The 144179-nt window shown below is 34.0% G+C and overlaps 2 protein-coding genes, 1 non-coding gene and 2 pseudogenes across 3 annotated transcripts; 1 reads left to right on the top strand and 4 right to left on the bottom strand.

The window, feature by feature from the left end:
• Positions 1-11836: 11836 nt before the first annotated feature.
• Positions 11837-16361, bottom strand: LOC120072107 (cyanogenic beta-glucosidase-like). Its single transcript, XM_090311099.1, has 4 exons — positions 16191-16361; positions 16043-16112; positions 15899-15957; positions 11837-12082 (listed from the first exon to the last, which is right to left on the bottom strand). Exons 1-4 carry the CDS (start codon positions 16359-16361, stop codon positions 11837-11839), a joined length of 546 nt encoding a protein of 181 aa, XP_090167225.1.
• A 13148-nt stretch (positions 16362-29509) lies between these two features.
• Positions 29510-33554, top strand: LOC120068907 (putative methylesterase 11, chloroplastic; annotated as a pseudogene).
• A 7503-nt stretch (positions 33555-41057) lies between these two features.
• On the bottom strand, positions 41058-132074 carry LOC120072106 (cyanogenic beta-glucosidase-like; annotated as a pseudogene).
• Positions 89168-89274, bottom strand: LOC150037981 (small nucleolar RNA R71). Its single transcript, XR_016528041.1, has one exon. It is a non-coding gene; the product is annotated as a small nucleolar RNA R71 (small nucleolar RNA).
• A 3873-nt stretch (positions 132075-135947) lies between the features above and the next one.
• Positions 135948-140071, bottom strand: LOC150037980 (uncharacterized). The gene is made up of 11 exons (XM_090311098.1): positions 139925-140071; positions 139437-139678; positions 139132-139331; positions 138899-138978; positions 138437-138613; positions 138229-138292; positions 137908-138032; positions 137625-137680; positions 137444-137516; positions 136757-136837; positions 135948-136100 (listed from the first exon to the last, which is right to left on the bottom strand). Exons 1-11 carry the CDS (start codon positions 140069-140071, stop codon positions 135948-135950), a joined length of 1398 nt encoding a protein of 465 aa, XP_090167224.1.
• Between the last annotated feature and the right edge of the window lie 4108 nt (positions 140072-144179).

Genomic DNA, 144179 nt, shown 5'->3' with positions numbered 1-144179 from the left:
GTAGGTTCATGGGTCAACTTAGAAAGGAACATTAGCAAGCTGTTAAGAAGATTTTCGTTATCTTAGAGGCTCGTTTGATGTTGGTTTCATTTATAGGAATAATAAAAAGTGTTTAGTGACTGATTATTTTGATTATGATTATCCTGGGGATGCTAGGAGATCTATGACTGATTATGTGTTCACAATCTATAGTTACTTTGTATGATATTGAAGCAAAGTACATGGCCTTGACAGAAGCTGCTAAAGTGGGAATCTGTTGAGAGGGATGGTTGGTGATCTTGACTTACATCATTATCGAACTATTGTGTATTATGGTAGTTCGAGTGTATTATGACTAGCCAAAGATAAAGTTCATCATGAGAGGAGCAAGAACATAGATGTAAGATATCACTTCCTGAGAAGTGAGCAAAAGGTTAAGGTGATGAGAATTGGTATTACTGATAATCCTGCTGATATGTTTAACAAGTCAGTTCCACATGGAAAGTTCCAACATTACTTAGACTTGCTGAATGTTTTGAATTGTTAGTGGTCCCTTATAGGACACTCTGAGGCATGAAGGAGAAGTTTGGGTACATCTGGAAATGTTGTTTTGTTGCATCTGGTATGTTACCTGTGAGAGAATTCAAGTCAAGTTGGAGATTTGTTGGAATGCCTTGAACCTATTACCATGGTTGTCATTAGACATGGTCTATAATATATTATAGATTATACTAGAATAGAGCATGGTCGCAAACATGTAGGCTAATCCAAAAAACCACGGTTATATTGCTGATTCATATTTTTTTATATATTTTTTGGTATTTTTTCTTTAGTAAAAGTGGAACTTGATGTGATATTTTGACCCAAGATGGTATAAATTATGTAGAATGAGAAAAATGTTTTCTGAACTTTCTAAAGTTTACTTACAGTGATTTGGACTGATTTTATAGGTTTGTACAAAAATTTTAACTGTTTTGCAAAAATATGTTTTGATTCACTCACAATGGCCCGGATGATGCCCAAATGATGCACCGGCATCAAAACCCTAATTCCATAATCGTGTCTAGTAGTCCATGCTTTCTATTTACCCTTAGTCGTTCCTCAATGCCAAAATTGACGAATGGTTGTTTAAAACATGAAATTCGGCCATTTTCAACCAATTTGGGAATATAAAAGGATGAAAATTAAAGCTTCTCTTTTCAACGATGGACGATCCATCAACAAAATTCAGCCCTCATTTGATGAAATCTCGCCCTTCCTAGTCAGAAAGCTTCAATGACAAAAGTTCCTCTGAAAGTTAAGATCTTTAGGTCATCCCTACCTGTGAAAACGTGTGGAGTGATAGGATTCATTTTTAGAAAGTTGAATCACCCTGGGAAAAGTTTAGGAGAGTGAGAGACGGCCTCAAGGCATCAATGACTGTCATGTCGCCATAGAAATAAGGAACACTATGAGATAAAGAAATTGCATGTAAATTAATCTAAGATCCAACTAACCATAGAAATATAGACATTATCTACTTAGAGCTTCCAAAAGAACTTGATACAACACTGAATAGGAGAAGTTTTCTATCCATGACTATGTCATTATATAGATATGGTGCAGTCGCATAACCCAAGGCACATTTTCCTTTTAGTTGAAAGATAATTGTATCCCTATTAAATACTCTTGTTAATTGCTTTTATCATCATTCAACCTCAAAATCACTTATCTATTGGTTACTCCTTGGTTAAATTTTCATAAAAAAACTCTTTCTCAGAAAAATTGAATTGCATAAAAGTCTCGTGGGACTTGACTCTTGAAATACCAAAGATTTATTACTTCATCAATAGTGTATGTTTCTACTTAGACCATATTTATTCTTTTTTATCATTCATACACATTTAGTCGATCAATGACCATAGTCTATATCAAATTTTGTAGTAGTGGCCCCGAAGAGTATATAGGGACTAAAATGAATGTTTGAAAATCAAAATGATATTTAAATTTAAATTTAATCTTTTCAATAAGTTTTTTATTATGATATTTTTATTCTCTATATATAAAATTCAACTTTTAAAAACAATTGATATAAAATAATACATAGATAATATTCCATGTTCGAAATATTAGACTCGGTGGCAAGTGTTGGATTGATGAAAGTTAAATTTATTTATCTCTATCATTTTAAACATTAGTAAATTTTCAACCTTGGTTTTTTCTCATTCTGTTATTTTCATAGTTTATATATGAGTTAATTCATGGTATTGATTTTGTATATTATTTGAGTAATTAGCTTAATCAGAGGAAAAATTAGATAAGAAAAAGATACAAGAAAAGTAATAATTGGAGTAAACCCTTATTAACTTTAACACCCTCCTTTAAACTCAAGGTGATAGAATAACAACCAACTTGACTTTGTGAAGCGATCAATTGAAGTTAATGATGGAAACTGAAGAAAACTCCCGAATTAAATCACGACAGATCTGGGTTGTTAACAAAGGTCCACAAAGAACTAAAGCACAGAAAACTTATTGGTTAGAGACAGAACAAACAAAACAAACTAAAACACAGAGAACTTCTTGGTTAAAAATAGAACCCACGAAGAACTAAAACGCGAAGAACTACTGGGTTAGAAACAAAGATCCTCATAGAGAGATTTAAAACAGAACTCATGAACTATTGATTTGAAAAATGGAACAGAGACCCTAAAAGATATGAAAACAAAAACAGGGATTTACAAATGAAGATTTGAAAATGAAACAAAATCAGTGACAGAGGCAGATGTAGTTTAAAATCTAAATGCATTAGTCTTTCTTGGTAACAGGCGATGGTATACCTTAGTCGATGATCGATTGATGAAGGCAGAGATTGGACATGGCTATGATGGCTAGAGCTTAATAAGACAAACCCCTAAGGCTTAATTTCATATATTATTTGAATAGTTAGCTTAATTAGAATACATTACAAAAGCGCATAAATAGACACTAATAGAGCCAACAAATGAAAGAAACAGAAAAGGAAAAATACTGAAAAGGAAAAACTAAATAAGGAAAAGATACAAGAAAAATAATAATTTAAATAAATCCTAATATACTTTAACGCACAATTTAGATATTCGTGTCAATAAATTATTGACGTCTTAAAAAAAAGAAAATATTTTGTTCCAAAAAGTCAAAAAAGAAAAAGAAAAAAAAAAGTAGCTTCTTATTGTAAATATGTTAAATTAGGTGTAATGTATACGCCCATTATTAGTGTCCATTGACCATGTGTCACTTATCCATTACCCCATGTATTGTCCATGTGTCTCAAGATTATACATTATAAGTGTCCATGTAATCCACCTCCTACTCGCCAAATTTCTTATAAAGAGTAGCATTGGGTGGGTTTTGAAAGACACACATATATTCGTGATCAATCCAAAAAGATTGTAGAAAGTGGAGAAATTCGTTCTCTGTTATTTTATTTACTTTTTGTTATTTATTTATTTTACATATTTATATATTTTAATATTTATTTATTTTATTATATATTATCATTATATTATATTTTCTTCATATCCGTGTTCTCATTGTGCACCGTCAAATTCACAACACATTATCAGCACGAGCTTCTATCGTTTTGCTCACTAAAAGTATGTAAGTATTTTCATTTTCGTTATAATTAATAGTTCTAAAATTAATTTTCATATTTAATATCTATTAAATTGCTAATATAAATACAATATTTTATGATAGTGCTGCCATGAAAAATCTCACAAAATTAGAATTTGTTGCCTTTGATATTAATGATAGTAATTATTTGTCATGGGTACTTCATGTTGAAATCCACTTGGATGCCTTGAATCCAGTCAGGACAAAGCAAAAGTTATGATTTTCCTTCGTCATCATCTCTACAAGGAATTGGATATAGAGTATCTTACAATAAAAGATCCCTGTATCTTGTGGAAAATTTTGAAAGAGATGTATGATCATCAAAAAACAGTTATTCTTCCTAAAGCTCATTATGAGTAGATGCACTTGAGGCCACAAGATTTCAAATCAGTAATTGATTACAACTCCGCATTATTTAAAATCAGTTTGAAACTGTTGCTATGCAGAGAGAAAATTATTGATGTTAATATGTTCGAAAAGACATTCTCTACATTTCATGTCTCAAATATATTCTTCCAGCAGCAATATCGAGAGAAAGGTTCTAAACAATATTCTGAACTAATTTCACATCTTTCTCGTGGCCGAACAAAATAAGGAGTTATTAATGAAAAATCATGAATCTCGACCAACCAGGATGACACCATTCCTTGACGTGAATGCTGTGAAGTTTAATAATAATCGTGGTCGAGGTCATGACCATAGTAGAGGAAGAAATAATTATTATTTTCGTGGTGGTCGTTCTAATCATTCAATTTTCAAAAGAACCACACAAAATGATGATCCCAAATGGAAAGCTCCACAAGATAAGAGTTAAAAAAGTGTTCAAAATAAATGTTTTCAATGCAGAATGACTAGGCATTGGTCACGTACCTATCGTACGTCAAAAACACTTAATTGATCTCTATCAAGCATCCCTGAAGGAAAAAGAAAAAAAATGTGGAAGCAAATTTTTCATACCAAGATAATGACATATTCGATCCATCCCATATAACAAATATAGATGTGGTGGACTTCTTTGAATCTTCTGAAGAGAAAATGGACAGAATTGATGGAACATCAAATGTTTCCTCTGACTTTGAAAATATCTAGACTTAATGTTGTTTTTTTATTCATCTTCATGTTTTCCCCCTCTTAGTAGATGTTAACCTCTGTACATTCTAAATGTTGTTTATCTTATTGTAATTATTTTCTTTTAGTAAAGAAACATGGATCATTTTCATATGTTGGCTGACTAAAAAGTGAGTAAAGAAGATTTATGTCTAGTACATAGTGCAACTACACATACAATACTTACAAGTAGAAAATATTTTTCCAAACTAACAATGCTGGAAGAAAAAGTCAACACAATATCAGGTTATGTAAATCTAATTGAAGGATTTGGAAAAGAAAATATTATTTTGCTAGAGGAACAAATTTTACAATTGACAATACATTGTTCTCTAGTCAATCAAAAAGAAATCTACCTAGTTTTAAATATATACATTGTAATGGTTATCATACTGAGACTGATAGAAAAAATAATATGGAGTATCTTTATATCATGTCTACTGTCTCATATGAAAAATGTATATTGGAAGAGTTACCTGCTTTATCTTCTGGATTATATTATACTCATAAACGAGTAATTGAAACATATGCAACAATGAACGTGAAGATCATGAATTCAGACATATTTACAATTTGGCATGATAGATTAGGTCATTCAGGGTCTATAATGATGACAATTATTATTGAAATTTCAAATAGGATATCCATTGAAAAACCAAAAGATTCTTCAATCAAATGAATTATCATGCGATGCTTGCTCTCAAGGAAAATTAATCATTAGATCATCACTAGTCAAAGTAGGGACTGAATCACCTACATTTTTTGAACGAAAACATGGTGATATATGTGGACCTATCAACCCACTAAGTGGACCATTTAGATATTTTATGGTAAGAGATGCATCCAGCAGATGGTCACACGTGTGCTTATTATCAAGTCGAAATCTTGCATTTCCAAGATTATTTGCTCAAATAATTAAGTTAAGAGCACAATTTTCTAATTATACAATTCAGACCATTCGTGTTGATAATAATGGTGAATTTACATCCCAAGCTTTTGATAATTATTATATGAAAGTTAGGATAAGTGTTGAACATCATGTAGCTCATGTTCATACATAAAATGATTTAGTAGAATCATTCATAAATTTTTTGCAATTAATTGCTAGACTATTTTTTATGTGAGTTAAGCTTCATACATCTGTATGGGAATATACTATTTTGTATGCAGCGTCACTTGTACGCATTAGTTCAGTATCTTATTATAAGTATTCGTCATTAGAATTAGCTTATGACCATGAGCCAAATATTCCCTATTTGAGAATTTTTGGATGTGCAGTACGTCTTATAATTGCTCCACCACAACGTACTAAGATGGGTTCTCAAAGGAGGTTAGGAATATATATTGGATATGATTCCCCATGAATTATCAAATATCTTGAACCCTGATGAGTGATGTATTTACTGTACGATTTGTTGATTGTCATATTAATGAGACAAATTTTCCAATATTAGGAGGAGGAATTAAGAAGTTAGAAAAAGAAATTATATGGAATGCATCACGTTTTTCTCATTTAAATCCACATACAGATCAATGTGAACTTGAAGTTCAAAAGATAATTCATTTACAAAATATAACAAATCAGTTACAAGATGAATTTATAGATGTAAAGAAAGTAACTAAGTCACATAAACCAACTACAAATGTTCCACTAAAAATTTATATCCAAACAAAACAAGTTGTCATTAATGAGTCTAAAACACAGCAAAAGCATGGTAGACCATTGGATTCCAAAGATAAAAATCCTCGAAATAGAAAAATTATTAATAGTCAAGAAGAATTAAATGAGGATATAAATACCCATGAAGAAATTCATGATATGACTAATGAGTAATGTAGAATACATAGAGATAATAATGGTAGGAAAAGGATTGAACCAAACTCATGTAGTTATTAACAACATTTTTTGCGTATAATGTTGCTCTTGATATTATATCTGAAAATGAGGATTCTGAACTGAAATATGTTGAAGAATGTCGAAATAGAAAAGATTGGCTTTAGTGCAAAGAAGCAATCAAGACAGAATTAAACTCACTTTCAAAACGTCAGTTTTTTTACCAGTAGTTCGAATACCAAAAGGTGTCAAACCTGTGAGATACAAATGAGTATTTGTGAGGAAAAGAAATGAAAATAATGAGGTCGCAAGATATAAAGCAAGACTAGTGGTACAAGGTTTTTCACAAAGGCATCATATTTATTATAAGGAGACGTTTTCTCCAATGGTGGATGCAATTTCATTAAGATATTTAATTGGTCTGATTGTGTATGAAAGTTTGGATATGCATCTTATGGATGTAGTCACAACATATTAATATGGATCTCTTGATAATGATATTTATATTAGAATCTCATAAGGATTTAAGATACCTAAAACATATAAATCAAATTCCTGGGAATTGTATTCAATAAAGTTACAAAGATCGCTATATGGATTGAAACAATCAAGACAAATGTGGTAAAATCGCCTGAGTGGATATTTGTTGAAGGAAAGATATCAAAACAATCCAATATTTTCATGTGTTTTTATAAAGAAATTACAATCAAGATTTTCTATTATAACTGTATATGTTGATGACTTAAATATAATTGGGACTCCTAAAAAGCTTTCAAAAGAAATAGAATATCATAAGAAAGAATTTGAGATGAAAGATCTCGGAAAAACAAAATTTTTCCTAGGCTTGCAAATTGAGTATTTAGCAGACGGGATATTGTCATAAGTCAACTTATACAATAAAAGTTTTGAAAAGATTTTGTATGGACAAGGCACATCCATTGGACATTCCAAAGGAAGTTCATTCACTAGATGTGAAGAAAGATATATTTCAACCTCGAGATGATAATGAAGAATTTCTTGATCCTGAAAGACAATATCTTAGTACAATTTGTGTATTTATGTATCTTGCTAATAATATAAGACCGGATATTGCGCTTTCGATAAATTTATTGGCAAGATATAGTTCTTCTAAAAAAGAAGACATTAGAACAAAATTAAGCATATACTTCATTATCTCCGAGGAACGATCAACATGGGTTTGTTTTATTCAAATAAATCAAATTTTGATCTAGTTGGTTATGCAGACTTTGGATATTTATCTGATCCACACAAAGGTAGATCTCAAACATGTTATATGTTCACATGTCGAGAAACTATTATATCATGGCGATCAGTGAAACTGACCATAACAGTCACTTCCTCAAATCGTGCTGAAATTCTTGCAATTCATGAGACTAATTGAGAATGTGTATAGCTAAGATCAATGACTCATCACATTCGTGAAACATATGGTTTGTCTTCTAGTAAAAATCTTCCAACGATATTATACGAAGATAGCACAACATAAATATCCCAAATCAAAGGAGGATATATTAAAGAAGATAGAACAAAACATATTTTACTGAAACTTTTATACACTCATGATCTTAAAGAAAATGACAATATCACTGTACAACAAATTTGTTCGAAAGATAACCTGATAAATTTATTTACAAATGCATTACCTATCACAATCTTTGAAAAACTGGTGCACAATATTGAGATGTGGCTGCTCAGAGATCTCAAGCGATGTTTCCATGAGGGAGAGTAAATATACTTTTAAAAGTATTAGAATATATGAACTATGTACTCTTTTTCCTTCGTTGAATTTTTTTTCCCAACGAGTTTTTTCTTAATAAGGTTTTAACGAAACATATTTCATATATAATGTGCATCTAAGGGGAGTATTATAAATATGTTAAATTAGGTGTAATGTAGATACCCATTATTAGTGTCCATTGGCCATGTGTCACTTATCCATTACCAAATGTGTTGCCCATGTATCTCAAGATTACAGACTGTGTCCATGTAATCCACCTCCTACTTGCTAAATTGCCTATAAATAGTTGATCAATCCAAAAAAATTGAACAAAGTTGAGAAATCCATTCTTTGTTATTTTATTTATTTATTTTACATAATTATATATTATATTATATTATGTTTATTTTAATAACTGAATTGTAGTTTTCATCCATACAATTCCAAATCTGAATTGACGTATTATAAAATAAAATAAATAATATCTAAATTAATTAAAATATTATGTGCATGAGGTAAATTATAGACAAGGGTAAAAGTAAATATATAACAACAATAATTTATTTTATTGACAAATGATAACAAACTTGTCTTTAAGACATAATAAGGTCTTATCATTACAAATTTATTTAGTAGCTTTTACTTGATGTTTTGATAAAGGAAATAACAAAACTAACATTAGAATATGATCAAAGCAAATACCATGGAGGGATTTGTGAATGATCTTCAAGTACTTAGGAAACTATGCATCCACTTTGAGGAGTCTTTTATGGTTCTCTTCAATTGGTTCTTGAAATCAACATGGACAAGACCAAAACACATGGTATATCCATTTGACCATTCTTGTACATCCTAAAGTAGTTTTAAAAATATTGTTAAGACAATTTGGTTAGAATGCAATATAATTTAGTTAAAACTAAATAGCTCCTTAAGTAGTTATTAAAAACTAACAATTAGAAAAGAAAATATAGAAATATCGATAAAAAAATTGCTAAAGGAAAAAACTTGAACTCATTATACAACTATTTTGTACAAATTTACTAATTGTAGCTACTTACTTGATTGATTCGTGTAGTGAATTGAGATGACTGATAATATGTCACTCTACTCTCATCTCTTAGTAATGTTTGAACATCAGGATCATCATAGTCAAAGACCCCTGTAATGTATAATTTGTTAATGAATATGGTATTTCAATATGATGTGTATATATGTATATATCTACACACATACATACAAAAAGTGAAATTATGTTACCATTTTGTGTGATGTAGATGATTGGATTGTTATAATTATGCTTTGTATATATCAACAAATCTCTCAAACCTTGAGGATAAACGGCAATCCAAGATGATGCATTCACCCAAAAAAATTGAAAAGATAATAAGAAACAAATTATTTGATTAGAAGAAAAAATGAATTAATTTAATCAAACAAAAAATATTAGTTCAGATATGCACAATATTGTTAATATTAGTCCTTATAAAGAGAGAAGTTTGCATATTAATTACCTTCGGACCAATTAAGATTCCATCACTTTCAGCTCCAATATAAAAACGTTACAAAAAGTTAAATTAAATATATTTAGACTTTATTTGGTAATCATTTAGTTTTTAAATTTTGATGTTTGAAAGGAAAGCCTATTTTCTCTCCTTTGTAATTAAGTAAAATACTTGAATTTTTAGTCAATTTTTTTTTAAAAAAATAAATAATAAGATTAAAAATAATTTTTTAAAAACTACTTTTTTTAGTTTTCAAAACATGACTTAGTATTTGAACATATATGTAGAAAGTAGATAACTAAACAAAAACTTTAGAGGGGCAAGGGATGTTTTTTTTTTTTCTTTTTGAGTAGAACATACAACTGCAGAAATGAGAAATCGAACTTTCCACGTGTAGGGATGAAGGTCGTGTCAATTACTATTGAGGTAAGCTCACTTTGACAATAAAAAAGATGTTTATATGCTCAATTTTCAAAAGCTAAAAATTAAAAAAAAAACAAATAACTACTGAACAGGGTTTTTAAAGATTAGTGTATTTTTATGAGAAAAAAATCCTAATGGTTGTATCCATGAATTTAAATTTCAATTTTTGGGATAGCTATTTTAACATAAAAGATACTTCTTCTTTTAGTTTAACTTAAAATAGCTTTTCAATTTTAATTTAAAACTATATTTAATATATTAAAAAATAAACTTCATAAACATTCTACATAAGTTTCAAAATGCATTGGATTTTGATTAATTTAATATGCATACATGTAAAAATGGCATGAAAATCTGTCAAGGGGCATGGTACTTCCGAATAAGAATTGGAGTGTTCTTTTGCATAACTAGCTGTATAGTAGTTTATTCCAATAAAATCAAAGGATTTCAATATCAAACAAATTTCTCTCTTGGTGAATTTAGGTAATCTCTCCTTCACACGAGCTCTCATGGAGGCTGGATAATCTCCATACACGAGTGGATGCAAGAACCTATTTCATCAATTTTAGGCAAAAACTTTAGTGAAAATGTTAAGAGATCATAATATAATACAAGATTTAGAAATTTTGAAGATAATAATGAATTCATATAGATGAATTTACATACCAACCAAGAGAAAAATCAAGAGCTCGACTTGTAGCGTTTTTGCCAACCTCACTATTTGAATATGGACATGCCATTCCGAATATAATGTGACTCCAATCTCACCTTTTTGTGCCTACAAAATCCCACATGAATAATTGGTTGAAGATAAAGTGCTTAGGTCTCTTTTAAATCAAACTTTACATCTCTATTCATTTTTGTTGTAGTTTGCGGCTGCTTTCCTTTCGGCTTTCACCAAAGGATGCTTTTTGTTATGAGTTATGATTTGCAGTGCCTCTACACATTTGGATAGTTTTTCTGTATTTAGGGTTAGCCACTTTATGAAGATTATGTTAATGCTCTAGTGATGAGTTTCTTATGTCGAAAAGGAGATCTGTATTCTTCACGAGTTTGGGACTGTCCTACTATTTCAAGATTTAGTGTTTTATAGCCCATCATCATTCAGACCAATCTATAAGGCGTCGTATTCACTACTTCATGTAATAGTGTTGTTTACAATACCTAAGACTTTCTGTTACTCACGATACCTGTTGAGAAGATTTGTGAGGAATTCATACTTAGGGGAGCCTAAGTGAGATAGTTTGAGGGGATCTCAAACGTTCATCAAACAAAGAGCTTTTATAGGAAGTGAATGGATCTCAAACTTAGGGGAGCCTAAGTTGAATCTAAGAGTTGGCTTTTCGTGAGTTATTGCAATGAGTCTCTCATAAATAAGTACTACATTGCAGTTGCTGAAATTTTTCTCTAGTGAAGTTTATTTTCACTAGGCATACTACCTTTAGACGTAAATGACATTACACTGAACTGGACGATCGTTCTCAATGTTCTATCTTCTTTATTATTTACTTTGTTAGTATATTATTATTCAACTTATTCTAACATGGTGTCTGACATGTGGAAAAATAGATTTAGATGTTCTTATTTTTTCAATTTGATTAGTCTATTATGAAGCAAATATTCATTGTTGCCAACGACGAGATAAAATCTGATATTTAGTCTTGTAAAGTTTAACAGCGGTAGCATGGGCAAGAATTTGGTAGTGACCAACAACGTATGGTTCAATTGCAGAATCTCCACCAAAACAGCCAGGTGGTATAGAAGGAGAGCATCTTCCTGGTGCAAAATCTCCTGTTGTATAATCATTTATGACAAAGATGTATTGTTCGTTAAAGGTGATCCAATGTTTTACTCTATCTCCAAACTCCTTGAAGCAAAGGTCAGCATAGTCTCGAAAATCATCTCCACAATTAATTTTTGCAATTATTTTATTTTCCTCCAAGCATTTGTTTCTTTTTTTGCAAATCCATCATACATCTGAATAATGATCTTGTTTCTAAGAAATATCGTTCTCTTCTATTATTTTTTTTTTTCTTCTTGAAAAATTGGGTAAAACTCTAGTAATATTTTTAAAATGAACAGTAACTTCTGAATATATAAAAAAGACAATGCAAAATATATAGAAGTTGAATCTACAACAAAATCATTAAAATCGAGTGAGAAACATTACTGTTGTCCTAATTAAGGCAATCTAATATTATAATAAATTATTTACAAATATAGTAATTTAAGATATTTTTTTTTAATAAAATAAAAGGGGAGAGATTTAAACCACATAGCTCTTCGTTCTTAATACATATTATGTGTCAAGTTTGTGTTACTAATACATATTATATGTCATATAAGAAGTAAATTACAAAATAAAGATCATTAAAATAAAAATTACCAATCAAATTGTGTATCGATATTAGTTATTTCATTTAATTTAACATTCATTAAACATTTTATTAATTAAATTTGAATTATTAACTAAATAACATTTTTAATTATACATTTATTATATGTGACTAAACTAAAAAAAATTATCCTTAATTATTCATTTGTCTTTAACCATATTTTAATCTTTTCACTTCCACTTTTCTTTTACTTACATAACTTGACTACTCAAAAAGCCTTGATATTCATCTTGTAAAGCTTGGGGAAGATCCCAATGGAAAAGTGTAACATAGGGCTGGATACCTACAAATTAAAAGTGTCAACATTGATAAAATCACAATCACAAGATTTATTGATGGAATGATTTTTCAATTTAGAAAACTGGATAAACTATTTACAAATATAGCAAAATATCACTATTTACCAGAGATAAACTACGATAGAAGTTTATCGCGATTTATCGCTGTCTGTCACTATCATTAATAGACAATGACATTTTGCTATACTTGAAAATATTTTAAAACAGATTACCATTTAAAATAATTATCCAAGAATTTAATGGTATTTATCACAAATAAAATACCAACCATTTGTAAGGAGCTCATTGGTAAGATTGTTGTACTACTGAATTCCTTCCTTATTCACTCCACCACTAAGTTTTCCCTCTACATTTATAAGAAAGCAAAACATTTGAATTAAAATTTTGGAAAATTAAAATAAAATTTTGATAATTAATTAATAAAGACATAAATTTATCTCTACATATCAATAGTTTTTTATTTTCTATTTTTTGGATTCAACCACTAAAAAATTGTGATTGAACCATCAACTTTTAGATAATTGAGGTCAATCATAGAAATAGAACTGTTACGTGTGAATTAGAAAAATGAGTCCATTTCATCACAATTAATTGAAGTCTTGTATTGTGACATATAATACATTTCAATAGATATTTGATCTTTAATCCCTTGGCAAAATTCTTGGCCAGTAGATTGATATTCTGTAAGCATCAAAACCTATATGTTTCATAATACCAATATCTTCCTGCAGGAAGAACTGTAGGTCAATTTTATCTAATATATATATATAGTATTTTTTATTTTTAAATGTCAAATAATCAACCACATTCAATATTTGTTTGAATTTAATCTGACATCCTAAATTCATCACCTTAGAGGCGTTGAAAAACCATAATAAAAAAATAACTTAGTGTGGGTGTAATTTTTTTAAATGATAAAATTGTTAAAAATATTTTTAATTATATCAAATTGTTAATGTCTATTGGTGATAAACCGTGATATACATCTATCACTAACACTGATAGATGTCTATTGTGATCTATCGTGGTTATCACTGATAAATATAGATTGACTTATTTTCTTTTATTTGAAAGTTAAGTAATGAAGTAAAAAGTCTTTATCACTTTGTTAAAAGGAAATATTCTTTTCAATTATGAAATCAAAATTATTTCAACTCATTATTTTTTTTCTTTAAATATTACCTTTATTATTTTAAGGGAAGAAATTTTTATGAAAGTAATTTTAGAAAAATTCAGAATTTCGATTTTGAAATGTTATTTGTGATAGTCCTTTTATCCTTTTTTATGTTTTTGAAATACCTTTTATCCTATTTTTAATGAAACTATTTTTGCAAACAATTTCCATATTACAATTTCTTAAAAATAAGTCTTCATTAATATAAATTTCAAAAGAATATTCTGTTTTGTTTAAGAAAACATTAAATAAAACATAGCAAAATTGAATGTTAGAATTTCAAAAGATTGATTTCTCGCCTCAGAAATTTAAAGTGTCAGGCATTCCGAGATTCCGAAAATTTTCTTTAAATGAAATTCATGTAAAACAAACCATTTATAAACAAACAATGAATTTATACAAGGTGACAAAAAAAAAATTTCAAAAAATACAAAAATAAAGGAAACTATTTACACAAGATAGCAAAATTTTAATTTTTTCTAATAGGGATTAATAAAAGTTTATCAATTTCTATGTATCTATCATTGATGGAAACTAAAAGACGGAGATATAAGTCTACCAGAATCTACGTATTTTTTTGCTATTTAAATAGTTTGACATTTTTCCTATCTAGTTCTGAAAATTTTCCAAAAAACATAATTTTCTTTTATGTTATTTCCAAGAGGAAAAATAAATTCCAACATTCAAAAATAACAAAGTATGATTATGAAGGAAAGAGAATAGTATAAGATTCAAGAATAACAATATCAAATCAAACTCTTAAAATGAACTATCGATAAACAAAGTCGATGTTGCTTAGTAGACATAACTAGAAATTAACTATTAATATTGAGATAAAGCTAATATGGATATAGACTCGTTAGGATGGTGCATCTATTAATGCAAATATGTTTCATTATGTCCATTTGATGGATTAGTGGAGGTGCGAGTGAAACATTTTAAGATGCAACAACCTAAAATTTATAAAAACTTTTTCAAATATGGCAAAATATATTCATTTGATTATGATATACATTAAAACTAACACGAAAAATTTATAAACTAGAATGCGTTTTAAAATCATTACTCTAATGAAGATCCAAATTATTGGTACAATCTTACTTCAACATAATCTGTTTTATAAGTGATAGTATTGTGTCTTTGAGCTATAAGGAGACAAGATGATAAATTATGGGTGAGAGGGAGAAAGGGGAGTGTGGGAGGTATGTTTGGAGAAAGAAAAAAAAAGGTTGGGGATTGTGTGAGAACAAAAGTACTTTGATTTGGTGTAATTGATTCATTTAAATTTCCAAAGTAAACCAAAATATACAATCGATAACTATTTGGTTTTTAATTCTTAGTTTTTGAAATTTTAATTTATAAACATCTCTTTCATCTCTAAATTTTTTTATTTGTGAACGGAAGCCACGAATTATTTGCCAAGCCTTTTACCTATGTTTTCAAAAACTAAATCAAATTTTGGAAACTTTGAAAAAAAAAAAATTCTAAAAACTGGATTTTGTTTTTAGAATATAGCAAATAATTCAATACTTCTACCTCTAAGAAAATCATGGTAAAAAATTGAAAAAAAAATAAACTTATTTTCAAAAATAAAAGATTAAAAATCATTCGTTTCCAAGACCTAAAAAAGTACTTTTAAAAAACCTTTTTTGGTTTTCAGACTTTACCAAGAACTCAAATGCCTCTTTAATAAAAGTGACACTAAACTTAGGAAAAAAAAAACAAGCATAAATAATAAAAATGAAATGGGTATAAAACTGGTACAAATAACTTTTATCTTCTAATTCTATTTTATTCTCATTTATCTCACAAACCTTGTAACGATGGTATTGATCAACAGCTATATCTCCATTACTTTTATCAGCAATTCTCTCTACAATTTTAGAAGAATAAATATGTATTATTTTTTTTTTATTAGTACTATTCATTTTCATTAAAAGAGAGTGAAAGAATTGAACCAGGATGCTGATGAGTGTAGGTATCCAAAATACTTGGTCCTTTCCCATACATAAAAGCAGCACCTTCATACTAAACAACAAAAATAATCCCTCATGAACTTGAAGGAAAAACAATTTGAAAATATAACACTTTAATTAATATATTGACCTGATAAGCAGAAGAGGAAGAACCAAAAACAAAGCCTTTAGGAAAGTTGCTTCTTCTTATAGTGCCAATGGGATGGGTTGGTTCAACAGCAACCACAGCCTCAGAGAAAAGTAAAATGATAAGAAGAAAAAGGGCAAAGAAGAAGACACTACACATATCTTTGAAACCCATCACTAAGTTTTGGTTAATTTGATGTTGATATCTTCCAACCCTAATTGGCTTTATATAGAAAGAGTATGAGAAGTAAGTTGTGAGAGAGTAAGTAATATGAAAAAAAAAATAAAGAAATTAATTTGAACGTAGAAAAAAAATGGTTTGTAAAAACTGATTTCTGATTTTGAAATCACACTAATCATGTAGGGGGACTGCTTGGCATAATGAATGGGGAATAAGAGTGGTGTGTCACTGAGTTTGTGATTCCATTTAGAAATATCTATCTTAATTACTTTCAATTTTTTTTCTTTTAAACAAAGATTGCTTACAATACTTAACTAACATTTTTTTTTTGGTTCTCAAGGTGAGCATGGATCCCGATCTATAGAATGGTGAACCTAAAGAGACACTATTTCGTGGTCGCAGTATGTTGAGGATCCTTCACTGAAAAAATAAAGAAATCTCACGATCTTTATAAGATGTATGGATTACTCCTCTAATTGTCAATTGGTTTTGAAATGAAATCTTATATTTATGTAATATATAACTCGACAGTAATCGACATGAATTATTTCCTTCAATGTTAGAGGTTCAAATCTTTATATGTTATACTTAAAAATAAATTAACAATTTTTCATTGTTTTCCTTTAGATCTTTTAGTATTTACTATGTTATTTTAATTTATTACATACTATGATCATTATTTTTTAATTAAAATAATAATAATAATATGTATTTAGTACTAATAAATATAGATAGTTTAAAATATACCTTTTTAAAATTGATATACTACTTTTTCACTAACGAAAATTTGAGATCTAAATCTATACTTCAATGAAAAGACAAAAATGTTTTTTCTTTTCTGCTTGACATTAGTTCTTCATATGTTCTGCTAAAACTTAAATACTATCTTTCTAATCAAGGTAATTATTTTAAGTGGTAAAACTACTATAAATATTTTAAATATAGTAAAATATCACTATCTATCAATGATAGAGCACGGTAGATTTCTATCAATGAGCGATAGACCACGATTGATAGAAGTCTATCGCTGTCTTTTGTGGTCTATCACTAATAGAGAGTAGCATTTAACACTATTACAGAAATTGAATTACGTGACGTTTTTCCAATGTCAAGTAAAGGGTATACCTAACGCTTATAAAAGCATCGAGTATTTGACTGTCAAGTATAATGTGATAATTTGATTCCGAAAAAAGGTCAAAACAAATGTTTCTTGATATAATTTCTGTGTCAAGAAAGATAATACACTTGACATTGATGGTATCTCAAGTTTATTGATTCTTGACATTGATTACATATCATATATGATAACTCTTGACGTTTTTTATTTGTCAAGTATATGTCTTTTTTTCTACAATTAAATGCTCTAATTGATATTCTCATTTTCTGCCTTGTATTCCAACAATACAATTATATTAACTAAATAAACATTATACATTTAAGATCTATCAACTCAATATATTCACTAAAAATCCCATATGTTCAAATTACAACAATATTTCTCTTTCATATCATGCACAAAAAAAAATCTCAACTATTGCTTTGTATACAAAACTCAACTTTTGACAAACACAAAAGTGACAAATTATTTAATAAGTAACCTCTCAACAAAGTACATTATTTAATCTATACATTGAGTTTTGAAGTCTAAAGATCGAGAACTAAGGATCAATCAAGCCATGTTTAAGCAAATCAACCTACAAAATAGAATAAATGACGATAACATCAAATTTCAAAATATAGTAATAATTGAACAATGACAAAAAATCATGCACAAGGAAATGTACATGATTGGCTTACTTTATGCAATGGAAAAATATCATACTCAAAACTTAAAAAATATATGCAACTTAAATTTAGGGACTTACTAGGAATTCATTCATTCTCTTTTGACCATATTCGGCCTCAAGAAAAACAATTACCTTTCGCTGCAAAACAAAAGAAGATGGGAGAGATTTGAGAAAATATAATAAAGAGGAAGAAGATTATCAATAAATCAAGCATATGCTAAACTTTAAAATAGAAGAATGCAGATAACTTTTCCCCAACTTTCACAACTTTCACAACTTTCAAGCGAAAGTGACTTGGCACAGTTGTAATCCCTCTATAAAGGCAATCAAAGTGCACCTTTAATAGAAGACTAATATAGGAATTAATAAGTATAAGAGAATATTGGAAGTCCAATCTTATCTACAAGTAATAAAAAAATTTCTATGCATGCAACACTCATTTCCACAACTAAGTAGTAGTACAACAAGTCTAAGTTCAACAAAATATGAAATGTGTTAATCTTACTAAAACTTAATCAAATACATAGAAATTTTACCAAATCACAATAACAAATGAGTTTCATCAAGTTGAGAATATAACTCAAACACTTAAAATCAAATCAACTAAACTATGAAATCCAATGTCGTACTCTAAAAGTATTTTTCAAAACTAAATGGCTAGTAATCTTTCATAATAAAAATCGTTGGAAATATAATTTTTTAAATCAAATTTTATAAAAATTTCGGTAAAGTTTCTCCTGAAAATTTGATAAACCACACCTGAAAAAGGAAAATTCACCCCCAAAATATTTGTTTAAAATCAACAACCAAGTGTGTCTCACCACACACTCTTCAATAAAATCTAGATCACCAGATTAGAAACACATCATTAGAATCAAATAAGAGAAAACATGCAAACTTTCATCTAAAAATAATTTGAATCTAAGGCTAGCCACTCTAGTTACAAATTTTTAAAAAATATGATACCAAAATTACAAATGCAGAAATTACAAATAAAAAAATTAGCTTCTCTCGCAAAAGTCCAGAATTATAACCTATTATCATAAATCCAAATTTAAGTTCAACCCCTAAGACCTAATTTCAGTCACCAAAATAACCAATTAACTCCAAATAGATTACCCAAAGTGTGGCTTGATTCGAATGTCACTTCAAAACTGCAACTAAGTAATCCAACCTGCGAAAAGTTCAATAATAATGGTTACAAACCTAAATTCCAGCAACTATGCAACAATTCCAAAAGAGTTTTAAAGCTTAAATACCTATCAAAACATCCAAACATCGTTAACTTTGTTGGACAGTGGCTCCAATCCCTTGAAATCTTTGAATTGAACATCAGAAATTGAAAGTAACTCAATTATTAGACCAATACTTCAATAGGTAACAAAGAACTATTAATACTAACATCCAAACCTACCAAAACCATGTCAAAATCGATCTCAAACCTATTGGACAATAACTCAACTCCTTCCAACACTTCAATCTAACACAAAAAAAGTGATAGGTATTACTAAATCAATGTCAAAATTTATTAAGTGTTCAAAAATATTCAAGCAATACCACCAACACCGACAAAAATATTGTGGGCGACAATGGAACAAACTCAATATCCAATAGCAAACAAGATGTACCTCATATACTTACCGAAAATCTTACCGAAATCGATATCAACCAGTTGGACAGCATATTAATATTCTCCAAATATTGAATCTAAAGCCGAATCACAAATAGCATCAATCAATTTGGGTAAAAAAAACTTATGGATATTAAAAAATTTCCAAGAAACTCACTAAAGTAATCAAAACTCACCAGACTTACCAAAACCTTACCCAAAAATACAAGATTCCAACGAAATGGAGTACAAATCTGGAAAGATAAAGTGTATTGGGATTGGTATCCTAATTCTCCTGGAGTCTCGTAGTTTGTTTGTAAACTGTACACATTGTTATAAATAAAATAAGAGTTATTTTATTTTGGCATTTACTTATATCCAATAAACAAAGCTCTATGGCTATTGTATGAAAACTTAAGCATGTATATGAGATATACAAGTGGATCATGCCTTAAGTGATAACCTAAATAGGTCTGTAGTATAAGGATTAAGGAGGGATACCTGATCTTGGTGACACTACGGATATGACCCGTTTTGTAGAGGTTTGCAAGTGTTGTGAAATACTACAGATGGTAGATCCTGACCATTCATGTGGAGACATATGAGTAGGGTGTCCTATACAAAGAATTTGTATAAGATCGGACTACAAGATGATTCGTCTCTGTATATAATGCCGTTGATACTTGAAACTTACATCTCACCTAAATAATCATAGGTGACATGACCTCAATCCTGAGTGTTTTGGGAACTCCTGCCTTCGAGGGCGATCCTTTGATTAGTATGGGTGAGAGTGGCCAGATTGCCAACTCAAAATGCCTACCTTTTTGGGGACTTGTCTGATTTGGGAGCTGGGAACTCAGTTACACAAGATGAAATTCACTTCTTCCCCGAAGAAGGGTTAAGTAGATAGATTTCTCTCTTAAGGGATGATTTCGGGTCTTGAACATAGTGGCCATGGCTTCTCTTTGGAAGAGAGGACTCAGTCATAGTAGAACTATGACTTATGTTCATTAGAGGGATCAACGGTACTTAAGAAGTTAGATGTAATTATAAGGGCATAACGGTTGTTGGCCCAGGTGTCCTTACAAGCAATCTGTGAAGGGTTATCGCACTGTTGATTGGTTGATATGGACATATAATATATCTATGGTAAGGAGAGTTCAGCTGTCAGTCTTTAGTGGAGTGTCCGGCAATTAACGGATGGTGGATCTCATGACTAAAGAGTTTAGTCAGTTATTCATGTACCGTTGGAGCTTCGAGCTACAGGTCAATAAGGTTCCCTTGGTAGCTCAATGGATTCAAGTTGAGAACCAGTTCTTGGTGTTGGTTTGAAATGTTCAAATTGACAAGAGGTATTTCGATTATATATGATATGATCAGTGTGATGTATGAGATACATCAGGTGGAGGATTAATGTAAATGAGATTTACATTAAGTACCATGAAATAGAAAATGAGCTATAGCTTATATGTTTCAGAGATAAAATATTAAAATTATAGGTTATAAATATACTATGGTAAGTTGGTTATCATATATATTTATATAATATTAATTATTGGATAATTATATCTTTTTCTCTAATAACCAATTGAGTGGGAGGTTTTTAGTTGTTTCATGGTAACCGTGAGATAAAAGGAAAAATGTTTTCCTAAATTTAGTTGTTGTTGAATTGAGATTTTCCATTCTCGGAAATTACTCACGATTTGCTATCAAGTGAATAGAATTCACTAAATAATAGCTGAAGAGAGACTAAACGATCGTGGAATGACACTACACAATAGTTCACTCAACTGATCATTAGCTAAATGATCGTAGATCTTTAGGTAAATGATCACAGAGCATTTGTTAAACGATTGGGCATTCGTCTATACGATAGATCTCTGTCATCTCCCACTTGCTCAATCGTTTACACTATTGTTATTCCCCCGGTCTCTTCCTCTAACAAAGTCAACAAAGAGCCCACACTTTTGGATTCTCACACCAAGAATACCAAGGTAGCCATTGTGGTGGTGTCGTACTCAACTCGACTAAGGTCCAGATTTTTGGATGTCATTCATTGTGTTAACAGTGTTTGTGTGGTGGTCGCTGTGATCGTGTTGTGTTGGTGTCGCTGAGTTCGAGCGTTCGTGTGTTGCTGGCTTGGAGCCAGAACAAACGTTCGTTTATTGCAGTCTTGGAGATTGTTCGAGCGTTCGTGATCAAGGGAGTCTGAAGATGAGTCTTCAAAGGTATGATAATTTATCCCTTGTTCTTCTTGAAAAGCATGCTGCAATTTCATATTGTGTAAGACCAATAAGTTTCCTTTTCTTGATTGAAATTATGTATGTTCAAATATGAATGGAATTCGGAACGATCATTCCATTGCTCATGGAAATTTTCATATCTGATTTCCTTCAATTGGTATCAGATCCAGGTTGTTCTGATATTCCACAGTCGTTTAAGTGTTAAATGCATTTGTGGATGGCGTTGATGAATGCATTTGTGTTTTTGGGCATAATTAACAAGAAATCGAGTCTGTAATTCAAAGTGTTTGAGTTTGTCGAGTCGTTCATGATGAAGTTTCGAAGCATGGATATGCAGTTCTCAGCGAAGAAGAAGACCAAAAGTTGGTCATATCGTGTAGCCTCAAGAAAACGATCGTTGGATTTGGCTAAATGATCGTGTAATATTTACTAAACGATGGGGTAAAGTATTTGCTCTATCCCGTAGCATTGGGAAAATTTCCAGGAGGTCACCCAACATAGGATTGCTCCAACAAGCTAAGCACGCTTAACTTTGGAGTTCTTATGATTGAGCCACCAAAAAGGAAGGTGCACCTTGTTGGTATAGGTAGTAACTTTCAATTCTTTTAAACCTTTCTTTTAACCAAACTTTCATGTCCTCAAGTTCCCTCTCTTTCGGATATGATACCGTTTCATTCATGTACCCCTCCTGAACTCGAGTTCTTATGATTGAGCTACCGAAAAGGAAGGTGCACCTTGTTGGTATAGGTAGTAACTTTCAATTCTTTTAAGCCTCTCTTTTAACCAAGTTAGCTTTTGGTATTGAATATTTTGAGACCAATTTTCTCAGTTCATCAACTTTTGCTTAATATACATGAGATGCATGCGGTTTATATGGCATAGTGTATGACATATAGATTTGAAACCCACCTTAGGTTGTGCAATTATTCATGCATAATTTATTATAAGTGTTATAATATAGAATGATGAAATTACAAGAGAGCATGTGTATGCATCATGAAACATAAAAGTTATATTTATGCATGTCGTAAGCATATTCATGCATCATCTTTATATTATAAGCATTATAGTATAAGGGTGAATGGAAGCATGTTTTTCTTGGTTCGTTGCTGTTTTATATAAGAGTTATATAAAAAGGTAGCAATGAATGAACAATGCATGAAGCATGATACTTAGGCTGTTTGTAAATGTTATGACTGCGACAGTTGGTCATTCAACGTGTTTTTTCTAAGTAATGCGACAGTTGGTCAATTAGATAGATTTTTTGCAAGCATGCGACAGTTGGTCAAAGACTTCATTAAAGAGTTTAATGGATGATGATAAAAAATTGTTTCAACTATCCAAGGTAAAAGTTACTCTTGGGAAAACCTAAAAAGTTACTTAGTTAAAATTCTTAGCCGTGTTTTTTCTAAGTAAACTAAACACTAGGTTATAAAATACTCAGTGGGAGGAAGAGATGTATCTAATATGTCAATGATTCCACTCACGTTTCTCCCCAAAGTTCACGCTGTGAGATTCATGCTTGGCCTCGTGGTGCCCTAGGAGCATGCCCCTTCGGGTGGTTTTTGCAAGAGTCAATATAAGGTTGACGGAGAAAGTGTTTATAGTAAGTGGATGAAAGGTGTGTGTCAACAAGTCCTACGGTCTCTGTCATTGGTTCGCACCATGAGATCATTATGTACTCCCTCGTGGTGCCCTGGGAGCGTCCCCCTTCGGATGGGTTTTATGCAGTTGGTCAATATCAAGGTGAACTTCAGAAATGGATAAGGTCACTTTAGTTTCTGCTCTAATCGGATTTTTTCCCTTCGGATTGGCTGCTTGAGGCGGAACCCTAGGGACTAAAATGGCGGGTCAAACTTACGAGAAATTGTTAAGAAAGTTAATGATTTCTTAACCAAATCAACGATGGCTAGTTGTTATAGAAGCAAGAGTTGTTCTGGTATTAATAGCTGGTTGAGAATGTCTCAATTCAGAGGAGGAATGAATTGACCACCCTTCGGCAACTTTTATCCTAAACCTTTGAAGCACCATTGTGCAATTAAATGTCATATGAGGTTCATGTTAGTTTTGCTAACCTTATTGGATGTTGATTATTTTTTCAATGAGTATTTGCTTAAAACCTAACATAGATCAATGTGTTTTTATTTTCAGCAACATGTTTGTATTTTCATTTAATGTCTCTAGTTTGACCGATTACACACAGTGAAAAGAGTCTTGTAAAAAGTATTTCGTAGTAAACGACCTCAAGTTTGTCATGGTTGAGGAATGTCCTCAAGTTTCGACCCTTAATGCAGTGCGAAGTGTTCATAATGCATAGAGGTGTGGATGAAGGCTAATTCGTTGGCTCGTCTTCACATATTGGCTAGCATACCTGATGTTTTGGCCAAACGGGTTGAGAACATGGCCATTGCACGTGAGATCATGGACTCATTGTAAGATTTGTTTGAACGTCAGTTCTTACTTTTCGAGCACAAAGGGATGGATGATAAAACTAGTAGTGTTAATTTCCAAGTTAAATTCCAGGAAGAGAAAGCAAGTGTTGTTACTCTGTTGAAGTTCATAGAAGAGAAGAGTTCTCTGAAATTGAACTTGGAGCTTATTTAGGTTATGATACTGATCCCACTACTCTCCAAAAGAGGAGGAAGTCTAAAGACAGTAATTGTAATTTATTGGTCTTGGAGACGTGTTTGGTAGAGAATGATGATTCTACATGGATCCTTGATTCAGGTGCTACTAATCACGTCAGTTCCTCTTACGAAGGATTCAGTTCCTGGAAAACGTTGCCACGGGGAGAGATGACTCTTCGAGTCGGTACTGGTAAGGTTGTTTCAGTTGTTGCTGTAGGCAGGCTAAAGTTATTTTTGGATCAGAAACATTATCTATTACTAGATAATGTTTTTGTAGTTCCTCATATTAAGAGGAACTTAATCTTGGTTTCTTGTCACATTGAACAAGGTTATACCATTTCCTTTTCTGAGAATAAAGTGTTTATTTTCAACAATGGGATGGAGATTGGTTTTGGTTCAATGGAAAGTAACTTGTATGTACTAAGGCTGTTAGTCATAAAAGCCTTGTTTAATACTGAAATGTTCAATACAGCGACAACAACTAAAAGACCAAAGGTTTCTCTTAAAGAAAATGTACATCTTTGGCATCTAAGGTTAGGTCACATCAACCTCAATAGGATTGAGCAGTCGGTGAAAAGTGGATTTCTAAAGAGTTTATAAGAATACTTTTTGTTAGTGTGTGAATCATGCCTCGAAGGCAAGATGACCAAACGATCTTTTACTGGAAAAGGTTACAAAGCCAAGAAAGCCTTAGAGTTTGTATATTCAGACCTCTGTGGTCAGATGAGTGTTAGGGCTCAATGTGGGTAGATGATTATTCAAGGTATGGATATCTCTACCTAATGCAACGTAAGCCTGAAGCACTTGACAAGTTCAAGGAGTATAAAGCTGAAGTTGAAAACTTGTTAGGTAAGAGGATAAAAACACTACGATCCGATCGTGGTGGAGAGTATATGGATCTCCAAATTCATAACTATATGATAGAACATGGAATTACGTCTCAACTTTCGGCTCCAGGTACACCTCAGCAGAACGGTGTATCAGAAAGGAAAAACAAAACCTTGTTGGACGTGGTTCGGTCTATGATGAGTTATGCTCATCTTCCAGACTCATTTTGGGGTTTTGCAGTGGAGACTGCATGCTACATTCTAAACAACGTTCCCTCGAAAAGTGTTTCTAAAACATCTTTTGAGCTGTGGAGAGGCCATAAAGGTAGTTTACCCCACTTCAGGATTTGGGGTGTCCGTTCCACGTGCTTGTGACTAACCCGAAGAAGTTGAAACCGCGTTCAAAAGTTTGCCTCTTTGTAGGCTACCCCAGGGAAACGAGGGGTGGATACTTCTATGATTCGAGTGAGAACAAAGTGTTTGTTTCTATAAATGCTATCTTCTTGAAAGAAGACTACATTTAGGATCATAAACCACGAAGTAAGCTTGTTTTACGTGCATTTTCTAGTAAGACTGAGACTACTGAGGGTTCAACAAGAGTTGTTGAGGTTGGTACATCTAGTCAACCAGCTCAAGGGTTGAGACTGCCTCAACGTAGTGGGAGGGTTATGAACCCACCAGATCACTACATGGGTTTGATTAAATCCTAGAACATCATTTCTAATGATAGGGTCGAGGATCCATTGTCTTTTAAGAAAGCAATGGAGGATGTAGACAAAGATGAATGGATTAAAACCATAAACCAAGAGATGAAGTCTATGTACTTCAATCAAGTCTAGCAGCTTGTGGATCTGCCCGATGGGGTAAAATCTATAGGGTGTAAGTGGATCTATAAGCGACAGTGAAGTGTAAATGGAAAGGTGCAAACTTTTAAGGCTAGACCCGTGGCAAAAGGTTATACCCAAGTTGAGGAAGTGGACTATAAGAAATTTTTCTCACGTGTTGTCATGCTGAAGTCTATCAGGATATTCCTGTCCATAGCCACATTTTATGATTATAAGATATGGCAAATGGACGTCAAGACTGTCTTTCTTAATGGTAATCTTGAAAAGACCATCTACATGGTTCAACCAGAGGGGTTCATAGTTCGAGATCAAGAGCAAAGAGTTTGCAAGCTTAATGAGTCCATTTATGGGCTGAAACAAGCGTCTAGATCATGGAACATTAGATTTGACACAGCGGTCAAGTCGTTTGGCTTTGATCAGAACGTCGATGAACCTTGTGTTTACAAGAAGATCAACAACAGCTCAGTAGCTTTCCTGGTACTGTATGTGGACGATATCCTACTCATTGGAAATGATGTAGGGTTTCTGACTGACATTAAGAAGTGGCTAGCTGCCCAGCTCCAAATGAAAGATTTGGGTGAGGCACAGTATTTTCTAGCGATGTAGATCATTCGGGATCGTAAGAACAAGAGGTTAGCCTTGTCTCGGGCATCGTACATCGATCAAATGTTGATCTGGTATAAGATGCAGGATTCCAAGAGGGGTTTGTTACCCTTGAGGTGTGGAATCGTTTTTTCTAAGGATCATTGTCCTAAGACACCTCAAGATGTTGAGGAGATGAGACGGATTCCCTATGCTTGAGCTGTTGGAAGCTTAATGTATGCAATGTTGTGTACCAGACCTGAAATTTGCTACGCAGTAGGGATTGTCATTCGTTATCAGTCCAATCCAGGATTTGATCACTGGACAATGGGCCCTAGTTTATTGTATATTGTACTTGTCTTTATCTTGTATTGTACATTAGTCTCCCGAGGCATTAGGACAAACGAGAGATTATTAGGATTGGTGTCCTAATTTTCCTAGAGTCTCGTAGTTTGTAAACTGTACACATTAGTATAAATAAAATAAAAGTTATTTTATTTTGGCATTGACTCATATCCAATAAACAAAGCTCCATGGTTATTATATGAAAACTTAAGAATGTATATGAGATATATAAGTGGATCATGCCTTAAGTGATAACCTAAATAGGTCTGTAGTATAAGCATTAAGGGGGGATATCTGATCCTGGTGACACTACGGATACAGCTCGCTTTGTAGAGGTTTGCAAGTGTTGTGAACTACTACAGATGGTAGATCCTGACCATTCATGTGGAGACATGCGAGCAGGGGTGTCCTATACAAAGAGTTTGTATAAGACCGGACCACGAGATGATTCGTCTCCGTATATAATGCCATTGGTACTTGAGATTTACATCTCACCTAAACGACCATAGGTGACATGACCTCAATCCGGAGTGTTTGAGAACTTCTGTCTTTGAGGGTGGTCCTTTGATTAGTATGGGTGAGAGTGGCCAGATTTCCAACTCAACATGCCTATCTTTTTGGAGACTTGTATGATTTTGGAGCTGGGAACTCAGTTACACTAGATGAAATTCACTCCTTCCTCGAAGCAGGGGTAAGTAGATAGATTGCTCCCTTAAGGGTTGATTCTGGGTCTTGGACATTGTGGCGACGACTTCTCTTTGGAAGAGAGGCCTCAGTCATAGTAGGACTATGACTTATGTTCATTAGAGGGAGCAATGGTACTTAAGAAGTTAGATGTAACTACAGACGCATAACGGTTATTGGCCTAGCTGTACTTACAAGCGATCTGTGAAAGGCTATCGCATTAATAATTGGTTGATATAGACACATAATATATCTGTGTTATGGAGAGTTTAGTTGTCGTTCTTTAATGGTGTGCCCGACAATTAACGGATGGTGGATCCCGTGACTAAAAAGTTTAGTCAGTTATTCACGTACCGTTGGAGCTTCGTGCTACACGTCCGTAAGGTTCCCTTGTTAGCTCAATGGATCCAAGTTGAGAATCAGTTCTTGGTGTTGGTTTGAAATGTTCAAATTGACAAGAGGTAATTCGATTATATATGATATGATCGGTGTGATATATGAGATACATCAAGTGGAGGATTAATGTAAATTATTTACATTAAGTACCATGAAATAGAAAAAGAGCTATGGTTTATATGTTTCATGAGATGAAATATTAAAACTATAGGTTATAAATATACTATGGTAAGTTAGTTATCATATATATTTGTAATAATATTAATTATTGAATAATTATATCTTTTTCTCTAATAACCAATTAAGTATGAGGTTTTTGGTGGTTTCATGGTAACCGTGAAATAAAAGGAAAAATGTTTGCCTAAATTTAGTTGTTGTTGAATTGAGATATTTCATTCTTGAAAATTACTCATGGTTTGCTATCAAGTGAATAGGATTCACTAAACGATAGCTGAAGAGAGACTAAATGATCGTGGAGTGACACTACATGATAGTTCACTCAGCTGGCCATTAGCTAACCGATCGCAGAGCTTAGCTAAACGATCGCGGAGCTGTAGCTAAACGATCGTAGAGCATTTGTTAAACGATTAGGTATTCGTCTATACAATAGACCTCTGTCATCTCCCACTTGGTCAATCATTTACACAATTGTTATTCCTCCGGTCTCTTCCTCTAACCAAGTTCACACAGAGCCCACACTTCTAGATTCTCACACCGAGAATACCAAGGTAACTATTGTGGTGGTGTCATACTCAACTCAACTAAGGTTGAGGTTTTTGGAGGCTGCTCGTTGTGTTCGCGGTGTTCGTGTGGTGGTCACTGTGATCGTGTTGTGTTGCGGTCGTTGAGTTCGAGCGTTTATGTGTTGCTGGCTTGGAGTCGGAATGAGCATTCGTGTGTTGCAGTCCTAGAGATTGTTCGAGCCTTCGTGATCGAGGGAGTTTGAAGATTAGTCTTCAAAGGTATGATACTTTATCCTTTTATCTTCTTGAAAAGCATACTATAATTTCATATTGTGCATGACCAGTAAGTTTCCGTCTCTTGATTGTAATTGTGTATGTTCAAATACGAATGGAATTTGGAACGATCATTTTGTTGCTCATGGAAATCCTCATATCTGATTTCTTTCAGAGTGAAGCCCGCGCTTGAACAGATCTATTACAAAGCTGGACCTCGGCGACGGCATGGATGACCACAATGGCGATGAGTGGATCTGGTTGGACCGACTTGATTGGCATCGGAAGTAGTAGCAAACGATTGCAGATATGGCGGCAAAACACAAAAGGGAGAGGGACTGCAATATCGCTGCACATGAGTGGCCTACGACGACAAGATCTCCCGGATTGAGCTGAGAAGGGAAGCCGACTGGACGACAGTGATGAGTGGGAGACGGCTGACAGAGCTACTTTGCATGAGGGAAAAAAGAGATTGGACGAGGGAGGGAGAGTGAGAGAGTGGGAGAGAGATAGGGAAGGGGATTTTGGAGGCGAGCATTTAAGATAATTTTTAAGGTTTCTCTAGGGTATTTAACCCTTTTAGTTCTTTAAAATAGTAAGTCAAGTATTCTTGACATTTTATTCGTGTCAAGTAATAGCTTATTATACTTGACTCGAAAAAGTGTGAAGTTATGGTTCGCGTGAAAATATTCGAAACATTCTGTCAATCTTCGTCTTTTTAACCCTTTTACTTGACATTTTCTTTTCTAACAGGTCATTACTTGAATTTTTTTTCAAAGAAACGTCAAGTAATTAAAAACTACAAGTGTCAAGTAATGTAGATTTTATAGTAGTGTATTACTATATTTATAAATAAGTTGTCTCATTTTTCTTTATTTGAAAACAACCCTTTTAGTTGGGAAATTTTTAAAAAAAATAGTATGTTAAGAGGGAGATATTTAAAATTGATTGAGTTTGTGATCCCAGTAGAAAAAAAATCATAATTTCTTTCCTTTTTAAACAAAGATAACTTTTCATTCCTAACTTAACAATTTTGTTGTCAAAGCATGTATGAGTCTCATCCAAGCATGGGAAAAGGGTAATAAGAAAAATGACAAATTTTAACTTTTCATTTGTAAAACTAATAAATTAAAATTTAATTTTTAAAAATGGAAAAATTAATTTAAAATAAAAAATAAATGGATTTATAAAAGTCTAAACTATCCCTAGCCATACAAATGAGATTGCAATTGACTTATTAAGAAATATTTGTAATTACACTGTAATTAAAATAAACATCTAGAGACCGGTTGGCTATGCTCTGAGCACCGCATTAACCTCTTCTCCAACCAAATTGCCGTCATTTTCCTCTCTAAAATCAGCTCCTCCACCGACTATCACTACAAGAATTTTGGGCTTTAATGTCGGTTGAAAAAAGTGGAACCGGATGTATAATGTCGATTTTGTTTTTTTAAAAAAAGTGGATCTTTAATGTTGGTTTTAAACCGACATTGTAGGTATACCTTTAATGTCAGTCTAAAACCAAAATAAAAATAAAACCAATTTTCTTCCCCCCCTCCCAAACATTTTTTTTTATTTCCCGCTTCCTCTCCCTCCCATTTTTTTTTCCTTTCATTCTCAAACTTCCACTCACCCACAACCCAAGCGAAACCCTTCCAACACGAATCCTTTCATTCTTCCACGCGAAACCTATAACCTGACCAAGAATCCGGCCAACACCTTCCCCGACCCCGACCCCCCCCCCTTCTGGTCCATTTTCAGCAACCGATCGTCTCGAATGCGCTTTTAGCAGAGAGAGAAGATCGGAGACTCGCTGATTTCAGATCAGGCTTTTGGAGGCAGTGGCAGTGTTTTTCCAGAAATGTCCACTCGATTGTTCTGTGTTGTTTGATTGCTCTACTTCGCTCCGAAAGCCAACGCCGATAAGAAGAATCGGAACGCCTTGCCACAGAGATCGAGTTCTCGAGCTCGCTCCCTCACTAACCCTCTCCTTCAACCTCAACAGCTTGTTAATCAGGTTCATTGAGTTTAGAATTTGATTGTGTGACTGTGATTGGTATGGATGATCGGGGATTCAATGTTTGATTATTGACAGATGAGTATTGATTGAAATTTTTGTGTTGTGGATTGTGAAATTGTGCATTTTGTTTGGGAAATTTCAATTTTTTCTGTGTGGGAACTGGATTGTTTTTGGGTCAGTTTTGGACCAATTTTAGCAGGAAGTTTAATTGTTGGACCCGAATGAGAGCTTTTAAAGATTCTAATAGTTCAAAGTACGATGAAATGAATTTATTGTTTTCCCATGTTGTATTTAATAAACAACTTAGTTGTAATTGTATGTTAAATTTAGACTTATTTAAACTATAAGGAGGATAATTGAAAATTAATTTTGGCTAATAGAGGGGGAAAGAATGATAGTCTTAATTTTTGTTTACTAACTGTTTCATTTTCCTCTTTCAAATTATAAATGATGAATTAATTATATATTGGTATGTGACTAATTCTTACTATTTCAATTTAGAATCAGAATGAGTGCACTAATATAAAGGACATAGGAAACAATGGTGTTTGTATAGATGAACTTCTATGTCAAATTTCTAAACAAACTAATTGGATTGTTCAAATTATCAATAGAGTTTTGTTGATTGTTTGTCTTTTTCACATATTGTTCCAAAAGGTTATTTTCTGGGTTTCCTATCAAAAGTATTTATGGTTCTAATAAGTTTCAAATTGATTGGACATAAAGCTAGAAGACTTGGAAACAAATCACTTTGTTCTTGTCCATGGAGGTGGTTTTGGTACTTGGTGCTGGTATAAAACTATTGCTCTTCTTAAAGAAGCAAGCTATAGAGCTACAGCGATAGACTTAACTGGTTCAAAAATTCATTCATTTGATCTAAACAGCATCACAAATCTCTCGCAATATGTGCAGCCGCTCACGAATGTTCTTGAAAAGCTTCCTGCTGGCGAAAAGGTTTCCATCCTTTGAACCCAATTTACTATATATATATATATATATATATATATATATATATATATATATATATATATATACTCTGATAAAAAATGTTATTGAGATAGGTTTTTCTATTTTGTCTATTTTTTGATTAAACTATTGTATTTTGTACTTGACTCTCTCGAAGCTTAATTTCTTTTATCTTCTTAATTTATATAGGTTATCCTAGTTGGACATGTTTTGGTGGTGCTTGTATTTCGTATGCAATGGAATTATTTCATTTTAAAATTGCGAAGGCTATCTTCCTTGCTGCAACAATGTTGAGTGATGGGCAAAACACTCTTGATATATTCTCCTTGCAGGTACTCTCATTCCCTGATATAAATGATTTTGTAGCTTTGGACTTGAATGTATGTAGAAAGTTGAATTTCATATAAAAGATTACATATTGATACAAATGATTAACTTTCAAAATTTTGAATGTTGTTTTCTCTTCATTCTTGTTTTTGGATTTTATTCAATGCTGCTAGACGATCTTTCTACACTTTTTTGGTCATGTTTATTTTAGTTTAGCTATGCTTGAATCTGTTCTAGGCTGGTTCGGATGATGTCATGCGATAGGCTCAAGTCTTTGTATACTCAAATGGCAACGACAACCCTCCAACAACTATTGAATTGAAAAAGATTGAACTCCGAGATGTTGTAGTTGTGAAAGAATGGAGGTACTTTTCGAAATTATTTTTTGTCTCATTGTGTTTACCCCCTCCCCTTCTACCGGTCACATGTGCATATTAAGAAGAAACAATATCTTTAGAAAATGGCTCTCGTCATCTTGGTTTGAACTCAATGTGAAACAGTTGTTTGATCATTGCTTTCCAAACATCAGTTGGTTGTAGTTAGACTCAGAACTAACTTTTTAATTGATGCGGCCAAGCGACACTAGTTATCTTTTACTTGATGATGCTACCGTATGACATTTCCCCTCTCTTAGATATTTCTTTATTTCCAATTACACAAATTTAGTTTGTTCAATGTGGTATGTTATTATATTCTCAAAATCTACGGATCTCAAAGAGGCCGAGGATTGGCACAAGCTACCATATAATCGACATGTTTACAGAGCCTTATAGATTAATCTATTGATGTGAAGTTACTGCTATTCTCGTTTTGTATGGCCTCCCTAGGTATGGTTTCCTTGTCAAAGTATCCATGTACACATTTTGATGTGTATTATGTTCTTCAAAAGTACCGTGAAGTAACTTCTTCATTTCAGGTTATTGACAGGATCTATCCTACCTCACAAGATGATGCACGCATGGCTCAGGCTTAAAGGTCTTTTATTTGCTTTGTACTCTTTATGTTTTCTTTTTTATTGATTTCACTAATAGGTTTTTAACACGTCACGACGTCAAACAGATTATCCCAATTTAAAGCCTGAGGTTGAAGAAGGCTCTATTAATCTAATTTGGCTTCTATTGCTCGTTTCATATTATGAATATTATTTTGACTCATGTTCTTGGGCCTAATCTAGCATACCTCACAACATTTTTTTTTTGTTACAATTCTTTACTAGTGTTTTTTTTCGAGACTTCAATTACAATCATCTCTTGGGAGTTCTCTTTCCATAAAATTTTTACATAGGATACTTTTTTCTTCTAATGGGAGGAATTAATGTAGCTCCATAGAAACCATAAACACAAACACCACTCATTTTTTAAAACTATTTTTTAGGTTTCCATCTTTTCGGTAGTTCCTTTGGCCTCTTTCAGATTGATGCTTTATCACCCTCTTTAGATTTTAAAGTATTATTAATATTGTGCGTAGTTTCCTATTAAATGAAAAGAAGATGTTGAGATCATAATTGATTTGTTCGTTGGTGCTTCTATCTTGTGTTTGAATGCTGAGGAAAAATGAAATTATTGGACATGTTTTAAGAAAGTTGACAAGTGGAGAAGGTGCATCTAACACAAAAGGGACTTCGTAACAACAATAATAATAAGTACAAGGTAAAATCTATAAGACGCTTATCATAAAAGTCTATTTGTTCTAAAATTTTGGATTAGATTCAGTGTTAGAATGATATGACTATCCTGTAGTTATGATAGTCATAGCTTAGTTGTTTATGAATTCCATTGAGTAGATTATGGTAGTGGAACTTCTTAGGCATCCTTTGGTAGTTTATATTTATGCATTATTTGTCTAAATGAATCCGATTGCACTATAGTAGTTTGTGGGTTATTCATGCATTGTGGGTTAAGTTAATTCTTCATTATCATCATTGAATCTTTTATTATCTCTTGTTTAACCATTTATTGTGCTTTTTCGTTAATTTGAATCTAATTCGTCCTTGGAATATTGTTTGGATAATCTAGGATTGACCCTCGATAGCATCTTTTAGTTGGAGATTTTTTTTTGTGGTTTCATTTGATTGAAGTCTTGTATCCGTTTGGTGTGTTTTTTAGTTGCTTTAGGGGGCTTTTTTACTTTTTAGTTATATGGATAATGTAAAACTTTTTAGTTGGAGATGCTAATTTCCTCCTTTCCTCTTTCGTATGCTTATGCTTATGTTTTGGCATATTTTGGATTTTTATTATGTGATTCGAGCTTCTCTGTGGTTGTTTATAACAGAACATGATTGATTCATCGTTCGCATATGTTAAATTGAGATAAGAATTAAACTATTTCAAAGTAAGGTTCTTTTGGAAACTAGTTGAATTAGAATTTTTTAGCTAACTCATTTGAACAATAATGAAATGATTTTGAGTGAAGTTTTTCATTTTGTTAGGTTCAAGTTTGACGTGTAAGGCTATATTTTGATTCTTGGGGATTTGGAAGGAAGATAGGAAGATTGCATTAGACATGTTTTTTGAAGGTTGACAAGTGGAGAAGGTGCACCCAACACAAAAAAGACTTCATAACAACATTAATAATAAGTACAAGGTAATATTTATAAGATGCTTATCTTAAAAGTCTATTTGTTCTAAACTTTGGATTAGATTCTGTGTTGGAATGATATGACTATCCTGCAGTTATGGTAGTCATAGCTTAGTTGTTATGAATTCCATTGAGTGATTTATGGTAGTGGAACTTCTTAGGCATCCTTTGGTAGTTTATATTTATGCATTATTTGTCTAAATGAATCCGATAGCACTATGGTAGTTTGTGGGTTATTCATGCATTGTGGGTTAGGTTAATTCTTCATTATCATCGTTGAATCTTTTGTTATCTCTTGTTTAACCATTTATTGTGCTTCTTCGTCAATTTGAATCTAATTTGTCCTTGGAATCTTATTTGGATAATCTAGATCAATTGACCCTCGATAGTATCTTTTAGTTGGAAATGTTTTTTATGGTTTCATTTGATTGAAGTCTTGTTGGTGTGCTTTTTAGTTGATTGAAGTTTTGGTGTTGCTTTAAGGGGCTTTTTACTTTTTAGTTATATGGATAATGTAAAACTTTTTAGTTGGAGATGCTAATTTCCTCCTTTCCTCTTCCGTATACTTATGCTTATGTTTTGGTATGTTTCGGATTTTTATTATGTGATTCAAGCTTTTGTGTGGTTGTTTATAACAGAACATGATATCTTGGCCTTCTTTGCAAATTCCCATGTTGTCTTTCCATAGCTCCCTAACTTGAATTTTATAAATTCTTTGTGTGGGGTAATTGAATTCTTATTATATGTTATTTGACTATTTTTCTCTACTTGCAGGAAGTCATGCTTTCAATTTGGATCAAATCTGTGGTGGATGGTGGAGAGAACATAACGAAGGAGCAATTGAAAGACTATTTGGAAAACAATAATATATAATGGCAACAAGTGTGTGTGCACTTTTTTTTTTTTTTTTTTGGGGGGGGGGGGGGGGGGGGGGGGGGGGGGGTTGGGGGAGGGTATTTACAAGTTTTAGTTTATATTTTATAGTTTAAAAGTAAGTTCTCGCTCTTTTTTTTATACACCAATAAAAGTTGTTTGGATCTAACAAAATTTTAATTTTGCTATGCAACCCTTATGAGTTTTGGTAATTTGTTGATTACCTTATATTTAAAGTTAAATTATCATCCAATTCCTCTTTTGTGACTTGTTATTATGGATTTGTGAAAGCAATTAAGAATTTATTTTGTGCATGGACAGGTTGATTACCTTGGTTTTAGGGACATGTCGTTTTTAACTTTTTGACCGACATCAAAAATGGATTGGACAATAATTATATTGAATACACGAACAATAATTGAAAAAAATGGACATGGTATTTTCAAAAAACGGATAATAATTGAAAAAAATGGACAATAATTCTGGGCTTTAATGTCGATTTAAAACCGAGATTAAAGGGCTTTAATGTCGGTTGACAACCGACATTAAAGATAGTATTGGTAAAGCTCTTTAATGTCGGTTTTAAATCGACATTGTACACCCTCTTCAATATCGGTTTAAAACCAACATTAAAGACAACCGACGTTAAAGGGCTTTAATAACACTATCTTTAATGTTGGTTGTCAACCGACATTAAAGCCCAGAATTCTTGTAGTGTATAGCGACACCTTCGACTTGAAATCTATCTTCATCTCTTGCTCCATTCGGTATGACTCCCTCTCCTTCCATCAATACTTCACCATTAGCTTTAGCTTCAGCTCGTTCTCCACTGGCTTCATTTATTGCTCCTTTGGAGCCACTAGTGATCACTTCAATTTCATCTTCTTCTATCTGAACTCCTCCAACACAGACTTTGTTGCTGACCTCAACTCCTAACAATGGTGCTATCGTTAATAGAATCATTGTATTTGATTCTTTCATCGCAACCATAATTTTCACCACCCTACTACTTTAAATATGAGTGGTCTATCTTTCTTTGCTCTAAATTTTTCAAATTGACAAAAAAATTTATATTTGATTGTATAAATTTTTCAAACTAATTAAAATACCAAAACACAAACGCATAAAATAAGTTGAAAAAAGATTAAAAAAATAAAAACAAATAAATAAAATTATATTTGAAAAAAATGGTTTAATTTTGATATTTGAAAGAAAAATAACAATATGATTTGATGATTTTAATCCAGGGAGATATTTTAAGAGAAAATAAAGAAAAAAATTAGTTACACTGCATTTCGTATGAGGGTTTTGTAGTCATAAAAGATCTTTTGAAGTCTTACTTCTAGAATTGACAAAAACAAGTTCTTGCTTTAAAAAAAATAAAAGAAAAAAAACAAACAAAATTTGAAAAAGTTATTGGAATCTTCCTAATTGCACATACTATAATCCAACTATACAACACAGGTTACACAATTCTGCAACCAAAACACAAACTTCACAGCCCCATGCTGTTACAATCTTCCTTAAATCATAGAGATGTCCCCATGGTAAGTCATGTGATAACAGAACAACCAGTTACAAACTTGACAACAAACCACTCTTAATAAAGAGAGCAAAGCGATTAAGAGAACAAAATACATGCAAACATGGTTTATTGAATTAACTAACATGTTCAACACTAACTTCAAATCTTCTCCTTTGTTAATGATATGGGCAAAACCAGGAGTCCGCTGCAAATGGAGTATACCAAAAAGAAAAAAGCCCTAACCAATTACAAAAAGGATTCCAATTATAGGGAATAGAAGATAAAAGCCAGTTATAAAAATGTAGACAATAATATGTGAGAGATCTGGTTGAAATATAGTAGGATTATTAGTAGAATATTAGTACAGTTTTTTTCCTTTTTTCGAAAAATAATATTAGTATGGTTATTAGAAGGGGACATTAGCAAATAGCTAGTAAGTTGAGGTGTTTTGTTATAATAAATAGAAGAACTGGGGTTGGGAGGAAGGTTTGAAGAATTTTGTAGGATTTCTTTGGGGGAATCTGGGAGAGAGTAGCAGTGGTATATTATAGTCTCTTCATTGATATTGCATTATATATTTCTATATATAAGCGTTCTTTGTATTATTTGTTGTTTTGAGTGTTCTTGTTAGATGGTATCCCAATACAATTCTAAAGAAATGTATGAAATCTAGCAAAAGCTCACAACAAGAATTTTTATCATGAAAGGTCTTTTTCTTGGTTTTTCCTTTTCAGACTGTAGCAATCTCTCATCAAGTGACCTTTCTTCTTGCAGTAGTTGCATCTCAACTTGGTCTTAGGTTTGTGCTCTTCACCTGACTGGTTTTTATTCCCATTAGAATGATTCTGCTTATTCTTCCCTTTGGCAAACAGTCTCTCTACACTAGGCTACTCCTTCTTGAATGACTGAAGCTCTAACCCTCTAGTTCTTAATGCTAAAATGATGGCATCAGTGGTAACTGATTCTCTGTCATATTTCAAGGCATTCTTCACCTCCTTATAGGCTTCGGGTAAAGAGTTTAATAGCACAAAAGCCTCATTCTCGTCGCCAATTTTCTCACCAAGACTCTTGAACTCTGAGACTATCCTCTTAAACTCATCAAATTATCTGAAAGAGGCTTGGCAGAATCCATCTTGAACGTGAAGAACTTGCCTCAAAATATTGTAGGTCGTGTCTTGATCAATTACTTGCCTCAAAATATTGTCATTGAGATTTAGAATCAGAGTCTCATATGTTGTAAGCTCCGTGTCTTCACTTTCTTGTACTAATATAGTGGATGGTAGAGTTGATTGGTCTAAAAGGGCCTTGTGTGCTCCCTATTATTCAAAAATGGCTTTGATTTAGGCCAAAATTGCCCTTCCCATCAAACGTCTCAATCTCATATCTTACAACAACCATTTCTAATCTGACCGAGTATCGAGTCTTGATTTTTTGAGAATCTTGATACAGACAAGAGTGTTGACCTTGATGATCTTTAAAAGCTCTGATACCATAAATTGTTGGGCTGACCACTCTTCACAAGGCTCAAACACTCAAGATCAACGCTGGAAAGATGAAGAAATGGTTCAGAAATATTCTATCAAATCCTCAATACTTGGAACTCAAAGGTGAAAACGATATATTCGAAGCTACTCGATAGCGAAGAATCAATGCACGATTAACTCGATATTCAGATTACTCGATGTGATTTGAATGATAATTGAATGGCGTGCGATTTGCAATAAAGAAAACACTCATATGAACAAGAAAGATAAGGCAAAAAGATGAAGACACAGTGTTTACATGATTCGGCAAGATTGCCTACGTCCATGGGAAGATCTGAATTCTTTTTACTAATGAAGACTGCGTACAGTTTTGTTATTTACAGAAAACTAAAAAAAATGATGATAACTTTCACTTTTGAATTTAAAACCAGCTGACCATTTATAAAGTTAGTTATAAACAAACAAAAAACTGAGGTATTTGAGTCAAAGCTTCTTTATATTAAGATTAATGATCATGGAGATATTTTGTTGGTTTGTTTTTATGTGGATGACTTAATTTTTACAGTAAATTGTACAAGTATGTTTGAAGATCTTAAGAAGACAATGACCAAAGAATTTGAAATTAAAGATATTGGGTTCATGTCATATTATCTTGGCATTGAGGTGAAGTAGTTAGAGGAAGGTATTTTTATCTATCAAGAACAATATGCTAGAGAAATTCTAGAGAAGTTCAAGATGATCGATTCTAATCCTGTCACAACTCTAATTGAAGTTGGGATAAGACTGTCCAAATATGAAGAAGGAGATGTTGTCGATCCTTCATATTTCAAAAGTTTAATTGGAAGTTTGAGATATTTAACTTGCATACGACTAGATATTCTTTTCAGCGTGGGATTGGTGAGTCAATTTATAGAATCTACTACAATTACTCATTTGAAAGTGGCAAAGACAATTCTTCGTTACCTCAAAGGTACGCTTGATTATGGATTATTTTATTCTCTATCTAAAGAATTTAAGCTTGAAGGTTATTGTGACAATGACTGGGCTGAAGATGTTAATGACCGAAAAAATACAAGTGGATATGTGTTCTTTGTTGGTAATACTATATTTACTTAGAGTTCTAAGAAGCAACCTATTGTGACATTATCTACATGTGAGGCAAAATATATTGTTGCAGCCTTATGTATTTGTCATGCAATTTGGTTAAGGAATTTGCTGAAGACAGTTGAAATTTTGCAAGATGATGCAACTGTGTTCCATGTAGATAATAAGTCAACAATTACTCTAACAAAGAATCCAATGTTCCATGATCGTAGCAAGCACATCGATACAAGATTTCATTTTATGAGAGATTGCATTTCAAGAAAGGAGGTTCAAGTTGAATATGTGAAGACTGAAGATCAAATTGCAGATATTTTCACGAAGGCACTCAAAGTTGATGTGTTTAACAAATTAAGAACTTTACTTGGAGTTTTAAGAAAACATGTTTAAGGGGGGATGTTGAAAATTAAACATGTTTTAATTAATAAGTTATAGAAGAATTAATTTATGAGAGTTGGAAAAATTAAACGATGTAAGAGTTAATTTAGTAGAGTTTCACATGAATTAAGTGTAGGATTTTAATTGTTTCATGTATATTTAATGAGGGTGTGAGTTGTGTATTTTAGTTTACTTATGACAATCTTGTCAATAGGATTGACATTGACATTGTTGATGTATCCAAGTATGTAGAGAAGAGCACACAAAGAGAGTTAAATCAAAAGTGTGAACCAAGTTTGAAGAGTCTTTCAATTAAAAGTATTTTTGTTTCCTCTCAAATAAACTTTTGTTGGTTATTCATTTGCGAGTGTCCATTACACGCTTCCAACAGAAAAAAAAATAAATAAGATAAAGGAATAGGTTTTGTCAATTACACATTTATTTAGTAGCCTCTTGTAGTTCTGATAGTGCAAACAACAAAACAAGATTAATTATAATATGATAGAGCAAATAAGATGGAGGAATTTTTGTATGATCCTCATGTGCTTAAGAAGTTCTGGACCCACTTTCCTGAATGTTTTATTATTCTCTTCAGTTGGTTCTTGAAATCAATATAGACGAGACCAAAGCGTATGGTATATCCACTGGACCATTCTTGAACATCCAATAAAGACCATGCAAAGAATCCCTGTACCCTTACACCAGCCCTAAAATATTTTCCAAAATATTGTTAAGACAACCAATTTGGAGCCCAATATAATTTACATCTAAAGTAGTAACTAAACCTAACCATCACAAAAATAATTTTGAAATATTATTTAAGCAATAACTACGATAAAAGAAACTAGAGCTTACGGTATACAACAACTTTAAGTAAAACAATTTACTGAATACGAGATTCCATCTCTAGTAACTTGATTGATTCATGCAGAGCTTTGAAATGGCTACGGTAGTATGTCACTCTACCCTCATCTCTCATTAATTTATGAACTTCAGGACCATCATAGTCAAGGTATCCTGTCATCTAGAATTTGTTAATGAATATTGTAATTCAATAGAAATGTATGCATGTTTGTATTTATTTAGTTTATACATGTAAAAGTAAAATTATGTTACCATTTTCTGTGATGTAGATTATTGGATTTTTATAATTGTTCTTGATATGTATCAACAATTCTTTCATTCCTTGTGGATAAACTGCAAGCCATGATGATATATTTGCCTATGATATTAAAAGTTACAAATTAATTGATCAAAAGTAAAAAAAATGACAAATTTAATTTAAATCAAACAAAAATATCAGTTCATTCTTTATAGATAGGAAAGTTTTCACATTAATTACCTTTGGACCAATTGAGACTCCATCACGATCAGCTACAATACAAAGACGTTATAGAAAGTTAAATTACAAAAATGGCTCTTTTTCTAGTTGAACCTCAAAGAACTACTTTTCATTTTTAATTTGAATGTTTCATGGGATAGGGTAAAATGTGAAGAAATTATTTTTAGTTTAATTTAAAATTACTTTTTAATATATTAGAAAACAAATTTATCCCAGACATATACTACATAAGGTTTTAAATGAATTGGATTTTGATTAATTTATGTTCATACTTGAAAGAGTGGCACGAAAATCTGTTAAGGAGCTTGGCTTTTTTGAAGCAAAATTGGGATCGTCTCTTGCATAATTAGATGTATAGTAGTTTATCCCAATAAAATCATAGGACTTTAATATCAAACTAATTTCTTCCTCTGTGAATTTGGGTGATGTCCTTCACAAGAGATTTCATGATGGGTGGATAATCTCCACGAATGAGTGGATGCAAGAACCTACGAGAAAGTTCCATCAAATTTATAGAAATGAAATCGACAAGCAAAAAGTGTGAATAGTAAAAAAGGATACAGAGAATTATGTAGTTTCCTAATAGTATATTAACTATACCTACAAATAGAAGAAAAGAATAACTTTATTATCATAGAGAAATATCAAATAATATAAATGTAAAAAGGGGATGATATGATTAGAGAGTTTATAGATGACACCTTCCTAAATCTTAGATCTAAAATCTTAAATAATAAGCTATAATGTTCATGCAATTTAGATTGAGATCAATTTTACATACCAATCAAGAGAAAAATCAAGAGCTCGACTTGAAGCCTCCTGGTCAACTCGACTGTTTGAATATGGGACAAACCAATTTGAATAGATTTATGACTCCAATCTCAACCAGGGAAGAAAAAAGACACCATAGATGTTTTTGAAACTCATCACTAAGTTTATGGTTTGGATATGCTTAGAATTTTAACCTCTAAGTGGCTTTATATAGAGAGAATATGAGAAGTAAGTGTGAGAGTTTTTCTTCTTTTTTTTTCCTTTAAGTTCACAAAAACTTTGTTCATTATGAAATGTCGTGAGGGAAAGGGCTAGAAATGGAATGGATATATAATACTTTCCGCGAATTAAAAGGTCAAATATCTAAAAAAAAATAATAATAAAGCTAACAATACTTCTTTCTTTTCTTTTAGATCTTTTAATATTATTTTAATATATTATTTTTAATTATTACATAATAAAAACTTATTTAAATTATTTGTTAACTAAAAAATTATTATTAATAAATATAAATTTTAAAATTCAAATACTAATTTGTTGCTGACTAAATGTCGAGACTAAATCATTAATTAATGAAAATACTAAGTCTATATATATATATATATTACAACATTATTTCTTGATAGATTATGTTGAAACTTAAATATTATTTTCCAAATTTAGGCAATTTTTAAGAATAATTATGATGCTATGAGCGAGTTATTGAAATAAAATTTTATAGTTTTTTTTGTTGATGTTGTTTTTTAGGCATTTTTTTGTTTGTCCAAAGATAAATTAAAGGTCAAGAAATAGAGATGGTAATGATTTTTTCTTTTTTTTGTCCAAAGATATATTTTTTCAGACAATTTTATTATTTAGTTTCAATTTTACATTTGACAGCTCACTCTCTCCTTCCTCTCTCAATCAAACAGCTACGACATCCACAATTATCTCCATGAAATCACCAGCTCAGTCACACCAAAAATAAAAGCTGCAAATCCATACAATGAGCCCTTAAAATCAGCAACAACAGTATGTAGTTTAAAGTTTTGAGTTAATGGATGATTTGAGACGGTATCAGAATAAGTTCTTTAAAGAGGTTTTGTGTTCAAGTTCCAGTATTGTTGAAAATAACATTAAACTCACCATCGCTTATCAACCTATGTTTTTTGATCAATCTCTCCTCAAATCATATATGCAATACCCAATCAATTTTATATATGATTTGTAGCTCTTGTAATTTCCTTATTTTTGTTTAAATTCTTTATGTATATATTCAGAAACTTTTGTTAATGAAAAGCACAAATTCACACTTTGTAATGTTCTCTACTTTTGAAAATTTTATTTTTATTTTTGAAAATTTACCTCTGAATTCAAATATTTCCATAGAAAACACGAAAACCATGAGTTAAAAATGGTGAAAACAAGTATAATTTTTTAAAGATTAAAAAAAAAAAAAAGTAAAAAAACCAAGGTCTCATATGATAAATATTTGGTTTTTGATTCTTAGTTTTTGAAAGTTAAAACTATAAACACTTTTTTTACTTTTAAATTTCTTACTTTTTTATCAATATTTTTAAAAACCAAGTTAGATTTTGAAAATTAATAAAAGTTATTTTTGGAATTTAAAATTTGAGTAAGAATATAATTATATGTATAATTTTCAAAATCAAAGATAAAAAATAAAATGGTCGCCAAAGCACAAATAAATATTAAACGTGAGCTTAGGTTTTAGCTTTTAGTTCTTGGTTTCTTAAAAGTGGATTTGTTTGGTAATTTATTCTTTCTTTCTGTTTATAAAATCTGAAAAGCATTTTTTAAATTTATTAGGAAATTTTGAAAACAATAAAATATAGTTTTTGGAAATGATTTCTGTTTTAAGGAGGTTTTATATATTTTGGAAGCATTTGCACCTAATTTATATTTTCCATGGAAGTTATTATTATTGTCATTTAATCAGGTTTGAAAAAGAAACAATTGAAAACTAAAGGAGATTGAGAAGAGGATGAGGGTTCAATCTTCGACCGGTCGAAAACTAAAGGAGATTGAGGAAAATTGAAAGAGGTTGAGGGTTCAACCCTCGACCTCTAGAAAATTAGCACCTATCGTCTAGCTTTTAGCGTCTACCGTCTAGCATTCAACATCTATCGTCTAGCATTCAACATCTATCGTCTAGCACCTAATGTCTATCGTCTAGCACCCAACGTCCATCGTTTAGTGCCCAACGTCAATCGTCTAGCACCCAACGTCCATCGTCTAGTGCCCAACATCTATCGTCTAGCACCCAACGTCTATCGTCTAATACCCAACGTCTATTGTCTAGCTCAAATGATCTCGCTCTCAACAATCTCACTGATCCCGCTCTCAACGATCTCGCTGATCTCGCTCTCAATGAGCTTGTGCATAGCCTATCGTTTAGCTACTGCGAGCATCGTTTACTTCCACGCAATTACTACACGATCACCTACCTCATGGTGTAGTGTCGTTCAGTTACTAGACGATCGCATACCCAATCATATAGTGCCGCTCATCTGCTACACGATCGTCCAGCGCCTTTGCTTGCACACACTTAAGGCTACCGCAAGCCTTATCAACGCATCATGCCTTTCAACCCATGTGCTTATCCTTAGTACCAATGCATAGTTTACCCTTACCTTCAACACTTAACCTCTACAACCCTTCCCTACACATTCTTTCTTAACGTAACAATAGGTACAAACTTCTGGAAAGAACAAGTGAACGATGAACAACTTCTTTATTAGAAGCTAAACGATCATTTTACAATCTCTCCACGATCGCTCAGTATTACTAAACGATCGCTTACTAAATCCTCTGCGATCGGCCACAAACTCCTACACAATCGCTTAACTATTACTATTACACGATCGCCTTCTCAGAACCTATATGATCGCATACCTTTTACTATACGATCGTATACCAGATGTTATATGATCGCCTAGTGGAAGTAGATGATGAGCGGCACACTGCGATGGCCTCTCCGCGACAGCTCTTCTGAACTCCCACTCTCGAGAGCTCTCTTTCCTCACTACATGATTGCCCACAAACTCCTACACGATCGCTTAGCTATTATAATTAGACAATCATCTTCTCAAAACCTATACGATCGCCTACCTTTTACTATACAATCGTATACCAAATGCTACACGATCGCATAGTGGAAGTACACGATGAGGGCACGCTACAATGGCTTCTCGAGAGCTCTCTTTCCTCACAACAGATCGCCCACAAACTCCTACACGATCGCTTACCTATTACAAATAGACGAGACCTTCTCAAAACCTATACGATCACATACCTTTTATTATATAATTGTATACCAAATGCTATACAATTGCTAAGCTTTACTACACGATCGCATAGTAGAAGTACACGATGAGAGCACGCTGCGATGGCCTCTCGAGAGCTCTCTTTCCTCACTACACGATCGTATACCAAATGCTACACGATCGCATAACTAAGAATCTAAATCTCTGCAGCGCGCGTCAGAGTGATTTGAATCGTCGACCTTCTTTAGAACGAATCCGAATCTTTGTAGCGCGTCAGCATCTCGTCCCATCCCACACTACTTTCCCAATCTGTGAGGTCGAGCTTTGAAAACTCAACCATTTAGCTTATAACCCCACCGTTTCTCATTTTCTCCTCACTGCCTTCGTTCTACCTCTCATTTTCACACTGCTTTCGTTCCCTGCTTTCGACCATTCTCACACTTCTTTTGTTCCCTCACTCTTCTCACTGCCTTCGTTCTGCCTTTCATTTTCACATATTTTTTTTTATAGTTTTTGTTGATGTTTGGGAAACAAGGAACAAAAAAGGTAAGTTAAATTTGTGAGTTTACTATTTATTTATTACTAGTTTTATTATATTTAGTAGATCTATCATGTTGAATTCAATAATATTTACATATTGATGTTAGTAGTTCTTTCTCTTTTAGTGTTAATCTTAGTAGTTGTTATTAGTGTTAATCTTATGGTTGGGATGTTATACCAACATGTTAATCTTATTTATATTTTGTTTGTTTTTGTTTATATTTAAGTATAGTTTATTGTAAGAAATATACTTAAATAAACTATAGTTTAAAATAGTTGATTTTCTTATGATATTTGAGTTTTCTAGTATTAACTTTGAAAATATAGTTTGAAAAAGTTTAATTTTATGTTATTCTTTATTTTGTATTAAATTTGAAAAAATAGTTTTAAAAAGTTTACCTCATTGTAATGTTTAAAAAGTTGATGTTTATAGTTTAAGAACTTTAATATTTTTAGTTTATACAAAATTATTATGATTTTTTGAAATATATTTCTTATGATATTTGATTTTTCTAGTATTAACTTTGAAAATATAGTTTAAAATAGTTTGAAAAAGTTTAATTTTATTTTATGTTTATTTTGTATTAAATTTGAAAAAATAATTTAAAAAAGTTTACCTCATTGTAATTTGAAAAGTTTAATTTGTTGTTATATTTAAAAATAGTTATAAAAAGTTTAATTTATTATAATGTTTAAAAAGTTGATGTTCATAAAACTTAAAAAGTTGATGTTTATAAATTAAAAAGTTTTTAGTTTAATACAAAATTAGTAGAACAATTAGTAATGTATTGTTTGTCTTTTTTTTCTTTTTAGAAAATGACGGGCAAATGCTTGGGATTTTTGTTGTTTACAAATGGTAATATGATTGATGGTATTGATGGAGTTGACTATGAATGTGAACAGTGAAATTGTATTTGAACAATTCATTGAAATGGTTGGGATGTCACTTAATGTAGATATGGGAACAAATCAGATAGAATTAATATATAGACATCCTAATCTAGAACCATTAGAATCAGTAAAGTTTATGACATTTCCTATTTCGAATGCACAAGTTATGAACTTGATGTTCTCAATCGCAATGTCACTACTGAATTTAGTGCATTTGTATGTAAATGTAAATATGATAGGGGTGGATATAAACTTGAATACATCATTTAGCCAGTTTGAAGATCCAACTGAATGTATTGATCCTGATCCGGAGTCAGTTGCATCGCCATGTGATAATAAAGATATGGCGGTTAACAACCTATATAAAGACTTCAGAACTAAAACGGATGATGAATTTGAAGAGTTGTATTTCGATGGTCGTGAACATGAGTTACTTTCAAATACATTCAACGATTTGGATATGAATGTACTGGATAGCATTTGAGAACATGACCCAATTGTAGCCCCTATGGACGTTGACAATACTCAATTGTATAAAGAGATGATTTGTCAAGACAAAGAAATTGTACAACAAGCGGTCAAATGTTTTGCAATAAAATGTCACGTACCATATGAGGTTGTTGAATCGACATCGACGATTTAGACAATTCGGTGTAAGAAGTGGGAGGAAGGTTGCAGGTGGAGACTTCGTGCAATAAAGAAAAAATCGCATGGCTTGTTCAAGATCACTAAGTACGATGAGCAGCATACATGCTTTTATTCAGAACTAAGTCAAAGCCATGTGCAATTGGATTCATCAATGATTGTACTAGAGTTCTGTGATGCCGTAAGAGAAAAACCATCTTTCGGTGTGGCACAATTGCAGTCTGACATCAAATCAAAGTTTGGATATCATGTTCCTTACCATAGAGTATGGGAGGGCAAAAGAAAAGCGTTGACTAAAGTGTTCGGTGATTGGGATGAGTCTTACAAATTGTTACCCAGGTGGTTGTATATAGTTAAATAGACCAATCCCGAAACACGTTAGAGTGGAGAGTGAAAGAAACGCTTACTGAAGAACATATTATCCTAACTTCTGTATTTTGGATATTTGGTCCTTGTATAGAAGCTTTTAATAAATGTCGGCCGATAATTCAGATAGATAGTACACACTTGTACGGAAAATATAGAGGAAAATTGTTGATTGCTATATTAGTTGACTCGAACGGCCATCTTCTTCCACTTGCATTTGTCATTGCTGATGAAGAGTCCGCAGACTCATGGGGATGGTTCCTGAAACACCTGAGAGAAATTGTAACACACGAAGAGGTGTGTTTAATTTCAGATCAACATACTGATATAATTGCAGTAGTGAACAATTTAGCAAATGGTTGGACGGGACCAAAATGTCACCATCGTTTTTGCTTGCGACATATCGTTAACAACTTTAATAAAAAGTACAGATTTAATTCATTGAAAAATTATGTTTATCGTGCCGGGTGTTAGTTTCAAATTCGAAAGTTCAATAAAGCAATTGAAGATATCAAAGAAATAAATCGGAGTTGTCTGAGTTTTTTTTTACAACATTAGTTTAGAGCAATAGACTCAAGCACATGATGGAGTATTCAGATATATGGGTGGATGACGACAAATCTATCAGAGTGCATAAATGGAGTCCTCAAAGGAGCTCGAATGTTGTCTATAAATGCTCTTGCTCAGATAACATTCTTCAAATGCGTGAATTATTTCGAGAAAAGAAGAGAAGAAATAAGGGATGTATTGGAACGTCAAGATAAATACACCCGGTAATATTATATATATATATATATATATATATGTTATTAACATATTATTTCAAGCATATTTTATAATACTAAGTGGACTAAAAATCCAGGTACACACGAGAAAATAAATAAATGGGTTGCAAGATCTAGTAAACATGAAGTATAATCATACGAAGGTGTGTTTCATGGGAAGACTGGATGTCATAGTCTCAATGCCAAAGGAGGAAACGTTCAAATATTGAGGCTAAACAGGTCTGAGCGGTACTGTTCATGTAACAAGTGGCAAGCATTCGACATTCCATGCTCGCATTCTATGGCCGTTTGCTCACATTTTAACATGAACTACGAAGACTTTATTGAGGACTACTATAAATTGTCAACGTATATTGAATGTTACTCTCCTCAATTTCAACCTGTACGACATGAAGATTAATAAATCACGCACCCTAATATGCCCGTCTTACATCCTGATCCATCGTTGTTGAGAAAACCTGGTAGACCGAAAAGTTCACGTTATCACAACGAGATGGATTAGACAGAACCAGCCACTCGACAACGATGTGGATTTTGTAATCAGTTAGGCCATAATTGAACAAAGTGTCCTTCATTACTAAGACGGGCTCCAGATAGAGGGATTGAAAAATAAATATTTTTTTATTACATATTCATTTTATTATATATTCAATTTTTTTATTATAATGTATTTTATATTCAATTTTTTTATAATAATTTATTGTATATTCAATTTTTTTATTGTAATCTATAAAGTTATACATTATTCTTTTAATTGAGAAATAAATAATTCTTTTATCATGTATATTTAATTAAGTGTAGATACTTTTATTGTATATTCAATTTTTTTTATTATAATTTATAAAGTTGTACATTATTCTTTTAATTAAGTTGTACATTATTCTTTTAATTAAGTTGTGCATTATTTAATTAAGTTAATTAATTTGTACATTATTCTTCTAATTGAGAAATAAATATTTTTTTCCTTCAAATCATGGCTTTAAACCCAGGACCAGTCCATTCATCGATCATCTGTTGTATGGCGAGATCGTACAACTGGAGAAATATCTTGCACGCGTCGAGAGGTAGGTCTCCAGCACGCTATCCCACTCCACCCTCTAATACTACCGCTACTGCACACATCTAGATTCTATGGGGTTGCCAGATTGGGATTTATTCAGTTGGACTGGCATCTAATCACAGCCTTGGTCGAGATATGGAGGCTTGAGATGCATACATTTCATATGTCTGTTGGAGAGTGCACTATCACTCTACAAGACATAGAAGTGTTGTTGGGGTTACCTGTTGACAGTGAACCGATCACCGGAGTGATGTACGATGACTAGTCACAAGTTTGTATATGTACCTCGGTGTGACCTCACCTGTCGACAAAATTAAAGGATCGAGGTTAAGTTTGATATGGTTAGGAACACAATTCCGTGAGCTCACAGATGATGCAGATGAGGAAACCATCATAAGATATGCGCGAGCATATATAATACAAATGATGGGTAGAAGTCCGTTTTTCGACAAATCAAGTCATTTTGTTTACTTGATGTTCCTGCCACTATTAGCTACCTCTATGATGCGGGGCGGTATTTGTGGGATGGAGCATGTTTGGCATGGTTGTATAGACAACTATGCAAAGCAACAAGACCTGAGGTTTGAGAGATAGTTGGGACTCTCATACTTTTGCAACTATGGGCTTGGGAGCGATTTCCAACAATGGCTCCACAGCTACAACATGTTAATGACGCTCAGTTAGCTGAACGAGCCTACGGTTCTTGTATGTTGTTTTCATTCAATTTAATTTTTATATCACTGATCTAGTTAATTTAGATTCTAAATTATCAATTTAAAAATTTAGGTGGAGAGACAAATTTTGTGTGACTAGGACAGCCACACATATAGTCAGCCAGTACAGATACATGTTTGATTTGCTTCAACCTGATCAGGTACATTACACTGAACCTAATTGATTATTTTATACACATTTTTATTGTATTTGTCTTTAATATTCTCAAATATAATATTTTGTGTTTCAGGTTATTTGGGAGCCGTACAAAATTGTTATGTATAATTTGCCCAATTTCTGTACAAATGGTCAAAACATATGACAGACGATGAGTACTCTCATATGTTTTCACATTGGTGAGTGGCATTTTTCTGATAGGGTGATGAGACAATTTGGTTTTCAGTAGGATGTCCCATCGCCTTGTAATACTGAACCCCTACTGCATGATATCGACTTAAGGACTGTAAATTGATCCGAAAAAGTTGCACATTTGGTAGTACGATGGCACTATCGTGCAAGGTTTATTGCAGTGGGGGTTTCTATTGAACAGTTTGACAGGGATGTCACTCAAGACTACATTCATTGGTATAATAATATCACAAGGCGCTATGTCACTCGTCCGGGAGCAGTTGTGGGTCATCTGGTAAATGAATGAATATTATCTAAATATTTTTAATTTAAATTTATTTTAAATATTATCTAATTGTTTTATAATTCATAGAGATCGAACAACAGTAGAATCCGTGATGTTGCGAATGATCTGAACTAGGTTCTTGCTATATGTAGTGACAACCAAAGCTATATGGAGGAGATATATTATATGTATGATATACCTATTGTTCCTCCACCTGCTCCTAGACGTAGAGGACGGAAGAGGATGAGTTTGATGAGGTTGCCCATAATGTGGAAGAGTTTCTCTATGTGATGCAGATGTAGAGTCAAACTGATTATGTTAGTCCGATGATGATGATGCCAACATTTGGTTCAGGACATTATGACTTAAAGGTTGATCCTTCGTCTTCATACGTGCATGGACATGGTTAGGGTCGTGGAGAGCATAATAAATATTTATATCATGAAGCGTCTGCAGAGGTACCAGAACAAACATCAAGAAGAACTAGAGCAACCTCAAATTCGAAGTTGACAACGACAACCAACTCGAAATCAATGATGTCTGCCTTGTGGGACACATTGATTTTTGTAATTATTTTTATATAAATGAGATATTTTAATTTACACTTTTTTATTTTTATGAGATATTATTTTTTTTAATTTATTCTTTTTAGAGTTTAAATAAAATAATAAAATATTTTTAGAAATTATTTTTGTAAAATTAAAAATTAAAAAAAAAAAGAAACACAAAGGTCGAATATCTAAATTATTAAAAAAAAAAAAAAAAAAAAGGTAAAGGTAAAGGTCGAGGGTTCAAAATAGGTCAAATTTTGAACCCTCGACCTATTTTTTTAAAAAAAACAATATTTTTCTAAATATTATAAAAGTACAATATTTTTATAAATAATTTTTAAAACTATCATATTATTTTAGTTTTCCCTTTCCAACTCCTCTCTTATATGGGAGAGACAATAAAGAGAGAGCTGATCAGCATCCCATCCTATGCAAGTGTTTAAGATAGAATTGTTGAAAAAACTAATTTAATAATTGGTTCACACGTGTGGTGTGACTAACTGACAAGGTGCATGACGAAATTATACCTGAACTATTTAATGGACATGTTTATAGTATTCATAATAAATATTTTTTTATTTACAGGAATAGCATTTGAAATGGAAAAAATTTCAAGAAATTTAGAGCATTGGAATAGTTTATTTATTACCAAGAGAAAATTGCATAGATGATCCAAAATAAAAGGTATAAATGAAAAATAGGTATCATTTTGAAAACCAATGAAATTTAACATTCTGCTTATGTCATCACGGTGTAAAATTACCACTTTAACCCTAAATGCATTATTCTTCTATATTTCTTCATTTTGCAGTGTTTTTTTTTTTTTTTCCTTTTTTCTTAGTTTCTTCTTCTTCCTTTTTTCTTTTTTTCTACAATTCTTTTTTTTTTTTGTGTTTTTTTCTGCATTTTTTCTTTTGTTCTTTTTTATGCATTTCTTCTTTTTTTCCCTTTCTTTGCGTTTTTTTTTTTCCATTTATTTGAATCAAGCATCAAACATAGAGTTTATAACATTAAAACATCGAGCATAGAGCATACAACATAGGACCTAGAGTATGAAAGATCGAGTAGTATATAGCTAGTATATAGCATAGAGCATATAACATAAAACATAGAGTGTAATACATCAAACATCAAGTATCAAGGATCGAGTAACATGTAGCTAGTATATAGCATATATCATATAACATTGAGCATCAAGTATTGAGGATCAATTATCAAGGATCGAGTATCCAGTATTAAGTATCAAGTATCAAGAAACTTATAATTCATAGTGTGCGAATGAGTTTTAAGATTGAATGAGTAAATTCACAAGATGCTGACATAAGTAAAAGGTGCCCATTTTTCTTTAACCTAAAAAAACCATTTGTACAAAAAAAATAAAAAAAATAAAAACCTATTACTAATGCATGTAGTAAAGTCATCTTTTTCCTCTTGTTATGAGTGGCCAAAGTGCAAGGCAACGTTCATTGATAATTTTTTTTTCCAAAAAATGTCAACATTTCACTAAAATAACATTGGTTGTTGGCTTTTAAAGACACAAATGGTTGGATAAACTACCTCTATGGGTGTTTACTTTAGTTTAACTTTTTAAATGAATAACTTTGAAAACAAGCTATTTAAAAAAAAGTTTAAAATGGAAGGATTTAATAGTTCCACGAAATAACTTTTAAAATAAATAAATAAATTTAAATAAAAATGATTTTTTTAAAAAACATTTTCTCTCACAATGATCTGAAATATATGATTTTGGAAGAAACTATTTAGTAAAAACATGTTTTTACTCTGTTATGTGTGGTCATAATCAAGATATGAATAGACATATTTTAAATATTTTTGTTCCTTTTTATTAAGTACACCATTCTTTTATGCTGTCATATTCAATTTGCAGCCTTTGTCAGAAAAGTGAAAGATACATATTAATACTTCTAAAGTTCTATGTCCAATGCATGATAACTTTTTTCCCCCCCAAAAAAACCAAACTTAATTTAAATCTGAAAAACATTTTTTTTTTTTTTTATTAGGAAATTTTGAAAACAATAAAATATAGTTTTTGAAAATGAGTTTCCGTTTTCAAGTTGTGTGCATCTTTTTTTTTTTATTTTAAAAAATAGAAGAATAAAAAAAAACTATTCACATAAAATAACAATATTTTAATTTTTTTTTATAGAAATTGATAGAAGACTGTCAGTATCTATCAGTGATAGAAACTGATAGAAGTTTATCAATGTCTAACAATGTTTTTTGTTATTTCTGTAAATAGTTTGACATGTTTTCTATCTGTAATTTTTTTTTTTATTTGTGTGAGTTAGAAGGTTGAGGATGCCCTAAAACATATTGTTTTTATGTTAAAATTGAAGGACCGTGAGGTTTGATGCAGAAGTGGGGATCGGTCCCGATTTTCAATTTTTACAGAAATTAAAATTACAGAAACCTAGTTATGCATTCTAAAGGATAAAATTTAATTTTACAGCATGCTTCTTAAAAATAGTAGAGAAGGAATTTAGGGTTTGCTATACTAACCTTTGAAGACACAAAATCTTCACGAATTCTTTCGATAGGTCATGAACCCTTTTGGATCACGAATACCAAAAAAACACAGCAACACAAAAATGTGTGGAGCTCTGTATAGATAATTTAGGAAAGAATGAGAGATTATTTTTTAGAGAGATGAATGTTCTGAGATAATTTTTTTTTTGGGTGGAAGTACACTATCTGAGATTTCCTTTCTACGTTACAAGTCAAGAAGAAGAAGATCCCCTTTAACTTCCCATCTCACGATCAAAACATGGGAGGGAGTTATTCAACTCCCTTCTTTAATTAAATTTAAAAAAGAATTTAAATAAAAACTAATTTTAAATTTAATTAATATAATATAAATTATATAATAACTCACCTATCATATAATATACATTATACTATATATTATATCGATTATAACATATAATTCATAGTTTATATTATATCAAATAAAACATAACCTATGGTTTGATATTCTCTCATTAAACCTATGGTATTTAATATGAATCAAATTCATATTGAATTTAACCTATAATATTTATTTGAATCCAATTCATATAATTAATATTTGAATAATATTCCAATATTTATTTCCTCTCAAATAAACTGTGTTATAATGTATCAAATACATTATTCTAATTATATCACATATAATTATTTTAAATTAATTATATCATATAATTAATTTCTTTAATTAATTTGAACAATTCAAATTAAACCAAATTAATCTGATTCATAATAATCTCAGTTGAGCTACCAAGGAGATCTTATGAGCCTATAGTTTGAAGCTTTAATAGTACTTTAATAATTAATTAAATTACTCAACTTTCATTAACTTTCGGTCATTCCACTAAAGACCGACAATTGCACTTTTCATACTATAGATATATTTCTATGTCCATTGGATATAACCAATCAACGGTGTGATGACCTTTCACAAATTACTCGTAAGTACAACTTGGCCAAAATTACCGTTTTGCCCCTATAGTTACATCTAACTCCTTAAGTACCACTGATCCCTCTCGGGACAAGAGAATGTGTGGCACCACATTGTTCAAGCCTCGAAATTAGTCCTTAAGAGAGAAATTTATCTACCTACCACGACATTAGGGAATAAGTGAATTTCATCTTGTGTAATTGTGTTCCCAACTCCTCAATTAGACGAATCCCCCAAATGGTAGGCATATTGAGTCGGAAAACTGGCAACTCTCACCCATGCAAATCAAATGACCGCCTTCATAGGTAGAAGTTCACAACTCACTCAAGATTCAGGTTATATCACTTATGGTCATTCTGTTGAAATTTAAGTCTCTACTACTAATGGTGTTATATAATGAGACTATTCATTTTGTGGTCCGATCTTATACAAACCCTTTTGTATAGAATACTCCCGCTCACATGTTTCTATATGAATGATTAGGATCAGATCATTTGTAGAACTTTACAAGAATTGTAACATCTATTAAGTGGGCCGTATTCGTAGTGTCACCAGGATAAGGTATCCAGCGTTATCCATCTACTACAGACTGTTGAGGTTATCACTTAAATAGGATCCACCTATATGTTTCCCCATACATGTTTAAGCTACACAAGATAACCTTGGATGTTTGTTTCTTGGTTTTGTGGGTTAATGCTACTAAATGTCAAATAAAATACCTCAGATTTTATTAAATAAACAAACTATTTGTACAATACAATTACAAACTATAGGACCCACGAGATTTAGGGCATCAACTCCAATAATCTCCTACTTATCATAAAGTTAGTGGGGTGTACATCGTAAAAATCATACTAATACAAAAGTACATAAAATAATAAACTAGGGTATAAAACGCGCCCAATACAAAATTTTCCACTTGCCCTAGACTAAATGTGCATGTCCCTTAGATCCATACTTTGCAGGTGACCCTCAAACACCTTAGTTGTGAGGGACTTCGTAAATGGATCGGCAATGTTATGCATCAAAGTTATCATCATGAAGATCACGTCTCCTTGATGCACAATCTCTTGAATGAGATGATACTTCCGCTCTATTTTCTTCCCGCGTTTGTGGCTCCTAAGCTCTCGGGAATTAGCCACAACACCACTATTATCACAATAAAGAGTGATAGGTTTTGACATGTTTGGAACCACTTCTAGATCAGTCAGGAATTTTTTGAGCCACAAAGCTTCCTTAGCAGCTTCACAAGCTACTATATACTCAACATCCATAGTAGAGTTAGTAATGCACCCCTACTTGGTGCTCCTCCAAAGTTCAGCCCCTTCGTTGAGAGTAAACATTGATCCTGAAGTGGATTTCGTAGAATTATTATCAGTCTTAAACTTAGAGTCCCTGTATCCAGTAAGGATCAAATCCTTAGATCCATACACGAGCATGTAGTCCCTCGTTCTACAAAGATACTTGAGGATATTCTTAATGGTGGTCCAGTGATCGAATCATGGATTAGACGGATATCTACTGACTATTCCCACCGCATAACAGTTATATTAGGTCTAGTACATAGCATCGCACATCAAGCTACCAACAACTGATGCATAGGGGTTTTGTCTCATTTTCTTAACCTTTTGAGGTGTCTTAGGACACCGTTCCTTAGACAAAGTTGTTGGGTTGTATATCGTAAAACTTGTAGTTTGTAATCTTTAAACATATTCTATTTGCAATAAAGTTGTTATTAAGATTTATCGATAAGGTTGTTATTGAACATGTAAATTGCACTTGTAAAGCCTAAATCCAATAAACTAACGAATCCCTAGCTATAACATGAATACTTAAAATTTATGTAGAGACATAAAATAGGATCAAGTTTGACCATATAGCCAAAACGGTCTATTAAGTATAAGGATAAGATTGGGTACTGTAACCCTGGAAGTTTTCATGTGAATATTTATTATTGATGTTGGATTTGTAGGGAAGAATTCAAATTCAGGATTTAAATTATGCACTAAATTAATTCTAATTTATTTATTTTGAATTAATTAAAATTTAATTTGGTTTTTGGTTAAATTGAATTGCTTTAGTAAGATAATTCGATTTGTGGTTGAGGATGGGAGATTTAAATGAACTCAGTGGAGGATTTTGGAAAGGATTTGAGTATTGGTTTTGAATTTATTTGGATAGAATTTAATGAGAGATTTTGGATTTATAATAAAGGAATTTGGATTTTGGATTTTTTAGAAAGGAAAAGGAAAAGGAAAAGATTTTTTTAAGAAAAGAATTAGATATATATTTATATATAAGTTTAGGGAAGTAAAAAGGGGAAAAAAAAGAAAAAAATCTCTCTCTCTCTCTCTCCTTCAGACTTGGTGATCCCCCCCCCCCCTCGAGACTTTTCTTTCTTCAGGCAAGAGCCCCCACCAAACTCTAGCCGCCGTCTAAAGGGAGCCGCTCACGTCTGGCTTCCGGTCGCCGCTGTCGAAGCCACCGTCTGGAGAAACCGCGTGCCTTGCCATCGGGTCTCTAGCCGCCGAACTTGTCGCAAGCCTACTGACGTCGCCGCCTCCAGTCGAGTTGCCTGATGTCGTCTCGTCCAGACCTTCTTCGTCAGTCACCGCCACCTTCTCGTGCCGTCAACTCGAAGCTGCCAGTGCTCGGTTCTGTTCGTGAGCCGCCAGATCGAACGAAGCCCAGCCGTGCGCCGCTCTTCGTTTGGTCAGTCGCCGGCGCTGCATTGCCCTTCGTCTGCAGCTCTCTGGGTTTCCTGAGCAACCAGATTTGGTCCGCGCTTTTCCAATTAGATGCCATTTCTTGGATTTTAGATGAGGTTTTTGTAGTTATTGGATTAATTGTTGGGATATCTCTAGTGCCCATTAATTCTCGGTTTCAATCTAACGCTGACCTTGGGATTTCGGCTGAGGATTTTGCGCATTTAGCGAGCTGCCCAACACGTTAAGCGTGAGTTTGGGTAAGATTCTTGGCAGTTTTCTTGGGTATCTCGAATACCCATTAATTCTTTTTTATCCAATCGACTCATACCCTCGTTTAGGTTCAAGGATTGAAGGTTGTTAAGGTGCTGTCCACCAAGTTGTGACCGTTTCAGACAGAGTTTTCTACTGGTTTGCGTTCGAACTAATCACCCCTACCCTACGTCAGTGGCTTGATTGTTTATGTTAGATTGATGACTGACATGATTGATTGTACTATTTAAATTTGACTGATTGGACTATTTGAATTTGATTTATTGGTATATTTAAGTTAGGTTGATTGTGTTAGGATGGTACTAACACGCAGCGGACGATGATTGATAAGCACTTTAATTGATTAATTTTAGTAGAAATAGAAACATGCTTAAATAGAATTTAATGGGTTTCAAAACATAACTTTGAAGAACTGTTGAAATCCTCCGAATTTTTATACAGATCACCGATCTTCCTTACTATTCTCTTGCTACTCTAAGATGTGGGGCTCAAAATAAGTTGGAATCAAAGGGAATTTGGAGAATGTTCACATCATGTTCACAGTAGCAACCCAATGAAGATCACATTCTTCTGAATTTTCAACTAAAATTCTTTCGGTTGCCACCATTTCAATTTCACTCCAATCTCTTCAATATATTGCAGACTATCATGCAAAAAGATTTGTTGCATGGGATGCAACTCATGTTTGGAGTAATTGAAGGAGCAACTTGAAGATGAAATTGAACAATCCCATTTATCCTTTTTGTGTATTTCTATTTCCAAGATCTCTATTTTGATTTAAAATCACTTTTGATTTCTAAAATCAAAATATATTAATTTTATAAATTAATTTTCTAATAAAATTAATAAATAATTATTTAAATAATTTTTAATTAATTTAATATCCAATATTAAATTAATTTTACACAAATCTATCTTCATATATTTAAATCATATTTAAATATATATTTTTCAATTCTGTTTGATTCTAATTTGAACATTTCAAATTAACTTATCACGCTACTATATAGTTAATTCATTTCCGAGCTAGTAGGGGGACCTCGTGGACTTATAAATCATGACTCTAACGATCTGAGATTAATCGGCTAAACTCATTAGACCAATCTAATCCCCATTCGTTAATTAATGGGTCACTCCACTAAACCTCATAGTTGAACTCTCTATATTATGTCCACTCAATATAACCATGATTAGTAAGTCAACCATTTACAGGTTGTTCGTAATAATGGTTGAGTCGAATCTCTGTTTTACCCCTAAAATTACCTCTTGTTCTTTAATTTCTACTAATTCCTTAATGAACAATTGTTTTGTGATCCAATCAACAAAATCGAGTCTCTTTCGGGCCAATGAGGGGGCGGGACCCCTTGTTCTCGTTCGGGTTTATTGAGCCAACGTTGTTGAGTTAATCCTCACCTATAAAAATCTAAGGACAATTCCAAATAAACAGGAGTTCATAGTTAGCTCAGGATTAAGGTCAAGTTACCTAGGTCATCGCTTTGAAATTATTAGCCTTAAACAGTAAACAACGTTATAAAGTAAGAGTGACTGATTTCGTGGTTCGATTTTGTACAAACTCTTTTGCACAAGGACACCTTCACTCCTCATGTCCTAACATGAACGAATTAGGATAACTTCGTTTGTAGCACTTTACAACAACTTGTAACAATTACAGAGCAGGCCGCATCCAATAGTGTTACCAGAATAAGCTACCCATGTTATTCATATACTATAGATCATTTTGACTATTTACTCGAACATGATCCACTTTAATGTCTCCACATAAAGTTCAAGTACTCATCCAATAGTCAAGTATCTTTTAGGTTTATTGGATTTCTATTGAGCAAAACATCTATTTAATAACACCTTATTGAATTTTCAAAATAAGTTCTATTGTTTACAAACCACGAGTTTTAGGACATAAAATCCAACAGATTGGACTGTTTAAGTCAGACTGTTTGGACTATATATACTTATTACTATTCAGATTGTTTTAAGTCAGATTGTATGGACTGTAAAATTTCATGTTATTTACTGATGGACTGTTTTGACTTAGATGATGTGTACTGTTGACTGAGGTTCTTTTATATGAAATTTTTATACCTAAGGTAAACCATTGTAGAATGTAACACAAAAGTTACATGAAAACTGATGCATGCTAAGTTATAGGGTTTCTGTTAGTTTTTCTTATTTGGATAGGTGTACACACATGACTGTATATGTACACATTATGACTTATTCATGTTCCTTCGAGTTCATGTCTATGACTAATTCATGTTCCTTCGAGTTCATGTCTATGACTGATTGGTGGATCTTTGGGTTATACCCTAAGACTAATGTGTATTCCTTCAGGATCCCTACGACTGATATGTTGGGTGTACACTGGTGCCTAGATAAACTAGCTAACAAGTAACCTAGAGGGCCTAGTAGCAGGTCACTTACTGGGTATTGTTATACTCATCCTTTATTCCTTTTATGTTTTTCTTTCAGGCAATGACAAGAATGGACTAGCAAGGAACAGACAAGACCCATGATAGAGCCATATGGGGATATCAGAAAACACTTCTGCACATGATTTGTTCTTTTTTTATTTATTTAGATTTTTTTTCTCGAGTTGTAGACATATGACATGTTTTATTGTTTTGTATTGAAATATTATTATTGTTGTTTTTAAATATTTTTTTTGGATCCCAATTAAAGGTGTTATTTGATTTATTTATCAAATTAATATTTCGGTTTGAAGCAGTCATTCGTGTTTTCACTAAATTTATAACGGTCAAAATTTTAAGTGAAAATGTGCATTATGTCGTAAATTTTATGTTGTAATGACCATTGTCTGAGTACTCAATGGTCGGGTCGTTACAGTTGGTATCAGAGCCTAGGTTTTAGGTTCTGTAGACTGACTTAGAATGTAAGTCTTGGTTTTATGTTCCTTATGGCTAACTATGGATCTCTTGTCCTCGCCAGGTATATTTCTATTTAAGGTGTTCTAGAACTTGTATATTCTTGTCATTGCATGCTTTCTCTGAGGTTAGTTTTAGACTATTTGTTTTGACTGAGAAGTTAATTGAGGTTGATTGTGAATGATAGGAAATTTTTCGACGACGAAGTACACGAAGGGGTGGTCAGGGAGGAAGGATGGGCGGTAGAAGGGGTAGGCAAGACCCCTCCTTGAGAACGTCGTAGATAATAAGGAACAGATATCGGTACACCCACTTCCTGATGCACCCGTCACCCAGGCCGACCTTACTGCAATGTCGGCTCAACTAGAGGAAAGGTTTAAAAAGATAGTGGAGGAGGCGTTAGTTCGACAAGAATAGCCTCAGAAGGTTCCTTGCTCCTCACGACCCTGCCCCATAGCAGAACTTACAGAATCTTGTTCATGGAGGCTAAACATCTGAGGGATTTTTGAAAGTATAATCTTTGCATGTTTAATGGGTCACTAAAAGACCCTACTAGGGCAGAATTATGGTTGCCTTCCATAGAGTCGATCTTTCGATACATGAAGTGTCTGGAAGACTAAAAGGTATAGTGTGCGATTTTCTACAGATAATGCTGCCATTTGGTGGTAGTATGCTGAAAGGATGATCAGTGTTGAAGCTGGAGCAATAACTTGGGATCAGTTCAAAGAACGGTTTTATCTAAAGTATTTCTCCGCCAGTCTGATGAGCAAGAGTTCTTGGATCTGAAGCAGGGTCAGATGTCGGTCGAAGAGTATGATCGGGAGTTTGACTGGTTTGTCACGTTTTGCTCCGGATTTGGTTACCATGGAAGATAAGAGGGCTGAAATGTTTGTAGAGGGCCTAAAAAGTGAGATACGTGGTTTCGTGTGGGCCTTCAAACCGACTACGCATGCAGAGGCACTCCGTTTGACAGTAGAGATGGACTCCCTGAAGGAGGGAGAACACCCAAGAGCTCAAGGGTCAGGATCTTTATGTTGGGAATGTCTTAAACTCGCAGTTCGTAAATGTTATTAACATATTCTATTTATCAATAAAAATGTTGTTGAGTTTTTTATTCAATAAATTACTATTGATATTGAATCCTTTTATGAAAATCCAATAAACGAATCCATGGATATAACATGAATACTTTAACTTTATATAGCGACATAAAAATGGATCAAGTTTTAGTATGTAGCCAATTTGGTCTATAAGTATATGGATGAGATTGGGTACCTCATCCTGGTGACACTATTGGATGTGGCCCATTTTGTATATTAATACAAATGATGTGATCCAAAAATCATTCATGTAGAGACATGTGAGTGGGGGACATCTTGTGCAAGAAGTTTGCATAAGATCAGACCTCGAAATAGTCAATTTTCTTTATAACAATTCTTTACTGTTAAAACTGACTATCTCAAACTCAATGACCTAGGGTAACTCGATCTTAATCCTGAACTAAGTATGAATTCCTGTTTATTCAAGATTATCTTTGATCTGCATAGGTAAGAGTAGTCCAACAGCACTGCCCAATAAGCCTCCCATTTTGGGGATAAGACCTAATAGATAGTTGGGGACATAGCTTTGCAATATGAAATTCACTCCTACCCGATTTAGGGTTAGGAGATGGTTTGTTCTCTTAAGCGCTGATGCCTTGTCTTGAACAACGGGGCCTCGCCCTCTCATGGCAGAGAGGGTTATGATTTATAAGTTGAACTATAAATCAATTATTCCATAGAGGATCAGTGAGAGCTTAAGGAGCAAGATGTATTTACAGGGGTAAAATGGTAATATTTGACCCAACTGTAAATATGAACGACCTGTGAAGGATTGACTTATTGATTATGGTTAAAATGAATAGAAATATATCTACAGTGAGGAGAGTGTAACTATCGAGCTATAGTGGAATGTCTTGGTAGTTAACAAATAGTAATTAATTCGATTTAAAGAGTTTAAACAATTAATTACAAGTCGTTGGAGCTCATGATCTGTAAGTCCATAAGGTCCCTCTACTAGCTCGTAATTTGGTCTAGTAAATTTAGTAATCTTAATGAGATTTGAAATTAGGGTTTAGAATTTGAAATGTTCAAATTCAGTTAGGGTTTCTATTCATTGTATTCGATACAATTGAAATGTTTAATTTTATTGAAATTAAACGAAGTTGGAGAATCAATTAATGTTGAAAATATGATTTAAATATTAATTGTATAAAATTAATTTCATTATAATGGAATTGGTCTTTTATTAATTTAATATTAGATATTAAAATAACAAAATTAATTAAAAGGTTTAATTAATTAATTTTATTTAAAAATTAATGAATTGGATTAATATATATATATAGTTTTAGAAAATATTTTTGAAAACTAAATCAAATTTGAAGATTCAAAAGTGGAGATTTCCAAAAGTTGGAAATCTCCACTATGGTGCAAGACACGTTATTCATCTAATTCAATTTTCTCCATGAAGTAGGAGCTGGCCTTTATGCAAGCTATGAATTTGCATGATGAAATCTTTATAAATTGAAGTGCTAAGTTGAATAATTGAAAAAAGCTTTCATGAACTCCTTCAAGAACTTTGCAAAAATCGATAACCCTCTAAACCCTCTTCATATCTTCTTTATATCCAGCTAAATTTAGTGTTTCCACCACACAATCCTTGCAAGAGAGTAGTAGAGAAGATCTTTGTGGTGGTCTACTTGTAGATTGAAGCATTTTCACGTGGAACTCAACTGGTGTTGAAGAGGATTCATCAAAGGTATTGAGTTCAGTAAACCCTCTTCTATTAGTTACTTTGAAGCATATTTTAAACTCAAATTAAGTATAATTAGAGTGCTTATTGATTATGATTTTCTCCGCTACATGTTAATATACTCTAACACTTTATCAGGGCAGAAGAGAAAAGTGGAACAGAAGGCCCTTAAGCCCTCACAAAGAGTCCCAGGAATGTTTGGACCTTTACGACAGTATCTGTAGCAGAATCCTGCGATGAGAGTAGCTTAAAAAGATAAGCCCGTATGTGGATCTTGTGGGAAGTCCCATGTGGGGTGTTGTCTAATCGGCACAAGAGTATGCTTTAAGTGCAAGTAGGCAGGGCATATGGTAGATAGATGCCCTGGTGTTCTTGTTGGGGGTGGTCAGAATCAGTCACAAAATGGCCAGCACATTACGAATAGAAAACAACAACGACACGATCGGGTCTATGCCACCAACCATCGAGAGGCTAAGCAGTCTGAGACAATAGTAACAGGTATGTTTCTTATCTTGGGGCACTATGCTTTGATGTTATTTGACTCTGGATCATTCCATTCTTTCATTTCGTCGTTGTTTGTAAAGCATGCTAAGCTAGCTCTAGAGCCTTTAAATTATGTTTTATAGTGTCTATTCCATCTGGAGAAATTATGATAGCAAACGAAAAGATAAAAGCATGTCAGTTAGAAATAGCGAACCGTACCCTTGACGTAAGTTTAATAGTGTTGGACATGCGTGACTTTGATGTGATTCTGGACATGGATTGGTTGGCTGCCAACAATGCCAACATAGACTGTTCTCTTAAGGAGGTGATTTTTAATCCTCCTATGGAAGCTAGTTTTAAGCTCAAAGGGGCCGGGACTGTGGTCTTGCCCAAGGTAATTTCAGCTGTGAAGGCCAAGAGGATGCTTAACCAAAGTACCTGGAGTATCTTAGCTTGCATAGTTGACACTAGAGAAACTGAGGTTGCCTTAACCTCAGAACCCATTATGAGAAAATACCCTGATGTGTTCCTAGAGGAACTTCCAGGTTTGCCTCCACCTAGGGAGATCGATTTTGCGATCAAGTTGGAGCCAGTCACCATTCCTATATCTAAAGCTCCGTATAGAATGGCTCCGGCCGAATTGAAAGAACTTAAGGTCTAGTTGCAAGAATTATTTGATAAAAGGGTTCATACGACCGAGTGTGTCCCCATGGGGTACACCAGTGTTGTTTGTAAAGAAGAAAGATGGCTCGCTGTTGTTATGTATAGATTATCGAGAATTGAACAAAGTGAATATCAAGACCAAATATCCCCTCCCGAGAATCGACGATTTGTTTGTTCAGTTGCAAGGTGCCACGGTGTTTTCCAAGATCGATTTACGTTCGGGCTTTCGATAGTTAAGAATTAAAGATAGTGATATTCCTAAGGCTGCAAGCTCAGCGCTGTGAGAGAATACCCTGATGGTTACGGTTGATGAAGCCAAGTCGGGTTGAGTATACCAACCTTAAACAATTGCACTACCTGGATGCAGCCAAGATTTATCTTTTTATTGCTTCTTTTTAGTTTAGGTTTCTTTTCTGTTTATTTTATTTTTTCTTGAGCTTAATTCTTTTAATTTTTATTGATCATTAGGTTTTAGTTGTCCTTGAGAAGATGAAGAGAATTATATTTTCGATGAGCCAAATATCACCGCAATCTAGTATTCCGAATTTCATGGAAGTTCTCTATTTCCCTTTTCATTTTGTCCCTTGTTTTATATTCTTTATCACATTGGGGACAATGTTAGATTTTAAGTTGACGGTGGGGTATGTTTGTGTTCTAGCTAAAGCCTTTGAACATCTGAGTTAAGGTTATTTTGTTTGTATACTTTATATGCATGTTTGCTCATGTTAAGTAATTCATTATGATGACTAGTTTATGACACATTCTCTTGTGATTTTAATTTGTATAACATGATGTTTGATATGAATAATCATGATTTTTAGCCCTGTTTAAAAATTGTTCCTACTTCTCATGCATGCTTAAGTTCTTTGTCTACCTACATTAGGCATTGTATGCTTACAATCGTATTACTTAGCTTGTATTTTTGTTGTCACTTCGATAGTCCTACTGATTAGAGAGTGTCTTGCAAGAAGGGTTGTAATGTAATACTGAGGGAGAAAATGATTTATATGCTTGCTTTAAAAGATCAACTTATATATATTTACACTGAAAAGAAAATATAAAAAAATGAACTTATAATGTTATGCATACTAGGGGTAGAAGGATCTACCTTATTGTGATTAGTTAGGATACTCGTGTGAAAAGAGTGAGTATAGTTACTTGAAATTTTGTGTGAAAGATAATTACCCTAGGTAAAATAAATGGAAGTTTACGGCCCTAGAGTTAAATTTCAGGCACCTTAGTCGAAATATTACCGTCTTGGTTGTTTTGGTGCTTTATAGTTGATGCATGAGCCAGTATAGAGAAAAAAACAAATTAAGGTCCATTTAAAACAATTCTAGGTTGTTAACATAATTAGAAGAGCTTTGAACTTACCCTTGCATGAATATGTCTAGAACTAATTTTAAACTGTGCTTCATTGATTGATTATAATTTGATTTCGTTGTTGAGTGCAAATTAAATCCTAGGAGACTGTTGAGGCCTGAATAATGAACCATGCAATTTGAGTGAGTATATCATTTGTATGAATGTGTGTGATAGCATCGAAAATGTGCTATTTTCCTTTTCTCTATCTTTACTATAGGTGGTTAATAACATAACTGTTGATTACCATAGGTGGTTAATAACATAACTGGGTTACTGACTTATGTGTGTTTATGTTTGATTTACTATCTGTTACTTTGATGTTGTCTCTATCTTTACTAGGATGTCTTGTATAACATCCATTTAGTGTGTGGGAACCACATTCCAAAATTTCGACTGGTATCAGAGTGGGTCACTGTTATCATAGGTGCATCAATCATGGATGGTATTAAGGAAGGTGGTTCCACCACATGTCCTCCTATCTTTGATGGGATAGATTATTCATACTGAAAAGTGAGGATGATTGCCTTTTTGAAATCTATTGATAGCAGAAAGTTGTGGTAACAGGTTGGTCTTTGATGTAGGGAAAAGTTGTCGAGGATTTCTAGAAATCAAATAATATTTATTTTCACAATCCAGTAGTAAAAACGGTGGGTTTGAGATTGAGTTGACAAGAAAATTAAATTGTATAAATTTAAAGTGCAAAAAATACAATAGATTTAAAGAGAGATACACGAGATTACCTTTGTTGATTTAGCTGTTGTTGGACTTTCTATGGATTAATTCTTTGATTTATCATGTAAGGTTCATGGGTTATCTTATTATCAAGCCTAATCGAATGTTTGGAAAAGCCAAACAAACTCTATAAGGTAAACCAACGCGGACATCAATTCTTAAATTAACTAAGTGTTGTCATGCAAGCCTATTGTAAGCACTAAACCTCATCTTTTTAAGGATTTTTCCAAGTTATGTTGTCTTAAGATGCTTAAAAGAATTAAGGTTGGTAGTAGGCATTGGAGTATTGAAGGGAATAGGCCTTGAGTTAGACTTGAGGGATGTTAGGGAGAAGAATTTGTTCAAGTGTTCAGCTTGTAGGGAACTTGATAGCTCTAAAAAAAAAACTATAATTCCTAACTTAATTTAGGCTTATCAATAGATTTTTAATGTTTAATTATCCTATTTTGTAGGTAAATTCATCGCGAGAGGCAAAAAAATCAATGAGAAGAAAGACAGGCGAAAAAGAAGCAAAATTGAAGTTTGGATGCATCAATTAGGAAAGAGTTAGAAAAATTATCAAACTGCCATGGAGAGCAGTGTTGCAACACTTGTGCAACGATGTAAGACAATAGGTACTCTTTCAAGACATGCATGCAATGTTGCAACACTAGTGCAATGCTCCTGTGCGATGCTGTAAGGTAGTAAGCATGGATATAGGGTAGCGTTGCAACGTTGCCCAAGAGCGTCGCAACGCTGTGAAGATGGATGAAAATTCAACGAGCGTGCACACGCAACGCAGCATCACACGAGCACTACAATACACCTTGATGTCGAGGGCTAATGTCGAAAAAAGCGTTGCAATGCAATCATCAGCTTTGTAATGCTGTGCCAATTTCTATATATATCTTCTTTATTCTAGGGTTTATTTTCAATGCAAAAATTGATGGAGGCCGAAGAGAGGCTCCATGTTATTTCTTCCCCTTTATCTTTTTTGTTCATTAGGTTAGATTTATTTATTTATTTTGGATCGTAGATGATAGATTGGAACTTCTTTTTCGATTTGTCTATGAATTGATTGAGGTAATCTTTCTATTTAGCTTTTTGGAACAAGACCTCTATGTAATTTCTTGAGATTTCCACTTTCTTGATTAATTTGTATTCTGAATTTGTGTCTTCCTTGAATTTGATTTAATTTCTATAAGTATGTTTGTAATGTTGGCTTTTCACGCATAAACATGCCTAGCTAATCGATTCTTAGTTTTGCCATGTTTTTGCAAGAATGTCGAGCTAAAATCACTCAAGTAGCAGTACTTGATTTTGCATTTGATGACTATTCCTAGGATGCTAATTGTTAAATTCAAAGAAAAAATTGATTAATTAATTAGGTTGTTCCATTGGTTAATTGACAAATAGAATCTTTAGTCGTAATGCGTATATTTCTGTTTCTATATGGATACTATCAAGCCCAATAGAAATTAGGAGCATGTAGTTTAATTAGGGAATCACTTCCAACCTTATTAATATCTAAGACGCTTTCTAAGTTCGGTCCTTACTAGTTGTTCGCCTTTGTAGAGGCTAGTTAGGTTGAATCGAGTGAGTTGTTCTGCATGTATAAATTGGTTGCTTGTTTAATTAACGGAATTCGATGATTGAAATTGATAGAGTAAGCATGCATAACACGGAAGCAAACAAAATCATTAAATACTCTAATTCCACTAATTTGATTAACAAGCATGCATATTCAGAGTTTTTATCATTAGGGTTTCAAGTAGAATACCTTTGATGATTTTCACAAAATCCTCGCAATCTCCACGAAATCCTTCTTCAATCTTTGTAGTAGACTACCAAAAGAGTTCTCTCTACTAATCTCAGACCTTAGATTGAGTGGTGGATCTCCAATTAAGAGAGACATTGGGATGAAATTTTGGAGAGTTGAGAGAAAATGGTTCCATCAGTTATTCTCTTCAAAATTGATTTTTCATCCATCTTAATTAAATTGATTTATGCAGTATTTAATAAAATTAAACATGCAAAATAACTAATTGAAATCTTGACACTTCAAAATCCACTAATTAGCTATTAATTTTGTGGAAAAAGTGGGATAATCCAACTTTACAATTTAAAATGATTTTTCAATTTTAATTTCATTTAATTTTAATTTTCTAGATAAAATAATATGAAATAAAATAAAATTCAATTATGAAATTGAATTATAAATTGAAAATGATTTTTTTTAAATAATTAATTAAACAAATTTAATTAATTAAATTCTTAAAAAATAATTTAATATCAAATATTAAATTAATAAAACACCTAATTCAAATATGAATCCTTATTCATGTAATCAATATTTAATTCAATATTTAAAGCTCCTGAACTCTCCAAATCCATTTAATTTCAATAAATTTAAACGTTAATTATATTAAATATAATCATCCAAATCCTAATTTGAATTTGAACATTTCAAATTCACCCAATATTCTAATCTAAGGTTTAATCTTTAAACGAGCTAGTAGAGGGACCTAATGGACCTACATATCATGAGCTCCAACAATTTGAGATTAATTGGCTAAACACTTTAAACCGAATTAATCAATATTCGCTAACTACCGAGACATACTACTATAGTTAGGTAGTTGCACTCTCTTTACTGTAGATATATTTATGTCCACTTGATTTAACCATAATCATTAAGTTGATCCTTCAAAGGTTATTCATTTTTACAGCTAGATCAAAATTACCCTTTTACCCCTGTAATACATCTTGCTCCTTAAGTCTCCACTAATTCTTTATTGAAGAATTGGTTTACGGTCCAACCTATCTGCTAACCCTAAAATGGGTAGGAGTGAATTCCTTCTTGCATGACTATGTCCTCAGCTATCTATCTGATCTTATCATTAAAATGAGAGGCTTATTGAGCAGTGATGTTGAACCACACTCACCTATGCAGATTAAAGGATAATCCCAAATAAACCAGAGTTCACAATTAGCTCAGGATTAAGATCGAGTTACCTTAGGTCATAAATTTGAAATAGTTAGTTTCAACAGTAAATGGTTGTTATAAAGAAAAGTGACTATTTCGTGGTCCGATCTTATGCAAACGTCTTTTGCATAGGATGCTCTCACTTGCATGTCTCTACATAAATGATTTTAGGATCACATCGTTTGTATCAATATACAAAGTGGGCTGTATACATAGTATCTCCAGGATAAGGTACTCAACCTCATCCATATACTTATAGACCTTTTTGGCTATATACTAAAATTTGATCCTATGTCTCTACATAAAGTTTAAGTATTCATTTTATAGCCATTGGTTTGTTTATTGGATTTTACAAAAGAATGCAATTCAATAACATCTTTATTGACAAAAACTTTTGTTGTGAATAGAATATGTTTAATGTTTACAAACTATGAGTTGTAAGACATAACCAACAAACTCCCACTTGGACTAGAACTCCAGTGGGTGTTAAATATATACAAATATACAATGTTGAGTATGAGAGAAAAATACAATAAACTAGGGCATCTAAATACCTTTGATATTCTCCCACCTGCTCTAGATTGGTGAAGCTCGTAGTCCCAGCCTACTAGGTGACCCTCAAACACTTTAGCCGTGAGGGCCTTCGTTAGGGTTGGCAAAAAAATCCGTGGGGGTGGGTCCTCGCAGGGCACTGGCCCATTCGGGGTCGGGGATTCCCCGATTTGACCAGGGATGGGGTCAAATTCGGGGGATTAATCGGGACCCCGTCTGGGGACGGGGACGGTATCCACACCCCGACCCCGACCCCGATTTGATATATTTATATTTTTATAAATACATATTTATAATATATAAAATAATTGATTTATATATATATTTGTAGTATATAGTGTTGGATCCCAATATTAAATACCCAAATTCCAAACTCTAATTCTAAGCCCAAAAACTAAGCCCAAAAAAAAAGCCCAAACCTAACTAAAAAAGGTCCTAAATTGAAAAACTTCAAATTTTTTTATTTCAGACCGACAAAATAAAATAAAAAAACTAAAAAGTTAACCTTTTTTTTTATTTCAGAGCTCAGACTCAGAGCCCTGTTCATGCCCTAGCCCCTCTACCCTGCACTGTGCACTTCTATTCGAGTAACCGAGTTCAGACTTCAGAGCCGTTCGTGGTGTGGTCGTCCGTTTGAGTTCAGAGTCGTCCGTCATCTATGAAGAGTGCATGGCCGTGGGTCTGAAATAAGTCGTTCAGTTCGAGTTCGAACTTCAAGTCCAGTTTGTGTGAAGCCATGAAGCCATAGGTCTGAAATAAGCCATTCGAATCCATTCTGTTCGAGTTTAGAGTCTGCTGTCCGTTCGTCATTCGAGTTCGAGCCGTTGCCGTGAAGCTTCAGCCGTCCGTTCGAGTTTCAGCCGTCTGTCTATTCGAGTTCGAGCCGCTGTCGTCCGACTTCCGAGAGGCGAGATCTGGAAAGGTAATACATTGATATATTTTGATTGGTTTGTTTTGTTTTTCATTTGAAAAAAGTAGACTTGTTTTGTTTACTGCCATTGTTTTTCATTTGATATTTTTTTCATTGTAATAGTGTTGTGGTGTTTTCAAATTATCTATTTCTGCTGCTAAGTTGCATATATCAATTTAAAATCAAGCATGAGTTATATGGCTAGTTCATAAACTAATGTTTTAGTTGGTTTCAACTGATTTATGTAAAATGATGTTATTTGATTTTTATTTTAATTTCAAGTGAATTTATTTAAAATTTGATTAGTCCACAAAAATAAACAAAATTTAATAACTAATCTATGAAATAAACACAATTTAAAAACTCACAAATCCATTAAATAAGTTTATTAGATTCCTCATTTTTTTTTTAATTCAAGTGATTTTATTGAAAATTTGACTAGTCCACCAAAAATAAACAAAATATAATAGACAAATGAAAAACAAAACAAAACAATCAAAATATATCTATGAATTACCTTTCTAGATCTCGCCTCTCGGACGTCGGATGTCAGTGGCTTGAACTCGAACGGACAGACAGTTAAAATTCGAACAGACGGCTGAAGCTTCACGACAACGGCTCAAACTCGAATGATGAACAGACGGTAGACTCTGAACTCGAACGTACTGGACTCGAACGACTTATTTCAGACCCACGACTTCACGACTTCACACGAATTGGACTCGAAGTACGAATTCAAACTGAACGACTTATTTCGTACCCACGGCCATGCACGCTTCACGGACAACGGACGACGCTGAACTCGAATGGACGGCCATGCCACGGACGGCTCTAAAGTCTGAACTCGGTTTTCGAATCGGCAGTGCACAGTGCAGGGTAGAAGGGCTAGGGCATGGGCAGGGCTTTGAGTCTTAACTCTGAAACAAAAAAGGTTAATTTTTTAGTTTTTTAATTTATTGGGTCTGAAATAAAAAATTTGAAGTTTTTCAATTTAGGACACTTTTAAGTTAGGTTTGGGCTTTGTTTTTGGGCTTAGAGTTAGAGTTTGGAATTTGGATATTTAATATTGGACTCCAACACTATATATTATAAACATATATATAAATCAATCAATTATTTTATATATTATAAATATATATTTATAAAAATATAAATATATCAAATCGGGGTCGGGGTCGAGGCAGGGATACCATCCCCGTCCTCGAACGGGGCCCTGATTAATCCTCCCCGGTTTAACCCCATCCCTAGTCAAACCGGGGAATCCCCGACCCCCCGCGGGTTTTTTTCCAACCCTACTTGATGCTCGTACTCGATGGCATACTCGACGCTCGATGTTCGATGGCATGCTTAATGCATGTGCTCGATGGCATACTCGATGCTCGATGCTCGATTGCATACTTGATGCTCGATGACATACTTGATGCTCGTGTTCGATGGCTTACTCGATTACTCAATGCACGATGGTACTCGATGGCATTTACTCGATGGTACTCGATGCTCGATGGTACTTGATAACATTAAGCCGATTCAGCCCAATTTTGAGCATTGGAGCCTAGTCCAAAAGGTTCAGGGCGGTTTGAGCGGTCCAAAAGTGTTTTGGAGCTAGTTTTGATTATTATTATAATAATTAGACCTTTGTTTGCTTGAAAAAACTAAACCATATTAATTTGTGTTTAATTATTTATGCATGTGATGTATGTTATAATTAAATAAATCTTCTAAATGCATATAGTCTGCCATGTAGATTTAAAATCCCACCATAAGAAGCATGTTACATGCATTGAAAGTATGTTATAAGGTGTTATAATATATAGTATGCATGTTTAGGGCCTCAGATGTTTTAATATAAGTGTTATATTAAATCATGAGATATCTGATGTATGTTATGGTTGTACACCATGCCTTAAATTTTATAAGTTGTTATAAAATTGGATTAGACATTAAAATCCATAACAAAGAGAAGTTGCATGCTCACGTAGGTTAACCGCCTATTTTAATAGTTAAAATAGGTCGACATCTTGTAAAATATGGTTACAAACTCAATTGATATATAATCCCATCTAAAGGCTAGAGGTACTTAAGTTGATAGTCTACGGAACACCTCCTACCTGGGGATTATGGCTGAATAATTGAGCGTTGTTAACTAGTTTTATGAGCAATACATGAGCGGTGTGAGTTTTAAAAATGGTTTATCATTTAGACATCATAAGTTAAATCCAAATATATATGTTATACTTGGATAAACACCTAGATTTAAGTTGTTTAATTAGCCAGAACATTCCTAAGTAAAGATACACCCAAACAAATGTTAGGACACTTCAGTGGGAGTTTAATAACATATATGATATGTTAGTAGAACACTTAGGTGGGAATTTAATGAGGCTTCAGTGGGAGATTAATAACGTATGTGATATGTTATTCTTAGCTCTAACGTCCATAAGAGTTCATAATCGAGATTCATGTTTCGCTTCATGTCACCTTGGGAGTGACCTCCATTCGGAAAGTGTTTACATAAATTGAGATTATGGTGAATATGGGAAGTTGTTCATAGTAAAATCAAAAGTGATGTTTTCATTTTGATTCTCACATCCTAAGAGGTTCACGCCATGAGATTCATGCAACACTTCGTGTCAGAAGTGCCCTCCATTTGGAAAGTGTTTGCATGAGTCAATATCAAGGTGAATGAGGGGAAGTTGTTCAATGTAAAATGAAATATACGATATATTGATTTCAACTCTCATGTCCCTAGAAAATTCACATCGTGAGATCCGTGCAACACTTTGTGTCGATTATTGATGCATTGTGAATACGATGAAATAATGGTGTATATTGCGACAGTGGTGTATGCGTTGCACATGCAAGTTTTCCTAGCAAAATCCAAGTATAAATCCTACTAGGTTGTTTGGTAAGCCCAGGGTCAAACATAGGGACTAATTGAGACAATATGTGACGGTAAATTCTGATTCCTTTGCGGTGACAAACAAAACAATAAGTTGGTTGGTATGTTTGTTTAAAGTATAAATCCTATGCGGCAGAATTGAGAAAAGAGTTAATAACAGCAAAAGTTACAATGAGTATGCGGGGAACGGGTTGAGAAGGGATTTCGCTAACACTTCCTAAGAGTACGTTCAAGTTATGCAATCATGCGACACACATACGACAGCATGTCATCTCTCAATGCAAATGCTATAGTTTCTAATTTTAGGACGCATGCGATGTATACGATAATGTCTATAGGACTTATGTCTAAGCCTATATTCTTGTCTATGCAATGATGAATGACACACACATACACAAGGCGACCATATACTATCATATCCTATTTCTAGGGTGCATGCGATGCTTGATGGAAAACAGAACTTATATCTAAGTTTCTATCTTTTGCTTATGCGGTTCTAATCTGACTTTCTCAAGCCTAGATTCTAACCTAACTCTTTCAAGTCTAGGTTCTTTCTTTAGACTACTCTCTAAAGCATCTCTAAACGGTGATGGACACATACATAAGACAAGATGATCGCATAAGATGAAGATATTAGGTCATGCTAGTGATAACTTGTAGAAATACAAGTTATTTATGCTGCCTAATTCAGATATTGCGGCCAAAAAAGAAAAAATATGCGTTAATTGTATGAAAATGAGCTAAGAAATACAATAATTATAAATTATCACAAATACACCCACCAAGACCATTAAGATGGTAGAAAAGGAAATTTTAAGTCTGTTTTGCAAGAAACCAAGTCACCGCTTGCGATCAAGGCTCAGAGAGAAATTGAACAATGCATCTCTGTCGCATTCCGCCCGCCAAATCAATACTGAAGAGATGATCAACGCAATGATGGCGCAATGTGACAATCGATCCAGAGCTGAACTTCAACTGCATGCGGTAATAAAAACACCACCACATGTGAACACACGATCGAAAGATGCAAATGAGCAACGCAAACGCGGAGGATTGTGACGCGTGTACAACTAACCGTTGTGCATATTCGATGGACTGATTGCATAACAGAAGGAATATTTATTCCACCATTTTCAGACTTTCCATAACAATAAAGTGGGGACCACATAAGTCAGAGAGTCAAATCCTTTAGCTTATAAATACCCTCAAAGAATTCACTGAAAAAGATACTTGATACGGGGTATAATTGATACGAGGCTATTGAGAGAGAGCTGATCTGAGTGCTGATCGGAGGAAATCTGGGAAGAGAAGAGACAAGGCCGAGAGGTGAGTCTCAATGCAATTCTGCCAAATCCCCGTCGAGAAGCTCTGTACTTAGATCCCTTCTACCGGTTGAGCAAGCCTGAGAGGGAAGCTCATCCTTTCATTAACTTCATCAACGCCGGCAAGCAATTCTCCATTCTAGATCTGTGCCAAGATGTTGGCGCTTATTTGTATTTGTTTCTAACTCTCATTCATCAATTGTATTTTATCTTCTTAATCTCTTCATTCACAAACATGTATCAGACGCTAAATAGTATTATTGAATGTCTTGATCATTTCCATTTCCACTTCTCTGTTTATTTCCATTCCTCCATAAATCATTTTCTCCATGATGTTTTCTTAATCCCTTGGTGATTAATATGAATTAAACAAGTAATTTAATATGTGCTAAAGAAATAAAGATGTTTAGCTAAAGCATGCTAGACGACATCTTCACCTGTGAGAGTAGAAGTGAAGATGCTATTTTGATCTGTCGAGAGAAGGTTAGAAGAATGCTTAACTAAAGCAAGAAGTACTTCCAGAGATGGAAGCAACCTTGTGTTCACTACGTTCGTACCTGTTTCACCACAGAGATGTGGGAAACGCGGCCAATCACCGAGAGGTGTACGCCAAGGAAAAGCGGAACCATACTTATATCTTTAATGCAATTAAGAAACTTGCACTATTTATATTAATTATCCTTTCCCTTTCTATTTCACACTTAAGCCTTGCCACCGCATAACACGATCTTTGTATAATCTTCACAGTCAGTCTCAACCTCGATATCTTGTATCATGTAACCTGTATCTTGTATCATCATAACTTAGGTTTATTTTATTGCACTTTACTTTTACTGCAATTTATTATCGCATTTTTATCACTTACATTTACTTTATTGCATTTTCAAATACCTGTACACACAACCTTTTTTATAAATTGAAAAATCCCTGGTCGCATATATCACAAATATAACGCAATAACCTTAAATAGTCCCTGTGTTCGACCTTGGATCACACCGAGAAACTTGTGGTGGAATTATACTTGGTTCCAACGCAAGGAAACTTGTGACAACGCATAGTATACTACAAGTTTCTCATTTAAATCGCATATCTAGAAGTGTATTGCATAAAGAAAATAAAGTCATCATTGTACATTTGCCAAGTTTAAGCTTGTATGATGATAAAGACTAAAAATTTGCGTGTCAAGTTTATGGCGCCGTTGCCGGGGAACTGGTAACGGGGACATAAGCTTGTATCATACATTACATATCATCATCCCTGTGCGTGTCAAGTTTATGGCGTTGTTGCCATAGAACTGGTAATGGGGACATGGGCTTCTATCATACATTACATATTATCATCCCTATGCGTGTCAAGTTTATGGTGTCGTTGCCTGGGAACTGGTAATGGGGACATGGGCTTGTATCAGACATTACTTATCATCATCCCTATGTGTGTCAAGCTTATGGCGTCGTTGCCAGGGATTGGTTCACAGTTTATTGTTTGAGTATATTTGTGGTATTTTGCAGGAAAGGTATTTTTGTACTGGCTGTTCAACGCGGAGAGCAGTCTGACGGCTTATGAGCTCTGGTACCGAACTAAAATTTATAGCTGACCTAGATATCGAACATACCGTTCGTGCACGGGAATGCCAGAATCAAGCAAGGCGAAAGAGAGTAGCTGATATGGCAGATAATAATGATAATGCGGTACCTGTAGGAAATCAAGGGGCGGTACGGCCAGCACAAGACCCAGTCTTCCTTGCCGCTGATTGCTACATTCCCATGAGGAACTATGTGACGCCCAACCTGTACGATTTTTCGCCTGGGATTTTGAGGCCTACAGTAGAGGAGAACGCAAGGTTTGAAATAAAACCAGTCATGCTTCAAATGATCCAGAATGCAGGGCAATTTGGAGGTCTGCAAGGTGAAGACCCGCATGCCCATTTGACTAGTTTTGTCGAAATGTGCGACAACTTGTCCTTACCTGGTGTTACCCCTGAGGGTATTAGACTTTATCTGTTCCCTTACACCTTAAGGGACAAAGCCAAGAGGTGAGCTCACTCACTGGAGCCGAACGAGATTACATCATGGGATCAGCTGGTTGAGCGATTCACGAAGAAATTCTTCCCGTCGGCTGTCAACGCAAGACGACGAAAGAATGTGCTGAACTTTGAACAAATGGACAATGAGACCCTGAGCACTTCCTGGGTGCGATTTAGGAGATTGGTGAAAAATTGCATGCATATCGGAATACCCGATTGTTTCCTGATGGAGACATTTTACAATGGCTTGAACAGATCGACGCAGGCTGTTGCTGACGCCTCCGCGGCAGGAGGTTTTATGGACGATGTATACCGAGGTCAAATTTATCCTTGACCGTATATCGCGGAACATGGATGACTGGATTGATGATGGTTATAGAGGCAGAGGCTCTGAAAGAAGAAAGAATGACACTGCCATTGTCCCTGCCGAGACAATGACCACACTGGCCGCACAGATGGCTCAGTGACCTCACTCCTCCAATCGATGACAATCAATCAATGAGCCATCCCCCAACAATCAGCGCAACCTGCTGCGCTGACTCAAGTGGCCGCAATAAGTTGCATTAATTGTGGAGGGGCTCATGTAGAAGAAATATGCCCATCAAATATCCAACAAGTATGTGCCATAAAAAATAACCCCTTCAACAACACCTACAATCTGGGTTGGAGGAACCATCCTAACTTCGGTTGGGGAGGGAATCTTAACCAAGGAGGGCCTAGCAATCATCAAAGTGGCAGTAGAGGAACCCTCCTCCTTTTCACCATAACTCGAATCAGGGGTAACCAAGGCAATCGCATAATCAGCAACCCTCATCTTCAAACACCTTTGAAAGCTCATTGAAGGCCCTGCTAAAATAGGATATGGACAAAAATGACGCATGATGCAAGCACAGGCGTCTTCAATTTGAAACTTAGAGATTTAAGTGGGCCAGCTGGCTTCTAAGCTTAGAAACAGAACACCTGGTACGTTGCCCTTCAACTCCGAAGCTCCAGGATCTAATGGAAAGGGGCAATGTCCCTAGGACATTGGGCAGGCAAGCTGGACCGCCTGCAGAGGTGTGGATTGCGCTCATTCAAAGAAAATCATCTTCCGGTCCATATCTCACATCCATGTTTAAATGCTTTCTTTATTTCTCGTCTTTATGAATTTCTGAAGTTTGTCTTTACTGCTTCCTTTAATTTGTTTCATGACTATGAATTTATTCTTCATTTACTATCCTTGCATTTATTTCTGTGTTTGCTTTAATTCCTTTAACTTTTCTGTATTTAATGCGTTATTCTTTAATTGGTGAATGATTGAGTGATGAGAAGAAATTTTATTACCGCAAGTCATAGCAACTTGCGTTAATGAAAAAAAATTATTTTTATAATAAAATAAAACACATTCAATATGCATAGGCGATAATGGACGCATCTTGAACCAACAAGATGCGCTTTGCGTTCATCCAACTCAAATGCGTGAGCTGAGGGGTGTGTTGCTCGCGTGTGTGTCCTTTGCCCGTCTTTAGTAGAATGCACTATGTTGAGGTAATGTTGCGCTGGTAGCAATACCGTGTGCCCGATCTTCCAGAAATGTGTTTAGTTAAGGGGTGTGTTACGGGGATGTATGCGTTGTTGCCTGTCCTCTGCGAAGATGCATTTGCGTTGGTGAACACATTGCATTAATCTTTTCCTTGCGTCCATTCGAATAAAATATTAAAGATAATTCTTTTTGCAAAATTGAGAAGTCCAATCGTTCCGTATTCCAAAGAAATGATGAGTCTACAGACGAAAGGACGTTTACTCTGAAACCTCATAAATGAGGGAAGTTCAAATGACGGGCCTTTTGAGTGTCTCGAGGCCTATCACCGCGAAAATCGTGTTGGGCCCACTAAGGCCTAACTTATAAATAGTCGTTTCCCCCGTCTGTGGACACTTTACCTCTTTTCGCAACTTGAAACCCTAGCACCCTTTGCATACAGAGCTTTCTTCTTCCCTGAAACCCTAACGTTTTCCAGCTTTCTTTCAACTAAGCACCCATGGCCGACCAAGCTTCCCAGCCTTCTGCTTCACCCTCAAACCCTTCCACTAACCAAATCTCCATGCGAGAGGCAGCATTCCTTACTGCCAGTCGCCTTCTTGCTGCCCAACCATACACTGTCCCCAGAATCACCGGTAGACCCTAGAGAAACCCTTTAGTCATCAGACCACTTCAGTTCAAAAGGGGGCAAAGCACTGAAAGCACCCCGCTCCCAACTCCACCAGTCTCCACTGAAAGCGAGAAGAAGAGACGAGATGACAATGAAGTGTCCGGATACATTCTGAGTAACTTGGAGGAAGGAGGAGGTTTGCCCGAGGCAGGGGTTCTAAACCAACCACTGTCTACGGAGGAGGTGACGGTGGCGGTGACTGAGGAAGTGGCGGTGGTAGAAGAAGTGGCAGTGACGGAGGAAGTGGTGGAAGAGGAAACAAGAAGAAGCACTCTGGATTTAGAGACTCTTGAGGAAACTATGCAAGTAGAATCCTATGACGGACCCATCAGAGTCGCGTTAGAAGAAGTCGCGGCAGATAAGCAACTAGAGGAGAAAAAGAAAAAAAGGAGAAGAAGGAAAAGAAGGTTGGAGAAGGTGAGCCATCCCATCATCGCAAAGAGAAGAAGAATAAAGAAAAAAAGAAGGATGAAGAAGATGAGGAGGCCAAGTTAAGAAGGAAGAAAGAGAAGAAAGAAAGGAAAGAGTGCAGGCGTGAGGAAAGGCGCTTGAAGAAGGAAGAAGCAAAGAAGAAGAAGGCTGCAAGCCTAGAGATGTATGAAGAATCCACCTTCATGAGGGAGGACAGGGGGGAACCAACGCAACTTAGGGAACCGACACAACCTGAAACAACACAATTGGTTGCAGCCGATGAAGGCGAAGAAGGAGAAGTTACCCCTCTGATGTGGCGTTGCTAGGAGAATGCACCACAAGGATCTATCGTTAACCCTTCAATTTTGATCATCGCATTAGAAGAAAAGGAAATGAGGAGAAAGGAAGAGGAAGAGAGACAAGAAAAAATAGAGCAGGTGAAACTCATCACCGCAGAAGGTGATAGAAGAAGAAGATTGCATGATGAGAAGGTTCGCCGCAATAACGAGATCTCAAGGCTTGAATAAATAAGTCAGATTGAAGAGGAACAACGCCTTTTGCTGGCCTCTGGTAGTTTGTGGAGGATTTTGAAAGAGAAGTGAGAGAAAAGGAAGAAGAAGAAAAGAAAAAAAAGGCAGAAGAAGAGAAGAAAATGAGAGAAGAGAAGGAAAGGAAGCGCGAAGCCAACAGGCAACGTTTACTTAAGAAGAAGGGCAAGGAACTTGCCGAGCGAGAGAAGGAGGAACAACGCAAGAAACGGGAAAGAAGACAAAGGCAACAATCTTGCCTTGTGTTGGCCAAAGGAAAGGGCAAAGCGGTCGCAGAAAGCAGCAAGCCCGCATTAGCAAAGGCGCGTCCATCCAGAAAGAAAGAAAATGACGACTTGTTGATAGAGATGGGCTTTTACCCTGCGCCAACGCCACTACCAGACCTCATCACGAGCGTGATCGTGGAGCATGGTTGGGACACATTTTGCCAGTGCCCAGCCATTGTTGTTCCAAAGGTAGTGCGCGACTTCTACCATGGACGACTACATGCCACCAAAGATGTGGTGACCATAAAAGGGCGAGTGGTGTCTTTCAGCACAAGGGACATCAATGAACTATACTAAATGAAGGACAACCCAGATGCACCGGACAACAAAGTCATTGATGATCCCATGGAAGAATAGTTAGAAGATGCGCTGCGAGTATTAACGCAATCGGGCACTAAGTGGTCGGTTTCTTTAAAAGGCATCAAGACCCTGACATCCAAGATTCTGCTTCCGGAGGCAAGGCTTTGGGTTTATTTGGTTAAAAAGCGGCTGATCCTAATTTCCCATGACGACCATTTCAAGGGATCGAGTTATAGCCGCATATTGGATTGCGCGTGATTTCCCAATTGATGTAGACTGGTTGATCGCAATGAAAATTCGGGGCTTTGTGGGACACATTAGAGGACAATACTTCTTTCCATGGATTGTCTCAAGTTTGTGCCTGTCAATGGGCGTAGCCATTGAGGAAGAGCCCATGCAAGAAGTCCACGACCTCATCAATATCAAAATTCTAAGGTGGCTTCTCAAAGACTCCCCACATTGCCCAGAGTTACCTTTAAAGAGGTCCGCAATCGATCTCAAAGCGCCGAAAGGCCAAAGAGACAGTGCAGAGATGATAAGGGAAAGGGGAAAATCCAAGAAGAAACAACGCAAGATCCAGAACCTTTGGACCTCTTACCCTTATTAATCCGCCCTCCAAGCCCTCGAAGCCCTCCCGCACAATCTTCTTCTTCTTCCCTTCCTGAGCACTTTACCAACCTTCTTCTTGCCCCAAATTCTCCAACCGCATATCCAGCAGCCCCATCCTCACCTTCAACATCATCACCGCAACCTTCCATTCCACCGCCATATATTGATGACCCACACGATTTGGGTGAAGGCACCTTTGCCCAATCCCAAAATGTTGCTGGCGAGACATCGCAGGCACCACCCACTGTCACCTCCTTAGCTGCTGAGCTAGCAGAAATGTAATCCTTCTTCTCCCAACAACAACAACTCTTCACTCAACAACAAGCCTTCTTCAACCAGAGATTTGATGTTGTAATGGAGCAAGTCGACGATATACAACACAGTACTGCCACGTCAAGGGAAGCGTTGATCAATATTCAACGTAACATTTATAAGGTCCATCGGTATCAAAGACAGATTGCGGAGCACAACCATGAGTACTTTAATTTTCTCACCGCATATCTTCATGGTCCCATGGTGCCTCCGCATCTCAGGCAGCACTTGAATTTTGAAGAAGCTCCTTTAGTACCACCTCAAAACCCTCTTCCAGACCCTCATGCTCCTCAACAATAATCTTTACATTTTTATGCGGCCATTCTATACTTTTATTCAATTCATTATTTTTCTGAGTTAACAAAATTCTTTGATTCTTTGTATAGGCAAAAATTTCTGTATTGCATTAATTTTAATTAGTTGTATACTTTGTTAATATTCAATACAATTGAGTAAATATTTTCTTCATTTGCCTGTGCCTTTTTATTTATCATCCTTTGTCAGTATTTGCGATGTTCTTGATCTTTTATTTTTTGCGTTCTTCATTGCGCTGCCATGATGTATAATATGTTTATACTTAGAAAAATTTCCCATACATTGTAAATTCTGACTAACACTTAGTAATTTGTAGCTTAGCAGTACTTTACCTTTTATCTCTCAAAGTTCTGCTCAAACCTTCTTTATGAAATTTTTTCTAAGTGTTTGTCTATTCTGTCCAAACAACGCAATGAAGACCTTACGCATCTCTAAATTTGGGGGTGGGGAAGGTCTGAGCAGATGAGATCAAGAATGTGCGATCATTAAGAGAATGTGTTCATTTTCTATATATAAAAAAAATTCAATAAATTTTCATACAAAACTCCAATGTCAGCGTAAGGGAAAACCTAAAAAATAATCCCAACCTGATAAGAGATAGTTGTGAAAGGAACCTACTCATAGTTGGATGTTCACATGACACCCGTGGGAGCAAGCCAAAACGACGGTGGGTTTCCAAGAACAACGCAGTATGAAAATGAAAAAAAAAAAAGAAAGAAAAAGGAAGAAAAGAAAAATAAATGCAAGAGACAACTCCACTGAATATCATGAGTTAAAGTTGAGATTGGCACACAACCGTAGTTGGATGTTCGCATGAAACTTGTGGGAACAAGCTAAAACGAAGGGTGTAACCATGATCAATGGTCTCTAATAAATGACGCAAAGTTTGACCATTGCATATATTTATATCAAGTTGTTTTGACAAAGAAGAGGTAAACATTCTATTTTTAAAACTAAAAAAACATTTTTGAGCAGAAATTTGTTATATAGAATAATAAAGTAGGGCTTTGTTAGGAATTAGCAAGGATAGGAGGAAATTGCGTTGTCAAGTAATGTGCCTAAGTGTAACATCAGGAGCAACCAATCGATGCAAAAATATAGGATAAGAATTGAGCTTTATTGCCTTAGTAGAAGATATGGTTGAGGACAAGCATATATCTAAATTTGGGGGTGTGATAACTTGTAGAAATACAAGTTATTTATGTTGCCTTATTCAGATATTGCGGCCAAAAGAGAGAAAATATGCGTTGATTGTATGAAAATGAGCTAAGAAATACAATAATTATAAATTATCACAAATACACCCACTAAGACCATTACGATAGTAGAAAAGGATATTTCAAGTCTGTTTTGTAGGATACTAAGTCACCGCTTGCGATCAAGGCTTAGAGAAACGGAACAATGCATCTCCGTCGCATTACGCTCGTCAAATCAATACTGAAGAGATGCTGAATGCAATGACGGAGCAATGCGACAGTCGATCTAGAGCTTAACTTCAATCGCATGCGGTAATAAAAACAACATCGCATGCGAGCACACGATCGAAAGATGCAAATGAGCAATGCAAACGCGGAGGATTGTGACACGTGTACAACTAACCGTTGGGCATATTCGACGGACTAATTGCATAACAGAAGGAATATTTATTCCACCATTTTCGGACTTTCCATAACAATAAAGTGGGGACCACACAAGTCAGAGAGTCAAAACCTTAATACCCTCAAAGAATTCACTGAAAAAGATACTTGATACGGGGTATAATTGATACGAGGCTTTTAAGAGAGAGCTGATCTGAGTGCTGATTGGAGGAAATCTGGGAAGAGAAGAGACAAGGCTGAGAGGTGAGTCTCAATGCAATTCTGCCAAATCCCCAACGAGAAGCTCTGTACTTAGATCTCTTCTACCGGTTGAGCAAGCCTGAGAGGGAAGCTCATCCTTCCATTCACTCCATCAACGCCGACAAGCGATTCTCCATTCCAGATCTGTGCCAAGATGTTGGCGCTTATTTGTATTTGTTTCTAACTCTCATTCATCAATTGCATTTCATCTTCTTAACTCTTCATTCACAAACATGTATCAGACGCTAAATAGCATTATTGAATGTCTTGATCATTTCCATTTCCATTTCTCTGTCTACTTCCGTTCCTCCATAAATCATTTTCTCCATGATGTTTTCTTAATCCTTTGGTATTTAATATGAATTAAACAATTAACTTAATCTGTGCTAAAGACATAAAGATGTTTAACTAAAGCATGCTAGACGGCATCTTCACCTGTGAGAGCAGATGTGAAGATGCCATTCTGATATGTAGAGAGAAGGTTAGAAGAATGCGTTAACTAAAGCAAGAAGTACTTCCAGAGATGGAAGCAACCCTGTGTTCGTTACGTTCGTCCCTATTTCACCACAGAGATGTGAGAAACGTGGCCGATCACCGAGAGGTGTACACCAAGGGAAAGCGAAACCGTACTTATATCTTTAACGCAATTAAGAAACTTGCACTATTTATATTAATTATCCTTTCTCTTTCTGTTTCACACATAAGCTTTGCCACTGCATAACACGATCTTTGTATAATCTTCTTAGTCAGTCTCAACTTCGATATCTTGTATCATGTAACCTGTATCTTGTATCATCATAGTTTAGGTTTATTTTATTGCACTTTACTTTTACCGCAATTTACTATCGCATTTTTATCGCTTACATTTACTTTATCGCATTTTCAAATACCTGTACACACAACCTTTTTTATAAATTGAAAAACCCCTGGTCGCATATATCACAAATATAACGTAATAACCTCAAACAGTCCCTGTGTTCAACCTCGGATCACACTGAGAAACTTGCGGTGGAATTATACTTGGTTCCAACGTAAGGAAACTTGTGACAACGCATAGTATACTACAAGTTTCTCATTTAAATCGCATATTTAGAAGTAGTATCGCATAAAGGAAATAAAGTCATCATTGTATATCTGCCAAGTTTAAGCTTGAATGATGATAAAGACTAAAAATTTGCGTATCATGTTTATGGCGCCATTGCCGGGGAACTGGTAACGGGGACATGGGCTTGTATCATACATTACATATCATCATCCCTATGCGTGTCAGCTAGCTAAGTGCTTCTCAACCCTTTTGGAAGTTTAGTTACTCATGCGCATTGTGAAGAGATTGAACAAAAGTAGAGATGAAAATTCCATTTTGTAAATAAAATAAGAATACAGAATGACAATGGAAGTAGGGATAGGGAACCTGGTAGCAATGTCTTGCTTCACGAGGCTTCTATACTGAGTTTTACTCTACTCTTCCTAAAAGATGTTCTTGCTTTCGCAAGAGTCAGCCCTCTCTCCGTTCTCAGTGCTTCCCGACAGTCTCTTGAGCTAACCAGGAACGATCTTCTAGCGTCTTCTCTCTTCGCTCACCTCCGCCTTCTAAGTATATGAATTACAGATTACAGATATCTATGATCGATCTTCTATATATATGGCGGATGGTGGCCTCTGGTATTTATAGAGCTTCAGGGTGAAAATCTTTTCTCTCAAGTGATTGCAATGATGGGAAGTCATTAAATCTCTGTTTGATGCGCCGAATAATAGTCATCGAAAACTTGAGTGTACTTGCTACAGTGTGTCGTTAACGGCTTGTCAACTAAATTCGGATTTGACCATCATCAGCTTTCTGTCCTATCATAATTTATTAAGGTTTCACCTTGATGTGCTGTTTCTATGCAGCCACCTTCTTGGGCTAATCTTCGCGAGCACATACGATCGCATAGCTTTGCGGTCGCAATCTTCTAATGCGCTCGGTGATAACGGGGAAAAATGCACGTTATTATAGCGCAAATTCCTAAAACAATGCAGGATTGCGATGATAAAACTGTACAATATTGCGTCCAAAAGCATTAAGTTCACCATATTGCGGTCGCATGCGTCCATCGCATTAAAACAACTTACTTGTGTATTTTTGTGCAGCAAATGCGTCGACACAAGGCGGAAATGCGATCCACGTAAATTAACGTCCGAGCACATTAAGAGATTGCGTTGACGCAAGGCTATGCGATCAAATTGTGCTTGCGAATATCTGCTCAAGAAGGTTGCCGCATAGAGCCGGCGCATCATGGTGGGCGCATCTGGGTGAAAAGCTTAATAAATCATGATGGGACAGAAAGCTGATGACGGTCGATTCTGAATTAAGTTGACAAGTCGTGAATGATTTATTGTAGCAAGTACACTCAACTTTTTGGTGACAAATATTCGGTGCATTAGACAGAGAATTAATGCCATCTCATCAGTGCAATCATAAGAGAGAAGAAGCCTTTCACCCCGAAGCTCTATAAATACCAAAGGCCACCTTCAGTGAAGGAGTTAGTTAAGTAGATAATTTTCCCCTTTGATAGAAGTAGTCTTATTCATAGTTTTCGTTTACTTAGAAGGCGGAAGCGAACGAAGGGAAATTATACCGAGAGATCGTTCTAGTGAACTTGGAAGAGAACCGAGAGCGTCGAGATCAGAGAGAGGGCCAACTCTTGCGGAAGCAAAGAACATCTTTTGAGCAGAATAAAGATAACAGTGTAAATGGAATTTCCAGGCTCTCTATCCTTATCTTCCATTGTCATTTTGTACTCTGAACTTATTTATAGAAATGGAAATTTCATCTTTATATCTGTTCACTCTCTATACATTACCCATGAGTAGCTAAATCTGTCGAATGGGTTGAAAAGCACTTAGCTAGCATAACCTGAGATCTTCATTCTATGCGATTATTTTGTATTATGTATGCGTCATTCGTCCATTAGAGATATTCGGGAGGGTAGTCTAAGGATAGAATCTAGGCTTGGAAAAGTCAGGTAAGAATCTAGGCTCGGGAGAGTCAGATTAGAAACACATAATTAAGAGATAGAAGCTTAGAAATAAGCGTTGTTTGCTAGTAACGCATCGCATGTATCCTAGAGATAGGTTATGATTGTATGCGGTCACCTTGTCCTTGTGTGCATCTTGCATCATCGCATAGGCAAGAAGTAGAGACTTAGGAATAAGCTCTATAGACACTATCGCATTCATCGCTTGCGTCCTAAAATTAGGAGCCACCACATTTGCATTGGAAAATGATTTGTTGTCGCATGAGTGTAGAATGATCGCATAGTTTGAACGGATTCTTGGAAAATGCTAGCTAAAGACCTTCTCGACCCGTTCCGCCACATACTCAGAGTATCTGTCGCCTAATCATTCTTATCTCAAATCCACCGCATACTTTTTATACTTCAAAAAACAAACCAACCAAACCATTAATTTATTTGTTACTGCAAAGTGATCTAAAAATTACTGCCGCATATTGTTTTCCTTGTCCCTGAGTTCGACCCTGGGCTTACTAGGAAACTTAGTACGATGTATACTTGGGTCCTGCTGAGAAAACTTGTTTGCACAACGCATTTTCCATCACCGCAACCCCTACTATTATTTCATCACATAAAATTACGCATCATGTTTTTGGCGCTGTTGCTGGGGACTTCGGCAATACAGTGTGCTAACAGTAATTTTTTTTATTTTCTTTGCAGCTTTCAATCTCTGACGAGTTACGACCCAGAGATTGAAAGAATGTTATGACGAAGATTGAGAGATAGTCGCCAACAACAACAATAAGAGAAAGATAACATGGCGGAGCAACCAAGAAATAGAGGACCAAATGAAAATAATGTCATGGCGAATCCCATCCTATTAGTGAACGACCGCAATAGGCCATTCGGGACTATACGTCGCCCAACCTTTACGATTTCTCCCCAGGAATCATGAGGCCTACTCTTGACGGATCGAGATTTGAAATGAAATCGGTGATGCTGTAGATGGTCCAAACTTCTGGACAGTTTGGTGGAAGGCGTGGCGAGGACCCGCACGCCCACCTCCGAAGTTTTATAGAGATCTGCAACACTTTTGTGTTCTTGAATATCTCTACCGAGGAAGTTCGAATAACTTTGTTTCCATTTTCGTTGTGTGACCAGGCACGAAAATGGGTGTACTCTGTCGAACCAGGGGAAATTACCTCATAGAAGCAAGTCGTAGAGAAGTTTATGAAGAAATACTTCCCTCCAACGGAGAATGGCAGAAGAAGGAAGTTGATAACCAATTTTGAACAGGATAATGACAAATCGCTCAGCGATGCGTGGGCGAGGTTTAAGAGGTTGGTAAGAGATTGCCCGCATAATGGCTTACCAGACTGCTTACAGATGGAGATTTTTTATCAGGAATTAAACCCTGCTTCGTAGACTGTTGCTAATGCGGCAGCCGCTGGAGGTCTGCTAGATAAAACTTATGATTAGGCCAAGAACATCCTTGATTGCATTTCTAAAAATCATGAAGACTGGAGAGAAAGCGATCAAAGATTGAGAATCAAGGATAGTGATGCAAACAATGGTGCCATCGCATCCCTTCAGAGTCAAATTACTGCGATGATGAACTTGATACAGGGAATCGCAATCAATAGCCCAACAATGCATAGTGGGCAAGTGAACGCAATCAACCAGACGATTGCAAAGTGTGCTACTTATGGTGAAGGACACGCAATGGAGGAATGCCCGCAAAACCAACAGTCAATTTATTTTGTGAAGAATAACCCGTTTTCTAACACGTACAACCCCAGGTGGAGAAACCACCCCAACTTTGCGTGGAAAAATCAGCAGCAAAATTTTCAAATAGTGGCGCAAAAGGAAGGGCCACCCGAATTTTTCCCGCGAACCAACGGTCAGATGAGTAATCAAGCCAGCAGTTCGTAGGCGCCGCAATCTTCCTCTATGGAAAGTTTTTTGAACCAATATATTGAAAAGAATGAAATTGTGCTTCAAAACCAAGTGATGTCCATTCGTAACCTAGAAATACAGATAGGCCAAATTGCGGGCGAACTCAAGAATCGACTACAAGGGGCCCTGCCGAGTTCAACAGAACTCCCACGCAACCCAGGGGGTATGGGTAAAGAGCAATGTCAAGTTGTGATGTTGCGGAGTGGAAAGACTGTGGCAGGGGAGAAGAATGAGCCTAGTCGAACTGCTTCAATTGTGCTGGAACTAGAGATTGCGGTGACTCGAGAAGAAATAGAAGAAAAAAAAGCGATGGAACCTGAGATTGCGTCATCCTCGGAGCCAAAAGAACAGGGGACCGTAAGAATACAACTGCCACCATTCCCACAGAGACTCAGAAAGAAGAAAAATGACGAGGTACAGTATCAACACTTCATGAATATGTTAAAACAATTGTATATTAACATTCCGTTCACTGAAGCAATTGAAGAGATGCCCACATATGCAAAGTTTTTAAAGAATATGGTGACAAAGAAGAGAGGCGCTGGTAAGTTCGCCACAGTGGCTTTGATGTAGAGTTCAAAATCTATAATCCCACCGAAAATGCACGACCCTAGGAGTTTCACTATACCTTGCTCCATTGGAGGATTATATATCGGGCAAGCGCTATGCAATCTTGGGGCCAACATTAACTTGATGCCCATGTCAATTTTCAAGCAGCTGAATGTGGGGCAACTTGCGCCCATGACGGTGACTCTCCAATTAGCTGATACATCTCTTGTACATCTAGAGGGGAAGGTGAAAAATGTGCTGGTTACAATCGACAAATTTATATTATAGCAGACTTCATCATCCTAGACCGCGAAGCCGATAAGGATGTGCCCATCATCTTGGGGCGACCATTTTTATCAACTGGTCGTGCCCAGATTGATGTGCACAAAGAAGAGATCACCTTGAGCGTGAATGGACAGAAGCACGGGTTTGACATTATCCAAGCCATAAAATATCCTGATGAAGAAGACCTTAATAAATCCAACAATGAACAGAAGCCTGAAGATGAAAACGAAGATGAGGATGTGATCCCATCCATTGTAGCATCAATGCGGTCATAGAAAAACCAAACAAGGAAGATGAGATAATCGCATCCAAAGAAGACAATCTGACAGTGAATGAAGAAAGAAAAACAACAAAACCGTCCTTAGAACAACCAACAACAATGGAGCTGAAGACCTTTCCTAACCACCTGAAATATGCGTTTCTAGGGCCGAATGAAGAGCTACCGGTAATCATTTCATCTGCACTTAATGAAAACCAAGAAAATGCACTGCTGAGCATTCTGAGAAAATATGTAAAAGCAATTAGCTGGACGCTCGCAGACATTCGAGGAATCAGCCCCGCATACTATATGCATAGAATTCATCTCAAGGAAAGTCACAAAGGATCGATTGAACATCAACACAGACTCAACCCTATGATGAAGAAGGTCGTAAAGAATAAGATAATCAAGTGGTTAGACGCGGGCATCATCAATAGAAGACAACACGTGGGTCAGCCCCGAGCAGTGCGTACCGAAGAGAGGAGTGATGACGGTAGTCCCTAACGTAAATAACGAGCTGATACCTCAAAGAACCGTCACTGGATGGCGGATTTGCATGGACTACCGCAAACTAAATGCGGCAAGAAAGAAGGATCATTTCCCTTTACCTTTTATTGACCAAATGCTGGATCGTTTAGCTGGAAATGACTTCTACTGCTTCTTGGATGGGTATGCTGGTTATAACCAGATCATGATTGCTCTTGAAGATCAAGAAAAAACCACATTCACCTACTCGTATGGAACATTTGCGTTTTGACACATGCCCTTTGGCCTTTGCAATGCACCGAGCACTTTCCAAATGTGTATGATGGTCATCTTTTCGGAATATCTCGAAGACTCTGTAGAAATATTCATGAACGACTTCTCTGTGTATGGGCACACATACGAAGTTTGTCTTGACAACTTGGAGAAGATATTGAAAAGATGTGAAGAGACGAACCTCGTGCTTAATTAGGAGAAATGCCATTTTATAGTGAAGGAAGGCATTGTGCTTGGACACAAGGTCTCTAAGGACGGGTTGAAGGTGGACAAGGCAAAAATTGAAGCGATTGAAAAGCTCCCACTTCCAACGAGTGTAAAAGCTGTCAGGAGCTTCTTGAGACATGCTGGATTTTATAGACGTTTTGTCAAAGACTTCTTAAAGATTACACGACCACTGAGTGCATTGTTGGAGGCAGATAGAAAGTTTGATTTCGATGACCAATGCCTCAACACATTCATGATTTTGAAGAACGCATTATGACCGCGCCTGTGTCGATCGCACCAGATTGGACACTGCCCTTTCAATTAATGTGCGATGCAGGCGGTTATGCGATGGGAGCAGTGCTGGCGCAGAAGAGAAAAACAATGTTGCATCCCATCGCATATGCAAGTAAGACTTTGAATCCTACTTAAACTAACTACACCACCACAGAAAAAGAATTGCTTGCGGTAATATTTGCGTTGGAGAAATTCAGAGCATATTTGCTGGGAACAAAATTACTCATCCACACTAACCACTCAGCGATAAAATATTTGATGACAAAGAAGGATGCGAAGTCGAGGTTGATTAGATGGGTTCTCCTCCTCCAGAAATTCGATATGGAAATAATTGATCGCAAGGGGATAGAGAACCAAGTTGCGGATCATTTATCCAGATTAGAAAATCCGAAGATTGACCACAATCAGTTAGAAGTGAGCACAAGTTTCCAGACGAGCAGCTATTTCAGATTGAAGAATTTCCATGGTACGCAGACGTGGTAAATTATCTGGTTTGCGAGCAATTTCCCGAAGATCCGACCACTAAAAGAGGCGGCTCAGGCATGAATGCAGATCATATTTTTAGGATGAGCCAAACCCGTATAAGAGGGGGTCAGACAAGATTCTGCGACTGTGTGTACCGGATGCTGATCACCAATGCATATTATCACAATGTCATGATTCACCATATGGCGAGCACTTTGGAGGCCAGCGCACAGCAGCAAAAGTATTACAAAGTGTGTATTATTGGCCAACACTATTCAAGGATGCAAGAGACTACGTGATGAAGTGTGACTGGTGCCAACGCTCTGGTAATATTTCATGGAAACATGCAATGCCCATGAACATCATTTTAGAATTGGAATTGTTCGATGTCTGGGGCATTGATTTCATGGGACCATTCACACCATCGAATGGTCACAAGTATATTTTGTTAGCCGTCGACTATGTTTCAAGCGGGTAGAAGTGGTAGCATGCGACACAAGCGATGTGGCGGTAGTCTCTAAATTCCTGAAGAAAAATATTTTCACTCGTTTTGGTTCTCCACATGCCATAATAAGTGATGAAGGTTCCCACTTTGTCAATTACATAGCCAACAACATGCTGCTCAAATATAATATCCTCCACAAATTGGCCACACATACCATCCATAGACGAATGATAAGGTCGAATGGTTAGGTTGATGTTGGAGAAAGTGGTAAAGCCTTCGCGAAAAGACTGGGCAACAAAGCTAGACGATGTGCTATGGGCATACAGGACCGCCTATAAGATAGCTATAGATATGTCTCCATATGCATTGGTGTTTGGTAAAGCAGTTCATTTACCACTGGAGCGCAAAGCGCAAAGCGCTGTGGGTAGTGAAGAAGCTTAACTTCGACTTAAAAGTAGCAGGGGAAGCAAGAAAACTCCAATTGATCGAGCTTAATGAGTGGAGTACACAAACTTATGAAAATTCCAAAATTTACAAAGAACGAGCAAAAAATTGGCATGACAACCGGTTATGCAGGAAAAATCTCCACATGCTTGGGTAGAAATGCACGTTATTACAGCACAAATTTATAAAACAATGTAGGATTGTGATCATAAAAATATACAATATTGCGTCCAAAAGCATTAAGTTCACAATATTGCGATCGCATGCGTCCATCGCACTAAAACAGCTAAATTGTGTATTTTTGTGCAGCAAATGCGTTGACGCAAGGCGAAAATGCGATCCACAGAAATTAACGTCCGAGCGCATTAAGAGATTGTGTAGAAAGGCTATGCGATCAAATTGCGCTCGTGAATACCTGCTTAAGAAGGTTGCCTCATAGAGCCGACGCATCATAGTGAGCGCATCTGGATGAAAAGCGTAATAAATCACGATGGGACAGAAAGCCGATGACGGTCGATTCTGAATTAAGTTGACAAGCCGTTAACGATCTGCTGTAGCAAGTACACTCAACTTTTTGGTGACAAATATTCGGTGCATCAGACAGAGGATTAATGCCATCCCATCAGTGCAATCATAAGAGAGAAGAAGCCTTTCACCCCGAAGCTCTATAAATACCAAAGGCTACCTTCAATGAAGGAGTTAGTTATGTAGATAATTTTCCCCTTAGATAGAAGTAACCTTGTTCATAGTTTTCATTTACTTAGAAGGCGGAAGCGAGCAAAGGGAGATTATACCGAGAGATCATCCAGTGAACTTGGAAGAGTGCCGGGAGCGTCGAGATCAAAGAGAGGGCCAACTCTCGCGGAAGCAAGAACATCTTTTGAGCAGAATAGAGATAACAATGTAAAAGCCTTGGGAAGCAAGGAATTGCTACCAGGCTCTCTATCTTTATCTTCCATTGTCATTTTGTACTCTGAACTTATTTATAAAAATGGAAATTTCATCTTTATATTTGTTCACTCTCTGTACACTACGCATGAGTAGCTAAATCTATCGAATGGGTTGAGAAGCACTTAGCTAGCATAACCTAAGATGTTCATTCTATGCGATTATCTTATATTATGTATGCGTCATTCGTCCATTAGAGATACTTGGGAGGGTAGTCTAAGGATAGAATCTAGGCTTGGAAAAGTCAGATTAGAATCTAGGCTCGGGAGAGTTAGATTAGAAACACATAATTAAGAGATAGAAGCTTAGGAATAAGCTTGTTTTCTATTAACGCATCGCATGCATCCTATAGATAGGTTATGATTGTATGCGGTCACCTTGTCCTTGTGTGTATCTTGCATCATCGCATAGGCAAAAAGTAGAGACTTAGGAATAAGCTCTATAGATACTATCGCATTCATCGCATGCATCCTAAAATTAGGAGCCACCGCATTTGCATTAGAAAATGATTTGCTGTCGCATGAGTGTAGCATGATCGCATAGTTTGAACACATTCTCGGAAAATGCTAGCTAAAGACCTTCTCAACCCGTTTCACCACATACTCAGTGTATTTGTCGTCTAATCATTCTTATCTCAAATCCACCACATACTTTTTATACTTTAAAAAACAAACCAACCAAACCATTAATTTATTTGTTACTGCAAAGTGATCTAAAAATTACTGTCGCATATTGTTTTCCTTGTCCCTGAGTTCGACCCTGGGCTTACTAGAAAACTTAGTAGGATTTATACTTGGGTCCTGTTGAGAAAACTTGTTTGCACAATGCATTTTCCATCAACGCAACCATTACCATTATTTCATCGCATAAAATAACGCATCACTCAGGCGCCGCATTGCTTGGATCGCAATTTTGCTTTGTGCCAATGCATTTTCTGCACAAAATACGTAAATTAGCTGCTTTAATGCGATGGGTGCATGCGATCGCAATGTTCTCAACTTAATGCTTTTGGAAACGATTTTGCATGTTTTTACCATCGCATTCCCACATTGTTTTATATCTTAGTGTTGTAATAACGTGCATTTCTACCCGTTATCAATTATACCTCGATTGCTCCATTCAGAAAGTGTTTGCATGGGGTCAAGATCAAGGTGAATGAGGGAAGTAGTTTATAGTAAGTGGGTGAAGGATATGTGTCAACACATCCTGCGGTCTCTTCCATTGGTTTGGACCGTGAGATTCCTATGTGGCGCTTGCTGGTTAGCTTTAAGCGGCCTTGCTAGTCGTTTAACAACGGCTATTCCCTCGGAGGGTTGTAACATAGGATTCAGAACAACTCAAACTCTAGAAATGAATAGGATTTCTTTGGTCGTTTTGCAACCTTGACTTTCCAATTCGGTATCATTATTGAGGTCGACCTCTAAGGTCTGAAAATGGAGGGTTACACTTACGAAATTTCTAAGTGTTAGTAAGTTCTGACTGAGAACGGTAGCTAAATGACTATCGTAATATGAGTTATTCTGGAGATAGTATTTAGTCAAGAATGTTGTGCTTTAGTGAAGGAGTATTTGACTACCCCACAGTAGCATTTATTCTGACTCACTATAGTATCATTGCAAAAATAATGAATTTTGGGTACATTATTACTTTTCTAAAACATGATTGGGTTTAAAAGTAATTCACTAACAAAGAATTTGTTTATATTTTCAGAATGACTAGTTCATTAGTATTATTGTTGGCTTCGAATAAATTAACTAGAGACAATTATGCTATATGAAAATCAAATTTGAATACAATACCGGTGATAGGGGATTTTAGGTTCGTTTTGACAGAAGAATGTCCTCCCATCCTAAGCTGAAATGCAAACCGAACTGTTAAGGATACATACGACAAATGGATGAAGGTGAATAAGAAAGCTTATGTCTACATTCTTACCAGCATATATGATGTCTTGGTGGATATTTGGACAACCATCCTTCTCTCTGAGGTATGATGCTGTCAAATATGTTTACAACTACCGAATGAAAGAAGGTGCCTCTATTAAAGAACATTTCCTGGACATGATGGTTTGTTTCAATGTGGCAGAGGTAAACAGAACTGTCGTAGATGAGAGAAGCCAAGTCGATTTTATTTTAGAGTCTCTTCCGAAGAGCTTCTTGCAATTTCTCACTAATGCGTTAATGAACAAGATAGAATACAACTTGACTACACTTCTCAATGAGCTGCAGGCTTTTCAGTCCATTTTGAAAACAAAAGGATAAGAAGCGGAGGTAAATGTTGCCGCTGTTGGGAAAAAAAGGTCATCCTCTAAAAAGCCTGATGTTGCTTCTTCTTTTAAAAATAAGAGTATTCCCTTGAATAAAAACAAGGGGAAAAGGAAAAAACAAAACTTCTATTGGCCGCAAAGGCAATGTCAAAGCTGCAGACAAAGGAAAATATTTCTACTGCAGCGAGGACGGGCACTGGAAGAGAAACTGCCCACAATACCTTGGAGAGAAAAAAATAGAGAAAGCAAAACAAGGAAACTAGTTCCTGAGGATTGCTTGCAATGAGATAATGCTTTAGGTTGTGAATATAGGATAATATCTCAGAAAGATCAATGAGAGATTATGGAATTACTGATAAAAGATGAAACCAGTTACTTTTGTTAATGTAATAAAAGTTGTTTTATCTTTTTTAAAGGACATGTTGTATATAATCTTTTGTTATAAATGAAATTTTCATTAGCAAAAGTTACATTTTATAATTGTTCTACTATAAAGTAACTTCTCTTAAAACCCACCAAAGTTCAAGGCCATTTCAAATATTTAGATATTTAACGGTTGAAAAAAAATAAGTCAAATGGTTATGTTTACCTAAGTAATAAGTTTAGAACACTTGCAAGGTTCACGGTTTATAAAACTTGTTAGGTAAAGAATACAGAGAGTCTGAGATTTCTAGGGCTATTTTGATAGAACATGAAATTAAGTGGAAATTCTCTATACCTAGTGGTCTTAATTGTTTTGAACAACATTTTATTTTAAGATTCTTTTGAAATTCCATATGAGATATGGAGAACTCATAAAATTTGTTTATGATATGTAAAAGATGTTTACAAAGTTTAGAAATGTGGAATAGATCAACACATGTGTTAGTGTCGAACTCTTAAGTATTGGAATATTGTTCAGATGGCATGCCTATCTGGAAGCAACCCAAAAGTAGTATATTTTTCAAGTAAGAGAAAATCAAGTGTTTGTGTTGATAAATGCTAAATTTTTCTAGAAAAGTATACGAGATCACCATATATTATTTAGTTTCCATAAAAAGCAAAGTGTATATCAATAAGTGTTATTGATTAAAGCTGACACTATAACAAAAGTTGCTGACAGGTCAGATGTATCTTACTCAAAGAGTTGAGGGTACCTCGATGTAGTGGGATGAATGTATGACAGCCTATCCATTATTTGGGCTTAGTGAAAACTCAAGTCACTAGGTCTTGGTGACAGTATCGAGAAACAAGAAGTTGTGGAAATAAGATGCATTCCATATATTGTTTTGAATTGAAGTCTGTTGTATATAATATGTTTACAACGAGTATGTGATGCCCTAGTTGATTGTATTTCTCTGTAAAACTAAAAAAACTCAATGTATTCCTATGTATGTTACCACTGGAGTTTTAGTCCAAATGAGAGTTTGTTGGGTTTTATGTCCTAAAACTCGTGGTTTGTAAACAATAAAATCATCTGTAAATCGATAAAGTTTTTATTGAATATATGAATTGCTTATTTCGTTTTAGAAATAAATCCAATAAACTAAAAGATCCATGACTATTACATGAGTACTTGAACTTTATGCGGAGACATAAGAGTGGATCGAGTTCGAGTAAATAGTCAAAATGATCTATAGTATACGAATAAGATTAGGTGCCTTATTCTGGTAACACTATCGAATGTGGCCCATTTTGTAGTTGTTACAAAGAGTTGTAAAATGCTAGAAAAGAAGTGATTCTGATTTGTTCATATTGTAACATGAGAAGTGGGGGCTTCCTGTGCAATGAGTTTGCATAAGATCAGACCAAGAAATAAGTCACTCTTACTTTATAACGTTATTTGTTGTTTAAGACTGACTATTTCAAATATTTGTTGATTGGATCATAAGTAAATTGTTCATTAGAGAATAAGTGGAACTTAAGGAACAAGAGATAACTTCGGGGGTAAAACAGTCATTTGACCCAGCCGTTATTACGAATAACCTATGAATGGTTAACTTACTAATCATGGTTATATCTAGTGGACACAATATATCTACAATGAGGGGAGTGCAACTACGGGTCTTTCGTGGAGTGACTCGGTATTTAACGAATGGGGGTTAATTTGGTGTAAAGAGTGTAGCCAATTAATATCGGATCGTTGAAGCCCATGATCTATAGGTCCATTAGGTCCCTTTACTAGCTCACAAATTGATTAGCCTTAGAATAACATGATAAGTTGATTTGAAACATTTAAATTCGAATTAAGGGAATTAGTAATTATATGTGATATAATTACACGGTTAATTTTAGAATTAAACATAGTTGGAGAATCGATTAATATATAAATATGATTTAAATATTAATTTTATGAATAGGGGTTCATGGTAATGGAACTGGTGACAAATTAATTCAATATTTTATATTAAATTAATAGAATTAATTAAATTATTTAATTAATTATCAATTATTAATATTATTAAAAAAATTGATTATTGAATTAATTTTTGTAAAATTAATAAAATTTTAATTTTAATTAAAGAATTAAAATTGGAAAAAGTTTTGATTTTGAAAATCAATTTTCAAAATCAAAAGGGAAATTGAAAATTGTGAAAAATCCGAATGTGGGATTTTACCAATTTCAAACAAGAAGGTTAGTCATGTTTTTACACATAATTCCACCACAAAATTTAAGGAGTAGTTGGAATCACTTCAAATGATCAGTTTGCATGAGAGTCATGTAATAAAACCACTTTTGATTGAGTGGAAAAGGACATGCAATTGCTGAATTGTTGAATTTTTTAAAGTTGAAGAAGTTGTTCTTCAACAAGCTAAAAAACCAGAAAACCTCTCCTCCAATTTCCCTAAGTCCAAGCTTTTTTTGAGTCCCACGACTCAATCTAAGACTCTTAGAGAATGGTAGGGAAGCTCTAGTGGTGGTCCACGACTTCAATTGGAGTAGATTGTAGCTGAATTTCGAGTTTGAAGAGGATATTCAAAGGTATGTAATGAAACCCTCTTGATACCTCATCAACATGCTTATTTTGATACAAAAATTGAGGAATTAGAATGCTTAATGATCCTGTTTTCTTCCGTTGCATGTTTCTGTAAACCAACAATAAATACTTTCTTCAAGATAGCCATTAAGAAAAGTTGTCTTGACATCCACTAGCCATATTTCATAATCATAAAAAGCAGTAATGGTTAAAATTATTCTAATGAATTTAACCATGGCAACAAGAGAGAAGGTTTCTTCATAGTCTACCCCATCTCTTCGGGTAAAACCTTTTGCCACAAGTCTGGTTTTGTAGGTTTGCACCTTACTAGTTTGGTCTCGTTTTCTCTTGTAGATCTACTTGCAACCAATAGGTTTTACCTCATCTGGTTGATCAACAAGTTCCCAAACAGAATTGAAGTACATAGACTCCATCTCAAGGTCCATAGCCTTTATCCGGTCGCTATCTACATCTTTCATTACTTGTTTAAAGTTCAATGGATCATCTAAGCCAGCATCAGATATGGCAACCTGAGTTTTTATCAAACCCATGTATCAGTTAGGCTATTGAACAACCCTCCCACTACGTCAAGTTTTATTAACAACTTTTGTTGAAGGATGTGATGGACCAGCTTTATTAATTTGTGAGAAGGATGCGATGGACCAGTTTTATTAACAACTTTTGTTGAAGGACCAGCTTGATCAACAACTTTTGTTGATTTATCTGTAGATTCTCAGGACATCTCATTTAATATCAGTTTACTGCGAGGTTGATGATTTCTTATGTGGTCTTCCTCTAAGAATGTATCATTTTTCGATACAGCTTTGTCTTCTTGTGGATAATAAAACAGACCACCTTTTGTTTCTTTAGGTATCTTACAAATAGGCATATTTTTTAACGTCATTTTGATTTCTTAGGGTTTTGCACCAACACATGTGTTGGGCATCCCTAGATTTTGAAGTGACATAAACTACCTTTACGTTCTCTCCAAAGCTCGTATGGTGTTTCTGAAACACTTTTTTAGGGAACCATGTTCAAATTATATACAACAGTTTGTATTGTATACCCCCAAAAAGACTAAGATAACTGGGTATAATTCATCATTGAACGAACCATGTCTAATAGGGTTTGATTTCTCCTTTCTATTATACCGTTTTGTTGTTGTGTATCAGGTGCAGTGAGTTGGGATTGAATTCCATGTTCTACTAAATAAATTTAGAATTATAAATCCATATACTCACCACCTCGATCTGGTCGAAAGATTTTAATTTGTTTACCTAATAAGTTCTCAACTCCAGTCTTATACACTTTGAACTTTTCAAGGGTTTCAGACTTATGATGCATCAAGTAAACATAGCCATATCTAGAATAATCATTAATAAAAGTGATGAAATACTCAGATCCTCCTTGAGCTTTAACATTCATTAGACAACAAAGATCTGAATGTATAAGTTCTAGAGGTTTTGTGGCTCTAAGACCTTTTTCTGAAAAAGATGTTTTTTTTTTTTTTTCATTTTTCCTTCAAGACATCATTCGAATGGAGGTAAAGAATTGTCTTCAAATTGACTTAGATATCCATTCTTTACTAATCTATCAATCTTGTTGAGATTTATATGTCCAAGTCTTAAATGTCAAAGATAAGCATTAAGAGAAATCTTTCGTTTCTTATTTTAAGTTTTGATTGTTTTAAATATCTCTATATTTAAAATAGTTTTTTCCTCAATTGGTTTTAACACATACAAGTTATTTTCAAGTTTAGTAGAACATATTTGAACACCTCTTGAGCTAATTAACATTTCATTTATATCAAAAGTAACTTTGTACATATGTTCTGTAACAATTCAAGTTGTATACAGACATTATAGGAAATTAGATAATGAATGTTAATTAAGGTTCAAGATTAAATCTAGATATTAGTAAACAAGTTCTAAGTTTAAGCCACTAGGTTTAAATTTGGCCTATAAATCTTATTGGTCACTAGATAAATAATAAATATAATATTTATTTGAAAATTATGCAAATATCCAAGTAAAAAAAATTAGAAAATAAATAATGACAATATAAACATTTGGAAGAAAATGGAAAATAATAATAATAATAATATTAATAATAAATAATATGTAGAAGGTTTAAGATAATAACGAAACATTTTTTTTAAAAAGAGATAAATATAAAAGAAAATAAACAAAAATAAATAGAAATAAATATAAAAGGAGATAAATATAAAATAAGATAAACATTAAAAAAAAAGAAGATAAATATAAAAGAAGATAAACATAAAAGAAGATAAACATAAAAAAAGGAAGATAAATATAGAGGGATATATATATATATATAAAGGAGAAGTCGGTTAAAACTTCCCTATAAATAGGGAAGTGGCATACTTTATTAAAAAAAAAAAAAAAAGATAATAAAAAATCAAAGGCATTTCAAGACCAAACTATAAGGAATAATTAGGATTGCAGTCAAGGTAAGTAGTTTATCTCACCTTCTCCTTAAGTGTTTTATGGTAGTGTACCATTGATATGTTGTTTTATTATATTCTTATTGTTATGTTGCATTATATGTTTAAAACACGTTTCTCTACAAGGGATCCCATGCATTATGTTTGTTCACGATCATGTTAAGATCAAGTTTTAATTAGGTACAGGTTATGCTTCCAAAGCTAGCGGGGCATGTATGGTTGCACCCCTCTAGGCCCAATCTTACGTTATATTTATGCTAGGGACTAGTAGGGTATGTATGGTTGCACCCCTATAGTCCAATCTTACGTTTATGCTAATAGTTGATGTTGGATGCGACCTGGCCTTACTGACTGCATGACCCGCTAATCATCAGATGAGTTAGTTTTCGCTTAAGTCCTCATCTTCCTACTAGGGCGGAGGAACATACGTTGGAAGCATAACCGACCACCTCATGTTATTATAAGTTTATGTTTTGGGTCCCAATCATATGTTTCCATGACATATTGCATGTGACTGTGTATTTGGTCACTACCTTAAGTGAAAACTACTTACTGGGTATTATATACTCATCCTATTTTACAGACTTTGTAGGTAAGGACACAGCGTAGGTGGCATGACTGGATGTCGTTCAAGGGGCCAACCATCAAACTCACTATTTTGATCATATAGGCATTTTGTTCCACTACGCTAATGTTTAAGGATCTTGGTGTTTTGTAAAATAAACTTTTTGTATAGTTTTGCTACTTAATTAATAAAATTTTAGACATGTTCTTGTGAAATTTTTACCAAAACGTATCCCATGATAGAAAAATCTAAGTATGCATGTCGTAGCGGTCAGACCTTATTATGTAAAGGTCTGGTCGTTATAGGACCAACTTTTAACCTTATGTATTAGATCTAAAATTTTTCTTCTCTAACAAGTCTTACAAAATTAATAAAATAAAAAATTTCAGCTTGTAATTTATGCACATACTTGGTTTGTTACATTCTTCCCCCCTTAAGAACTTTCGTCATCGAAAGTTTCTTGGTTCCTAAATAGATAAGGGTATTTGGCTCTCATTTCTTCTTCTCGTTCCCATGTAGCTTCTTCTACTTGCTAATTTCTCCAGAGAACCTTCACTAAACTTATTTCCCGATTACGAAGTGACTTCTTCTCTCTTACTAGGATGCAGATTGGAGTCTCTTCATATTCCAAGTTTTCACTTATTTGAAGGGGTTCATAGTTTACTACATGTGATGGGTCAAACACGTATTTTTGAAGCATCGATACATGAAAGACATTATGTATTAAGAAAGGGTTGGTGGTAACGTCAATCGATAAGCTACTTGGCCAACACGTTCTAATATTTCAAAAGTTCCAATAAAGCGGGGGCTAAGTTTGCCTTTTCGTCCGAAACGCATAATGCCTTTCATTGGTACTACCTTTAGAAATACGTGATCTCTTACTTTGAATTCTAGCTCTTTTCGATGGTTATCAGCATAACTCTTTTATCTACTTTGAGCTTTTCGCATTCTTTCCCAAATTAGCTTAATTGACCCTGATGTTTGCTGCACCAATTTAGGCCCTAGTAGCATCCGCTCCCCTACTTCATCCCATTGTACCAGGAATCTGCGCTTCTTTCCATATAAGGCTTCGAAGGGAGACTTTTTACTTCATCCCATTATAGGCAAACTCTATAAGGTGCAATTGCGAATCCCACGCTCCTGTAAAATCCAAAGCGCATGCCCTCAACATGTCTTCTAGGATTTGATTAACTCGTTCTGTCTAGCCATCAGATTGTGAATGGAAGGCTGTAATAAAATTTAGTTGGGTGGCCATTGCTTTCTGCAAACTCTTCCAGAACTTAGAGACAAAATGAGGGTCCCGGTCTGAAACAATTGATACTGGTTTATGCAAATGGTTGATGTTGGATGTGACTCTGGCCCAATGTAACAACTCAAATTGTATACAAACATTATAGGAAATTAGATAATGAATGTTAATTAAGGTTCAAGATTAAATCTAAATATTAGTAAACAAGTTCTAAGTTTAAGCCACTAGGTTTAAAATTTGGCTTATAAATCTTATTGGTCACTAGATAAATAATAAATATAATATATATTTGAAAATTATGCAAATATCCAAGTAAAAAATAATCTAGAAAATAAAATAATGACAATATAAGAATATTTTGAAGAAAATAGAAAATAATAATAATAATAATATTAATAATAAATAATATGTAGAAGGTTTAAAATAATAATGATACATTTTAAAAAAAGTGATTAATATAAAAGAAGATAAACATAAATAAATAAATAAATATAAAACAAGATAAACATAAAAAAAAAGATAAATATAAAAGAAGATAAATATAAAAAAAGAAAGATATATATATATATATATATAAGGAGAGGTCGGTTAAAACTTCCCTATAAATAGGGAAGTGGCGCACTTTGTTAAAAAAAAAAATAATAAAATAAAAAAAATAAAAAATCAAAATCAAAAGCATTTCAAGACCAAACCATAAGGAATAATTATGATTGCAGTCAAAGTAAGTAGTTTTTCTCACCTTCTCTTTTAAGTGTTTTATGGTAGTGTGCCTTTGATATGTTGCTTTATTATGTTCTTATTGTTATGTTGCATTACTTGTTTAAAACACGTTTCTCTACAAGGGACCCCGTGCATTATGTTTGTTCACGCTTATATTAAGATGAAGTTTTAATTAGGTATAGGTTATGCTTCCAGAGCTCATGTATGGTTGCACCCCTCTAGGCCCAATCTTACGTTTTGGGCTAGGGACTAGTAGGGTATGTATGATTGCACCCCTTTAGTCCAACCTTACGTTTATGCTAATGGTTGATGTTGGATGCGACTCTGGCCCCACTGACTGCATGACCCGCTAATCATCAGATGGGTTAGTTTTTGCTTAAGTCTTCATCTTCCTACCAGGGCGGAGGAACTTACGTTGGAAGCATAACCGACCACCTTATGTTATTATAAGTTTATGTTTTGGGTCCCAATCATAAGTTTTCATGACATGTTGCATGTGACTGTGCATTTGGTCAATACCTTAAGTGAGAACTACTTACTGGGTATATTATATACTCATCCTATTTTACGACTTTATAGGTAAGGACACAGTAGGTGGCATGACTGGATGTTGCTCAAAGGGCCAACCATCAAACTCACTATTATGATCATATAGGCATTTTGTTCCACTACGCTAATGTTTGATCTTGGTGTTTTGTAAAATAAATTTTTTGTATAGTTTTGCTAGTTAATTAATAAAATTTAGCCATGTTCTTTTGAAATTTTTACCAAAACGCATCCCATGATAAAAAAATCTAAGTATGCATGTCGTAGCGGTCATACCTTATTATGTAAGAATTCGGTTGTTACAGTTTGATATCAGAGCATTTGGGCCAAATAGTCTCTATTACATTAGAAGAGTCGTGACGTTTGATGGTTTGGCCTATTAAGTGATGCCCATAGCTATGCTAAATATACTGGTATGTGGAATTTTCAAATAAGTAATTTATTAAATAATTTAATAAACATATCTATGAGTAAATAATTATATAAAAATGTAGGATTAAATTGTTTCCTTGTTATGAAAGATTGTGTGTACCAGATGGCACCACAACGAGTTCCAACATGACAAGGCAGATCTCGAAATGAACCCACAGGGGATCAAAATGTAGATCATGGACAAATGCCTTATGTGTTACTTACACCAGAAGCACTACAAATACTAATACACAATATGGGTAATGGAAGCACAACCTCGCCAACTGCAGCAATAATCAATGATACAAATGACTCAAAAATCATTCGAGAATTCAAGAAGATCAATCCTTCAATATTTGACGAATCATCCGTGGATCCAACTATAACATAGAATTGGATAACATAAATAGAAACTATTTTCCGCCATATGAAAATCTCAGAAGAACAGATTGTAAATTGTGTCACCTTTATGCTAAGAGGTGATGCAAAGTTCTAGTGGGAATCCACATAAAGAACAATCAAGGGTTCGATCTCGTGGTAGCAGTTTAGTCAGACTTTTTACAACAAGTATTTCTCATTGACAGCAAAATACTTGAAGGAAATGGAATTTCTTAATATTCGTCAAGGGAACATGTCGGTGGCAGAGTATGAACGGAAATTCGATCGCTTGTCTCATTTTGTTCCCTGGCTAGTAGACACAGAAGAGAAGAATGTGGAAAATGCACGATCACTGCCTTTCGACGCAAAAAGTATGCACTTGCCCATGAGTCGGCCTTACTCATGGGCGTTCTTGAATGAGGATTAATGCCAAATCAAAAGAGAAAACTCAACCAATAAAGCTTCGAACGTTCACAATGGCAAGCTTAAAATACCAAAGACACTCAGGGCATACAGTCACAATAGAAGAGCCAAACGTTCTCATATCCTAAGTGTGGAAATTGTGGAAAATACCATCAGGGGAAATTTCTTTGAAACTTAGGAGTATGTTTCTATTGTGGCCAGATAGGTCACTATACAAAGGCTTGCCCAAAGCTTGTCACCCAAGTATCAACTGCTCAGACCACCCAGCCTACCAATAACAAGGTTATCCAGTAGTAGAAAGGACGGGTGTTTGCTATTACACGTCAAGAGGCAGAGAACCAAGATACAGTTGTTATAGGTATATTACCCATCCTCGGATATTATGCCTTCACTTTATTTGATTTAGGCTGTAGTCATTCATTCATCTCTACAACATTTGCAATCCATGCTCAACTAACATCAAAGCCCTTAGGCTACATTCTTTCCATAGCTACTCTTGCCGAAGTATTTATGCTAGCCAACTTAGCAGTGAAAAACTGCGAGTTCTCAGTATTAGGACATAAATTAGGGGTGACTCTTATCATCCTAGACATAAGTGATTTTGACATAATACTAGGTATGGATTGGTTAGCAGCAAACTATACAAGCATAGATTGCCCTAATAAGGAGGTCATATTTACCTTCCCAATAGGAACAAAATTTAAATTTAAGAGTTCTAACATACAATCAGTCGTAAGAATAATTTCAGCCTTAAAAACTAAGCATTTGCTCAACCATGGGGCTTCAGCATATCTAGCAAGCATGGTGAATTTACAGAACCAAAAGGATGAAATTAAGGTCATTCCTGTATAAGATAGTTTGAAGATGTATTCCCAGAAGAGCTTCCAAGTTTACCACCTAGTCGAGAAATGGAATTCTGTATAGACCTAATTCCCGGAGCTGAACCAGTATCTAAAGCACCATATAGAATGGTGCCTGCGGAGTTAAAAGAATTCAAAATACAATTACAAGACTTGTTAGACAAGGGATTTATACGTTCTAACGTGTCTCCATGGGGAGTACATGTCTTATTTGTTAAGAAAAAGGACGGATTAATGTGTTTATGTATAGATTATCGGGAGTTAAATAAGTTGACAATAAAGAATAAATACCCACTCCACACATTGATGACTTATTTGACCAATTACAAGGAGCCTTAGTATTCTCCAAAATAGACTTACGATTTGGATATCATCAATTGTGAATCAAGTTATCTGATATTCCCAATACTGCTTTTCGAACAAGATATGGGCATTATGAATTCGTTGTGATGCTTTTTGGATTAACTAATGCCCTAGCAGCCTTCATGGACTTGATGAATAGAATTTTAAGGACTATCTTGATAACTTCGTAATCATGTTCATAGATGATATCCTGGTATATTCCAAGTCTGAGGTAGAACATGAAAAACATCTTAAGAATGTCCTTTCTACATTGAGAACAAAGAAATTGTATGCCAAAATTCTCCAAATGTAAGTTTTGGGTGTGACAAGTTGCCTACCTAGGGCATATTGTAAAACAAAAAAGGAATCTCAGTGGATCCTGCTAAGATTAAAACAATTAGGAAGTGGCCTTGCCCAACAACGGACAGTGAGGTGCGAACCTTTCTTGGATTAGTAGTATATATGATTTGTGAAGAATTTCTTAATTATAACATTACCCTTAACTAACCTCACCAAGAAGAATAATCATTTTCTCTGAAACCAAGCATGTGAACAAAACTTCCAGGAGCTAAAAGAAAGATTGACCACAACCCCTACTCTTACTATACCTAACGAATCAAGGGGTTTAACTGTCTACAGTGACACATCGAAGAAGGGGCTTGGTTGTGTCTTGATGCAGTACGGTAAAGTAATAGCATATGCTTCAAGAAAACTTAAACCTTATGAACAAAACTACCTTGTCCATGACTTGGAGTTAGCAACGGTAGTCTTCGCTTTAAAGACATAGAGACATTACTTATATGGGAAAAAGATCTAAATCTACACTGATCATAAAATCCTTAAGTACTTCTTTACCTAGAAAGAGTTAAATATGAGGCAAAGAAGATGGCTAGAATTGGTCAAAGACTATGACTGTGAGATCCTCTACCATCCAGGAAAAGCTAACGTTGTGACTGATGCTCTTAGCTGAAAGTCAGCTCACATGGCAGCTCTGAGTACCAACTTCAAACACATAATGGATGACTTGGAAAGAGCTGACATCTCATTAATACCAGAAACCATCACAACTCGAATAGCACAGCTAATTGCAAGTCCTTCTTTAAGGCAAAGGATAATTGATGCACAACAAGCGGATAAATACCTAAATAAACAACTGCAGTCAGAGAATGGAGAAACCAGTGAATTCTCTATAGCCTAGACTCTGCATTCCTCTACCATGGACGTCTATGTGTACCAGATGATGAAGAAATAAAAAAAGAACTACTGAAGAAAGCTCACGAATCATGTTTTTCAATACATCCTGGGTGTACCTAGATGTACCGAGACTTGAAAGAACATTACTGGTGGTGTAACATGAAAAAGGATATAGCTGACTATGTAAGTAAATGTTTGGTTTGTTAATAGGTGAAAGCTCTATGGAAACGACCACAAGGACTCCTCCAGCCTCTAAATGTTCCAGAATGGAAATGAGAGCATATTTCCATGGACTTCATTTCAGGACTCCCGAGAACTATTAAAGGCTACAACACGATTTGGGTGATTGTGGATCGACTCACCAAGTCGGCCCACTTCCTACTCTGCAGGACTACTCACACTACGGAAGCACTAGCTCAAATGTACTTAAAAGAGATCATCCGGTTACATGGAGTCCCGGTATCAATTGTTTCAGATCGAGACCCTCATGTTGTTTCCAAGTTCTGGAAAAGTTTGCAGAAAACAATGGGCACACAACTAAATTTCAGTACAACCTTCCATCCACAAACTGTTGGTCAAACAGAACGAGTTAATCAAATCCTAGGAGACATGTTGAGAGCATGTGCTTTGGATTTTACTGGAGCGTGGGATTCACAATTGCACCTTATAGAGTTTTCCTATAATAATAGTCATTAGGCGACGGTTGGTATGGCTCCCTTTGAAGCCCTATATGGAAAGAAATCAGATCCCCGGTACAATGGGATGAAGTAGAGGAGCGAACACTACTGGGACTTAAGTTGGTGCAACAAACAATGGAGGAAATTAAGCTAATTTGGGAAAGAATGCGAATAGATCAAAGTACATAAAAGAGTTATGCTGATAATTGACGAAAAGAGTTGGAATTCAAAGTAGAAGATCACGTATTTCTAAAGGTAGTACCAATAAAAGGCATTAAGTGTTTCGGACGAAAAGGCAAACTTAACCCCCGCTTTATTGGAACTTTTGAAATACTGGAGTGTGTTGGCCAAGTAGCTTATCGATTAGCGTTACCACCAATCCTTTCTACAATACATAATATTTTTCATGTATCGATGCTTCGAAAATACGTGTCTGACCTATCACATGTATTAAACTATGAACCCCTACAAATAAATTAAAACTTGGAATATGAAGAGACTCCAATCTACACTCTTGTAAGAGAGAAGAAGTCACTTGGTAAGTAGGAAATAAGTTTAGTAAAGGTTCTTTGGAGAAATTAGTAAGTAGAAGAAGTTACATGGGAACGAGAAGAAGAAATGATGACCAAATACCTTATCTATTTAAGAACCAAGAAACTTTCGAGGACGAAAGTTCTTAAGGGGGGAAGAATGTAACAACTCAAGTTCTATACCAACATTATAGGAAATTAGATAATGAATATTAATTAAGGTTCAAGATTAAATCTAGATATTAGTAAACAAGTTCTAAGTTTAAGCCACTAGGTTTAAAATTTGGCCTATAAATCTTATTGGTCACTAGATAAATAATAAATATAATATGTATTTAAAAATTATGGCACTATCCAAGTAAAAAAAAATCTAAAAAATAAAATAATGACAATATAAGAACATTTTGAAGAAAATAAATAATAATAATAATATGTAGAAGGTTTAAGATAATAATGATACATTTTTTTTTTTATAAAAAAAGAGATAAATATAAAAGAAAATAAGAATAAATAAATAAATATAAAATAAGATAAACATTAAAAAAAAGAAGATAAATATAAAAGAAGATAAACATAAAAAAAAAGAAAGATAAATATAAAATTATATATATAAATATATAAGGAGAGGTCGATTAAAACTTCCCTATAAATAGGGAAGTAGCGCACTTTGTTAACAAAAAAAAAAAAAACAAAACAAAAAAAAAATCAAAAGCATTTTAAAACCAAACCATAAGGAATAATTAGGATTGCAGTCAAGGTAAGTAGTTTATCTCACTTTCTTTTTAAGTGTCTTATGGTAGTGTACCTTTGATATGTTGCTTTATTATCTTCTTATTCTTGTTTTGCATTACATGTTTAAAACACGTTTCTCTACAAGGGACTCCATGCATTATGTTTGTTCACGCTTATGTTAAGATCAAGTTTTAATTAGATATAGGTTATGCTTCCAGAGCTAACAAGGCATGTATAGTTACACCCCTCTAGGCTCAATCTTACATTATGTTTATGCTAGGGACTAGCAGGGTATGTATGGTTGCACCCCTCTAGTCCAACCTTACATTATGCTAATGGTTGATGTTGGATGCGACTCTGGCCCTACTGACTGCATGACCTGCTAATCATCAGATGGTTTAGTTTTCGCTTAAGTTCTCATCTTCCTACCAGGGCGGAGGAACTTACGTTGGAAGCATAACCAACCACCTCATGTTATTATAAGTTTATGTTTTAGGTCCCAATCATATGTTTTCATGACATGTTCCACGTGACTGTGCATTTGGTCACTACCTTAAGTGAGAACTACTTACTGGGTATATTATATACTTATCCTATTTTATAGGCTTTATAGGTAAGGACACAGCGTAGGTGGCATGACTGGTATTTCTCAAGGGTCCAACCATCAAACTCACTATTTTTATCATATAGTCATTTTGTTCCACTACGCTAATGTTTAAGGATCCTAGTGTTTTTTAAAATAAACTTTTTATATAGTGTTGTACTTAATTAATAAAATTTTAGACATGTTCTTTTGAAATTTTTACCAAAACGCATCCTATGATATAAAAATCTAAGTATGCATGTCGTAGTGGTCGAATCTTTTTATGTAAGGATCCGGTCGTTACATGTTCTAATAAACAGAAGACAGAGATTAAGTTCCTTTTCATTTTACGTACATAATACACATTTTCAAACAAAATGTATGATTCTCTAAAAAAATAACTTGATATCTCCCACTGCTTCAGCCAAAATGAGTTCACCTATTCCCACCTTGGAAGTCATCTCGCTTCTCGTCTGTTGCTAGGAACTAGTTTCTTGAATGAAAGTGCAAATATGATTACGGGCATCTAAATCCAATATCCAGGTCAAATGAGACTTTCTACTATACATGTTTCTATTACAAGTAAATCAGATTTATCTTGGTTTGCCTTCTCAGCTTTCTTTTCTGCGAGATATTTAGGGCAATTTCGTTTCCAATGCCCATCCTCATTATAATGGCAACATTTTTCTTTTCCCACTTTCGTCTTGCTCTTTTTAGCAGGAGTCTTATTCTTCCCTTTTCCATTCTTCATTTGGATATTTTCATCTTTTGAAGGCTCAAACTTCTTTTAAGGTTTCATACCTGATGTAGATCCTTTCAGAAATTTCTTTTGGGTAACAACATTTGCTTCCAATTCTTTATTTTCCATTAAAGATTGACAAGTCTGGAGTTCATTTAAGAGAATTGTCAAATTGTAATCAATCTTATTCATCACAGAATTTGTGCAAAAGGTTGGGAAACTCTTCGGAAGAGATTCCATGATCATACTAACTTGACTCCTTTCGTCTATGGCAGCACCGTTCGCTTCTGCTACATTGAAGTGGACCATCATATCCAAGACTTGTTCCCTAACAAAACTCATTTCCTTCATGCGAGAATTGTAAACATATTTTATAACATCAGGTCGTACTAATGAGGACGACTGTCCAAACATCCCTTGTTATAGCTTCATGATCTCTCTAGCAGTGACCATCGTTTCATGCTTTTTAGTAAGCACATCAGATATGCTTGCTAAAATGTAGGCTCTTGATTTTTCATTAGCCCTGTCCCACTTGTCATAGGCATCTCGAACATTTCAGTTTGCATTTGAACTGAGAAGCGGAGGATATTCCTCCATTACAATGAACCTCAGGTCATCAACAACTAGTATCGTATTTATGTTTGATTTCCAGTCCAGTAACCCTCACCATTGAATTTATTGAAAGCTAAAAGTTGAATAATTGAGTTTGACATGCTAAAATATAAACAAAATCTACCACAAAAATTGCATCTACATCCAATTTTAGCAAAAGTAATAAAGTATCCAGATTTCTTTATTTATTTGCAACGATACTTTAATGAATCAGAATAGATGCTAACCAGGGGCAGTCAAATACTCCTTTACGGAAGTAAGACATTCTTGACTAAATACTACCTCCAGAATAACAATTTATCCCCATAGTAATTTAACTATCATTTTCAATCAAGAACTTACTATCGATTAGTAACTCTTGTAAGTGTGACCCTCCATTTTGAAATTTTATAGAACGGTATGGACATGCCCCGATTTGGAAGACAATGTTCAAGATGAAACTATGAAACCCTATTCATTTATGAAGTTTGAGTTGGTCTGAAACCTATGTTACAACCCTCCAAGGGGATAGCCGTAAAAAACAACTAGCTAATGTCGCCTAAAAACGACAGCAGACACAACATAAGGATCTCATGATTCAAACTAATGGAAGAGACCGAAGGATATGCTGAGACATTTCATGCACCCACTTACTTTAAACTACTTCCCATATTCAACTTGTTATTGACCCATGCAAACACTTTCCGAATGAAACAGTCGCAGTAAAAGCGACACGAAGTCGAGCATGGATCTCATGGTGTGAACTCTTAGGGATGCGAGAGCTAAAAATAATATATCACATATATTATTAATCTCTCACTAAAGCGTTCTAATTGTTTGGGTATATCCTTTTAGTTAGGTATATTCTGACTAAAAAATAATCATAAGTCTAGGTGGTTAATTCAAGTATAACGATTATATTAGGATTTTAACCTATGATATCTATGTGATAAAACCATTTTATTATCTCAAACAACTCATGCATGCTCATAAAATCAGGTTAACAAGGATCAATAATTCGCCTATAATCCCAGGTAGCAGATGTTCCGTAAACCATCAACTTAAATACCTCCAGCCTTAGACAAGATTATAGACCGATTTGAATTTGTAACCAAAGTTTTACAAGATAACGACCTATTTTAACTATTAAAATAAATTATTATTTTTTAACCCTAAGTGAGCATGCCACTTATCTTTGTTATAGATTTTAAATGTCTAATCCATTTTATAACTCTTTATAAAACTATAGACATACTATAACATACATCAAACATTTCATACATTAATATAACAATTATAGTAAAATTATGAAACCTTATATCATGCATACTATATATTATAACTGTTTATAACATACTTTTAATGCATGAAACATGATTTCCTATGGTGGGATTTTAAATCTACATAGCATACAATATGAACATACTAGATTTAATTTAACTACAACATACATCACATGCATATATAATTAAACACACACTGATATGGACTAATTTTGGCATCTAAAGCAAGTAAATAAGCTAATTATTACAATAATAATACAAAAACAGGTTCAAAATACTTATAGACCTGACTCGAACCGCACAAACCGGACCCCTAAAGCTCCAAAAATTTCTAAACCAGACCTCCAACTAGCCGAACCGGTCGAACCGGACCACCCCTGCGAATCGGCACCTCACACGCACATTCTGGGTTGGGATGAATAGCGTTGCAACACTCCATCCTAGCATTGCAAAGCCTCGGGATGAGGGAAAAAAGTGTTTGCAACGCTCTGTGTGCAGCATTGCAACGCTGCCTGGCAGTAGCATGATCTTTGAGAAAACTACAGCTGACCTGTCTTGCTTTTTTCTTCAATTACAACCTAATGACAACTCTATTGACTCTAACACATTTACAAACGCTTAATCACACATTAAGGCCCATAAACAAAGAATCAATTATAAAAATTACAACATAATTAAAGAAGAATCTAATGCCAAAATTGGAAAAATACCATATCAGCAACCATTTCATGCAACTTATGAAATTCACCTACCATACTCAAATTAACATTAATTGAGTGCTTAAATCATGCTCTGATACCAATTGATAGAGTAAGCATGCATAACATGGAAGCAAACAGAATCATTAAGCACTCTAATTCTATTAATTTGAGTAACAAGCATGCATATTCAGAGTTTTTATCATTAGGGTTTCAAGTCGAATACCTTTGATGATTTGTACAAAATCCTCGCAATCTCCATGAAATCCTTCTTCAATCTTTGCAGTAGACCTCCAAAAGAGTATTCTCTACTAATTTCAGGCCTTAGATTGAATGGTGGATCTTCAATTGCAAATGAATTTGGTATGGAATTTTGGAGAGTTAAGAGAAAATGGTTCCAGCCGTTTTTCTCCTCAAAATTTATTTTTCATCCATCTCAATCCAATTGATTTATATAGTATTTAATCAACTTAAACATGCAAAATAACTAATTGACATCGTGACACTTCAAAACCCACTAATTAGGTGTTAATTTTGTAGAAAAAGTGGGATAATCCCACATTACAATTTAAAATGATTTTTCAATTTCAATTTTATTTAATTTTAATTTTCTAAATAAAATAAAATTCAATTATGAAATTAAATTATAAATTGAAAATGATTTATTTTTAAATAATTAACTAAAAATGTTAATTAATTAAATTAATAAAAAATAATTTAATATCAAATATTAAATTAATAAAACACCTAACTCAAACATGAATCCTTATTCATGTAATCGATATTTAAATATTTTGAACTCTCCAGATCTATTTAATTTCAATAAATTTAAATGTTAATTATATCGAATTTAATTATCCAAACCCTAATTTGAATTTGAACATTTCAAATTCACTCAATATTCTAATCTAAGGTTTAATCCTATTACAAGCTAGTAGAGAGACCTAATGAACCTACATACCATGAGCTCCAACGATTTGAGATTAACTCATTGCACAGGATGCCCCCACTACTCATGTCATCATGTATACGAATTAGGATCACATCGTCTGTAGCACTTTACAACTCCTTGTAACAACTAGAGAGTGGGCCGCATCCAATAGTGTTACCAGAATAAGCCACCAACCTTATTCATATACTATAGACCATTTTGTCTATTTACTCGAACCTGATCCATTTTTATGTCTCCACATAAAGTTCAAGTACTCATTTAATAGTCATGGATCTTTTAGTTTATTGAATTTATTTCTAAAAAGAAATAAGCAATTCATATATTCAATAACAACTTATTGACTTTTCATAATAAGTTTAATGTTTACAAACCACGAGTTTTAGGACATAAAACCCAACAATGTTTATTATTCAATTATCTTGTATGAGATAATCTGACAAATTAGCTATGCATGTAGAATTGATTGCTTTGATTGACCCTAATGTGTAATCATTAGGTAGTCATCACCTAGAAGCAAGAATTAAGTAAGTTTGTGAAGTTAAATTGGGATTCCATTTAATAAGCATTACTTTCTAACTTAGATCATAATGCCTGTTGATTGATTGATTAGTTGAGAATTTTCGCTTTTCCTTTAATTAACTTGATTTTATGGACTTCCGGTTAGGATTCTAAACGAGTAGGCTAAGTTGTAATTTGAATTTCTCACATATCTTTTGAATAGTCTATAATAGAATTGAAAAGGAATGAAATAAACTAGAACTACCCAAGCTAAGTATTTTGTTAAATTGATATTTTTACAAATTATTTCTCATTGTGCAATTTGATTTTCGTGTAATTTAAATTTGCAATTTTCCCAACCCTTCACCCTGGTTACTTCTTACGAGTTTCATTTTTTGAGGAATCCAATTCGGTTCTTTGTGGTTCGATCCCAGACTTACCGCTTGTACTACTAGTTAGTATAAGTAGTTCGTTTGGTGTTTATAAATATTATTTGTGTAGCACGGGTTTACAGGAGATGGTGAGTCCGATGGCCTACCTGTTGGGTTATATGTCCTAAAACTTGCAATTTGTAAAGTTAGACATTTTCTATTATCATTAAAGATGTTATTCAATATTTCTTCAATAAAGTTGTTATTCAATATAAAAATTATACTTATAAAGTCTAAATCCAATAAACAAAGATTCATGACTATTATATGAATAATTGAACTTTATGTAGAGACATAAAGATGGATCAAGTTCGAGTAAATAGTCAAAACGGTATATAGTATATGAATAAGGTTTGATACCTTATTCTTGTAACACTATCGGATGCGCCTACTCTGTAGTCGTTACAATTTGTAACAAAGGTACTACAAACGAAGTGATCCTGATTCATTCATATATTGACATAAGGAGTGGGGGTGTCCTATGTAATGAGTTTGCATAAGATCAGACCAAGAAATAAGTCACTCTAATTTTATAATGCGGTTTACTATTTAAGACTGACTATTTCGCTTTCATGACCTAGGTAATTCGATCTTAATCATAAGCTAACTATGAACTCTTATTTATTCGGGATTATCCTTTGATTTGCATAGGTGAGGGTTGACTCAATAGCGCCGACTCAATAAGCCTCCCATTTTAGGGGTAAGACCAGGTAGATAGTTGGGGACATAAGGTGTAATATGAAATTCACGCCTACCCGATTCAAGAATAGAAGAAAGATTGTTCTCATAAGTATTGAATCTTGGTCTTGAACAAGGGGCCCAACCCTCTCTCATTAGCCTGAGAGGGATTCAATTTAGTGATTGGATCACAAACCAATTGTTCATTAGAGGATCAGTGGAACTTAAGGAGCAAGAAGTAATATCGGGGGTAAAACAACATATTGACCCAGTCGGTATTATGAACAACCTGTGAAGGGTCGACTTACTAATTATGGTTAAATCAAGTGGACACAAATATATCTATAGTGAGGAGAGTGCAACGATCGAGCTATAGTGGTGTGACTTGATAGTTAACGAATACTAATTAATTTGGTCTAAAGAGTTTTAGAAAATTAATCTTAAATCGTTGTAGCTCAGATCTGTAGTTCATAAGGTCTCTTTACTTGCTTGTAAAACATGAACACCTTGAATTAATAAATTGAGTGAATTTGGAATGATATCAATTTGAATTGTTCAAATTGAACTTCAATTTGAAAATTTTCAAATTGAAATTAGGGTTTGAATTTGAATAAGTTCAAATTCGGATTAGGGCTTGTATAATTATAATTGATATAATTAATGTTTAATTTATTGAAATTAAATAAAATTTGAGAGTTTATAATATTTAAATAATGATTTAAATATTAATTACATGAATAAAATTCATGATTAAAATTGGGTGTATGATTAATTTAATATTTGATATTATATTATTTATTTAATTAAATATGTTTAATTAATTAAAAAAATCAAATTAATTTTCAATTTAAGAAATTGAATTTTGATGTTTTAGATTTAATTAATTATGACTTAATTAAATCAAATTTTAGTTAATTTTGGTATTAATTAAAATTTGAAATTGAAAATACAAAAAAAAAAAAAATGAAAACTTTGTTTGAGTGGGTTTTTCCCACATTTACACCAAGTAGGAGGTGTTCCTCCCAAATTTACGCACAAACCCCACTTCTTCATAAATTTGCTGCTGGCATTGAGCTTAGTTTTGGTGGTTGCATGCACTTTGCAAATAAAATCTCTAAAATTGGAAATTGGTAGGGGGAAATTACTGAGTTCTTGAGAAGACCACTACAGAAATTCATCTTCACCAAAACCCACACAAATACCCTTCACAAATTCACACTAATTGGAGTTCTACCACTCAAATTCAAGACTGAGAATAGTAGAGAAGATCTTTTGGTGGCTCATTAGAGAATTGGAGTTGAAATCACGTGAAAAGCAGTTTGGATTTGGGAGAATTCATCAAAGGTATGTTCATAAGAAACCCTCTTCTGATTTTCTATAAAAGCATGCTTTTAGAACTCAAATTAAATGTAATTAGAGTGCTTATTGATTTTGTTTGCTTCCATTGCATGCTAGTATAATCCAACACTACCAACTGACAAACTTGCTTTTGTTGATCTCAGTGCCAAATATACTATTTTGTTCAAAATAGGGGATTGCCAATTGGTGTCCATCTTCACATCACTCTGGTTTATTAGTTTTCCTGGCTATGTTGCTATTTCAAATTGAAAAATTTTCTCCCTATGACTATGGGGTATTTGTCATCTTGCAATTATGGAGCCACTTTGGATCACAAGTTCTGAGATTGCCTACTGCTTATGCTCGATTGATTTGTGGGATTTTATTATCCCAAAAGCCTGATTTATTTACTGTGGATGAGCCTGTTGGTGCCAATCCAGGGTTGCTTAACTTCAACTACAAACTCTTTCAAGAGCATCATATTCCTGATATTGCCTCTTGATGGGGTGCCCATGCAAATGCACACATCAAATTATAATATAATAAAATGACTAAGAGACTAAGTATCGTCATCTGGGAATTTGGTTTGACTCTTTTAACTATTCAGAGATCTTTCTAATTTTATTTATGGGACCGGACTGTGATGAGAAACTAATTAATCTTATCCTAAAAAACAAGAAAAGATAACACCGGGGCGAAACTAGATAAAGACACGTTTTAGAGTATGATTTTGTTAAATGGATTAACCAAATTAATTATTTAGACCTTAGATTGATTTCATGCAAATTATAGACCTAGGAGTCTTATGTCCAGGTATCCTCTCTCGAGCTCAACCCTTTCGTAATAACTAACCATTATCCTAAATCTTTTCTATCACTTGATTAGTTACAACATTAAGTTTCTCCATCAACAATCTCTATTAATCTCCTATTACTCTAGTGCACATTTGATTAACAGTTTAACATACTAGATCTAACTCAACACCCTCTCTCTCGAGCAAGACATTAAGTAAAGAACATTCGAACAATGGCTAATTTTTCGCAAGCATTAAGAACAAGTATGCTAAAATAATTATGTAGAAATCAAATCCAAGAAATATCCAATCCAAATTAGTTTGAGCAATCCATAAAACTAGATCAAAATCCTAGAAATATAAATTAGTCACTCATGGTTACAACACAAACATAAACCATTCATGAAGTTTCCAAACAAAAGGAACAGAAAATTAAAGGGGGAAGAAGATGCAAGCCGTGTTCATGACTCTCGTCCTCGAATCCGGAATCACAACCCATGGAACTCTTCGAATCTTCTATCCTTTATCAGCTTTTCATCATGTTTAAGTGTTTAGGGTAAATTTGTTGAAACTAAGTGTTTAAGTGTCTTCTTAATAATTGGTTCACATATGTGGATAACAAGGTACATAAAAATTATATTTGAACTATTTAATAAACATATTTTGATGCTATTCGTAATATATAATTATTTATTTATCAATTTGAAACAGAAAAATTTTAAGAAACTTAATGAAGTTTGCTATAAAACCTAAATTTTATTTCATATTTTTTATATGCAGTGAGTTAAATGAATTCAACGAATATCAGGATGTCAAGTTTGTTTTTTTCTTTAAAAAAAAAAAGAAAAAAAGAAAAAACAGAGAGAGAGAGAGTTTGTTTTCTAAAACCTTTTCCTTAATTCAATATAATTGAATAGTTTAAATTATGGAAACAACATTTATATTTATATTGTTTTTATAAAGCTAGTTTAATATTCAATTCCAAAATTTCAATAACTTTTCTAAAGCTAAACTACAATTTCTTTTTTTTTTTCTTTTTAAAAAAAGGCTTCTGATTTTGAAAATGTTATTAAAATGTGTCAATCTTCTATATTAATTTTTAGTAATTTTTTTTACTATTGTTGCAACTACCCCAAAACAAAATGTAGTCAAGCCGATAGTGTTGTATATCAAAAAAATAAAAAAATAAAAATAAAAATAAAGAGGCCAATAAGAGAATAAAACAGGCTTGGTTTTCGGGGTTTTAAGCTCACGGATTTTTCCTCTGTTTTGAATTGCCAAATGTAGATAGTAAAACATGTTTTTGCTTTTGTTATGTGTGGTCATAATCAAGAAAGGAATAGACGTTTATAAAATATTTATGTTCCTTTTTTTTATTAAGTATAAGTCCATAGTACACCATTTGTTGTGTTGTCATATTTAATTTGCAGCCTTTTCTCATGAAAATGAAAGGAACTTGCTAATATTAATATGTCCATTGCATCTTAACTTTGTCTTTTTCCCCCAAAAAATCCAAATTTATTGGAACAAAGTTTCTTACGATTCCTATCTTTATGCATCTCATCAAATTATCCAATCACAATTTGTCATGTGACAAATTTTTCTTACTTCTTTTTAGAATCTATATTTTAATTTTTTTTTCAGGTATGTGATGAGAGTGGGATGCATAGATATAGATGATACCTAGGATGCACCTAGATATTACTCTTTTTATATTTAATAAATTCAATATGAATATATATGTTTGGGATATGTTTTTTTTTAATTAATATTGTGATCCAAATAATAAAAATTAGAAATAATAGTTGTTTTGTGTATATTGAAACGCACCTAAAATTTACGTTTATAACCTTAGGTTTAGGATCGTTTTTAATATGATCTTGTTAGATTTGATGTGTTTGCCAATAAATTTCAGGCTTATCTTTGACAAGGAGATTCAATGTTAAAATGAGCTAAAAAATAAAAATATGCTTAAGAAAGTCAATCCTGAGCTATGGATTGAAAGAAGGGAAGAAAAGAGGAGAAAAATAGGAAGTTACTAGAAAATAGGGAAGCATCGCGACGTTGCATCTCGACGCTCAAACTCGAGAGGTCATAAAGATGGAACCAATGCAGTGCAATAGTGCTGCACTGCAGCAGAAACAGAAAAGGGGAGATGTTCACACAATGATAGGCCACGACGCTAGTGTAAATTAGAAAAGAAATATTTGTTCTATTGAAATATATATACAAAGTTATTTTAAGATTCGTCGTTTAACTTTGTTTGTTTCAAATATATATAAAGTTATTTCAAACAAACATGGATTATTCCAAATGCATTTAGAACAAGTACAAATTTAATATTGATATATAATATATACTCCATCTTTTAACTTTAATATAGTTTATATTGGGATATATATTCTACATACCTTGTCATATACACACTTGAGTTATTTTGCAATATATATATATATATACACACATACATATTTCAGATTTTGATTTAAAATTTAGAGCCCTCAATTTTGGTGGACTACATTTAATGTAGATGTAGAAAATAACAAGGTTTTTAAGTGGGTTTTATTGGGTTTTTGAAAAATTAAAGACCCAATGATATTATCGTAATTATTGAGCAATGGCAAACTTGTAATTTTTTCTTCTTCTCCAAAATTTGGGCCTTTTTCGTGAGTCTCTTTTTTTTCTGAAAAAAAAAGGCTGCAGCCGTCCAAGGAGAGTTGAACTGACGCAGAGAGCCGCCTAGGACACTAATCGGAGGTCGCCGGTGGAAGTAGATCACGATTGATTGATGAGCGTGGTGCTTGCAGATCAGCGGGCAGCGTGGGAGGTTTCCGTCAGGCGGTTCGGTCTTGGAAGTTCACGGTGTGGGCGGCGGTTCGGGCTGTCGCGGTCCGGTCTGAGAGGTTAGCCGATCTGAGTAGCAGGCAATCCGATTTCGCCGTGGAGGCTGAGTCCGACAGCGGTTGTCAATCGTGAGAGAGAGGCGCGGGTCTGTTCGCCGATCAGAGGCAGGTAGCATATTGTTTTGGGCTGTTTTTGCAGCGGGTTGTTCTCAATTTTCAGAGACGACATCGTGTGCAGATCTCTCAATATCAGTGGATACAAAAATTATAGATTGGTGATTTCGTTGATTATCTGTAATTTGTAAAATTCTTTTATTGCTCATTAATAAATTAATTCAAGCGGATTCTCAAGGTGGATGTAGACCAAACTGATCGAACCACTATATATCTTGGTGTTCTTTACTGGTTTTATTTCTGCTGATTGTTTGCGTTCTGTTTGGCCATCTAAGTTAGGTTCAGAAACTCTCTCAAGTGCATGCTCCTGAATGAACCATGCTCACTAGAATCCTCGGTGCCGAACAAAGATGGAGCCATGCTCCTGAATTAACCATGCTCAATAGAATCCTCGGTGCCGAACAAACTATCTTGACAATGGTATGAGGCTTTGCTTTTGGTTACAAATCTTGGTTTTCATTTGTTTTCATTTTTTATGTATATTGCATTTGACCACATTTATTTAAAATTGTGAATTTCGACACATTTATCGTTACCATTATCGTTACCTCTTAGAGTTAAACCGTAATGGTAACAGAATGGTAACAATAAATGCGTCAAAATTCACATTTTTTTCCTCTAGAATAGTAACGATAATGGTAACCATAACAGTAATGGTAACGATATGACGTAATTGGATTGAACACACTCCGCTTGTCAATCAGTTTACCTTGCTTTTTATTACAAATTTGGAAGTGGCCCCATGTGTCTGTATGGATGCAGAACACAAGTAAACAATACGAAAGATAATCAAATGGGACACACTTTTCAAATTACCATTGATTTGTTACCTTTAGACTAGGTAAATGTAACTTTATTCCCAAACAAACAAACTTAAAGCTCAAACGTAACAAATAAATTTAAATTAAATATATTCTTCATCGTACTGGACAATGATTTACTCTAAACTAAGGTTTAGGAATTAAAGTTCGACTCGTTTGGTAGACAATTTAAAAAATGGATTCAATAAAAATAGATTTTTATTTTTTGATATAATTCATTTTTAAATTATAAAATTATTTGTAGTTACCCACTAAAGAAACTATTACTAATTAATTTATCAACATATTTTATTTTTAAATTTCTATATAATTATTATTTGACAATATAATAAAAATTTAATTGAGTTCCTAACCTGAAATGCTATCATCTATTAATGTTCTAAAACCATTTTCATATGATTTTAAAATTTTAAGTTCAAAATATAGAAACAATAAAAACTTAAAAATGTTAATATTTAGAATTTGATATTATTTAGACCACAGAATCCAACCATTTTACATCTCTTCCAAATGCATGTTGGTTGAGTTCACTAAATTACTTGAAATAATGATAGTAGCTCACAGCTAGTTTAGCATCCCATTCCAACAAAAAGTTTACATTATTTCTAACTGTTAATTAGTTACATGTATTGGTCTTTGATTTTTCTTGAGTTGCATTAATTTATTAGTAGAATTCATGTTTACTATGCATCTATGCAAAAAAAAAAACAAAAAAACAAAATCAATCTTAGAATAAATCAAGAGCCAATCTTCGAGATCTATTTGGTAACCTTTTTGTTTTTCTTTTTTTTTTTCCTGTTTAGTTTCTGATTTTTCAAGAGACATACTTGTTTGATAACCATTTTTTTATTCTAGATTTTTTTTTTTTAAATGTTACTTAAAAACTACACAAACTAGTTTTTCCGGTTTCATTTAGGTTTTTATTTATACAAAAATTATAAGCAGGTTTTTTATTTTTTCAAATTTTATTTGTTTACATGATATTTTAATTCGTTTCTTTACTTTACTATATTTATTTTATATAGGGTGGAGTGGAGAAGATTTGAATCTCTAATCTCTAGATCGATAGTACAAACTTTATGGACAATCGAACTATACTTATTTCGACTGTTATTTTTGTAATATATATACTTTAATTGAGCTGAAATTGATTTGACATCATTTCGGGTAATGGTCCCGAGCGAGAGAACGTTGTAGATCGAAATTTGACAACATTTGAAATGATAGAAATATTTTCATTATTCTTGACAATTTTGCAATGAGATTGGGTTATATTAGATTATAAATATTTTAATCATTTCTTTTTAATACATTGGACACACATTATGGAGTTTTATATAATTATATAACTAAATTATATTTAAGTCTAAAAACTATTTTCAGCATTATTTTTGGTCAAAAACAATATCATCTCATGCAAACCTATTTGGTTATAATCTCTTGGAACTAAATGAAAAAGCAACATTAGGTAGAGTCATGATCAGCTTTTATTATTAATCTAATTATCGCACAATAATTTAATGATGATCCAATGTTATAGGTCTAATTAAACATACAATCTTTCAAATTGAACATTTAACTTAACATGCATCAATGATCAATCAATGTAGTAGAAGAAGAATAATATTGAAAAACACTCCACTTGACAACATCCATAAAAACACTAAAACTAACTTAAATTCATGAATAAGTTCATCAACCACCTAAATCTTAAATATTTAGCCACTCATCAATATTACTAACATACTTATACATTTTAACAACTATGCAAAGAGTAAAAAGTAAGAAGAATAGGGAAACACTACTCTCAACATGAATCTCATTGATGGACAATGTCGGGAAGTCCTTGATTTGCACCTCGATATCAATGAACGACTTCCAATCAATCCCCTCACTCTCGCACATTTTTTTGCAGTCTAAACACTCTCTAGGATCCAAAATTCAATGTATAAGATGGTTGCAAAACCATAGGATTAATAGAGAGAATATTCCCAAAATAGGAAGATTTCAAATAATACAAACTGGCATCGCGACGCCACTTTATACGACGTTGAGCTGTAGCAGGTTTGTGCAGACAAGGATTTCGTGGAATCATAATGTCGTGCCGCCACCCAGAATTGTGTTCTCGGGTTGAGGCGTCGCGGTGTCCCTTTTTGGCTATTTTAAAGATTTTGCCTTCTTGACTTTATTGAGTAAAATTGGTATCTTTTCACTCTCTTAAACTCCAAGTCTCATTCTTTTTTTCAAATCCTAAAATTCATTAGTAAATCACATCAAATCTAACAATATCGAGTAAAAAAAAAAAAAAACTCTAAATAAAAGATAAATAAAGTACTTCTCGCGTGCTTTTCAATGATGGTTCGTAATGTTATACTAATGGAAAAGAGAGAGTATATCTGTCTATTGAAAAAAAAATGGTGTGCATAAAGAAACGAATGGATCAAAAAAATATCAAAAGAAAGAGAGATTAAAAAAAGAAAATTTTAATGTGTATTCATGACTAGGGGTAAAAAGACTTGTATTTTCCTGTGATCAGTTGAAAGACCAATCGAGCCAACGTTCTGGGTATCGTTCCGAATGTGCGAAAGCTAATGCCCATAAGTAAAAGAAATGCAAGTTTAGTCTCAACCTAGAGTTTTATTTTAGGCACCTTAGTTGATATATTGTTCGTCTTAATTGTTTTGGTGCTTGAGATACAGTAAAGAGAAAATGAATTGAGGGTCGTATAAAGTTTTTCCAAGTTCAGATGAAGGACTTTGCTTTTACACTTGCATGGATGAATAACTTAAGAATGTTTTTAAAATTGTCTCATTATGAAGTATGCTTGTGTGATTTTCTTGCTTGCGAACAATGTCTTTAAATGCATTGAGACCAAAGTTGTGATTTTTGCAGCTGAGCAAATATTTTATTTTTATTTATGTTTTTGCCTTGTTCAAAGACAATCGGATCAACAATTATGTTCAAGGTGATTTGATAGCACTTAAATTGTGTTTTTTTGTTCAGCTTAACTTAGGATTGTTATGCTATTTAATGTGTTAAATTGATTATTTTATAGATATCAAACAGTTTAGAGATAAAATTGAGCGTTAGAAAAAAAATAGTTAAAAAAATGGATCAATTCGAAGTCCTAACTTAGTAGCTTACTTAAAAAAAAATAGTTTAACAATTTGTTCTAATTACAGTAGACAAATTTCTTACCTTAAGATGCTTGCATTTGAGTGTATTATCTTAGTTATGGAAGGTAATTATTCCATAAGTTTTTCATTAGCTATTATATATCTTTCCCTATGTATAATTTCCTTATCAAGCCTTTTTGTTCTTCGCGAATCCGAGATAAAATCTTGGCTTTGAACACATTGTAAAATATCGAACTCGATTGAACATCAAAGAATTTTAAATGTATTTTAGATTTATCTTATTCCTAGCCATTATTTTCAATATATAATAATCTTGCATGAATCTTCGAGTAGCACATATCAAAGCATGCTTGTATGCAAATTGATTGGTTTAATTTAAGCATGAAATTGATTAGTAACTTAGGCTACAAAAGTCTAATCGTCTTAGTGAAATTTCCTACGCTTAATGCGAATGTGAGATTTTATGGACGCCATCGAATTCAATTAATTGAATATTTAGTTTAATTAAACATTTCATTAATCAATTAGGCCGTTTGTGACTGTAACTATGGGAAATAGGCTAAATACATTAATTAACAAGTAAAATCTTTTGTGTTCTATGATCAATCAATCAAATGGGTGATTTTGTTGATTTTTTAGGTTAGACTTTTTCATATTAAGTATCCCATTTACAATTATTGTTGTATATATTTTTGCTATTTATTTTTCCTTGTTTAAATTCATTAACAAACAATCACAACAAACTGCCATATTGTGGATGGACTTGACCAACCATTACTATAGTTTTAGTTTGAGTCTGGAGTTTACAAACTTTATTTGATAAGACGAGAGAGGATTTCGATACTTAGGCTTGTCAATACATTCAACAAATTAATAGAGTTCAAGGAATATTTATTTTTATTAACGTCCAACAACACTAAAGATATGAAAGTAAAAGTTTTGTTGCTGCCAATTTATTCAGTAGCTTCTTCTTGTAGTTCTGAAGGTGGCAGCAATAACAAAACAACATTACAATATGATAGAGCAAATAGCATATTGAGGATTTGTGAATGATATCATTTGCTTAGGAATTTGCGGACTCAATGTGCTGATAGTTTTAAGCTTCTCTTCAAACTTTGTTTGTAATCGACAAAGATGATACCAAAGTCAAAGTATCCTGTAATACAAAGTTTAACTAATGAATAAGATAATTGAATATGATTATATACACATATATAAATAAAGTGATGTATTAAAAAGTAAAACTTCATTTATTACCATTTTCGGTGATGTAGATGATTGGACTTTTATAATGTTGTTTTACATGTAGCAATATATAATTAATTGAAGTGATTAAGTGCATATATACCTGTTAGATGGGCCTGTAAATCAGTTAAGGGGCTAAGTTTATCATTAGGTACTTGAGGATTATCTTGGGCATATTCAGCTGTATAGTAGTTTAATCCAATAAAATCATAGGAATTGAAGATCATATTGCTTTCTTCCTTTGTGAATTTGGGCAATCTCTCCTTCACAAGTCTTTTCATAACAGGTGGATAATCTCCATATACAATTGGATGCATAAACCTACCAAACATGTTAAATAATCACCATCTAACACAAAATTTAGTTATATCAACCATTTAACAACTAACATAAGCGAGTTTGATATAGATAAATCAATTTACGTACCAACCAAGAGAAAAATCAAGAGCTCTACTTGTAGTGTCTTTGTCAGCCTTACTATCTGAATATGGGACGTTCCAACTCGAATACACTACAGGACCAATCTCACCTCTTTGCTTTGCCTACAAATCCCATATGCTTTCAAATATGTCAAACTTTCATTTTCATTTAATAACTTACACATAACAATTTAAGATAGTAGTTTTGTTTTAAAAATATTTAGGCAACATCATCTTCATTTTAAAGAAAACATTTAGTCTCGAGGGACAACCTGATATTTAGTCTTGTAAACCTTGAAAGCAACCGCATGAGCAAGAATTTGGTGATGACCAACAATATATGGTTCAGTTCCAGAATATTCAGGGAGAGCACCTACCTGGTGTAAATTCTCCTAACGCGTAACTCTTTGTAGTGAAGATGTATTGTTCATTAAAAGTCATCCAATGCTTCACTCTATCTCCAAACTTTTTGAAACACAACTCAGCATAGTCTCGAAAATCATTTCTACAACTAATTTTTCACAAATGAATATATATATATATATATATATATATATATATATATATATATATATATATTTCTCTGCTTCTTTTTTTTTAAAAAAAAAAAAAAAAAACTTTCTAAAACTAATTTAGTCGAAAATTTAAACTAAAAACTAGCATTTGAATATTTTATTTTTGAAATTGTGCAAAGGTAACTTACACAATTTGACGGTTCATGAAACCATGATACTCATCTTGTAAAGCTTGAGGAAGATCCCAATGGAAAAGTGTAACATAAGGTTGGATACCTAAAAATTGAAATTTTGAATATTTATTAAATTACAATTATAAGGTTTGTTGGCTAATTATAGTTACAACCAATGAGATTATATAAATAAAATATTAGCATAATACCAACCACGTGAAAGGAGTTCGTTGATGAGGTGGTTGTAGTATATGATTCCTTCCTTGTTTATACCACCACGAAGTTTTCCCTCTGTATTTACAAAAGAAGCAAAAAAATCTATTAAAATATAGGAAGATTAAATTAACATGTTAATAATGTAATCAAATTAAATTCATGTATCTAACTATTCAAAAGATAAAGATTGTCCAAAATTATTCAAGAGTTTTCCCTTTATCCTTGCACCTTCCCTATTTGAATTTTGATTGTAGTTTTTTTAAAGGTAAAGTTTGGATGTCTCTCAGAAATTTGAATATTAATGGACGTATCAATTAACTTGGAGGCAAAGACAAGTATAAGATGATCGAAGAATATGACAATTTGGATCAATTCTAATACATTCTAAATGGAAAAACAATAAGATATTTGATAATTTTGATGTTTGAATTTCTTACTAGGCAATATTCGAGACCAAGAGAATTCATAGGCATCAAAGCTGTTGGAAATGGACCAAAGTCCCGATAAGAGGAGGATCATGGGTATATAAGTGAGGGTGACTATCTCCATTAGTACAAGGCCTTTTGGGGTGAAAAACAAAGCCATGTGGACAATATCATACCATTGTTGAGATTAGTCTATGTATGTACATAACAATATAGACTTATTAGATAAAAATAACTTAAGAGTGGTGTGTGAGGTAAAAATCTGAATATATATGGCCTTTAGAACAATTTATTTGTTGGTGTTTCTTTTGAAGAGGTTTTGAATTAGAACACCACTTCATTTTTTATTTTTAATATATGGGAGAAGAAGACTAAAGAGAAAAATAAAGGAGGAAGAGGAAGGAAAAAAATATATAACTTTAGGATGGAAAAGATAAGTAAGGGAATGACAAGTAAAAGAAGATGATAAAGTATCAAAGATATATCCTTTTTTAATTTTAAAAAAATGATAAAATATATTTTTGTTTCAAAACTTCAAAATAGGGTTAGTTGCATAAATAGAATTTAAGCCCAAAATAATAGAATATGTAGTACAAGGATAAAATAATTGCATATATAGATCAAAAAATGGTAAAATACTAAAAAACCTATGCCTAACCACCATTTTGTTGGCTTCTTCCCGATTTTCTCAAATTAAAAGCTATTACTGATAGAAGCTATCAGTGGTCCACTAATAGCTACTATTAGCTGCTTTCACTGATAGCTTCTATCAATTGCTATCGATGATAGTTGCTATCGGTGATAGCTTTCAATTTTAGAAAAATTATTACAATCTTGAAATATTAGCTTTTAATTTGCCATCAGTTATTAGTAGCTATCATTGATTCACTTTCATCAATTAGAATCAATGTTGAAATATTACTACTTAAGGCTATCAGTGGTTATCAATGATAAATTTATAAGTAGTGATCAATTTTGAAAGAAGACCAACAACTTTGATTACCATAGTAGTCATCACTAATAATCTTTTTTATTATGGCTATCACTGATAGCAGCTATCAGCCGTTATCACCGATAGACTTTCATAAATTAGAATCAACCTTGAAATATTAACACTTAAGGCTATCAATGATAGACTTCTATAATTGGTTATCACCTTTGAAAGAAACTCAATATATAGATATCACCTAAGTTTTATCACCAATATCACTAACATCACTCATATTGTGGTTATCAGAGATAGCTTCTTTCACTGATAACATCACTAATAAGATGTTATCAATGATCTCACTGATATCATGCTATCAGTGATAGTTCTCTATCACCGATAATGTACTATCAGTGGTAGCTTCTATCACCGATAACGTGCTATCGGGTAGCTTCTATCATCGATAACATGCTATTAGTATTAGCTTATATCACTGGTAACATGTTATCAGTAGTAGCTTCTATCAATCATAGCCACTGAACATCTTTTTGCCCCTTTTTTGTTCTTCTCAAACATTTATAAGTCCCTTTTCTTTTCGATGATAGCTTCTACAACAAATAAACATGCTATTAGTGATAACTTCTAGGCATTCCATTTACATTTTAGTTCGAGATTCAACTTATTAATTAAATTCACTAAGTTGGCTATCAATGATAGATTTCTATAAGTGGCTATTAACTACGAAAATATAATTAAAGATTAAGCTATGAATGATAGAAAATATTAGTGGCTTTCACTGATAGACTTTCATTTGCTATTTATATTTATTATTTGTTATAATAATCAAACTTGATGATTGGCTTGTTGGTGTTAGGTCACTTATGGATTGAGTACTTTCAAATCCTGCTTACGGAACTCAGCCTATAAGCAAAAACTGAAGAAAGAAAAGAAAATTAAAATAAAAAAAAAAAAAAAGAAAGGAAAAAAAAAAAAAGAAAGAAAAATAAAAAGTAAAGGAAAGATAAAGAAAGGGAAAGAGAAGAAAATGAAGGAAAATAAAAAAATAAATGAAAGAAGTAAAAATTGGATAAATGAAAGAATAAAAAAAAAAGGAAGAAACAAAAACTGAGAAAGAAATAAAATGAAAAAATTAAAAAGGAGGGAAGAAAGCAAAAATCAAAGAAGAAAAAGAAAATAAAAAGACTAAAAAAAGTGTACGGAGGGTGAAATTATTATATTTAAAAACAATTTTTAATATTATTATAATTATTTAAAAAAAAAAAAGTTGTTTAGATTGCGTCTAGATTTTTATCTCTGGACATCCCACCAACCTTGTAGCGATGATATTGATCAACAGCCACATCTCCATTACTGCGATCATCAATTCTTTCTGCAATATCACCAAAACAACTATGCAATAAGTTACTGTTTCTCTCTTTTTATGTAACTCTTTACGAGAAAGAGAGAGTGAAACCTGGATGATTATGAGTGTAGGTATCCCAAATACTTGGTCCTCTCCCATACATAAAAGCAGTACCTTCCAACTGCATATATCAATAAAAATGAGATGATGAATACAATAAGGTTGTTTCACCTGGTAAGCAGATGAAGCATTGCCAAAAGCAAAGCCTTTAGGAAAATCGCTTCGTGTTAGATTATCAAATTCAATAGGCTTTGGTTCAACTCTGGCCTCCGAAGTTACCACAAGGATTATAAGAACCAAAAAGCCAAGGAACAAAACACTTGACATATTTTTGAAACCCATCACTGAGTTTATGGTTTGGATGTTGAGACTTTGAACCTCTAAGTGGCTTTATATATAGGGAGGATGGTAAGGAAAATCAGTACTCTTACTTCCTTTTGAAAAACATTAGGTTTTTTTAGTGTGATGTAGAGATTGTAAGCTTATCTTTAATATTTTAATTGGGTGGTTCAATAAAACCGTTTTAATAACAACGTTCATATTTTTGGGTGTCTCTGTTGTTTTTCGTTTAGAAAATTACAAGTGTTTAGAGATGGTTCGGGTTTGTTTTGGAAACTACAAAAATCAAGGTTTCTTTGGTAACTATTTGGTTTTTTGTTTTTAGTTTTTCACATTAAGTCTATAAACACCATTTCGACTTCTAAATTTATTGCTTTCTTATTTACTTTCTTACGATTGTCTTCAAAAACCATGTCTCGAAATTTTGAAAACTAAAAATAAAGTTTTTAAAACAATTTTTTTTTTCAAGTTTCGTTAAGAATTAAACTCTTTTTCACTTATGAAAGTTCTAGAACATGCTAAGAAATGGAAAGAAATTTAGTTTAAAAATTAAAGAAAATTTATCAAAAATAAAAAATAAGGAAAAATATTTACATAAATAGTAAATTTTAATTATAGTTATTATAGACATTGTTATCGATGTTTATCATAGATAGATATTGATAGGAATCTATCAGTGTCTATCAGTGATAGAAACTAATACAAGTCTATCATTGATATAGAGGTTGATAGAAATCTATCCATGTCTATCAGTATTTTTTTGCTATTTTTGTAAATATTTTGATATTTTGTTTCCTATCGATAAAAATTTCTCTTTATTAAAAGTGAAACTTTAAATAAAATGGTTATCAAACCATCAAAATCTAAGTTTCTGATTAACAAATACTTTTAATGTTTCTTTTTCAATAATAAAGAAAATTAAATAAAAACAAGAACAAACATAAGACACTTACCCAACATTATTATTTTTCATTATTAATAAAGATAGTAGAAATAAAAACGATAAGCAAAAATTGAAAATTAAAATATGAAAAATAAGAATGACACTAACGTTCTCATTTTTCATATCAAATTTGTTTAAAGTGATAAAAAGAAGTGTTTTTTTTTTCAAATTCACTAAGTTTAGCAAATATATGTTTGTCAGATTGTTTAGATTCTGTTTTTAAAAACCATTTCTAGATTTTGTGATCCAGATAGTGTAAATTCTGAAACCATTATTTCTACATTTTCATTGAATCTAGATTTTGAATTTTGAATTTTAAATTTTAAAATATAAAATTATATTATATAAAGATTAAATATTTAAAAATACAATATGTCATGTTATGAATTTAATTATTTTTTTAAAAAGAAATAGAATATTTATAATGTAACGTATTATAAATTATATAATATTAAAAAAATAATAATTATATAATCTTTTTACATAAATCAATTTCATTCATGAATTAGTGGATAACTACAATGAGTTTTATGGTTTTTAAATATATAATAGCAAACACATTTTAAATAATTTTTTAAATTAGAATCCAATTTCTGAATCTGTTATCAAACACATATCTAAAAACACGAAATACAACTCTACTTTCATGTAATTCCTTGTTGCAAGTTCTCTGCCAAATAACTTCATTGGACAAAGATAATGTTTTTTTTTTTTTTTTTTTTTTTTTGTTCTAAACACAAATTAGTTCGATAAACCTTCCATTGGTATTTCTAAAGCTCAATTATAAGTTTGATTCTTCGAATAAAATTTATGATTTTTGAAAATTTTATTCAAACCTCACTCTTGTGTATTAATTCGGTTTAATTTTGCGAAAAAATTGACTATGCTTGAAATTAGTATCATTCTTTAATTTATTATTGTTTTTTCTTTTTTTTTTTAGAATTACGGGGTGAATTTAGTGGATTTTTTTTAAAAAAAATTGGAGATTGATAGGTTGTGAGGAACATTGTGGGATTGAATGTATATCAACACTACTATTAATGTTTGTGTAACAAATACCATATAAAGTCTTTAGCGAAAATTTAATATATATGATAAAATAATGTAAATACATTAGTGTTATGAATGAAAATATGGCTAAGTATTTGGCTATAAGGGGATGATCGAAATGACCATTCCAAAAGAAGAATTTTGTTTGGTTAAGTATGGTAGCCAACCCATAAACTCAATTATTAGAGCTAAAGAGATCACTTCCCATTATATGGTCAGCAAAAGGACTATAAAGGCTGACTCTTAATTAGTGTTAGCCATAAAAGTTAAGAAGGCCATAGAGGCCAATGCCATAGATTTCATGAAGTCTGATTCATATGGCCATTCATGAGAGAAAGATAATGCCGACTCATAGGATCGGCCATGATAGACATATTATGACCAATTGTTTGTCTATTAAGTCAACTATGTATGTTTGGATCTATTTGTAAGAGCCAAATTAGGTTAATAATGATCAGATTGTAGTACGTTAAAAAATAACTCGAATTCTTTGTTCTCTAACTCTATATAAACAATTACTAATTTGATGGATAGAGTGTTGGTGGCCAAGCACCACATTGATGTGAAATTCTCTATTATGCAAGATGATTGTTCGATTTCTTAGTATTATTACAAATTCATAGTTGGTACCAAATTTTGATGTCAACTATAAGTAAGTTCAAGCTTTAATTAAATAAAATAAACTTTAGATTATTATTATTATTATTTTATAGCATTAAGCGAGAAGAAACAATGAAACAACCTTATTTGAGTGTTTTGACAGACACTTGTAAAAGTATATTAAAATCTTATATTATTATGATTACTATCATCATAAATGAAAATATTATATTATTATCATTATAATTATCATTATAAATGAAGGTTTTCTGCATTATTATTACATTTCATTACTTCCCCTTAATTTTTGTTCTTTTCTTTTTGGATCAGAAATCAAATTGCACACGCAAGATAAGAGAAATAACATTGATAGTTGGCATTTAGTGACACAAATTAAGGAAGAAATGTCCTTTTACACTGCATAATGCATGTACAAGAATTTACTAAATTGTTTTTTCATAAGTGACCAAGGCCAAAGACAAAATGTACTAATAAAGGGTTATTTTTAAATATAGAAAAATAAATCAAATTATTTACAAAATATAATAAAAGTTTAGAACTATCAATGATAGATGTTGATAGACATTGATAGACATTGATAGAAGTCTATCAGTGTCCATCAACGTCTATCATTGATAGTTTTAAAATTTTGCTATATCTTGTAAATATTTTCAACAGTTTTACCATTTGAAATAATTTTCCATTTTAATATCTAGTCTATGTAAACTTATACTTTTACAAGTGTTTGTCAAAATACTCAAATTTCTGTTTGTCTAGTCCTTGCAGACCTTATAATGGGATTGATCTCTTTAGTTCAAATGGTTGAGCGTGTAGATCGGCTACCATACTTAATCAAACAAAATTCTTCTTTAGTTATGTATTTACATTATTTTATCATATATATTCAATTTTCACTAAAGAATTTATATGGTCTTAGTTACACATAAACATTGATATATGTGAGAATTTTGAACCAAACTTAGATGGCCAAACAGAACGCAAACAATCAGCAGAATAAATCGAAGCAATAAAGAACGAACACCAAGATATATATTGGTTTGACTAATTTGGTCTACATCCACTTTGAGAACCAGTTTGAATCAATTTTATTACGAGCAATGAGAAATTTACAATTATAAATAATCAACAAATAATCACCATTCTATAATTTTTTATTCCCACTGATATCGAGAGATCTGCACACAATATCGTCTCTAAACCGAGAACAACCCGCTGAAAAACAGCCCAAATCAAGTGCACTACCCGCCTCTGATCCGGCGAAATCAAGCGCAGAACTGCGTGTCTCTCTCTGTCGCTGACAACTGGGAAACCCACACGCTGAACCAGAACCCATCGGAACCAAGACACCCACCCAGACTGAACCAGACACCCACGCTCATGCCATACGTCGGACAGCACCTATCGCCGACTCGCTGCTATTGACGTCAAAGCCGGACGGAAAGGAGAACATCGACTCCCTCGATGTTCTACATGAACGTCTTCACTTCATGAGCGGCTGCTGCCTGCGTCTACTCTTGGAAAAATCGGCTTCCTCTACCTTTTTCCTTGGAAACGACTGCTCCTCTTTTTTTTCTCTCTCTAGGAGACTCACGAAATTTCCAGCCCTAATGAAGAAAATGGTTTTAATTACAAAATTGTCATTTTTCCATAATTACAAGAATGCTATTGGGCCTTTAATTTTACTAAAAAACCAAATAAGTCCACTTAAACTTCTTGTTATTTTCTACAAATCGCGCTCACAACAAGAATATTTAAGTGCCAAGTTGATTCTCCAATTTTTCTATCATCCGAATTTAATATTCAGGCCATCTAATAGGTATTTAAACATATGGGCTGGAAGAACCTTGGTTAACATATCTGACAAGTTCTCAACTGTATGAACCTTGACCAGTTCAACATCTTTCTGGGCCATAACTTCTCTAATAAAATGAAAGTTTTCATCGATATGCTTAGACCTTTCGTGATGAGGTGGATTCTTTGCAAGATGAATAGCACTCTGGCTATCACAAGAGACGATAGGAATGAACTCCTGCGATAATAACTCACCAACTATCCTTTTCAACCACATTACCTCTTTCACAGCTTTACCCACTGAAATATACTCTGACTTAGTAGTAGACAAAGCAACAACTGACATAGAGGAACCTTCCAACTGACCACATTACCAAACAAACGAAAAATGTGACCTGATAGAGACCTTTTTTTATCAAGGTTGGCAGCGTAATTTGTATCTGTGAAACCTTCCAACAGTGCTAATTTATCACAATCCCTGCTAAAACATAATGATACATTGGCACTACCTTTCAAATATCGAAGCACCCATTTAACTGCACTCCAATGCTCCTTCCCGGGATTTGACATAAACCTACTTATCATACTTATAGCATATCCCAAGCCAGGCCTAGTATAAATCATCAAATACATAATACTTCCAACAGCATTACAATAGGGAATATTAGACATCTCTAACATTTCTTGTTCAGTAACAAGATATTGAAAGGAAGAAAGCCTAAAATGAGATGCTAAGAGTATCGAAACTGCCTTACAACCAGACATATTATACTTCTCAAGCAGTTTATACACATAACTCTCTTGTGAAATGGTTAGCAAACCTTTCTCCTTATCTCTTTTCACATCCATGCCTAGGATCCTTTTCAGTTCACATAAATCTTTCATCTCAAATTCACTACTCAACCATTTCTTGAGATCACTGATTTCAGAATAATCCTTAGACACTAGGATCATAGCATCTACATACAGAAGTAGATAAACATATGTACCTATCTGAGTTTCGAGTACATGTAGGCATAATATGAGCTTCTATGAAACCCCTGCCTCAGAATAAAGGTGTCAAACCTGATATACCACTGTCTCGGCGATTGCTTCAGTCCATAGATGGACTTGTGAAGACGACAAACCATGTCTTCCTTTCCTTTCACCTCATGTAGATCACTTCATCCAATTCTCCATGAAGGAAAGTTGTGGTGACGTCCATCTGTTCAACAAACATATCAAAATGAACAGCAATAGATAAAATTAATCGAATGGATGAATGCCTCACCATCGGGGAGAAAATCTTATGAAAGTCAACTCCTTCCTTTTGAGTGCAGCCCTTGGCTATCAGTCTAACCTTATACCTACGCTTTCTGTCACCTTCTGTACCTGCTTGACTTTATAAATCTACTTTGACTGAATGAGTTTCTGATTAGGAGGCCTTAAAACCAATGACCATGTTTGAATCTTCTGCAATGAGAACAACTCTGCTTCCATAGCATCCTTCCATTGTTCCTTTGAATCAAATACAATTGCCTCCTCAAAAGTAAGAGGCTCTGCTTCAATACTGTCAACTGCACAATAAAAGCATAAACAACTAAATCAGCATAACCATACCTCGTAGGAGCCTCCTCACCCGTTGAGACCTATCACGTGTAAGCTGATATTTCTGTAGGTCACTACTACTTGAACTTTCTTCACCGAAAGCTCACTCATCAATCAAAGTCCTCTACAGTTGAGGTTGTCTACCATTAAAACTGGATGACTGACCACTGGATTCGCTTGAACTAACTAATGGATCTGCCTCAACTTGATCAACTGTCTGCTGTTTCTGCTGCTCTTTGATACAAAATGACATCTCTACTTCATTAAAGGTCACATCTCTGCTGATAATACATTTATTTCTGCCCTCTTCCAAGCACCAAAGTTTATATCCTTTAACACCCTAAGGATAACAAATAAACATACATTTCAGTACCCTCTTATTCAGCTTCCCTTCCTTAATATGAGCATAAGCTGAATATCCAAACACTCTAAGATGATCCAAACTTGGAGCTTTTCCTGTCCATATCTTCTGAGGAGTCTTTAGGCCTAAAGCGGAAGACGGACTCCTATTAATAAGATAATAGGCCGTTTGGGTAGCTTCCCCCCAAAACTTCAAAGGTAATGAAGCATTTGTCAAGAGACATCTTGTACGCTCCATAATTATTTTGTTGAACCTCTCAGCTAAACCATTCTACTGTGGAGTGTACGTAACAGTGAAATGCCTCGTAATTCCCTCAGATTTGAAAAATTTATCAAATTTATGATCCACAAATTCAAAACCACTGTCTATCCTCAGATACTTTACCTTCCTGCCTGTTTGGTTCTGAACTTGTTTTTTCCATTCAAGAAATTTCCCAAAAGCTTCATCCTTCTATTTCAGTAGATACATCCATACCTTCCTTGAAAAATCATCAATGATTGACATGAAGTATCTCAAACCTCCCATAGAAGGTACCTTTGTAGGACCCCACAAATCTGAATGAACATAATCCAAAATTCCTTTGGTAGAATGCTTCCCTTTCCCAAACTTCACTCTCGTAGACTTTCCCATTATGCAATGTTCACAAAATGGGAGGTCAATGTCTTTAACTCCTCCAAGCAAACCTTATTGTGAAAGAGCTTGATGACCTCTTTCACTCACATGAGCTAGTCTGTTATGCCATAACATAGACTTATCTGTTTCTTTCTCATATGCAACAACAGCACTACCTGAAACTGCAGTACCTTCCAACACATAAAGCCCATTCCTCAAAGTCCCCTTCAGCTTAACAAAAGAACCCTCGATAACCTTCAGAACTCCATTCTTAGATTCATAGGAATAACCTGCTCTATCTCATTCACCCAGAGAAATTTGATTTCATTTGAGTTCTGGAACATACCTTACATTTATAAGAATTCTTATCATTCCATCATGTGTTGCAATTCAAACTGACCTAATTCCTTTTACATCACAAACACCATTATCACCAAGCAAAACTGATCCCTCATCATTTTCCTGAAAGTCAATCAAGAAATCCCGATTAGGAGTCATGTCAAACGTGCACCCTGAATCCATAATCCAAGCATCCTGAATATCCCTGCTGGACATCATCAAGACCTCCGTTGAACCATACCCATCAGTGACATTTGCTGCACTAGATTCCTCTACATGCTTGCTACTTGATGCTTCCTTGCTCTTATTCAAAGGGTAATTTTTCTTAAAGTGTCCTTCTTTATGATATAGGAAATACTTTCTGACTTTCTTTTTTTATTTTAACCTGGATCTCGACTCTTTTTCTTTTTCATTCTTTTTCTCACTTCTGCCTCTGGCCATGAGTGACTCTCCATCATTGCGTTCCTTTTTAATCTTAAGGTTTCTCGTTCTCAAGGCATCCAACACTATATCCATGGATAATGAATCCCGTCCATATTTAATAGCTACCATAACTTCTCGATACGAATCAGGCAATGAATTCATAAGAATAACTGCTTGATTTTCATCCGACATCTTCTCACTGATGTTATTGAGATGAACTATAATCTTCTGGAATTCATCCAAATTCTCTTCTAAACCTTTACTAGAGTCCATCTTATATCCAAAAAATTATCTTTTAGATATAATTTGTTTTGCAAGGACTTAGTCAAATAAAGACTTTCTAATTTCTTCCATAATTCCACTGTAGTAGTTGGCCTCATCTATTAGCCTAAGCATTCCATCTAACAGATACAGAATTATCGTCGAATAGACCATCTCATCCATATCCCTTCTTTCAACTTCTGTAATTGTTGGCGGAAGGTCATTTTCGTCTAAGATTTTGGCTACCTTTTGTTGTACAATAACAACTCTAATTTTTTTCCTCTATAACCCAAAATCACCTTTCCCATCAAATTTGACAACTTCGAACCATGTAGACATTGAAGTCATCTGTCAAATTAATCCTAACAAAAGATTCTCCTGAACAAAGAATATGCCAACACACTACCACACACCATCCTTGGATCGAATGGAGCTCTGATACCACTTATGAGAGTTTTGAACCTAACTTAGATGGTCAAACAGAATGAAAACAATTAGCAGAATAAATCGAAAACAATAAAGAACGAACACCAAGATATATAGTGGCTTGACCAATTTGGTCTACATCCACTTTGAGAACCAGCTTGAATCAGTTTTATTACGAGCAATGAGACATTTACAATTACAGATAATCAACAAATAATCACCAATTTTTGATTTTTGATACCCACTGATATCGAGAGATCTACACACAACGTCATCTTTGAAATGAGAACAACCCACTGAAAAACAACCCAAATCAAGTGCACTACTCGCCTCTGACCGGAGAAGTCATGCGTAAACCAACGCGTCTCTCTCTGTCGCTGACAATCGGAGAACCCAAACACCGAATCAGAACCCACCAGAACCAAGACACCAGCCCAGACCGAACCGGACACCTGCACAGATACCCACACTCACGTCGTACGCAGGACAACACCTGCCGCCGACTCGTTGCTACTAACGTCAAAGCCGGACGGAAAGGAGAACGCCGACTCCCTCCGTATTATGCATGTGCGTCTTCACTTCACGAGCGACTGATGCGTGTGTCTACTCTTGGAAAAATCAACTGCCTCTACCTTTTTCCTTGAAAATGGTTGCTCCTCTTTTTTTTCTCTCTAGGAGTCTCACAAAATTTTCAGCCTTAATGAAGAAGATAGGTTTAATTACAAAATTTTTATTTGTTCATAATTACCAGAATACCATTGGCCTTTAATTTAACCAAAAAACCTAATAAGCCCACTTAAATTCCTTGTTATTTTCTACAATATACATTCAATACCACAATGTTCCTCACGAACTATCGAACTCCTAAATTAAAAAAAAAACCAGTAAATTCACTTTTAATTGTAAAAAAAAAAAAAAAAAAGATACTTATTTCAACAAAAGTCAATTATTTTAGAAAATTAAGCCCAATTAATATACAAGATTGAGGTTTGAATAATTCAAAATTCCTAAATTTTCTTCTAAGAATCAAACTTATAATTTAGCTTTAAAAATGTACTTGGAAGGTTGGAATGAATTATTGAATTAATTGGAGTTTTTTTTTTTTTAATATTGTGATTACGTAAACTATTTAGAGAGATATAGTGGTTTTGAAACTATTCAGAAATCTATGGTTGTTTTGGAGATTCGAGGCGTGGATTTAGTTTAAAATATTTTGTCAAGGATTCAATCCTCGTCCTGTCGAAAATTAAAGAAGAGGTCGAGAGTTTGACCCTGGACCTGAGAAGAGAACGAGGGTTCAACCCTCGACTTGTTGAAAATTAAAGAAGAGATCGAGGGTTTGACCCTCGACCTAAAGGAAATTGAGAAGAGGACGAGGGTTCAACCCTCGACCTGTCAAAAACTATAGAAGATCTGTAAGGAAAGATGAGAAAATTTGAAAGAGGTTGAACCCTCGACCTCTGGAAAATTATAGAATAAACCCTCGACCTATACGATTGGATATGTGATCGTCTAGTATGCAAATTATAGAACGATTGTGTAACAAATGAGTGGCACTATACGATTGGGTATGCGATCGTCTAGTAAGTGAACGCCGCTACAAGATGAGGTAGGTGATCGTGTAGGCGGGTGCTGGGCGATCGTGTAGTAATTGTGCGGAGGTAAACGATGCTCGCAGTAGCTAAGCGATAGGCTATGCGCGAGATCGTTGAGAGGAGATCAATGAGATCGTTGAGAGGAGATCAGTGAGATCGTTGAGAACGAGATAGTTGCTAAACGATTGAGCTAGACGATAGGTGCTGGGCGCTAGACGATACGAAGGATCTCGCTAAATGATAGCGCTATACATTGGACGATAGAGTTAAGCGATGAGGCATTGGCACTACAAGATCGGCATCAGCGCTAGACGATGAGCTGTACGACAAGCACTAGACGATAGAAGTTGAATGCTAGACGATAGACGTTGAATTCTAGATGATAGTGAACGAGAGATAAGAAAATACTGAGCGAAGAAAGTTTCTTAAAAAGAGTTCTGGATTTTAAGTTATGAATTTTTTAAGTTGGAAGAGGGAATCGGTGCGTAAGCAGGCAGCTGCTTGGGAAGATTAAGCAGGCAGCTCACCATAGTGAGCGAGAGCGAGCGAGAGATAAGAAAATGAGCGAGAGCGAGAGTGAGTAAAGGAAGAAGAGGATCTCGCTAAGGATGCAAATCTCGCTAGAAAGTTACAAATCTCGCTAGAAGTCACAAATCTCGCTGGAAAGTTACAAATCTCGCTGGAACGATTGTTTACAATCTCTCCACGATCGCTTAGTATGACTAAACGATCGCTTACTAAATCCTCTGCGATCAGCCACAAACTCCTACACGATCGCTTAACTATTACTATTACACGATCGCCTTCTCAGAACCTATACGATCGCATACCTTTTACTATACGATCATATACCAAATGCTACATGATCGCTGAGTTTTACTACATGATCGCCTAGTGGAAGTAGGCGGAACGCTGCAATAACCTCTCGAGAGCTTTCTTTCCCTACTACACGATCGCCTACAAACTTCTACACGATCGTTTAGCTATTACAATTAGACGATCGTTTTCTCAAAACCTATACGATCGCCTACCTTTTACTATACGATCGTATACTAAATTCTATATGATCGCTAAGCTTTACTACACGATCGCATAGTGGAAGTACACGATGAGGGCACACTGCGATAGCCTCTCGAGAGCTTTCTTTCCTCACTACACGATCATATACCAAATGCTACACGATCGCATAGCTAAGAATTTGAACCTCTGCAGCGCACGTCAGAGTGATTTGAATCGTCGACCTTCTTTAAAATGAATCCAAATCTCTGCAGCACGTCAGCTTCTCGTCCCATCCCACGTTGCTTTCCCAACCTATGAGGTCGAGTTTTGAAAACTCGACCATTTAGCTTATAACCCCACCGTCTCTTCTCATTTTCTCACACTGCTTTTGTTCCCTCACTCTCCTCACTGCCTTCATTCCTCATTGCCTTTAAACCTTTAAGATCAGCTTCTCATTTTCTCCTCACTACCTTCATTCTCTCATGCTCACTTCCTTCTGCAAATCTTCTTCTTCTCCCACATTCGTCCATTAGATTGTGAGGTTTGTACCTTTTACTATACAAAATTTCATTTTTTTTTAAAAGAACTATACATTATGTTCCTATTCTCATACTATTATATTTTTTTTTTATAGTTTTTGTTGTTGTTTGGTAAACAAAGAACAAAAAAGGTAAGTTAAATTTGTGAGTTTACTATTTATTTATTTCTAGTTTTATTATATTTAGTAGATCTATCATGTTGAATTCAATAATATTTACATATTGATGTTAGTAGTTCTTTCTCTATTAGTGTTCATCTTAGTAGGTGTTATTAGTGTTAATCTTATGGTTGGGATGTTATACCAACATGTTTATCTTATTTATATTTTGTTTTTTTTTTTTTTGTTTATATTTAAGTATAGTTTATTGTAAGAAATATACTTAAATAAACTATAGTTTAAAATAGTTGATTTTCTTATGATATTTGAGTTTTCTAGTATTAACTTTGAAAATATAGTTTAAAATAGTTTGAAAAAGTTTAATTTAATTTAATTTTTTATTTTGTATAAAATTTGAAAAAATAGTTATAAAAAGTTTACCTCATTGTAATTTGAAAAGTTT

This window comes from Benincasa hispida, chromosome 2 (assembly GCF_027475165.1).
Source record: "Benincasa hispida cultivar pf3 chromosome 2, pf3_genome.v1.1, whole genome shotgun sequence".
Taxonomy (NCBI): Eukaryota; Viridiplantae; Streptophyta; class Magnoliopsida; order Cucurbitales; family Cucurbitaceae; genus Benincasa; species Benincasa hispida.
Note: the sequence above shows the minus strand (reverse complement) of the source record. Positions and strands in the feature narration are given on the sequence as shown.

Excerpts from the sequence above, each read along its gene's own strand:
- LOC150037980 (XM_090311098.1), bottom strand. The coding sequence starts at position 140,071 with ATGGACTCTAGTAAAGGTTTAGAAGAGAATTTGGATGAATTCCAGAAG. Across the intron at positions 138,979-139,131 it reads AGCTCATGTGAGTGAAAGAG|ATTTGTGGGGTCCTACAAAG; the intron begins GTCATCAAGCTC and ends ATGTTCATTCAG. Across the intron at positions 138,614-138,898 it reads TTGATGATTTTTCAAGGAAG|TTTTGGGGGGAAGCTACCCA; the intron begins GTATGGATGTAT and ends TTACCTTTGAAG.
- LOC120072107 (XM_090311099.1), bottom strand. The coding sequence starts at position 16,361 with ATGGGTTTCAAAGATATGTGTAGTGTCTTCTTCTTTGCCCTTTTTCTT. Across the intron at positions 16,113-16,190 it reads CTTCCTCTTCTGCTTATCAG|TATGAAGGTGCTGCTTTTAT; the intron begins GTCAATATATTA and ends TTTGTTGTTTAG. Across the intron at positions 12,083-15,898 it reads ATCAATACCATCGTTACAAG|GAGTTTGGAGATAGAGTAAA; the intron begins GTTTGTGAGATA and ends CTTTGCTTCAAG.